Genomic DNA, 144,179 nt, shown 5'->3' on the forward strand with positions numbered 1-144,179 from the left:
TTAGTAGTGAAGGCTGGTGCGTGCACAGAGCCAGGGGGGTGCTCAGGTCTAGGACTGGATGCGTGCCCCAGACACCTGCAAAGGGGCTTCTCCCCTTCATTACCAGTTTGAGTTAAGCAGTCACATCAGCACAAATTAAACCTGATTTTTTTTTTTTTTTAAGCTGAAGTTGCTATATTATTAATTGCAATTAATTGCCGAACATTCGGGCCTGAGAAGTATAGGCATGCATCTACCAGCAAAAAAGCACATCCCTGCGAGAAGGCAGGAGGCCCAGGTGCGCAGCAGGAGGCATCACCAAGACCCCTCTCTGCAGCTCGGGGKCAGCAAGCCATGATAGTAAGGTCATCTTTGGAGTAGGCTGGCTTCAGACTGCTGCTAAAATGTCAAAGTTACAATTCTGGCAATACTGAACACCATGGAAATCTGTAAGACTTAATAGCAGAACTGATGTTCGGGGCAAACAGCAGGCCAGGGTCTAGATCATCCCTGAGCTCCTCATCGCACGTACCGGGCTTCTGCAGAAAATGTCCTGCAGCCCTGTTGGCCCAGGCACAGTAACACATTTCTTTGACTGCCTAGGAATTCAATGCACAGGATTTCTGTCAACAAAATTGGTGGCTGGGTACCTTAAACATTCATTTCTACCAAAATGTCTGTTTAGTTTCCTAACGAGATAGATTTTGTTTGCGTTTGCTTAGTGTTCCCCATGGCTGTTCATGCAAAATGTGCCTCAGTCTAGTTTTTTTCCTCCCTCAGGTTCCTTTTAGCACTTAAAATTCAATTTTTGTCTTTTTTTTTCGTTCATGCCTTCATGTATGAGCACTGGATCTAAAATGTATGATGTTTAATGTAATGATACTATACATACCACAATATGGGGAAATAACAAAACAGCAAAGTCTGAATGTTTTAACATATATGATTGATTAATTGTGGGAATTGTGAGATTAGAGATGAACCAATGTGAAATTTCAGCCTCCAGCTCGTAGCCTGACCCTGCTCGTAACAAGTCAAGGGAGCTTTGCCTGAAAGGTGACAAGGATAAAACAGCGATGATGGTTAGTACTTACAAAGCACTCCTTGCTTGCAGCTCGCAATATTTAAAATAAATGCTGGTAAACATCCTCACTTTATATCTGGAAAAAGTATGAGAGTGAGTTACGGGGGATTTGTACCAAGTCCACAGTGCATCTGTGACAGCGGCAAGTGAGAAACCCGCGTCCTCCGGTCCCAGCCGGCTCACTTCACCACAGAATTGGGCTGAAAAGAGTCCCTTTGGCTGTGAAAAACCTTCCTTCCGACACCCCGGGCACTGAGGTGTCACCAGGGCCACCCTCTGCCATGAATCTAGTGTCTGGATGAGCCCCATACACCTGCTATTCCTACCGAGCATTTAGAATGTAATAAATTTGCCCAACTAAGGATTAACTGTCTCATGAAACTTTTTGGGTTTTGCTTTTTAAAACATAGACCAAAACCTCATGTCTCTCGGGCCTATGAAGAGGATTTTGGGTGGTCCCAAATTAGAAAGTGTCACCTGCATAAATGAAATGGTCGCAACAGGAACCAGAGTTAACCAGTGTCCTTCATCTGCTTGGAGAAGAGAAGGGAAAAAACATCAACACGACTCATGCGACCGACCACACTTACCCAGCAGAGCTTAAATTCTGACTATTAAATAATTGCAACAAAATTCTCAACATCCGTCTACAGCCAGAGAATTATTTACCAAAGCTATTCAGCAAATAATTGTGAATAATGAATCCATCAAAGGAAATTGTGTACTGAAAAAGAGGTGAAATTCATTGGATGAATTATTCACTTCAGCTTGTTCATTCAGCTCCACTGGTAATGAATTGAAATATCGGCTTCAAGGAGACTGTAACAGGCATGAGGGATTTTATGCAGCAGAAGGGTGCGGAAAGCTATAGCAGAATTTAAAGTGCCACCAGGGCTGTGGAGAACRTGTCCATTTATAACGGATCCAGGAAGCAGGCAAAATTTCTGCTTTTAGTTGTATGCGTGTTCTGTGAGATACAGATTATATATCTCTTGAACACTTGTCCTTTCTCTAATCTTTCTAGCATTATTAGACAGGACATTAGTKCAAATATCCTAAAAAGTTCAATACAAGTCTTTCAGCTACAAAAACCTGCATCTTTTTAGAGCATTTTTATTAAACTTCACACACACGATCTGTAAGCATTCAGATCTTACCATATTGAGATGAAAGCGTAATTAATCTTGTAGGACCTGGACTGGCTCCACGGCTGAGGCTGGATTTTTTTCCATAGACTGTTGTGACTGAGCAGTCACAGATAAACCACTATTTCAGCGGTTCAGAGGTGGCTGAGCCTGTAGCCTGCGCACTGATGTGGTTCTGGCCATCCTGCCTGGCTGTCATACYGCAACAGGTCCTAAAAGGTTGGATATGAAATGCAGAAGAGCCTTACATTTTCTGTTTGAAAAGCTCCTGTTCTGATCCTTTTGGTGAAGGTTTCTTTAAACTGCTTGAGTCGTACTTCAGCTTGGTTCACACTGGCGTGATTTCTTGGACCTCAAAAAAGTCCTCAAAAAATTCACCTCAGGTAAAAATTTGGGTTTTTCTTCTTGCAAGCCCATTGCATTTTGAGATGACATGAGCCCCTTCCCCAGCAGGGCTGTGGTCAGGGTCATTTTTCCGCAGCAGCCACTCACCTGCTCGGACAGCAGCTGCTCCAGTGTCCGACACAAACATTTGACCAGGGCCAGGTCTTGCCATGTTTCCCCTATAGCAACAGAGGGAAAAACCTCCCGGGCTCCCCTCGGTCCCACCAAGTAGGAACTGCTCCTGGAGATGTTGGTTTCTCCCCACTCACTTGCAGCAGGGCTCGACACGGGCCTGAGGGGAAGGGGATGGTTTTGGGGCTCCGCCATCCTTCCCACACCACRTTGTATAAGTCCTTCCAGGTCTGAATCTCCAAAGCAACAGAAATTTTGCTGTTGCAAAATATAACCGACTTCACTGGCTGGGAGCTCACACCTGAATGTGGCAGGACCTCTTCTGGGCTGATTTTAGGCATGAAGAACGTTGCTATTGATTTTGGTGGCTCTGCGCTCCTGGGTGCAATAAGGCCATATTCCTGCTGCCACATTTAGCAGTCTCCTATAACCCACRGAGATGACCGCTGTCTGGGGCAGCTGGCCTCAGGCACCAGCTCAGCATTGCCCGTCCGTCCCCACCGCGGTGACAGGGAGCAGGGAGGTGGCACGAGTCCTCCTGTTCCTCCTTCAACTCCAGATAAAGCAGCCTGATTTCACAGGCCCCGATGACTTTCAGTGGCAGCCCAGGGAGTGCCAGCCTCCTGCAAAACAGGGCAAATTTTTAAAGGCCCCAAATATATCTTCTGGTGCTTGACTTTAAGGTTGACCATGATACRGTAGAGAAGAGAGCATATTTCAGAGGCAGAGCTCGGCGCCGCATCTCCCTGCAGTCAGTTTGTGCACTCCGGGCTGGGATTCCTGATGATATAGGAGAGTTTCGCTTGCTGGCATCCGTTTTCTTTGTAATGAGCCCAGCGCTCTGCAGACGTGAGCGGTGGGTCGGTTTGTCCGTAAGGAGGCCAAAATTGCTGAAACTGGCCAAGTGAGGCCATGGCTGGAGACACCAGTTTGTCAGCAGGGCTTAAATGGCTCCGACATCTGAGAAAGCCAAAATGCCTTCTTAAATCATGTTAYGGGATTTCACTCTTGCAGACCTTCAGTTTTATATTTCAGATGAGCTTCATGTTAAAAGAGGATGAGTTTAAAGTACAAACTGCCTTGATTAAGTAGTATGCAAGAAAAATAGACCCTGTTTTTAAAAACAGTGATGTCCCTTGTGTCCGAGCACTGCCAGCTCTAAGATGTCCTGCTCAGTTTTCCTTATTCTGTGTGTTTAATCAGAGACCCTGAAGTTCAGAAGTGTTTTCTGGTTTATCCGGAATGGCAGTGAAAAGTTCAAAGCCAGAAGGGGTTTTTGGAAGTGATGTATTTTGCTTAAGCCCTTTGCTGCAAAATTTTGGACACATCTGGAGGAAGCAAGACCCATCCTGATCTGCCTCTCTCAGGGATGCTGAAAAATCATAAAGTAAATGGTCACTGGGGATGGCCAGAGCTCTGCGTCTTTCCAGGTCAACAGTTCTGATAATAAAAGAATGAAAAAAGAGCAATGTAGAAAAAAAAAAATGCTTTCAAATTTCACATTGTCATTAACCAAAACGTTCCAGCTTCGGGGAGGACAAAGCTCCTAAATGTGATTCCCAGAGCTGGGCATGTGTTTGGAAATCAGAATAAGCAAACGTGGGGATCTAAATGCACAGAAATGGCCCGAAAGGCTCATCCAGATTATTCTGATTTTTCCTGCAGCCTCTTGTTAGACTTAAAAAAAAAAAAATTAAACATATTTCAGACTCATTGAACTATGCTCACATTAACTTACACTGAAATTATTTTTAATTAAATGAACTTCCCTTGTTTGTAGCCAGAAGGTACTTACGTGTGATAAAAACTCCATCCTAATAACGCGGATACTCACCGCCACTTAATTAGCGTCACAACTGCGGGCCAACTCGAGCAGGAGGGGGAGCGGGCGGCGGGTTTGCACTGCGGGGCAGGATTTGGGGACGCGACGCTCCAGCTCGCGGCAGCCCCTGGTCCGGCGCCGCGCAGAGCCTGCCCGCAGCAGCCCGCGCCACGGCTCGGCCCATGCCGCGAGGCGAAATCCTGCCTAGCATTTGACACGGTTTATGGCAAAAGCAATTATAATTAACATTATATTAAATATTAAGTCAAGACCATAAAGTGTTGATTGGTACTGATTAGCTGTGTAATCCATAATTAGAAATCACTGCACCCTTCACCAGGTAGCACTGCAGTGCTTTGCTCAGGATTTCACCGCTAAATGAAAYGCATGATTCAGCTTTTGCCCTGAGTTTTACTTTTGCATTTAATTTAGGTCAGAACCGCAGTCACRCGACGAAAGGCGCAAGACCTGGTTCGGCTGCGGGCAGCCTCGGCTCTCGATCCTGGGCTCTGGCTCTGCCCCCGCGGGAAGGCAGGCGCCAAATTCTCCTTAGCCTCTCCCAGGGCCGTGCGTGCAAGACACACRAGCTGCGTGTGCATTTACTCTTTTCCTGACGAAAACGGAGACTGCAGGAGGTGATAAAGGGAAGGGAATCGGTAGCGCCTGGGCTGTATATGCCTTGCTAGCTGTTCTCCAGCCAAAGCAGATAAGCCAGCATTAGACAGCTCCTAGGCAATGATTTATTGCCAGCAGAAACTAGGAGTAAATTGATACCTTACCAAGGACACAAAGGGAGCAAGASGAGACTCTTTAGGCGGATTTGATTTTAGGAGACCAAACCCATCTGCGCGTCTCTCATATTAATGAGACGGAAGCACCAAGCCTTCGGTGAATCAGTTTCTAGACGATGGTGGTTCTGGGGTGGTGCTCTGCCACACCAGGTCCCGTCCCTCCGGCCTTGCAGGAGAGCTTCTTGCAGCAGCCCTGCAACGGTTCCCCAAACGAGAAATTCCTGCGAGTTTGTAGAATTGGCAAAGGATAACGCTATCATTCCAAAATATAAAGTTTTCCAGTTTTACTACAGTAAACAAAAAAAAAACCCAAATCCACAATTCCATTGCTGTTTCACGGCACGGGAGGCCCACGTGGGTGAATCTTGTAGACACCACATTGCAGGCGCAGGCGGGAGGTCGGGGAYGCAGGAAAGGGGGACACGGGAGCCAGGCTGCGAGAACCGTGTGTCAGACCGGCACGGCAGCCCCAGCGAGCATCTCCCCGCRCACGGGAGCCAGCACTGCCGTCCAGGCTGCCGGGGAGCTATTGCTCAGCGGTATCGGCAGCCGCRTTTTCCTAGGACTGTGCTCTTCCCTTCCAAAAGTGCCTGGTGGTACCTGGGGCAGCAGAGCCRCTGCGGCTGCCGGGGCAGGTCGGAGCCTGGCGGTGCTCCCCAGGGCAAAGGGGCTGGCATCGTTTTTCTTAGCTTCTTAGTCTTTCCACCATCAGGGTGCCCGCTCTTTTCTTTTGCACCTCTTAATACAACCTGGGAGCGAGGAAGCAATACTGGGGCAGCCCAGGGAAGCTCCCACCYTCACTCTCTTACCTCTTTAAATATGATTATTATGACGGCAACAGTTACATTTTCGTCTAAATAATGACTTTTAAGCTTGCACAGCTTGTGTCCTTCTTTCCCAGACTAGTTGCCGCCACCCCTCCCGGATGTTCCTTGGAAGAGGAGCTGCCCTTGGTGTCTTCTTGAGCAGCCGCGCRTCCTGCCCGGCGCCTGGCTTCTGCCTGCCCAGGGATCTCCAAATCCAGGTCACCCGCATCCCCCCCCGCCGGGCATCCATCAGCCTGGAATAACGAACGCGAGCGGCAGAAAGAGCCCCCAGACCCTGCCTCTTCCTTGCTGAGCTGTCCATAGCGTTGGGCTTCAAAGCTCTCTCCTGCTAGCCGAGAGGTAAAACGAATCCTCCTGTACAGCAGACTCAGGCTTTTGGTTTGTGCAAGACAAAAAAAAAAGTCTATATTTACCTGCAGAGTCCATGCATCCACTCCGGGGAGCGGGGCCAAACGAAGAGGCGGCATCGGTGCCCGCACGCGCAGCCCGCAGCACCCAGGCATCTCCCGCTGCCGCCACCCCGAGCTGCCCGACCCCGTGTGCAGCTCCGCTCTCGCCCGCGTTATCRCTGCTAAGGCTCCTGCCTCTTCGACATGGCTGCAAGGAGGAAGCCTCTGCGGTGCCTTTTTAAACACCAAGTACGTTTTCATTTACAAACGTCTATTTAAAGGCATGTTTACTCTCAAATTGGTATTTTCAAGTAAAAAAAAAAAAAGCACCCTTCAAAAATGAATCTGGAGCTATTTCTCCTTCAAAAAATTTTTTCCAATTAAATTAATTTAAAACGCATGAAAAATCTTTCATGCCCTAAGATCCTGAAACCTCCGGTGTCAACTGCGACCAGCACTTGTACACGCAGCTTCAGCCCTAGCTGCAGGCGTCTCTGCTTTGAAGCCTTTGAAGTGTTGGTGGCGCAGGCGAAGGCGCTTTGCAGAAAAAACCAGTGATTTTATATATATTTAATGCGTGAAGTGTAGGTGTGTGGGCGTAAGTATGCCTGTGTTTGTGTTAGGATAATATATATTTGCACAATGCGCAGGGAGGACCAAGAAAGACAGGGAAGAGCGCTTGACATGCAGGAAAAAACGGTCCATCTTGCTGAGGGTGTCAGCAAGGCGGCTTCAGCTCGGTCTCGGCTCCTCCGGCTCCTGTGGCGCCTCCGCCGGCCCCAGAGCAAATCGAGCAGAGTTTTCACCTGGGGGATGCTTAAACCTCCAACGCCCGGTGGTGTTTCCCCTCTCTGTTTTTTGCCGTGATTTCTTCTCTCTCATAACCTGGGATTTTTTCAATCTTGGACTTGCTGGGCTACAGCTGAGTTAAGACTTCTCCCCTCTCATTTGAATTAACCCCCAGAAAAAGCTTCTTACAAACCTGTATGATTCCTTTTGGAATGTAAAACCCGCGGCCTGGTTTCCACGCGCCGGTCGGACGAGGTGCAGTGTAGTATATATGCAATATAACATCCATCCTTGCGGCGACTGCACAGCAGAACTCGTTGTTTGTAAGGGCGAGAGACTGAAACGGTTAATTCTGTCTTTGCCTACAGGATTTGGCCGCTCGCTCTCGCTTCTGCCAGCACGAGGATTTGCTCTGCACACGCTCAGAGGGAAAACTGCCACGCGGAAAGCAGGACAATGCCAGGAGCGGGGAGACGCCAGCGCCGGTAGGTGCCGTCCGCCCGAGAGGGAGCCAGCAGGGCCGGCATCCTGCCGCTGCCGCCCGCCTCYGTCTGGGGTCGCGATGCAAGTGCGAGGTGAGAAATTTGCTCAACGGTTGGGTTTTAGAGCTAATTATTTGACTTGCCAGGTAACGGTGTCGATGCCGGCAGCGGGGCGTTTGATTCAGCAGGCGGTTTTGCTGCCTTAATCAGCAGCGAGCTGATGCATCTYGGTCAGCACGGGAAGCCCCCACCCCGGCAAGCAGCAGGTCTAATGCAGCGGCCAGTTCGGCTGATTTGTTAAATTCCCCTGCTTTTTTTGGCAGGGAGAGATCCCGACCCGATGCCTCTGTTTCTGAGCGAGCCACGTGTGTTCGCCACGCACTGCAGTCGTCTCAGCTTGCAACAGAGCCGGTTTGGGCGGTAATGAAGGCTTCCGATCTGAACGCACTCAGTTCATCGCGTAGCGTTTCAGCAACATTTCTGAACTCTTCGGCGAATGGCTTCTCACACCCTGTGATTTTTAAACAGAAGAAAAAATTTCTAAAAACATCTGAAGTGGAAAAACGATTACATTCTGCGACTCTACAAAAGTATTTCTGAGGGCAGGTAACGCACTTTGCCAGGGTAACGTCCTTATTCTCTGGGCAGTTTGTTCTTTTCAGCATTTGTTGCATTTTTAATGTGAGCCATGCAGAGAACTATTGGCAAATGAAGAGGGAAAATATAATTAACCCTGTGTTTTTCACACAGTTGCCCTTTATGTTACTTTATTTTTTCTAGCTTTTACAAAGCCATCATTAATCTAGTCAGCCAAGGTCAGATGAGATTTTTTTTTTCCTTTGCAGCCCTAAAGCTTATAAAGCTTCAATCTACTCTTCCATAATCAAACGTTTAATACCTACCGTTTGGGTTAATTAGGACAGATTCTTTACAGCGCTGATAATGAGCACTGCTACAGCCTCGTAGGGGTGGTTGCAGAACATTTTTTCACATGGTTATTTCTTTTTAGCAGCAAACATTTACATAGTCACACTGCTTAAAACCAGTGGGTTTTTTGGCTTCAACCAAGTGTTCCTGCTACAGTAACGTCGGCATTGCAGGTTCATGCAACAAGAAGAGCTCCATGTTCATTACTGCTCCCAAGCTAAATGCAGTGCAGCATTTTGAATATCCCTCAACACAGGCAATGCTTTGGAAGAGGAGAAGAGCGTATTCTTAGGAAAAGGCTGAGACGCTCCAGYGAGTGTCCAGCCTTGGTTTAGAAATGTGCATCAACAAGCAGTGGGAGAGGCACCTCCTCCGATCCGCTCCGTTCACGGCTATTCGCAGTGGTAACAGGACCCTGCGTCCCAAGAGAAGGTGGGGTGAACGAATTGGGAAACAAGTACATCTCTTTAAACAAAGGTTTTCAGTTCTGATGTTTTTTTTAATAAGTAAGCAGGAAAAATCTGCTTCTCAAATCTCAAGTACTTGAAAGACTAAAAATAGATCACCGGAATAAATAAATTAACCCAGAAGACAGGAGTGATGCTCTGCAGGCATCAGGGATTAAATAAATTCACTAAATTCAAAGTGGTATTCTAGATAAGAGCTCTTTGTGCTGCAGCATGTACAGCCTATTGATTATGGGATCGAGGCGCTGCGCGCTCTTGAGAATGTACTCTAGCCGATACGGCTTAATCCTGCAATAATGTACAGCCTGGTGCAGAAAGCATGGAGCTAGTTTCTATTTACTTATTCATTTTAATTTTGTTTGTGCTTTAATTTGCTGCATCTGTCCCCGCGCCCACCTGCTCGGCGGCTGCTCCGGACGACGGACACGGCAGCTGCCGCACGCGCTGATTCAGCAATGCGCGGGCCGGGCCACGGCACAGGAACGAGCGGGACGCGCACCACGGAGATCTGGAGACTGGAGATAAAGCTTGAGCACCTCCACGTCCCGTTGGGTTTGGCAGTACAAGTAGGGATGGGCTGGCACCTTTCCATCAAAGCGACATCTCTGCAGTGCTGGGATGCAATAATTTTGGAGAGAGGGATGCTGCTGCTTTAATAGTTATATCCTGCTGGCTTTGCCCTGTGCCCTGAGCACCGTTGTGTTCGAGTGCCTTCCAGCAGTAATAGTCAGCGAGGTGGCTAGCATCTGTCAGGTGTGGCTCGTGCCGGCTGCCAGCCTGTCCCACGGGGACACCAAGGAGGACTTGTTCTCATGTAGATGTAGGCGGTAGGATAGGACGTTACCTGCGACGGCCCTTCATCCCTGCAGTGACTGAGCCGAGCCAAGGCTGGCTCCCATGATGGTGATCTGTACCTGCCAGTGGTCATCTCGCGTGAGCCTGGGAATGGAGCAGCCAATGTGGACCTCCAAAACGTGGGCAACCTTCTCTCCTGTGCCCGAGACAGAAGGAAGAATGGGGACTTTGCACACGTTATCTGCAGGAACAAGGGAAGAACGGGGTTAAGTCCGCTCTTCTGGGGCTGGTTCATGTTACTTGGGGGAAACGCTGCTGTTCTCTACTGCAGCCCTAGTCTCCATTAAAGGTCTTGTCCACATGCCTGGCGGAGTCCACGTTCGCTGCCGAGGACAAGCAGGACCCTGAGCTCCAGCAACCAGCAAGTCCATAACGAAAGCCTCAGGGGAGTAGCTCGGAGGTGGGTGCTCACTCTGCAGACATCCACATTTAGGCAAATAAGCCTGTCAAGGTGGTGAAAGTATGTTTAACCAAGATGAAAAYATTACCTGTCCATATAATATAGATTCTTCTGGAGAACCAGGAAAAATACAAAAAGTCTTTTGTAGGTCTTGCTGGGTGAAAGCATGCAAACCATGGTGGGGGGGGGGGGTTGATATGCCTAACAGGGATTAATTTGGGTTAATTTTCCCTTAACCTCCTCAATCTCCATCACTCCTGGAGAGCAAAACCAGCTCCTGGCATAAGCTGTACTTATGCTGCATGCGAAATAAATCGCTGTCCTCAGCCTCCTGCACATACATCAGTGGCCTCTGCCGCCTTGCTCCAAGCCAGCTCTCCTCTCATCCTGCACATCCCCTTCAGCCCAGCCTGGGGCCCTTGGTCCTGGCTCTACGATGCTGTAACCTTGTCTCTGGCTCCATCTCCTGCCCGGAGCCCCAGCTGGCCCTGGCTCGTCGCTTGCTGTGTCTGGGAGCRTCAGAGGACCCAGCACCAGCACCAGCTCTGCCATCGCGGTAGGCCCTGGTGGGATTGCACCCACAGGTGAGGGCAATTATCTAAGTTAATACCTGTTTGCTCAAGAAGACAACAGCTCTCTTCCATAGTGAAGGGTGTTTTCATCCTCATGGTCGGATGTTGAATAGCCATGGCCACTGCTTCACACTGGTATGGGAGAAAATTTCTTTCCTCCTGTCTCCTCTTCTGCCCCTGCTGCTCAGCCCAGGTCTCAGCTGCAGGTTCTTCCAAAGAGCTCATAGGCCTGACTGAATGTGGCATTTTACCATATAATTTACCTAGAATGAGAAAAACCTCTAGGCTGCAGATGTTGTGAGAAAGCAGTTAAGCGCAGCAGTGCCGCTTTCATGACGTTCAGGTCTCCGGGCCTCTGGGAGTCCTTGGGTGCTACTTTTCTGACCTAGGGGTAGAAAAGTTGRTCTGACCAAGGGGACAAACACTTCTGTTCACCTTTGCCTCTGCTGGGAGAAGCTGATATGAAGGAATGGCTCAACAAAGCAGTTGCACGGCTTGATTTTTGAGTGACCTCCCCAAATCTCCCACAAGCTGCTGCTACATGGAGCTGTTGCATTCACGTGTGTATAGAGCGACAAATGAATCCAGGGGAAATTTTGGCCTGAAAAAAAAGATGTCTTTTGGCACTTGCACCGGTGACATCCTCTGACCAGAGAGGCTTCCCTGGGCTTCACAGCAATATTGCACTCGTGGTGGCCCACTGCACAGCAGTGCAACGTGAACAGTGGACTGACGCAGCCTTCAGGGTGTGAATCCAGCAGTGACCTGCCCTGAAACTGCTCTTGTGTCTTCAGCACACCAAGTGGCTTTGTCCATCCATTGATAATAGTCTTTTCTTTTAGACTGCTTGATACCTTTCTTCACCAAAATCAAGCCTCTTAATCCCAAGACATGCAGCCTTTACTACATAACACTGCCTCCTGACTATGATCCACAGAGCCTATATTTTGACACCCAAGATCATTAATATTTCCTGCAGACTGTTAAGTAAGTAGCAAATAAAGCAGGAAGTGTCCCAGATGTTGGAAAGAAAAAATGGAATTATTCATTGCTTACTAACGTCAAATGCTAATGTAAGAAAAGCATCCTTGAAGAAATCCTTGACTAAAATTCATCAGAGTTATATGAAATCACTGTTTTAATTATGCATTTTTGAATGTATTAGTCCCTGTTCTGATCTGACTTACAGATGTTTAGCAGTGATAAGAGTCTACTGCAGTCTCTGGAATTACTCATGATTTACAATGACAAAACTTGTATCAGAATTAGGTCCTTGTCACTACTCTATAATAGCCTTTCATCAAACTCCTTCACATTCAACAGATGAGAGACTGTGGTTTCCATAATTTCAAACCATACCATTGAATCCATCAGCTTATTTTTGAAATTTCCCCTCCAGAAACAATGATTCTTACAGAAAATTTTGTCTGCTTAAGCTACTTTGGCCATAAAAAATTTGAGACCAAAGAAACCATAGACTTTTCTAGTCCAGCAAAATGATGCATTTGGTTAACATGCTGGCTATAACTGTTACATTTTAATACAGGTACTAATTAACTTAATTATTCTACTCTATAATCTTATTTTCTATATCCTTATTGATGCAGATTATCACAGTACACTCAATAACAGAGTTTAAAAAAAMCCCTTTGTTTAAGAATGATTCAAAAAGTCATGCGTTTTTGGAAAGAGTGATTGAGTTTTAAACTACCGCTTCTTCTAGAGCTGATCCAGAATGAGCAAGTCTCCAGGGAGGGTTCACTCCCRACGGCATGAATGCATGATCAAGCTAAATGTATTCCATAAATGCCTTGATGACATTAAACTAAATTTTTTAAAGAACAGATGGAGAAAGTTAATAAATATTTCATTCTATAATATAAAACTCACTTCTATATTCACAACTTCAGGGATCCTTAGTTTCACAGATATCCATAAGTCTGATGGATTTCTTGCTGCATTCTCATACTTCTGCCCTGGTGTCTCTTATGGGATCATCATTTCTGCATGCTTGGATTGTTTTATGGGATCAGTGAAAGGCAAGCGACTGTAAATCTTGACCTCTTCTGCTCCTGGATTATATACTTTTATTCTTTGTGACCATAAGTGTTCATCTCTACGCTGAATAGATAATTAAATGACAAAAATTATTCAAAAGCAATTTATAGTGAGAAATTATCACTTGAAGAACTGATGGGGCACAGGCATAAAGCAAGGAGATACCATGAAAAAAGCACTTTAAAATCGCCAAATAAAACATTGAAATATATGTGCATTTGTAAATGCCATGAATCATCTATTCACTGGGAAAAAACATGATTTTTAAGTGTATATACCAATTCTATTCAAACAAAATTTCCATTAATGGAAATCACTGAATTTTACTTAAGAACTGCTGACCAAGCCATATGAAAGACGTAATCTTTACATGTGAGAATTACAATTTCTCACTCCATGTATGCCATGAATCTTGCAAAAGAATAATTAGAACTAGCTCCAAAAGGAAAGAAATGCCAGACTTGGATAATATTTTAGGAAGAGAATTAACAAACCTTTTTATACTGCCAACAGTTTTCACTGCTTTCTAGAAGAGATTTACATTACATTATTAATTAACTATACTGAGTCAATAGTATGACATAAAACTTAGAAGATATGTATTTTTAGTGCAAACTGTGACATTCATGAGTAAAGTGTGTATTTTTAGTAAGTATGATTTAAAATTTCTGCAAATCAGTTCAACAAGCTAGGGCCCAACAAACTACTTCAAAGCACTATGATCCAACCTTAAAAAYATTGCAAGATCAAATCTTGTCATTTCTCAAGTATTTTTACAAACCTCCACATATACARTATAAATTGCTTTATCTCCTTGTACCTAAGTAGTTTTGTATAGAATTAACATGCATTACTCTTTGTAGGAGCACAGTAGTCTGTCAAATAACATGGACCTGAGCAACTGAAGGAATTTTAAAATATCTAAATGGTATATACAGTTTGTCTTTTCAGAACTGTCTCTTTTTCTATGTTTATAGAATACAATATTCTATGTTTATGGAATACAATAGGGTCCCATTCTAAGCTGGCTGATAGGTACTACCATAAAGAACTAAATAATAAAAAATTACTATTGTTCCCATTCCCTTTCCCCCAACCATGACTGTCTTTCAGGTTTTGGATTATGAATCACCAGAAAACTGACTCCTCARAAAAGATGGAGCACGCAATAACATGGTATCTTAAAGAAATGCTAATTAATTAAATGTTATGTTTCATGCCACAGAAATTGGTTTATTCATGTATTGAAAGTTAGGTTCAGGTACATTTGTATCTTCAGAATCAGGGCTTTTAATGAAAAATGTTTCTCATATTTCCCGACATGCCATTAAAATGGTTGTCCTTTGACGTCAATTAGAGCTAGCGAAAAAAAAAAAATCATCCTTAATTGCTTTTCAGAAATAGACATTATAGTGTACATCATCACAGCCAGATTCGATTACCTTTTACAAGAAACAAGAATGCTGGGAACAGTATAAAATTCCAGGCCTCTTGAATATGTATGCAGCCCCAAGYCGACGGGCAGGCCGAGAGTGGTGGCTGGGTTACTGCAGTGAAGACTCTGCCTCGGACTGCAGAGAAAATGGACCTAAAAACTGGCATCTAAGGCTGAATACCAATGTTTCCACACCCGACCTCTGGGCTTTCCCATCACAGGGACAGGCTAGCTACAAAATTCATAAACATGTCTAAATTTCTCCAAAATGTAAAAATTCTGAAGCTGGATTTTCAGCTCAGGGCTGATTTTGAAATGTCAGGATCTGTATGTTCAGTGCTCCAGCCCAGCTCTGTTTAACAGTGAATTTAGTCATGCACCTCTACTGTCAATTATAGCTACAAAAAAGATCTAGTCCTCAAAGCTTGGGTGTATTATTTCATTACAAGGAGCACCACCGATTTTCTCAGAGGCTTTCTCAGCATTGCAACTTTCTCTTACTCCAGGGACTTCATAATGTCTCTGCCAACAAGATAGAAGAGAAGTCCAGACAGTAAAACCAAGGGCACTCCTGCTGCAGCAAACATGAACGACCACCCGTAATACACGTGTACGGGCACATCGTCCATGCACTTCTCACTTCTCTCCAGGAGAATGTACTTCTGCAGATCAGCTGCAAACTCCTTCCACATCACAAACAGAAATACAAGCAGCAGAAATAAGCATCCTAGAAAGAGAGACAAAGACCAGTTATTCTCAGACCGTGACCAGCACATGAAATATAGAAATTAAATTGAAACAGACTGCAACAGATTTCCATCTATTCTTGCAGGTCCCTTGCATTAAAACTTAATGATGCAATATTCACAGAATTGCTCTTCAAATTCCCATGAAAACCAAACCCACTCTGCATGGGAGAAATCCACTGCTAACACGATCTACTTCTGAGCCATCGGCACGTACAAGTGATACCACGTGCTCTTGCCACCTTGATGTCACCTTCTGACTTTGCCTGCTGGGGTTCCCAGGCCCGGAGCATTGCTTAGGGCACAGTTACAGCTGGAGATGGTAATGATGCAATTATCAGAAACAAGGCTGGTTTTCACAATATGGGATCCACATTGGGCTAATTCTGGATTCCCATTTTAGAGACGGGTTGTTTTGTCTTTTTTTTTTTTCCTAAGATGAGTTATGATGAGAGACTAAGACTTACTTTTTCCTTTACTGAGAGGAAAAATCTACTACTCTGAGTCCTATCAGATCCAATTTCCATCAGAAATGCAAAGATATGGGGATTTGTTCTGCTGGTGGCAAGCTTTATTTGGCACAGAAACTGCTCTGCGCTGGAGCTACACCCCAGCACCGGCCGACCAAGCAGAATTCACGGCAGACACCGGAGCGGCTGCTGCAGCCCTCGGGAGTTTCCCTTCACCTCTTGTGTTACTCTTGCTTAAACCCAGCTTTGCAACCAACTATTAAAACACATGGCAGGGAGTACAGAGGATCCTATTTCATGGAGAAATAAAACATAATAAAGTGGAAGAGGCATATAGCCATGATGTATCAATCTCAGATTAGCTATTTAATAATAGAAYAATAAACAGCTTATACCATGTGGCTAGAAGGTCTTTTTATGGCACAGCATTGGCAAGTGATACTCTGTTCAGCCTCCTCTCCACCTAGATGGAAGAACGGCAGAGGCCGCGCTCAACTCTGAGCAGCAAGTTCAAGGTCAAGGCCTCGTTTAGGGAGGGTGAGGTCTCGGAGGTCTTGCAAGCTGCCTGTGACCCAAATAGCAGATCTCTCAGGAGACCTACTGGTCTCGTATTTCCATATTCATACATGTAGAAGACTTTATGAGGTCAGATCTTACAAGAAGAGTTCAGTCGCWTCTGAAAACCACATGAAGAACAAACATCTCCGTGACCTCATGCTGCCCAGAATGGATTTATGGACTTAGGTATCTTAATAGGAACCTTCTTTCCCCATAATTCAAAATGATGATGATAAGAGGATGCAGGTCTACCTCCCCTGTATGAAACAGGTGACAAAAAACTAGTGCGGTCCCAATATTATCTACTGTGTCACATTTAAGAATATATACAGCATATTTAAAAGTCAACATATATTAAAACTAAATAGTGATGGTGTGATGACAGATCTGAAATTACTCCAGTAACGTCTGATATTGCTACTTCACAAGTAGAACCTTGCTATATTTAAACATTAACCAWATAACATATATATATGCACATATATATGCATACATATTTGAAAGAAACACAGCATCACAGATAATATTTTTATACTAGAAGTGAACAGTTCAAAATTAATTTAATTGACAAGTTACCATATAGTTCTGTTGGGGTGTTGTAGCTGCTGTTGCATTTAATTTCTCCCTTGCAGTTTTTTAATGAAAGGTAGCTGGTACTGTATTTAATTATTCTTCCTGGCAGCTTCTGAACTGAAAAAACTCAGCTTCCAGGCTAAGCAAAGAAAGCAAGTAAAGTTTGGCATTGACATWTCTGCTTAGCAATGGCGGTTCCTGAAACCCAGGTCAGAGAAAACATGCCAGGGCTTAACTATGTTTTTGAAGCCTATAAGAAAATCTGTTGTTAGAAACCACTGCTTCACATCTTGTAGCCTAAAATGAGACTTAWATGAAGGTACAGAGGTTTCAAAATATTCTTCAATTAATCCTCACCATATGTTATGCAAAAGTTGAAGGTCCCTAGCCTGAGCTGTCATGTTTATTAAAGTGTCTCCTATATCCTAGGACTTGAACTCGAATCTTAATAATCAAGAATTTGTGTAACCATACAAATATACTTTACATCCCAGCACTCTGTTGTTTCAAATCATTCCCCCTTATATAGAAAAGTCCTTATGTTTACTGAAAAGGCAGRCTAGGAGTTAAATACCAGCTGTTAGTTCATTGAGATTTTGATACCACTTGAAATTAAGTGCACAAATAAATATTTTACACTTAATATGATAGTTGCATGCTTAAAATACCAACTACTCTACTATAAGAAAATGATTGAATATTTAATAGTCRCATGTTCTTTACAAAATACAATATATTGATAAGAAGGCAATTAAGTCTTTATTACTGATGTAATTTAAAATTAAACTAATTAGATAGCAACTGAACCTTGAAAACTGCTCTTTTAAAGATCAATTTATATTTCATTAACTTATAATACCTACCGTAATAGACACAAATAAAAAAATAGTCTCTGAGGGACAGAGGACATGGGTACAATACATTATTTTCTAGAGTTTTCTTGCATCTACTTTTCTTTAAAAAAACAAGTTTTTTTATGCATAGGGGAACTACTGAAGCCTRTTCTACATCCTTACAAGACCTATTTGCAACAACCCCTGCTCCCCCTGGCTGTTGCACATGACCTTGCCCATGCTGAATGCCTCCKGTTTGTCTTCCCTCTTTGGGTTCTACCCAAAGTTTCCCAAATCTGAGGGTGCTACCTGGACCAGCATCAARCCAGAAGACATGCCACTCGAGCGCCAGCCGTACCACTGCCCGGGGTCTGTCCTCAACCAACGGCTGATTTTCGCAGCTGCAGGAGCTCAGTATCTCCGCAACCTCTATCTCCTGTAAAGCTCGGCTGAAATGGGCCAGTCCRTAGGAAAAATCATGGGGCTAAAGAGAATCACAGGCAGGCAGAAAATAATTTAGTCCCAGGACAACTGAGGTATTGCCTAAGTCTCATTTATTTAGGAAATCAGACTAAAATCTATCTATCTGCCCATTTCTTAATTATAAAGGTGAAGGGACTTCAGTCAGCGGCTGCTAGCACAGGAGCCCGGAGACACGCATGAAGAGAAGGGTGGAAATTGTGCGCTGAGGTTACCAACGTGCTAATGAGCAGGGAGCCAGCCCCTCCRGTCTCACCGGGAATAGTGCCAGATCTCAATATTGAAGGATTTATTATTAAACAGGTACTGGAGGTGATGGCACAGCCACAACAGCAGAATCTAAATTAAGAACGCTTTAACACTCTGTGAAACATGACCAAAAAATGTAAAGTAAGCAAATTCTTCTCTAGAAAACCTACAGCTGAGTAACAGGAGTCCCTGGGATTTACAGACTCTCAAAAAGGAGGAAAGACAGTAAAAAGGACAATGAAATTTAAAAACAAACACRGAAGTGCAGAAAGGAGAGCTGATCGAAAATTTGGGGGCAACATTTTTTCAACAAAAAACACTTTCTTGGAGCAACAAAAAGTATTCACAAATGTGTCTAAAATCTGTCATACCTTTAGGCATTAAAAATGATCGGTTTGCAGTGAGAATATCAGGATGGTTCACTTCCCTATTTTCAAGGTAAGTGTTTGGCATTTTTATTTTCAAATGATATTTTATCTTGAATTTTTCATAAACTTCTCCCTTAAATAAGTCTCACTTTACCACATCCTTTTGGGGGCTTTCTGTTTCAGTAATAGCTGAAAGACATGTTCGTTCTATTCCAGCCACAAATGACTTTCTATATACATAGATAGATTTCTTCTTGTCTTGGTCAGCAAACTGAAAAAAATCTATATTTTTTTGCCCAGCTCTACTGAGAACCAAAACTGGAGTCAACACACCTGCCCCAGATGCTAGCAGAGGGAGCAGAAAGGTCACAGGGACATTGCATTCTTCGGATTTTAACTGCAGAAATCAAACAGGGATGAATAAAAATTGATCAGACTTAAGAGTCTTGACATTTACACAGCGACTATAATGCCATAAAACGCTTGCGTAGCTCCAGATGAAGAAAAGAACAGGAACAGGTGTTGCACCGAGCAGAGGAACCACTCTGGGGTCAGGCTAAGGAAGCGGCGATAGGATATGGAGATTGTTTTGCTGCAGATGAGCTTTCTGCTAATAGTTAGAAGCGTGGAGCCAGGCTGGCAGATGAAGAGGTTACTAAGGCAGGCAGAAATTTCCTCCTGGAGAGCAGAGTGGTGGTGTCTCCACCGTTGCRCGTTGGGTTTTGGTAAGTGCAAGCRACAGGCTTGTCAAACGAGACAGTCCCTGCGTTCCTCCTAACAGCTCTGTGGTTTCTGCTGGCTACAAAATTAGCAAAGTGATCTCTCTCTTTCTCTCCCTTTCCCGCTTTGCTCTATTCATTAGGCTGGTATGGAAAAAAATTAACTGTGAAACTCAGGCTCGATGCTGATGAGGTCAATGGCATCTTCTGGGGAGGGGCTAATTGCGAGAAAATTGAAGTGGGGTATTAAATCTTTCTCCTTCGCACACGACTGACACCATCTAGGGGCTAACTGCAGGACAACTAACCCCTGGCGCTCAATCTTCCCTTTCCAAAGGAGAGTCGCACCTTAATTGTGAGTAAATTGGAGTCTGTCTTTTTCTTTCTCTCACTTTTTATCCTTGTGACACCTTTATAGCTGCTAATTGTAGAGACAGGTGAATGAACTCAATCTTTAACTCTTATTCTGAGGAAGCTACTAAACTTTCATATAATCTGCTAATTACAAGAAAAATGAACTTTGACCATTAGCAGCTCATTTGCCTTTCTCACTAGTTGCCTCTTAAAGATGGYAATAATAAGAAAATGGAACGCTGACCTTAAGCAGTCTTTCCAGAAATGTTAGCTTTTGCTGCACGTGAAAAGCCCAAGAACTGCCAAACAGGASAATTCTTGATTTGGGAAGAGGAACCTGAGCATAAAACTCAGCAGTTTCCAGCCATAAGACTGTCAAAAGAGGCTTTTTTTTTTAATGTAGTAATCAACTAGCGTTGAAGAGCAGATTGACCTGCACACACACACGTTCACAGTATTCCTCTCACAGGACCACTGCGCGTTGCCTGAAGCCCAGGAGTGGTTGGCTGGAGCCTGTTGCTCACTGGAAACGTCCCTCTATCGTAGCAACCTGGTCCGAGGGCAGCTGTGCAAAAATGAGAGCACACCTGGGTGTACCCTGCAATCGGGTATGTCGTAAAAAGAGCACTGGGATCACAATGGCTGGGAGACATATAGACTATATGTTTAACCGTATACATGTGCTTTCTAGTATAAGGAGAGCTCGTAACGAGCTCCTGTTTATGCTGCTTAACTTTACCCGTGACAGATATTCTCACTGCTTGCTTTGAAAACTTCCTGGATGTTCATCATTTGTTTGTATGTTTTCTCCAGAATATCTTCCTCACTCTTGTCCAAGTTGTCAGGTTGATTTCAGGTCATTTCTTCACTTAAACCTACTGCTTTGCAGCTGATCCAAAGCTAATTACAGCAGCACTGCAGGCTCAGTAATTCCCCTAGGTCTGGAGGAAGGATACCCTTACTTTTAAACTTGGTTGCTAAAATGCCCAAAGGAAACGAAAACTGAGGAGCACAAGTTCAGCAAAGTGGATTCATCTTAAGAATTTAAACACTGTTTCCAGCAGATACAGTGTTCACCCACCTTCTCGGTGTCAATGCAATTATAATTAATCATATTGTCATCTGCCTATTGAAACAAGTTAAAATTAGTCACCGGATAGTAACTTTCTTCCCACTGGAAGTGCTGAAGCCAAGTCGGAGATGTCAAATGGTAGAAAGGCAAGCAAYGGGCTCGTTATTTGCTCATGCATTTTGAAGCAGCTTGGCAAGGATAAAGGCTTCGTTGGTGAAATAGATGTACCAACGCAACTAGCAGTAAATGTCAGGCAGGATCCGGCTGTATTTCCTGAGTCACCCAGCAGAGGAAACCAAGGGAGATGGCCTGGTTTTTTGGAAAGAGCTCTCAGAAATACCACCCACTGAGCACTACATTTGTTACGGTAGCTGGCAGACTATCAGATTTGTCCTTTTGAAAGTACAGTAAATAAAGGGCATCTTGGAAAGAAAACCCAAAGAAATCTGACTGAGTCATAAAAACTTCACCCTAACACACTGAAAYCACCACCCCCCACCCCCCAAAATGGAGGGACACACTAAAATCCTTGAAATAATTTAGAGCTGGGAGCCCATCTCTGCTGCCAGTGCTGCCCTGGAAGGAAACGTGCTCCTCAGGAGCTCCATACAGTAATATGTGTTTTAAAGGAAAATGCTCAGTTCTGCAAGCRATAGCAGTTTTATTAGCTGTACTATCAGAAGACTTGAAAGTATGACTACGTATGACTACGTAAGACTGTGTTAGAAGACTTGAAGTGTGCACCTCACTGCTCTGTACGTCTATATAGATTAATAATACGCATGCAAGGTGAGTGATCAGCTTTCCAAAAGAAATTCAGCAGCATCTGGATAACCATAAATGTCCTTGGGAGCATATTTACACCAAGAATATCTTTAGACCCTTTCAGTGGCTACTGTCTCGTTGCTTTACAAGGATTAACCATGGCTCTAGTTTCGCGATAGTTTTGAGGCAGCCTTAGCGAGGGCTGCTGCTGAAAGGGGCCGGCTCGTCTCCCCTCGCAGCCCCGGCTGCATCCGCCGTCCCTCCTGCCCTCTCCTTCGCTCCCCTGGAAAAGCAGCTGGAGGGGCAGCACCGGGAAAGCTGGGGCGAGGGGAGAGCAGCATGGCCCATGTTGGCAGCAAGTGGGCCAACGTGACTGCGCTGACCTTGCGATGTCCCGCAGGTCCAGACGTCTCACTCGGATAAMGGGATGTGCAGGGAAGTTAAGGACAGAATAACGCTATATTTTGGGGCACCGGAAGAGTTGGTGGCAGGAGACTCCGGCAGTCTTGGTGCCCAGTCTCGCCATCTAATTGCTAGACCACATCCCTGCTCTACGAAGTGCCAATGTTTTCACACTTCCTCAAGGAGAGATCATTTCTGTAAAGGAGGTTAATTAACACTGACCTACGGGCCATGACTAGAAGACAATATGCGCTTTCTCCTGTATCATCACTCCACATCCTGCTATCCGAAGGAAAGGAACAGCAAGGGAGTTGAAGCTGTATTAAACCTATTGTTCCCACTGCTGAGCACAATTATGCAAAATATTTTTAGAAGGGATAGCAAGAAAATAACCACGGAGGGATGCATCCCCAGGATAGCAGGAAGTCAGTTTCCAGCCGGATGCTGAAGTTTGAAATCAGGATCCCAAAGAAAAAAAAAAGGTCAGTTGAAAGTCTAAGTGAACTTTCCTGAAAATGCTGAAATAATATTACATTCTTTTAGCTTTCATTTAGACTGAAAATACAGCAGTAAGTCTCTTCCAGCCGAACTTATTCCTCCTAATGATAGTTAATAACAATGATTGCTGCTCAGACTGAAACTGCATTAATACAAACTCTATTTCAACAGCGGCATCTTTGTCTAATGCCAAGAGGTTTATGTGATGCATAATCAGCTCTTTTAAAAAGTGTCAAACTCGATGTCCCAGTCTTTTAATCAAAAAGTAGTTGAATAAAGTGCAAAAACAGTGAAAAAAAAWGAAATACAGTGATTCAACATTACTCTACTTTCTTTTCTGTGTGATATTTTGCTTCAAATTTTCTTTAAAATCTGGCCAGTGCYAGAATGGTAGAATTCTCATTTTTTCCATTTTGGCAGAAGATTTAGCGTTTTGAAGAAGCAGTGCTTTAATTGGGGTAACCACAAAGTGTCAAATCTAAGAGAATTCAAATACTTGGCCCCAACCTCACAACAAGAGATGACTTTAATTCACATACATGTCAAGTTGCCAATGCCACTCACTAGAAGGCATTGGAGTACCTAACAGGGGTTTTGTAGCAAGACTTCCTGCATTCCCAAATGGAATTCATATGTGTAAAACCATATAATATTTACCTTTAGAAAAATTAAGCTCAAGCAAGCATTTATTAAACTATATATGAGAGAGATGATAAGCAGATATCCACAGGCTTGCTAGCCATTATTTCAATAACTAAAGACCTGGAGGCAAATGGAAAATTGGACAAAATGCAAAGTGAATTAGCAGAGGCAGGTAGGGCCACATTGATTTAGTGTCTTCTAGATTTTTTAGACAAATAGATAGATGTCATCTAGCTTCATTTGAACAAGCAGCGCAGCTGGTGTCACATGGTTAATTATTAGTACATCTGGAGGAGACAGAGATTAGGAAAGCAACTATAAAATGGATAGGGAGCTAAATAATGGGGAAAATAGCAAAAGGTAATAATGTAAGGGCATGATGAGTTTGGAAGGAGTTTAAAAGGAGTTCTTCTAGGGTCAATTTTCAGACCTCTCTTGTTAAATATTTTCATGAACATTTTCAGCAGAAAAATCTGAGACAGACTAAAAGCCAAAACTGGGAGCAAAGACACTGGCTCTTGTTTGATTCCTGCTGTGTTTGAGGAAGCAGGACCTGGTGCAGGGTCCCTAATTAACTATAATTGTTGCAGAGAAAGGCCTGACTTCATTATGAAGGTCTTCATTTGGCATGGCTCATCTGAGCTTCAACCTTTAACTGTTTAGATTGCAATAAATATGTTTTTCCTAGTTGGAGTCACAGTTATAAATCAACTTACAGTTAAGCCAGTTATCCATTCTCAAAACGAGAAAAGGAAAAAGCCCAAGTTATAGAAAATGGTGATAATTCAGTGGAATAACTTCTAATGCTAGTGGGAATAATGAATACAGGTCAATTTTTAATTCGTTTTCCTGCTTTGATACTGCTTTATCTTTTCAGAGCAGATTAAATATGTCCTCCAAGTTTAAATCATTGGGGATTGCTTCCACTGAGTTTTCAGCTCTGCCAGATGTTAAGAAGAAATACAGGAGAGGTCCAAATATGAAGACTGCTTACAGGAGCGGAGCGGAGCTCGCTACTGCCCAGGGTTATTGTGACCGTGGACTCTGCTGAAATACGGAGCTCTGCACCTCTGGGTTGCACAGGAGGCTCAGAGCTCGGCAGCAGAAAAAGCAAAAGCATATTTCCCAAGCCCCAGACTCTCTAGAACTAAGGGCTACCTTGCTAAGGCTCGATGGAGCATAGCAGTTCGTTCCTAGCCGAGAAAGGGGGAGGGAATCACTTATTCGGAGCCAGCGCTTCTCATCGGCGCGCCGCGCTTTCTCCAGGAGCGCCTCATTACCCGCGTGCCTCCCCTTCGCATGCACGCGCGCGCTCCAAGGGGGGGACGCGGGCTCCGCATCCCAGGCGCGCGGATATCCAATTACCGGGGCTTGGCAGCTTACCAGCGGCGAGGAGGAATCCGCCCCCGACTTTGTAGAAGCGGGGGTTGACAAAGGGCACGCCGCACACCAGCAGGAACCCTCCCACCAGGCTGGCAGCCACGGCCACGGTGATGAACGCCGTCCAGAAGCCTCTGTACACTGCACAGGCGAGAAGAATACAGTTACGGGAAAGGAGAGGGATCCCACGTAGTCGGACCGGGTTTCAGACAGCTGCRCAAGGCTGATGCGTGTGACACCAGCCTCGGCGACAATAAAAGCAATAACCTTGCTGTAATGAATGCTGGGATTAGGAGCAGGGTCTTCAGTAGAGAGCTGTTGCTCGTGTTGAGAAGAGCTGTATCYYGCATTTTACTAACTCCCTGCAGGGKCATGGAGAGAACATGCCCAGAACCGGTGCAAGTTTGAGTTGCATGGCCTGCCCCAAATAATGGGATTGGACCGAGTGCAAGAAGTTGAAAGGGTCAGTGAGAAAACCGTGTCACCAGAGGGTTCAAAATGTGAGAGTAAAGGACACCACACTTAGCTGTGCTTGTGGGAGAGGGAAGAGTCTGGCAAGGAAGAAACTTGAAGAGAGATATGGAATCAGATCATATCATTTTCCATTTCAATTAGCCCCTTTGGGAGGCCCCAAGTTCTTGATTTTAAATAAAGTCAGTTTTTGTTAGCTGCAGAGCAGGGCTGCACTGAAAGCAGGAGCTCACAGTTCCCCCCACTAATGGCCTTGCTGGACTCCAAATCACAGATCAGGGCAGGAGACCCAGCTGCCCTTACAGCTGCTGCRTTTTGGGGTTTCTGCTGTGACTCCAAGCAACCGTGCTCGTTAGAGGCAAGCACGTGTCGGAGCCGTTTTCCCATCGCTTCRAATGGGACTGGGCCCACTGATTTCTGTCTCTGAGTTGCCAAGTCTCTTCCCCTCAATACCCCAAAGCTTGGCCAAAGGCAGCGATCTTCAAGTGAAAACCTTCTGACGTCCTACTCCCCTGACATCCCCAGTCCTCTCAGACCATCGCTTCTCACTCTGCCTGTTGCTTTCCAGAAGAAATAGTCGCAAAGATTGGAGCTGAGCAGGAGCAAACGGGTCATTCTGAACCRATTCACACTCGAAAGAAAGATGATACGTTTTGCTCGTTTTAAACCATTTTGTCAGGAGAGCCACTTAGGAAAAGATAAGTATCTTCAACTCTCCAAAACCACAGAATTCATTTTCGTGTTTAACCTCGCCTCACCCGTTTCTCTCAGGGAGCCTAAGAGGCTGCAGAGAAGGCAGAATTAACTCCGGAAGAGGCAGTGGCTGGAGGACCTCTCTTCTTGGATTGCCTCCTCTTTTGTCATAATTTACGTGCGAGTGACGAGTGGTTCGAATTAAGTAAGCGAGGCGCACCGGGAAGGTCCGTCTGCRCCTCCCTGGCTCAGGAATGATGCTTTTGGCCTCTCCGGCCGATCTGGCTGCAGCCGGTGGCAGAGGGATTTCTGAGAGGCCGCTGCAGAGGGGTTTTGTGGCAGGGCTGACAGACGGGGACAGATGGCTCAAGGGCCCTTTATTTAGTACGGAAAAATTAGTGTGTTTATTAGCAAGATCATTCAGAAACTAGACATCATGACGGTCTCTCACAGGCAAAAAAAATCCCCGTGCTTAACCTGGATGTTTGTTATACAAAGCCTGAAACAGGCTACTCTTTTTACTGTTGACAAGTTTCTCGTATCCATTTTATATTGCAGCATGTTCCCCGAGGCAGGAATCTTACACAGCAGAGCAAAAGAAATAGCTACTCTCCCTCAAACACTCCTACTGACAAATATTTTTTTTAATTAATTCCTCATAAAAAAAATAAAAATAAAAAAGGTACTGCTAAAGGCTAAGGAAAAGGTCAAGATGTTTGTTTGTGCAGCATGCCTGCCCCAGATCCCCAGAGGCAACGCAGAGTGATGCACACTATTTAAAGAAATCAATTCATTTCAAAAAAGATCATTGAATTAATTCTAGCTGCTGCCACCAATTTAGCAAATTAAAATTCCTAACAGCAGCTGATTCATTAAAGAACTCTGAAAATACAGAGAAACATAAATAAAAAGGGAACCAGTTGAAAGGAAAGCTCTCCAGCCATGTTGTATTCGSTGCATTAAAAATAAGTCACTCATTTATGTGGGTCTTCTAAGAACTTGCTGTTCAACTGATTTTTCAATGATTGTTTATCTCGCCTTGTAACTAATCAGCACTAGGGCTCCCAGGAAGCAGACACTGGAAGTGAGTCGGTGCTGGACTGCCACAAGCCCAACCCAGGAGCAGTATTTTCCATTGCCTCCCCGCTTGGCCATATGCAGGCTCTGGCTTTGGTCACAGAGCAGAAGCCCTTTGCCTCGGTGGCTGAGGTGGGAGAGGAGAGGATGGATTTAGCAYGGTCCCTCGCTGTTGGGAGTAACTGCTGGGGTACCCTAAAGGAAGGTGCACTGCTCACAGCACAGCACGTTTTGGGCTGGAGGACAGAAGATGTAGGAGCACACCAGCCACAGTTTGCTCGCTGCTTGGGGTGGTTGGACAAAGCCTGACCATCTTGTAAAGGAGCTTTCCAAAAGCCTTGATCACACTTTCCTCTTCTTCCCCAGAATAAAGGCTGGTGAGCAGCTGTGCTCCACTAGAAAGTGCATATGGAGTTTCACTGTCATATGGGAAGATACAATTTATGGCATCCTTCTGCCCGGCTGCTTTCATCGCGGTCATAGATCCAGCTGCTCCCCTTGCCTTAGCTGTGGCCAATGGAAGTAGCTGCTGTACAGCCACCAAGGGCCTTAAATTAGGGGACTAAACAGTATCTGGCAAACTCTTACACAGACTATAGAAAGGCAAATACATTCTTCTTCTTCCCCACACATATTTGCAATGAAAGAAACACTGATGTACACAAATTTTTTGGAAAAGGAGCTGTTGGGGAACAAGTAAGGAACCTACCTGCAGTTGTATCGTACGAAGGATGAGGAAAAGGGCCAAGAGCAACAGGCATGGGAAACAGGTAGCCATGCATGCAGTACTTGGGATGTGCTTGGCTAGCTGAAAAAGAATAAAAACAACAACAAAAAAAGTTGGTTTTATTTTATGCAAAATCATAGCCATACTATTCAGATAACAAGTGTCCTATTCTCAAAACCTACTAAACAGTCACTGAAGTCAGAAGCCTGGGGAGTAAAGTAGAAGATGAGTAAGTTGTGGTTAGAAAGAAGAGAAGGAAGAGTAATGATAGAGGGGAGATATAACAGGATCCGAGAATGCTACCCATACAGTGCCATATCTTCATAAACTGAGTCTGAGGCAGCTATAAATCATGAAACATAGAGTAGCTCAAATTAGTGTCTATATTCCCATTGCTATTTTCCTCCAGAAAACTGTCATACTCCCTGGAAAGGGCTAAGATTTTTGGGTACTGGAACAAGCTACCTTACAAGATCTCTGGTTTGTGAGAAAGGGAAGCACAATTAGAATGGAAGTGCCCCATCAATATTAATACCACTGAGGCTTATCATGATTAACGGTAATAGAATGAATGTTAAATGAATTAATTAATGGTTGGCCACTTATTTAAATATGTTCCCCAGCTCAAAGGAACACTTTATAATAGGTGGACATTAGTTCATGCTAAATTGACTATGGAATACCTATTGAATTAATTATTACATCCATGARAGCAGCAAATTAATTTGCCATGATCAATCCTATTATAATAAATACCTAAAGAAGTAATAAAAATTTGCCTGTTATCAGAAAGAGTCATTTTACTTCAGGTAACATGATATTATATAATGTATTTCCATATAATGTAATTAGATGGTAAATTCCCTCTCTTGAGCCTTTTTTTTTTTTTTTAACAAAAAACTTCTGTATGAAAAACCTCAATTTTTCTATTGGTCAGTGGCAGGAACTGTTTCTAAAAGATGTTATGAGGAATGGAGGTCAGGGACTGAAGGACAGTGAAATTATCTGAAATTTCAGTCACCGTGGAGTAAATTTATTGTGGGAACCTGCCTTATTTTCATACAAATCTCCTACGCAATCATGCTTCTCCGCAGCCCTGCGTGCATCTCTTGGACAACCGAAGCAGCCCGAGCACAGTGAAACCGCACCACGTGGGGAGACCTGGGCTCCCGCTGACGCATCTCGGTGAGCCCACCTCCCGCAGGCTCGTCCTTGAAAGGAGASGTGTCACTGAAAACGGCATCCAGCAAAAACCGCAGGGTCTGTGACGGCCGGAGCGAGCATCGCTTAACGATGCAGGGCTGTGAGTGACTGCTAATTGCATGGCTGGAGGCCTTCTGGAGGTCAAGGCTTATGCAGTGTTGAAAACCTTTGCAGACCTTATTTTAGAGCTTTTTTTTTTTTTTTTCCCCCGATACTTCTCTAAGGTTGTAGCATCCCAGGGAGACRCTGTCCTCTAATTATTCACCGCATGTTCAGCCAGGCCTGTCGGCTGCCGGCAGAGGCTGGTGCCAGGCAGTACGTGTTGCGTGGTGGTTTTATTTGGTTGCTTTTTCTGGTGTGAGCACCTGATTCACTGGGCCAAGACCCCACGCWTCRTTGCACATRGGCCACCARTCAGCACCAACTGGTGTCTCAGAASAGATTTCAAATTTTCCTTCAATTTTTGAAGATGTGAATGTAATTTCAGAAAAAAAATGATTTTTCATCAATCCCTGTTTGTTCACAGTGAAATCATTGCACATGTAATTTCAACGACCTTAAAAAACAAAACAGGTAAGATTTTTTTCTTTTCAAAAAAAAAAAAAGATCTTGGGTGCCTAAAAACATGAACACATTTGGGTATGGTTCTCTATTATAGAGTTTTACTCGCTTRCTATTCAGATTATGACTGAACTCTAAAAATACGACAGGGTGGAGTCAGAGGTTCGCAATGGCAGTGCTGACGTGAGCCTACAGCAGCAATGTGCTCAGGGGAATTAACAGCAACGCCGGCCAGCCGGCAGTACTCACTGTACCAGAAGCTCCAGATGGTCCCCACGTCACCTTCACCGAAGAACCAGCACCGCCAGAAGAAGCCCTCATGATGGAAAGTGAGGATCTCCTTTCTGACCTCAGACAGCGTTTCAGCCTACAGGAGAACAAAAACCAGGCTGATAAGGGGGCRATCGCTGCACGTGTGGAATGAGCCTTTGGCTTAGCGGGTTGTGGGTTGCGTTATTTGCTGGGGGGCTTGTTGTTGTTGTTTGGGTTGGTTTGGGAGGAGCTGGGGAACGAGAGACAGCTGCTTCGCTGGGCTTCCTGCCTCATCAAAATTACAGACCAGAGCAACATTTTAGCCTCTCGAACTGAATGGCATCAGTAATTTTAGGGGTGACCCAAGCAACAATGCTGATGTCCTTCCTACTGTTTACACTCTGCAGGAGCCATGTGTGGTCTTGCTTAATCCCCAGAGGACAACCCAGCTTTAAAACTCCTGCTGGGCCTCTTCCAAACATCAGCCCAAAGTTTTTCTCCTTTCTCTCCATCTGCCTAGCCCTGCAGAAGTTGTACACAGTTTATGTAAGACAGAAATTACTCTTTGCATATAACAGTCTTCTCATGAACAAGGCTAAGAACATAGACAAATATTCCTTTTCTGGTCAGTCCACCTCAACCCACAGACCAGACCTGCAAAAGCAAGGCTGAGGTCTTTCCAGAAGGGAGGATATTGCAATATAAGTCCTGGATTAGTTACCAAAAACTTATTAAAGCTATACCTAAAAATTTTATCTTTGTCACAATTCGATAAAGGAGACGTGACCGTCAAAAATATCTGTGGAGGACAGAGAAAATCCTTACAGGATTAGACCCTGCAGCTGTGAAGTGAAGAAAGGAGCTGGGACTCGACGAGGAGGTATTAGATGATACTTCCCTTGTCTTGAAGTCTTCATGCACCAAGTTATGACAGTTTCTGGAGCTCTGACCTGATTCTCCTTTTACTTTCAGAACAAAATACAAACTATGGCAAGGGTACGTCATCAGATGGATGTCTGCTGACACTGCCTCTACGGCATATTTAACCACTGTTTGGCAGAAATTCAAGATCATCATTATCTGTTAGGGATAGACTTTGCCAGCTTAAGAAAGGTTGGAGAAGGTAAAAGCACAGCCTGTGGTAACAGAATCGTCAACAACAATTCAAGTGTCTGCAGTAGAAATAAAATATCTCAGAGGAAAGAATAAAAGCTGTTCCTGTTTCTGCCTGGCACTTTTGAAGTCACTCTGCCTTAGCGATAGGCAAGCTAACACTATGCCAAGAGCACATCTTAACAGCCTGAGATGTTTATTTTGTGTAGTGCAACATCTCTAGTCTCTCCACTTCAAAAGATAATAGCACAAACGAAAATCTGAAACAATTAATGTCATTTCCTAAGTGCACAAGAACAGAGCTGCACTGCTCTGGCCATTACACGCTGCCACCGCCGGGGTTTTATTGTGCTGCTTTACACAGTAAAGACAATGTGTTCGGCTAGGCGGTCGTTCTCTCATAATTTTTTTCAATAGAGAGAGCAATTTGGAAACATGGTTCAAGCAACCAGTGTCCTACATTTGATTGTGAGATTCTGAAACTAAAGAGAGTATTTCATGCTGGCATCCCAACGCTTACCAAATGTGGCTCAGCACACCAGGAAAAAAATCAAACCTAACTTGATTGAACTTGGAAATTACAAAAAAGACTGCATAGAACAAGGATCCTTCTGTCATTTTTTAATTGAAACTGCACATTGATAGGCACAAAAGTATTTTTGAAGAGCAGGAGGTTCAGGGAACTGGTCTGGTTGTTATTTCATTGAACAGTTAGACAGTAGCAAGATCAGCTAAAATCAAGCTTTCTAAAAGGATCTATAAATAAGCAATATTAGAAGCTAGCAATAAAATACCAGTTGCAACTATAGGAAACATAACAAAACTGTCTTGAAAATTACATTTCCTGCTAACTAAAATCCTATATTAAACTTAATTTTAGAATATACAGATCTTTTCATGTTGAATGGAAAGGAATTTTTGTCTACTCTCTTTTATGCATTTGATGTTCACTTTTGTTTTCTCTCTGCACTGTAGTCGTATCACTTGAGATTTAACTGATTGATTGCCAAGTTCTGCACTTTAAAATATGAACTATTTTTAAATGAAGAAACTACAGAGGGAAAAATAGTTTAATGGCAAATATCAGGAGATATCTTTTGTTTTTAGAAGCAAATGCTGTCAACAAGTAAAGCTATTACATTTTTGTTTTTCATTCTCTAACATTAATATCTGCCAGGATACAGAAGTGCTGATTTTAATGGTTTCCTAGAGATTACTTCAGTCAGAATGCTAGATACTATGAAAACGCTGGTTCTGATTACAAAGTTAGCTCAAGCTGAGTTTCTACATTAGTGGGTCACATTCAATAAGCACAGATATTATCACAGATTCAAAACTGCCAGCACCCAAATTTAAAGTAGTTGTGTTGCCTTTAAGCATATTTATAGCAAATTGTTTAAACAAGTTAACTCTTTCTCTTCCGAAGTAATGCAAGATTTTGGGTTTTACCTCCCCAGTCTGAAGAGTATTATTTCCATGCTCAAAGACTCCACATGTCTCTGTAGCCAGAAGCCAATAATCTGTCCCGAAAGCGATGAGAAACAGCAGAACGCCCGTCCCGCCGAGGAGCCCTGCGACAAAGGCGGCTATTCCAGCCTTCATGGTAGAGCAGGTAGTCAGCAAAACTGAAATTCAGAAAAGAAGAAAAACACCCAAGTATCCAGGGTCACTGGAAGAGGCGGATGAAGAGAAGTGCTATTTTTGGACCCAGATAAGAATCTTTTCATGACTGGTGTGAGTTTCACTGGGCGGTGGGAAAAGGACTAATAAAAGCAGATGACCTGGCATGGCCAAACAGCTGTGGCATTAAAGGAACATGACAAATAGCTGTTGAGACCAAGCAGGAAGATTTCCAAACAGACACGGCTGCTCATTTTAAAAAAGAGCGGAGCAGAGAGTCTTTAGCTTTGGCCTGTTAGGCAACTTCTATAGGTCACAAGTATTTATTATGCAGAGCTGTCCAGGAAACCAGTTTGTTTTTAAAGCCCTCTGCACGCATGAGATTAGCGTTGAGGCTGTACTCTGCGTGAGCAAATCTGAATCTGAATATTTTTACCATTCCACCAAGGCCACAGTTTCTACAGCCGCTTTTGTGAGATATCTTAAGTTATACCCTCATAACTGCAGTTTAGAAGCGGCATGTCCTGAATTACTTCTTTCCTTCTGTTCCTATTTCCTCTAAAACAAAATGCTAGTTCAGATTTCACAGAAATCCAAGAAATAACATTAAAATGTTGGTAACTCTCTCTCCTAAAATCTTGGTGCTCTCCGATGTGATACAATCATCCCATGCAAACACATTTAAATCAGATGGGTCTACATCTAGCTACATAAGGAGCATTTAAATGAGGTATACGTACCAAGATATCTAGAGAGTCTTGTTATGCAGCTGAAGAAAGATAATCTCTTCTCCACTTTCCTGCTACAAAAGAGTGTAATATATAGCATTCATACCCCTCCCACCACCTAACCATGCTTTGGAAGAAGTGCCTCATTGGGAATGAGAAGATTCCTCCATGGAATTTCATTGCCATTTGGTTCCTAATTTTTTTTTTTTTGTCTTCTGCTGAAGCATCTGCTGTAGATCACTGCCAGAAAGAGGATGCCAGGGTAGGAAAATTATAATTTCTGTATGGCAATAACTATATTCCTGTGACATGCCAAGAGTCTGGGGGAGAAAATTTAAATTACAGTGAAAATTCAAATTATGATTTTTCTAACCTTAGCCTAAGTCACGAACTATTGCAAAGGGAGGATAGATGAAGATGTTGACTTCCTTATCCTATGGGATTTTGTGTTGCCAAATTAATTTCTGAATCAATTTAATAAAGTTAACTGTGCACATATGGATATAGCAGAGAAACTATGCATTGCTTAGGGAAACTGGAGAGAGGAGGGTAAAATTTTGACTACACTTCTAGCCAACTGTTGAGGCATATGGACTGATGAATACACTTGCTCTTGTTCTATGAACACAATAGACTTTAAATTATAATAATTGATTGTATCATCTGCATTGTTCTTGCTTAAATATTGCAGGCTGGGGTAGCTTTTAAATAATACATTAGATCGCTCTTCCTCATAGTCACATTGGATGAGCTGCTATTTGTTTAATCTGACAGCACAAGCTTCTGAGGCATTTGATAGATTCCAGAAGAGGGGTCCCTGCCCAGGAGAGTCCTTAGGTAGATAGATGGAGAAAGAAAACGTGGGTCAGGTTACAGAATTACCATAAAACAAAGTCTAAGATAAACCACAATCTGCATAACCCCATTGCTAACTCTCACAGGTCACTGTTAGAGCAGGGCTGCACTGAGCAAGAGACGATGTGCAAGAAGGTCAGAAGATATTACTGCGTCTGCGGTGGTGGAGCAGAAAAGGGGGGCAGGCAATGAAACAGGAGAGTAGGTCTGAGCTGCAGGCTAGAGCCAGCAGATCATCTCAAAGATTAGATTGATATCCTGATGGGTCTCAAAAATGGTAAAATATCTTCTGATGTTAATATAATGGAATTAAAACCCCTAAGACTGAACATATTGTTCTTGACAGGTAAAGAGATCATTGTGTGACCTTAGATATATATGAAGCCTTTTAACATAGGGAGCAGTGGATGTGCATCTGATGGGAGAACTACAGTACAGAAGCCACTTACGGGGAAGTTAAAGTATACATCATGTCTTGGCCCTGCTTAACTGTCCCTTTTCTTTAAAGCAAACTATTTAGTCAACTAAGGGAGAGGAGAAATCATTCTGACATGATACATCCTGCCTTTTAGATCTCTTTGCATTTGTGGGGGAGAAGAGAGCAGCTACGCACCTCACAAGCTTGCTCAGCAGTAGTGCTTGGAAAACTAGTTGTTCTTAGCCCTCTAAGTCTGAACGAATGAAAATAGAGTGGCCCTCCTGGAGTACTTACTTGTCCTCCCTCTTTTAGCTGTCGTCTCCTCCGGAAGCAATCTCCATCTACGCATTTGTACGCGGGTGCTTCCGGCCAACCCTCCCCGCACATTGCCTTGTCATATCAGACACTCTCAGATGCAATATGAAGAGGGTATTTTTTAGAGTGGCCAGTCACCAAGTAATAGGCAGGATCTGGTCAAATAAATCTTCCTTTATGAGACTCAGTCCCATCAACCACACAAAAGGGTTTCTCACATGCCAATAAAATAACCATGGAATGACAGACTTGCTGAGGTTGGCAGGGGCCTCTGGAGATCATCTAGTCCAAGCCCTGCCCCTGCTCAAGCAGCCTTAGCTAGAGCAGGTTGCCTAGGACCATGTCCCACCAAATTTTGATTATCTCCAAGGATGGAGAGTCCACAATCTCTCTGGGCAACCCGTTCCAATGTTTGTCTAAATATATTTAATAATCTAAACAATCATCTAAGTAATCATCTAAATAACACCTTCCCTGAACCCAAGGTAACACACAAGATCAGCTTCAGAGTGTTCAGAAGTAGAGTAGCACCCGCAAAATCCAAAGCACTGAACTGAACGCAGCTTCTCAGGCAAATATTCTCTCTTCAGCTTGAACCCAGATGTCTGAATTCAGCCAGACAAAATGCCTACAGCCACCAAACTGACCTAGGGAGGATCTGGACAACTAAGACCTTCACCCTGCCATAACAAGGCAACCCCTCGTCTGGCTGCCCTCTCACTTTTAAAGATTCACGAGGGCTCACTTAATCCTGTGAATCTTTGCTAATTCCCCAGCAATTCTGCATTTACATAACCCAAGTAGAGCCTTTGCTAGATATTAACCATCTCCCAGTCGATTCCTGGGCAGTGCTTTGTATCCAATCTTATTATATAGTTTTGAACTGTAATAACATGCCCATCTTGTAATCATCTGGTTACTTTGCAGGCAACAACGCCTGCAATGAGATGACCTCTTTATATTGAATCTAAAATGGTTAATTAAATACAAAGTACAATATATGCATCATCTAATTAATCTTCAATAAATGTAATTTCAATCATTTTCCATTTAACTAACATGTAATACTGGCTAAACCTGACTTAAGTGACAAGCAAAATCTGCTGCCTTCTATTTTGTGATCTTTGTCTCAAAGCTGAGCACAATTGACTGGGAAGCTTTGGTGATGCTTTAAGAAGCTCGGTGAAGACAAGGGTTGACACACCAGAAGTGAGCACTTTTTTGCAAATTGCACTGTAATTGCATAAAATTAAAATGCAGAGTGAGCACTTGTGATTTTAAAAAAAAGGGATTAACGCATTCTTCCACATTTATGGGTATGCTTTTTATGCAGCTGTATTCGGCATTGCCGTATTTATGCTAATGCATATTTGCAAGTTAGCGCTGTTTGCCATTTGGAAGATGTCCTTAGCGATTCTCAGTCCCATTGGCAGAAACACCCTGTGCGGCTGAGGTAGAGCATTGCTGGTGCCCAGCCTTGGCTACTCATGGGCTGTTATATGCACAGCCAAACATTTTCCAAATTCCTAGGCTGCAGAATAGGATTTGAGTCTGCAAGGTCAAAACGTCTCTCCATTCAACAAGCTTTTCCTTCTCCTTGGCACACCCCCATGCACGTGTTCCTCACCACTAGGATTTGAAAAATTCCTGGACATGAYGGACAATAAAACTGTGCCTGTGACATGGGCAGATGCAGCTGCGACGTGAACGTGGGGCTGCACAGCTGCTGCAGAGCACATGGTGGGAGCGCTCAGGCTTAGGGGGAGCTGGTAATGCATGTGAGGGGCTACAGCCCCATTCTGCTCTCCCCTCGTCCCCAGTAAACCAGACCAGTGGGTCTCTGGTCCTCCTTCTTATGCAATATTCAACATAATGGAAACCAGGCTTTGTTCTTGTACTATTTTGTTCTGTTCAGCTTGAGGACTTTTTTTTTTTAAGAGATTGACTCCATTGTGTCAAAACAGACCAGAACGTGAAGGCTCCTTACGCTGACAGGCTGTGGGTGCCACCAAACAAGCAAATATTGACCGACTGGAGGGAAGACGGGGCCAAGGAGCGCCTGGGTGGGACGGCACCCAAGGACACGAGGATCAAGCCCGAGCAGGCCAGCAGGGTGGGATGAAGCGCGAGCTCCCAAGAGCGGCGGCATGGAGCAGGCATTGCGCTGGAGGACTTTCTAGCAGGGGTTTGGCTGTGGGCTCAACGCAGCTGCTTCCATGGCCTCACATTTCCTGTGTGCACCTAAATCCCCACTGGGGGACACGGACCCTCAATGTGGGGTGTCAATCTGCTGCATTAGGGATTCGTGGCTATCACTTAGAGACAGCATCAGACCCACGTGGCCAGGGTTCACCCAAGCTCTGTGCACCCCTTGCTTTCCTATTTTGGAGGTGCCTGGGTTTCCCTGCATGCCTGAGCTGGCTCCTTTCACCGAAGGGCTTGATGCAGCTCTGAGGCCAAAGCTACCGGTTACAGTTCCCTGCCCCGGATGCGGCTTCCTCCTCCTTCTGCCTTTTAAGGTAAATCCCCTTTATTGTATACAAATAGCCACCTAATTGCATGTGCATAGCTATGATGATTTTTCTGTCTTCTTTTAAAGGGATTTCTTACTAAGGATGAGCAGAAAAAAGTAGATACAATTAGAATTCCTATAATAGGGATGTTTCTCCCAAAGACTAAAAGGCTGATAGAAAAAATAGCTCCTTTACTCTTCAGAAAAAAAAATCTTTATTAATTACAAGGTTCAGGCCTATTCTGGTTTTGAAGGGTGAGCTAGTTTTGTGTTTTCCCTTTGTATAAGTATGCTGTTCATACAGATTTTACACAATGCAACAGACAGCCTTGTTAGTAGACAGGACACACGTATATTAGAAGAAGGAAAAGAAGAAACAGCAAGAAAACAGCCAATAAATCATTCTGCTCCTCCCTCCCCCCAGTGCAATTAGAAAGGACTAGGGATTTTCTGATGAAATAATCAGAAACTGTAAGTTTTCAAAACCAAATCACTTTCCAGGAAGGGCTGGAATTGAGTGAGCGTATCTGGAAAAAGTGTTAAGAAAGGGGTTGCTTAATTTTGAATGTTTCATTGTAACAATTTCAAAGAAAAAGTTTCATTTTAGGGGGTAAAAATGCCTTTTTATATGTAGCAAAGACATGAAAAAATTATTAAATATCTAAGTTGAAATAAAATGTTTAATCAAATTTTATTTTAAAAATTGCTGGTAGACTCATCCACATTGTTTCAGCTTATTGTTTACTGGACTGTTTTATGACATTGCCTTTTCATCCTAATTCTTTATGGGAACATGCAGGTGTAATTGTGACAAAAAGGATTCCAGGTAAAGGGACAGCAATACGCAGCTTTGCGAGGACATTGAACCTCACATTAGAGTTCAGTCTACCTAGTGCCTATGAACATAGCTATATTGCATACGTACAGCCAGAGATATATGTGCTCAGTGCCCCTGTGGGAAATGCTRTAGACAGTGCTAGGGGAGCAGATTGCAGAGCTGGGGCCCATATTAATAAACATTCGGCACTTGTTGTTGGGAGGCCTATAAGGAAAGCAAAGCTGGGCCATAAAGACAGCAYGCTGTCTGCCTGGGCCAAGCACCACAAAGGTGCCCCTTTGTGTGTTTACAACATATTGCAGGATGGGGGCAAAACAGAAATAAAAGCACTTTTTATTATACAAAAATACTAAAAGATAAATCCTGGCTTTACTGAAATCAAGAGAAGATCTGCGGTTGACTTAACGTAACCAGGATTTCACTCGCCAGCTACTAGCCTCACTAAGAGCTCAGGGAGCCCTGATTTTACTCTTCCAGTGAAGAGATATCCTTCAACTTAGGGATGCAAAAAAATTATTTCACAGCCAGCTAACTGCAAGCTTTAGAGCAACACAGTAATGATACTTGGTCCATTGGCCCCAGCTCCTGCAGATGCTCTGGCCTGGGCACATCCCATCCCCAGCACACACATGTCCAAGAGGCACCTCCAGAAGGTGATGCAGATCTTGGCTGGTCTGAATTACCCTTCAGAGCTGCCAGCCCCTATCCACTAATAGAGCACCTTGGCCAAGTATTTATTTCACTTCTGATCTTTGGAGATGAGTCAATGCTTTTAATCAGGCAAATGGTACAACCAAGATCAGTAGGACTATTCTCTACAGTAGAGTGAAGAGCCAATGTTTGCAGAACTAAGGCACCTAGAGCACCTCCCATCTGCAGGTCCCAGGCTCACAACCCCCCTCTAACACAGTCTCCGGGTGCTCATGTCCCATTAGCGGGTACTCCTAACCCATCATCACAACATGCAAGACAAAYGTCGACTCATGTTATTGACTACAATTGCACCTGAGCTATCCTGTGGGCCTTATAYGTGCAGAGACAGAAAGGCTGCTCATCCCTTCCCCTGGCCCCAGCACAGTATATATAGTGAAAACTACCATTACTTTTGGACCACACCTTCAGTAAAGCAAGTTTCCACTTGCCRAGCATGCTATGTTGTACACAGCATGGGTGTGCCAATGTGAAAACAAACATGGTGTCTCCAAGAACATCCCCCAAACCCCATCCTTTCTCCACTAAACTCAGGAAGCTCAGGGAAGCTCAGTTAACTTTTGTGTTTTCAGCGTTTTCCATATTCTCACACTTCAGCCCCTATGAATTCCTCGAGGGCCTGACCCAGACCCGGGAGTGCTGAAATCCAGCAGAACAGACTCTCCTCTGTCCGCTTCTCCAGGCCGAAGGAATGTATTTATGTGGGAGAGCCCTTGAGGGAAGGGAAGCAATCATCTCGAACTAATCTGTAGCCTTCTCTCATCACTAGCTGGTGCCTAAGTAAGTTAATATAACACCCCTGAAGCACTATAGCAACAGAGCGAGGATTTGCATCTTTCCAAAGAGGAAAACCATGTGGTGCAGTGGTTAGGATCCTCTAGCGAGGCTTGGGGTCCCACTTWGTACTCTTAGTCCTGTACTTACCTTGCTGTTAGCTCCAGGCAACTCCTTCACCAAGAGGCCACATCCGAGCCACAATATCTGTGGGGTGAAATTGCATTAGGAGGTGCGTTTGTTCCATACGCTCAGCTGTGAGAGTTCAACCATTTGCAGTGCTTCTGTCTAAACAAGTGAAATGAGTTAGATTTATATAAATCTCTCTTCCCTCCAGCCTCAGAAAGCAGTGATTCTTTACCTGGATTATTTCACAGATCTGGTTTAGAAAGCGGGCCTTGTCGTTGGAAAAAAAATGTAACGTCTAGCCATGCTTTTTAAGCCTCTAAAAAAATGGTAATGGWGTTGATTGTCCTTTGTAGGTTGCTTTGTGATCTCTGGAAGAAAAGTGCTATGCCAGAGCTAAGCAGATGTATTAATTAAACATCACCATAATGCATGCAATCATCAGATACAAAACATTACCAAAAATATGACACACTCTTTGCTCCCTTACCTCTTCTGGTGCAATAGTGGAACTGCTTTTGTTAGTGAGATCTAGTGAAGATGTGACCAAAGACAGAACTGACAGCTTGTACATAAGAAAAGAGAAGCTGCATCCTGGGCATTTTAGAGACTTTTATTTCCTAATGGACCTTAAYGAATTTTTTCATTAAGCTGTTAAACTGAAATTGTGAATCTTCACAACATACATACTCTAGCAAGGAGCTGGGGCTAGTCAGCTCAGATTTCCCAGAATCAGTGTCTTACCTTTGGCTGATCAAGGACTCCATCAGCATCATCTGAGTTGTAGTGAAAGCTCACATTCTTCTGTGTTTTCACCTGTGCTCACAATAACATAATGTCTTATCTAGATAGATCAACATATTTTCATTCTCTCATACTGAAAGCGCAGGATTTCTTYCAATTTTATAAACAGAAACAATTTCAGGCCTTCTTTTCACCCCCAAATCCTCCATGAATTCACCCTTCTCTCATATGCTGCATCCAGTTTAGTTACTGCRGGCAGCATTCACGCCGCTGTGGAGCATCTCCCTTTGGAGATCTGCCTACCTTTCCACATGGAGACTCACCTTGCTGCTCTTCCATGCTCTCAACGACGTTCCACTCAGTGCTTCCTAAGGGACGGGGGCGAACATCTCCTATGCGTCTCCTGTTTGACTGCTGTCTCCACAAACCTCAGAATGAGAGGAAACCAACCTGGAGAGTGAAGCGATCCGGTTCACGCTGAGCAATGCACTGGGTCTGTGTGCGAGCTCTGAAACACCGCCAACCTCCCCAGAGGTTTAGCAAAATCAGTATTATAGAGAGCAACCCCCCAGTATTAAACGAGAGGGAAGAGAGAGGAGTACATACTCATGTTGACATTTGCCCCTTTAATTCTGTGTTAAAATTATAACCACTGGTTCATCTCCATCAGCCTGCTTCCTTTTCAATGCTCCCTTCTACAGTTCTTTTTGAAGAGGCATACAAGCCTGGAGGCTGAAAGAGCTTGATAAGTAACCCCAGTACTGATATCAGGAGAGAAAAGTGCTCATTTTGCCTCACCTGCTTCTTAACGGTTGCYAGTACTTTCCAGGATTCAGCCATTATAATCACCTTAAATAGTCATGAAATAAAATAAAAATAAATATACCTTAAATAGTCATGAAAATAAACAAAAATAAATACAAGCATGATTTTCTGGTCAAAACTAAAAAAAAAAGTCCACACACTTCACACAAATTCTTCATGAAGTTGAGAGTGCAAGAAAGATTTACAGCCTCAYTTTTAAATATTTTTTCTATGCACCCAAACCTTTCTGATGTAATTTTGAGATCTCACTTAGTCACTCAGTAAYTGAGCTACTCAATAGCATGGACCACTTTTGCCTCTTCTAACCTTAACTTTCAGAAGACTTCCAGTGTAAGTAAAGAGCAATAACTCTCTGAACTACCAAAGGAATCACACCAAWGCAATTTATTTCCACAGAACCATGCAATATTCAATGATACAGTGAATTCATGTTTTAAAGGACTAAAACCCTGCAAAGAATTAATTAGGCATGCACTGAAGCCTGAGCTTTTAACAGTTTTCCACCCAGTTGTAGAATTTTAAGACCACCAACACTGGATACYGGCAAAGATTATCAAATGTATTCTAGGCTGAAATTTATACTAGTCATAGGGCTTGGCCACTGAGCAACTGGAAAATATTTCATGAAGGCTTTAGCTGTGCTATTATATTTTGCAAAGAAACTTTTTTTAAAAAAATCCATACTATCTGGAAGGTTAAATTCGGGGCAGAGTGACTCACTGGAAAAGTATGTACTGCACAGAATTTTGTCTTCTCTGCAGATCAAGCAAATTGTTAATACAGCAGAGATATATTTATGGTCCCAATACTGCAAAGCAGGTATGAAAGGGATTAATGGGGTGGGTTGGTGTCTTTGCAGGATCAGACCCATGCATGTGCACGTGCGTGTGGGGCTGGCTGAAGCCACCCATGTGGTAGGAAACTAGGCAGCAGCCTCTGCTCTGGCACAGGGCCGCAGAGCAGCCACTGCATCCGGACCTCCTGAATGCCCTGGTAACTTGGTCCTGGCACACATGCAAGCGCTAACAAACTTGGAGCTGAACAACTTCTAGAATTTCTATAACCTGGGAAATTCTGGCATTGAAATGTTCCCTACTATACTAAAATGCAGGGAAAACTTACAATTTCAAAACTGTTCAGAGACCACTTATTCTGAAAGATTATAGTTYGAAAATGGTGAAATATGAGATTTTACTATTCCTGAGACTAAAAGGTTTTGTCATGTTGAATTGGTTCATAGCACTTCTTTTTAAGTCAAATTTTCCCTCTTGGGCTTGGTTAGCTTAGGTCTGTAGCTCTCCACGGTATTACAAGCCAGCCCCTGGAGAACATCTCCCTGCGAGCACTGGCGACGTTGCTGCGTACAAGACAGACTGTCCTCAGAYGTCCCCCCTATAGGCACCACGCGGTCATGGCAGCCTACGCTGCCCTCACCAGTGGCCACATGTGCCAGGAAAAATTATTTTTGATAAACTAACAGAAAAAGAGGCTTTTTAGCTCAACAAGAAACAAGATATTTGCATCTTTGCAGAAACAAGATGAAAACAAAATATTTCCTCTTGAGAGAAAATTCCAGTTCTGTAAAGATGCCATTATCTGGAAGAGTGTACTGCTTTTTCCACTTCTGTTGCCTACTACAGTATTAAAAAGAAATCTAGACATGACAAAACAGTCACCATTTGATAAGATCCTTGGCCACCCCTAACAATATCGCAGAGAATTCATTTTACAAGATGGGAAACTCATATTAGATTTAGCATTATTTTCCTCTCACTTGTCCGCGATTGCTTATGCCAATAAACAGATCACTTTTACCATCACAGTTGCTGGACTTGCTCGTGATCACTGAACAAGGGCTGCCCGGGGAATTGCTGAATGCTTCGCTCTCCAAAACGGGTCTCCCAGGCCTGCTGGGTTGTGGTTTGTCCGGGCCGATGACAGACAAATKGAGTGTCTGTCTCAGAGAAACACCACCACTGATTTCATCCTGAGCACGTTGGGGATGCAAGGAGGTAATAACTCTTAGATGATCTCATTGCACAATATATTTAATTGAGATAGAAACATAGGACATGTTCTACATCACAACATATTGAAAGATGAACGGCTTTCTAAACAAAGCATATACAAATCCACGTGACACCAATGCAAATATGGATTAAACTAAGAAACAAACCAACATTCTAGTAAAGTATTTGAAGACAACAATAGAATTACACTAAAATCAGCAAATATATACATGTATGTTTATATACACACAAAATACCTATGTAAGGCTAAGAGGCCTGATTTTCATTTGCAATGAGACAATTTTATATCACTGGGGCAGGGAAGACTGGCCTTAAAGTAAAGAAGAAATATATCAGCTTATGTCAGGACATCATAAAGGAGTTTGTTCAAATGAAAATGAGACCTTCAGATCTTTTTAAAACAAACATATTCAATTTTATGTCTTTAATTTAAAATGAAAGCTGCAGTGTAATGGGCAGTGGTCTCCTAAGGGAGTATTTCAACACACAGAGGACTGATTCTGAAAGTCTAAGAATATCATGGAGGGGAGTATGCAGATCCCTACTTGTTCAGATTAAATGCTCTTGCATTATCTAACGCAGAGGAAGGGGAAGAGAGGGAAAAGTGTTAATGTTCACAATGCTAAACCTTAGCCTATTGAGTTCAGCTAGGGATAATGATTTAAAGGCTTGAATACTTACTTGGAGTTTCAAGGAAAATTTCCCAAACGTGGAGAAGTCTTTCTTTCTCAGGCACTCTCCTTGGAGTGCTCCTCTCAGTCTGCATCTGCTCTGCAAAGGATCGTGCCTTTCCTGACCAGAGCGCTCTACAGCAGAGAGATTTTGAGGCCTTCTCTCTGCCAGGTCTCCTAAGGAGACTTATTCAGACTTCCTCTATCCCTGTAGTTCTCAGTAATGGGAGCAGAGATCTTTTCAGAGAGTCTCTGCAGACTTGCTGCAAACAACCCCAGCACAAATCTTGCCTGTCCTTCTAAGGGCTGGCACTCTCAGATGATCTTCTGGTACCAGTATTGGATTTGGAGCTTCCCAGGCACTACAAATCACTGCCAAGGAAACCCAGCGCATAACAAGCACTACTAGAAAGGGAGAGGAGGAAGACAGCTCAGGAGAGAGAACCTCAGAACATGTTGGGGTTGTTTGTGGCATAGGCACAAAAAATTGTGTTGGTTCCTACATGGTCTTGAGCAGATGTTTCAGCCCATCCCCAACAGATGTGCAGCAGTTTTGTGCAAGAGGAATGACTCAGTTCAGTAACTATCCCCCTTTTCCTCTCTCCTTCTTGCATCATGTTTTGTGACAGTTTGCATTTTACATGCATCAAAGGGGAAAATTTGCTGGTTTCTCCACAGGACATTCTGTTTTGGAAGGGAAGCATCCCTTAAATTTAAAAAATCAGTAAGAAAGTATTTTCCTCTTTTAACTGAACTGTATTAAGTTTTCATTAAAAGAGCTGCATGTAGGTGTGAGACTTGCTGTCTGGTAAGGCACAACGCCTGATTTTAACAATATGATTAAATTTTGGAATTCACATGATCAGTCTTCCTTATTCAGGACTCACCTATTCCCAAGAAGTAGAAGTGGACTTCCGCTGTTTCTACCGTCTTTCCTGGCAACACGTTCCATTGCTTCATAAAACTCTCCTTATGATTATAAAGTTTTCCCTCACATACAATCTAAATCTTCCCTGCTGCTTATTCTATCCCCATTGACTAATGAGAAGACCTGATACCTCATCTTATTAAAACAGTCTTTCTTGCACTTGCAGGCAGTTTCAGCAGTTTTCCTAGACTGAACAGGCTAATTTTTCTTAGCTCCTCTCTTAGGTATTATCTTTCATTGCTAGCGGTCTTCTGTGCATCTTTTCCATTTTCCTTACATCTCTTTAAAAATACAGCGCTGTGCAATGAAAGCACATGTTTTGATGCAGATTGGTCAGGATATCTTGCTCTGTTTGTGCTGTCCTTTTCCATAGACCTCTTATTTACAATAGCATGTTGTTGGCCTCTGTTATCAAAAAAAAGAAAAGAAAAAAGAAAAAAAAGCAGATTGTATTTTATACATCCATGAAACGGAGTCAGATCCATCATGGGAAGCCCACAGCATCACTTGTGCTTTTAGATATCTGGAGTTAGCTCCTCTGTTTCTTTCTTATTAACCCAAGCAGTACCACTGGGCTGCAGAGGTGAGATGACACACACAGACTTTGATCGGTTGTGTTTCAGTTCCTGTGCCTTTTCCGCATTCTCCACTGTGAGAAGAGAAAAACAGACTTGTATGAGAAATGTTCTCCTTTGTGGGTCAACAGTAATGAAGAAATATTGAGAGCTATTGAGATGACTATTCGTTCACTGGGGATGAGCTATCGCACTACAAAGATCACATTTCAGTTATAAAACAGAACACAAAGATCAGTGTTCGGTTGAAAGAGAAAATAGACAATTTTAACCCTGTTTTGTATTTTGAAATATGTTGTATAGCTGGATCAATATAATCTTTTTTTTGTCAGTTCCCACCAGCGCAGAACACACAGTTCATATAAGTGACTATCTTAAAATAGCTTTTAAAGAAACAGCTGTACTATGCAGATGTCCTGCCAGAGCACATATAATTTTGTGTTGCTTTATTAAGTGACTGTTTGGATGTATACGCAATCAGGACAGGAGGGCTATARCCTCCTCCAGCCCTATTGCCAATGTATGCACGAGGGCACCATCTCGACTAGAGAGAATGTAAAAAAACCATCCCAAAACACAGCTTTTTATCAGTTTGCTCTGACCACATTCATGTTTTTCTTCAGGAACAATATAGTTTAAACAGTTAATGTAAACTCTAGATTAAAATATCTACATCCACAACAGATATACTGTGGGTTTAACATGTTATGGACTCACAAATGTCACACAATTGTATTTCTTCTTGCCAAGCTGGAGTAAAATCTTTGTGCAGATGAAGTGATAACCATTCTACAGCTCTTTATTAAGTTTTTAGTTAACTGTTTAAAGAAAATTACAAAGGAAAAAAAAATACTAGAATTAGAAAAAAACAAAAAGAGTAAAAGAAAGTAATAATACTTTCCTGCTTCTTAAATATTTTTCCAGTACACATGTAATAAAGAAATGTTCTGTATATTAACATTAGACCCATCCCCTTAATCCAACTTAGCCCATCTCTAGAGGAAACGTTACTTTAAGGATCAATAAAAACTGAAAATTTTCAGTGCATCACCTTTACAGAAGTGATTGTGCTAAACAGTGTTGCGCTAAGTATTGTAAAAATTCATAATGTTCAGTATCTCATATGCTACGTCTCTGGTAAGCCTGGAAATTAAGCATTTCATTGTGGTTCGAAGGTTACAATGATATTGCTCTCTGCATTTTGAAAGATATATTTTACAGTTTTAACCAGTTACACTTTGTGTGAGACTTCAGCAGTATTAAACCATTTTGAAGTGCAAAAACTAAGCTTTCAGTTATCTAAAAACTGAGGTTGTGCTTATGAAAAGACATGAAGTCTTGAGCCACTGCTCCTTCTAGAGCTGATATTTGGAACAGTGCTGTTAATGGTGGGCTTGAAATGCATTTTAATAATACTTAGCAAAAAAAAAAAAAACCCAAAACAAACAGACCTTAATTTCTGGAAAGCGTTTAGGCATGAACTTCATGTTTTGAAACAGTCATGACCTTGGTCGCCGGCAGAGAGAAATGGGCATCCTAGCACACGGCAGATCTGCTCTGCTTTACCCATCGGCTACAGGGGAAGAGGGGCTGCAGCCAGCAAGCGCCCGTCTCTGCTGGACTACGCGGGAATCCAGGCGACCAGGTCAGGTGTAAAATATCCACCCGCAGGTCTGAAATTAGGGAATCCTCCCAGCCCTGCCTGTCAGCTGGTGGTGCTCAGCTAAGGATATGCACTTTGTTTTCCAGGCTCTAACACGTTTGTGCACATGGGGAGTCCCAGGTTCACGTTGCAGCAGGCAGGTTCCTGCTCTCCCCCTGCCTGGCTGTGCAATGGCCTCTCTCTGCAGCTGGGTGCCCGGTACCCACYGGGCAGGTGTTCACGCACCGCTGTCTGGAAAAGGTAGTGAGGGCTGAAGATTTTGCCTTGGCTATCTCACAAATCCCAGCAATACCACGGATGTGCCACGGACTTAACACAAATTATCGTTGTCATTTGCTTGAATATACCCTAGCAATGGGGCAAGGGGAGAAGATGGGATGGTAGGAAATCCCTACCAGCACCCACCGGATTTCCCACTTACCGGTCAAGGAGYGGCACAGTTTTGGCTTTGGGCTAGAGTCACCCTGTGCTGAGTAGGAGTCAGCCTTCTGTGATTAAGAAAGAAAAGTACTTTAATGCATTTATGAAGATTGCTAGCAAGTCTGTTAATGACACTCACGGTTCATAACCAAGCCATTTACAATCCCCAAGGACTTGGTTGCCATTTCTTTTACTTTTGCCAAGAAAAACAAAAAGAATTACTTCTAAAAATAGACTAAATACATGGCAGGGATTTCTGAGGGGAAATATTTACAGGCGCYGATTTGTTTTGAGTTGCTGAAAGAGGTCTGAACTCTCCAGGAGTAATTCAGCAGATCTAATCCGAAAGCAGCAGATCTGGTGTGAGGAGGACACAGCAGATGAGCAAAGGGAAACAAAACCCACATTTAGGACAGGGACATTTCTCACCTTGGCTGTTCATCACCTTGGCTGCCGGCCAAGCAGGAAGGTAGCGAGCTTGCACTAACGAGCGCTCTGTCCTTTCACTTGAGTGCTAATCTCCATCCTTCAGAAAAATTCAGTTAGCACAATGCTGCCTGAATTGTTTGGTATTTCTGTAAACTGGGAATAAGTCTCTTATGCAGCTGTGATTTGGCATCTAGGTCCAGAAACCCAGGCTGCCAAATAACTCTGGACACCTCCCAACCTGGTTTTCTGTTTTGTTTTGTTTCGTTTTTTCCCTCCCTTAACGAGGGACCCGATGCCCTCAGTCCATTGTGCGCAGGTTTATTGACTATTTTAATAACAATGGCTTGCAGGCTTGAGCAGCAGTAGCCTGGCTCCCTAGAAAGCCATTCCCAGGGGCATTTAATGATTCTCAGAGCATGCTCCATGAAAGGACTCCGACATAATTACTAAAGGCAGTATGTCATTTACGCACATGGCTTACAGGCAACTCCAAATAAGCTCCTTCTGGGGGAGCGTACTTGTGTTTTGGCAGAAGAAAGGACTACTAAGTTGCCTGGCTACAGGTGCAAAGATTTTCTGGGTGCTCAGTAGTAAATAGAAGACATCCTAGGTCTCAGAAACCACAATGCCAGGATACTTTGAGTTGGATCCTTTCCTAAAATAAGGGAGACCGAAAATAAACACAGTGTTTAGAGCCAACATGACACACAGCTACAGGAAGCAAGTAGCCTTCCGCAGGAATTTTGCCCTCAGGCTGAGGAAGGTGAACTTTCTGCTGGAAATAGAGAGTCTTGGAGTTAATCCTCTGGGCTACAATTCAGAGTGGGATTCACCTCTTAGTTTTGCCAGGATTTTTCTGTCTTGTGTAAATCATTTAATCTGTGCCTTTGACTCAAGAGGGATAAAGACTGCTACTTTCTTACTTCTTTTCTCTGCCTTAGCTACTTGGACTGCAAATTCTCTTTGGCAGGGGTTTTCCTAATGCAGTGTAAGATGCATCTTGTGCCGTTCTAAACTCAAAAGCTGGGCATCTAAACCATGACAGCCATCCAGTTTCGATTAGAGACTAGGAGTGATTTTTCCTGGCAGAAAACAGGTGCTGACAGTAGGTTGGTGCCTATCCTGCCTAGGGTGCCAGTTTCTCTCCATTGACTACAGAAAGAGCCAGGTGTCTAACCRCCAGAAACTGAACATTCGGCCAGGCAAATTTTACCTTCGGTTCCCCCTCCAGCTGGTGAACCCATACACCCATGGCAAGACAAGCTTCTGTACATGCCTTATGCTTGTGGTGACTGATGGAGCGGGAAAAGACAAAGCAGCACATAATAAATTATGAGATGAATCTAACTGAGGTATCACAGCTTCATATTCTAACAGAAAAAGGTTAAACAAGTTCACTAAAAAAAAAAAAAGCCCTACATGCAGAGAGTCAGTGAACAGAAAAAGCTGTGTTTCTAGTGAATCAAATGGACTTCTTAGTTATTCGCTCGGCTCATAACATGTAACTGACTGAATACTGCAAATGCTTTTTTCAAATAGACTGAAAACAGAAGATGGCACACACGTTTCACCAGCACTGGAGGATTTACAAGGGCCCTTTGCTTAAAGTTTGTCTCACAGTCCCTTGATTTCCAGGTTGGTTTGCAAATATAATTGTAATGCTTCCATCTTGTGGTGAAATGTAGGATAGAAAACTGCCTAGAACAAGACTGTATATTTTTTCTTGCTGTCTCAAAACCTATAAGGGCAAACTCTTCCCTTTAGAACCAGAAAAAATGGAGTATGTGACAATTAGAAACTCTCCAACATGAACTAGCCGTATTTTTTATTCGTAACTTGTTAAAATGGCATTTACTTATCAACTTGACATAAAATTCTGAGTGGTTTATTTTAATTTTTTCAGTATGAAATTTTAAATATTTGGCTGCTTTTAATGAGCTAAAATCTACTTTTTACCAGTCTTCCTTCTTTCCTCTGAAGGCATTCTAATGTTGCAGCCTGTCTTTCTACAGGATGAAATAATAGCTTTCTAGCACCCTGCAACTTCGTGTTAATGTTCTGAAGTTCTTCCAGAACATTGTCCTACAATTTTCAGGTATTGCTTTATTTCTATTCGCAGTAAAATGAGACAGAGATTCTAAAACATTAACAGATAAAATACTGAACACGCAAAACACATCTGACTTTTCCTTTTAGGTGCAGAGGGCTGTTTTTTGGGTTTAGAGTAACTTTTAAGAATATCACTAGAATAAGCTCTCAGTATTTACACTTGCTTTATTTAGACTGGAACAAAGAAAAGCTGGCTGCTGTAAAGGCATGTGATTAGCACTAACGAATGACTCCTGTGAGACAGCAGTATTAAGCATCAGATCAGCATTGTGCATAACACCTAACAGTGTTAGCTGTGTAATGCTGATAAGACGACGCTGAGAACGGTGCTGCAGTGCTACGAACTACCTACTGGAGAGGCAGCGATCCCTGCAGAATCATTCAGTGGGAGATCTCAGCACAAAACTCATGTCTGTGACTGGGTTTTGGGACACCTACTCCCTTCAACAGTTTGAGAGACAGCTGTAACGGCATAAGCCAGTTTGCTGACTGATCTGTGGTTTGCTCAGTAAATCCTGCTGCTTTTGCTCTTCCCAGAAAACCTCACAAAGATGTTCTGTCCTCTGAATGGCCAGTTCTAGGTATGCAGAGTAACAGGAGTAATAGTCTTCCCAAAGGTGCTAAATTTGCTACTAAAGTTACTCCATTCTCTAATGGGAGCAGCAGGGGATATCAAAGCAGGAGCTCAAGGGTTAACAGTCAGACGTCCTTACTTAGAGTATGTAACGTTGTGCACAAAATCAGCACTAGTTTGATGTTGTTCTTTTGAAGTTTAATTATACCAAATGTTCCACAGGAAGATGCCATGTTCTTTCCTATCTATTTTGAATTGTAAGTACCAATCAGCATGTAAATGATCAAATTAAATCTTTTAAGTTGTTTGCAAGAGCCGGAACACCTTTCTGTGAATGAAGGACTAAGCAGCAGAAGCATTTGGTACATTACTTCAGTTCTCGGTGGGCTCTTCAATGACTGGCATTTCAACAAAGAAATCAGAGTGGAATAAAGCCTGTGGCAGTCCTGAGTTCTTGCGCTGTCATGGAAAATTACTATCTAAATAAAGAAAGATAAATTATTTCTTTTAAAAAGGTCATTCTGTTCTCCTTAGTGATGTACTCTTACTATACACATTAGACGCCACAGTCTGCATTTGGACAGTGCTCAAGCCAGCAAAAGCTAAGACTCAGAGAAGTCAGCGAGATTTAGGGATGGCATACTGCTCAGCAGTTACTGACTATTGAACTTTTTGAATTTGGGAGCAAAATACCTATAGCTTAATTGTGATTCCTCTAGAGTAAAAGTTGTACAGAATGGGAGGAATCACAAAAAACCACCAAGTCCATTACTGATGCACCATTTCAGAGCCATTTGTCTTTCCACGGGGAATTTTTTGCCTTACTTCTTTCACTGATTTCCAAAGACATCAGCAGAAGACATCCTTCACCAGCCATAGACATTGTATATGTGTCTCAGTGCACAGTCAAAGCAAAGTATTTACCCTGTTTCTCTTTTAATTCAGAATATGAACCACCATGGAATTATGCCAGTAGTAAATTTGGGCTTAAAGTAGTTCTCTTAGGAATCTGATATGCAACACTTCCTTCTATTTTATTTTCTTCAAGTCTGCCCAGAACTGTAGCTCCTTTTAAAAACAAAAAACCCACCTCCAAAATAAATAAAAAAGCTCAACAATAATGCTTCTGTCCTTTCAAAAGATTTTGGGGAAAAAAAAAACAGGACAGTTTCAAATGTTTACAGTACATCTGGACTGGTGACAATGGGTGTACCAAATTCCATTCTTTTATGAAATCTTCCAGAAAAGAAAACATGGGAAAAACAGGTCTTTAAATCTACAAACCAAGGCTCAATTAATAACATTTGCTCAGTAAATATCTTTCCTAGTATGGATGGAAGCCTGTGTTCACAAAGGACAGAAGAGTGCTATGCACAAGATGGTTCATTTGTTTGTCAGGAATTGGATTTTCTTCTTTTTTTTCAGGCCGCCCTTGGTATTTCCTAGTTCTTGCAATGTAATTTAGGATTAAGAGACACTTTTTTTTTTTTTTAAAGGTAACAGGATTTGTCTTTAAAGGGAAATACCACCAGCAACAAACAGCTCTCTTTCCAGTGCTGGTTATATCTGCTAGCAGGAGATCCCTCATCAGGAAAAATGAATGGTGCATTGCGTCTCTTTGCAGTTACAAGCGTTTCCCACTCTCACTTACCTCCTTCCTGGAGCTGAATGTGTCGCTTTCACTAATTTCCGTCCAAAGGCTCCTGTGCTGGAGGATCAGGATCTCTTTGGCCTGCTCTGTGGGCTCAGTCTCTCYGGGAAGGGTGTGCCTGTTGTATGCCGGCACCTGCTCGCATTACACCAAAGAAACTGCCATTAAATTTGGGATGTGTCTAAGCAGCACCAGACAACAGGGCCAACAGAGTGGCAATGTGAGGGGGCAAGGACCTGAGGCACTGCTTAGTCAGAGGAGGAAAGGAATCATGGTTTCCCACTGATAAGAAAATCTGCCAATATGGACTCAGCACAAGGGGCTGCTACTGCCACTTCTTCCAGCTGGGACAGATCACGCCATGCTCCCCTCCTGGGGCAGCCTCCTCTATATCCCAGTCTTGATACCCCATACAGGGAGCCAGGACATCCTGGGTGTCATCCTTCTTTCTGTAGCAGCAGCCTTTCACAATTGCCTGCACCTTTCAGGGCTCTTCAGTCCCTTGTAACCACCCTGCCTAGTTATGGGAATGAACTGATTTACCTAACTATTAGAGGTGAAACTGGAGGGAAAAGCCAAAGAGGATAAGATGGGATTCCAGAAGCAGTGGCATGCCCTCAACAGCAGCATATTCCCTGCTTATTTGTGCACAAATACCTTAGTGATCCTTGAATGACAAGCCTGAGATACATCTGCACTAGTCCAGGTGAAACACCAACCTAAGTGCAGCCACTTTGGTCAAGGTGTCTTCAGCTAGAGCTGCCTCAGTCCCTCTGCCCAGCCCTCCAGTATGTTATATTAGCCCCACCTCAACATAAAAATCATGTATTAGCATGAACAGGAATAACAAATCTTGCTTCAAAAGCCATAAACCAATCAAGTGTGTAAAATCTCCCACTAACATCAATGGGAGTTGGGATAATGCCATTGCTAGATGGGGCTAGTTTGGGTCTAGGCAAGAGTAAGTGCAAACAGAAGACCTTCATCTTTTTCCCATACATTTCAATAGTTTTCCTCACAGCATTATCTGACCACTTCTCTCAGCTCAGCAAAATGACAGAAGGGGGTATCTGATCCCTCTGTGCCAAGACGCCCATATCAGTCACATCCCCAAGGATTCAGTATTTTGTGCACAGTCCATAAAACAAAGGTTTAGATCAATTTTAAGGATAAGGCTCCATGTTATCACCATGCAAACAGCAATTACAATGCACAGTCCTTGGTGCTATGTAAAACCTTAAACAGAGAGATTATTCCTGAGTTAGTCTGTAAACAGCAAATGTTTTTATGCACCACCAGATTTACTAGTTTCATGGCAAAGCTGCTGAGAGGCTTTAAACCCTCTGTAGAATAACCATCACTATGGTCTTCCCTGTCCCTAGGCTCTGGGGGTCTCCTCAGTTTTCCCAGACCCTTCCTTTTATCCATAGTTCCCATTCTTTACTTATGGTGCTAATTCATTCTCTTGCTTTGAGACGCTCGTTCTGAGCACACCTGCACTGTAAGCCCCCTTTTGCCTTTTCTCAGTGTTCTGCATTATAAGGGCTTCAGTGTGCAGTCATGCGATGAAGTGCGATACTGCACTGGAAGGCTTTAATGGCCACCACCAACCAAATCTTTGGCCTGTAGGTAACCAGAAGTTTTGAAACTGCTGGATGTGCTAATCTGATGCTGGAATATCCCCGTGTTCCTCAGGTCTTGTTTCTAGTTCTGGGTACTGATGCCTAAAATACTTCATGAAATTATAGGCTGACGTGGTGAACCTTTCAAAAGCTGTCATGTTACAAAGAAAAATGTGCCACTGACTTGGAAACTGGATCCTGCTTCACACAGCCAAGTGTTCTCTATTCACAGAGAGCTCATCAGTACCTAGGTAAATATTCACATCTGCTCAGACTGCTGAGATAACTGAGACAACTTGTGCTACTGGACGTCTAAAAAACAGGTTGAGGGGAAAAGTTGTACCGTTCTCCTTATTCGGTACAGGCTCCTTGCCAATATTTCCTGTATGTTTTTGAGTACATCCGGATTCAGGATATCCTCTGATTTTCTGTCCGCTATGACAGTCCTGTGGCTGTTGCTGCAAAGAAAAACAGAATGCCTTAGTTCAGAAGATATATAGTGGCACAGCAGGTGCATCCCCAAAGCCCAGGGTGGTGTCAAGAGTGAGAGGTTCACACCAGCTCTTTCAGAGACACCATCAGTGGACAAGCTGACATGACTGATGGCTAATTCTTTCTGATGGAGCTCACTGCAGAAGGAGCGCTTGGTATTCACATCAGAGTTGTGCCATCTATGTGCTCCCTGGAGTAAGTGGATAAAAGAGGTGTCGAGAGCCATGGCAGAGCAAAAACATTTAAGAGATGACATGGCCATTCTGACAGGCTAATGTTTGACCTGCTCTCTCAACCTATGCTCATTTTCTCCGTTGTTTCTTTCAGTAAATGTAAAGGTGCAAAGCTATCAAAAAGTAGTGCAAGTGCTGCTTACTTAAAGCACCGTTTCAGTGCAACTCTTTGGGAGATACAGGGGCACCTACAGGTACAAGAACAGAAACTGTGTTTATCCGTGCCAGGAGATTGCTTGTTCACCTGCTCATCTTTAAATAGTGTTTACTTTGCACCTGCCCAGGCTGTTTTTCCTTCCTATGGAACAGTCAGGCAGGGAAGAGCAGAAGAGGCAGGGACGTTTGCAAGATTTTTTTGTAAGAGTTCCCTGCTGTGGGAGGGAGAGAGAGGAAACAACTGCAGACTCCTGGTGCAACACATCCTGAGGAGCCACTGAGAATCTTTGCAGTCCTGCCCCAGTGACTCTGGAAACTTAGAGGTGGGAAACACACAAAGTCAATAAAAGTTGCTGTCCTGGCCTTTTATCACCTGATAGAAACTGTGTACAAAGATGGGTTATAGAAAATAGTTCAGTCGCAGCTAACACTGCTTTCAGATTTATTTCATATTTATTCTGTATGAAGTTACATGACTGAGCAAATCCCTTTCTCTGACAGGTAACACTCAATGAAGCTGAAACATCAGACCTGGTGATTTGGTACACAGAATCCAAAGACAAACAGAAAATTTACTAAGGTTTTGAATGGTTCTAATATAAAGTTGATTGTCCACTTATTGTGTGTCAACTTAAATCTTTCCAGAGAAATTTAAAAATAAATTCTTTCTTTGAGAAAATTTGGTGACTCTCAGTCACACTTTTTCCCTGAGGGCCAAGATATGTTACAAGCAGGAGAAACTGTGCCTGCTGGCTTTCACAAGCAGGGACTCAGTTTCATTAAAATCCTTCTGACATACTATTTCTGCAAACAAGCTAGGCAGGGGAACACTTACAGCAAGGATGGATGAGATGGTGCATGACCCAACTGCCCTGCTTCAGCTAGTTCAATGGCATGCTTCCGCTCCAGCTTCTCATAGAGAAGCACAATACTTGATTTGGGCTGGTCATATTCTCGAAGCAGGATCTTCTGCAGGTAATTGCTGTTGAAATATTCCAATCTGTTAGAGAACAAAATGACAATTCTGTGCTGATGTTGCAAAGTTCTTTTGCTTGAATACAGTTATCAGCCTCATGTCACTATTCCCAGGAACCAAAATGGATTTGAGCCAGTCAGCAGGTTTATATTCCATGATTACCCCATACTCCGTTATATTCTATTAGCTGCCTTCCAGAAACCAATAGCTTAAGAGGTTGGTCCAGGCCCTTATCATTTTTGTACTATAATACATGAGCTAAGGTATTAAAACATCTGCAACTGCAATAAAAAGTCCTGAAAATTTATCATGAACTCTACTAGGCGCTGCAAGGAAATGCCTTAGCCCAAATGGAAGCAACAGGATTTAGCGATTTAAGTAGCTTCCAGATTTCCTTTTGACCCATTTCCTTTCATTTTTTGCTCAAATGCAGCACAATTCTCACAAAAAAGTCTAGTTAGTATCAAATACTGACACTCAGGTTTGGCTCTTGCTAGCTATACACCAAGTCATTTAGCCCGGGTACTACATTGCAAGGAGCCCGGCAGACAGCCCTCAGAAGCGTTTTCAATACCCTCTAGTGGTACTTTAAAGAACTGTCAGTCTTAAGAAAATACCTGTCAGCTGCATTAGGCAGAATCCTTCCTATGAATTTAGGTGAGTCTGTGTTTGTACGGCTAAGTAATGAAACCTGGTAGATTATTAGCAGTGTATTTTAAGCTCTTTGTCTTTTTTTCCCCCAAAGAAAATTCTCCTGTGTGTACCATCTACCAGAACTGAATGAAAACTGCGCATTTTGCTACAGAGGTCCGTAGCCATAGCCTGTAATTCGTCAGTCCGCACCACGCAGTTGTACCTCCAAGTGGTGCGAGGCCATAGYGTATTCTTAATTTTGCCCATGTTGGGTGGGGGCGCTCCCCTTCCCCATGGCTGGGAGGCAGGAGGACACCCGCAGCGCTGCTGTCTCATCAGGGCCAGGCTGCCCCTCTGGCCGCTGAAGCGACACGGGCTGCGTGTGGTGCTGCTGCGACTGGTGCAGCCCTTTCATTTATTTCAGCAGCTTTCTCTGGGCAAGGGGAAAACGTTACAGGAGAGCAGAAAGGAGTCTTTTCAGGGTGAAGCACAACCTGTGACCTGCAGGCAGGGAAGGAGAGAGTCTCCGCTCTATTCAGAGTCAGTGTCTCGACAGCCTGGTCTCACCTTGTTGCCCAAGGAAAGGCTGCCCATTCTTCATCTGCTTTATGGCACCAGGATGAAGAAGGCTCAGCTATCCACAGTGGAAACTTACGGAATAGAAACCAGACTCATTCTTTTCTACACATRTATACAGCTGTATTTTTGGCAAATCCTTACTTGTCTTTCCAGTAATACTGTCCCCAGTGTCCAGATATATCTTCTATGCCAGCCAGCAAATGATCCAAGAACTAAACAGAAGAGAGGATTTTGCTATACACTAGTTGCACGTATTGCATACATGATGAATTCAGTTAGCAAACATCAAAAGCCAGCAGACAAAATGCGGGACATTTGCAGCTAGGTACACAGCTCCAGCAAACAAGAACAGGAGCTGTCGGCCTAATTCCCCATTCAATCTTACATGTGTATTCCTTGGTTCTGGAGTACAATAAGTGATTTGGCTGCTTTCTTTCAGGTCTATGCAAGCAAAGAATAATCACTGAGGGACACGGATCTGTTCTTTATGATATGTACAGGTTGGCTAATGGCTTGCATGTCCTGCATACTGGGGCTTGATAAGCAGGCAGTGCTCATGCTGCATGTTTTGAGGACAATTTGTCTCAGGAGAAAGCTATCTTCAGTATATAGATGTAGATAACTTAGGAGTGAAGCTTCCACCTGAATAATAAATACTGCCTTTCCCCACACACTTTCCACTGAATAAAATCATTGACCACATTGCGCCTTATATAAAAACATTGTTATTGTTTAAAGTTATATTAAAAATCCCAAACAGGTTGATTTTTCACCTTTAAGTTAAATCTCTGCAATTTCCCCAGTTCTTTTCCCTGCTACTGGCAACTCTAAACATGGAGAAGGCTCTGCTCTACCACTGGTCACTACCCCTTCACACTCAAGTGCTGATGTTTCTGGGGCTTCCTCCAGATTTTTTTGGTCAGGAAGAGACAAAGTCAACTGTGCATAACACGTCAGCAGCCAGTCTTCCCCATTCTTTTGGGCCTCTTTCAAGGCCCAAAGCAGGCAGCTAACACGACTGCACATCTGTTATCTTTCTGAGACCTTTTTTCAGTCACACTAACCTAAGAAAGGGCTTCCCACGGTTATTTTGGAGGTGGGTTCCATCAGATCTCATGCTGCAAAACACACATTTCTCTCATCTGTGATTTTTGGATTTGCCCTTTAGTCGGTAGTGGTGAGTGCTCATAAGGCAGAAGAGATCCCCTCTACCAGACAGTGATTAGTTTGAGTACTGAACACCTTATCCCCACCAATTTGAATATGTGAGGGAAATAAATGAACTAATATTTAATTAAAATCGATCTCATCAAAACCTTGGAGAAGGGGTGTCTGCAAAGAATTTGTTTGCGATCTCTGTATTTGTCACATGAGAATCAGACACTAAAGATACTAGCAAGAAAATCTCTAACGAACAGCACTGCTTGCCTGCACACACACACCACTATCAGCAGGACGGCTGCGGTAGTGCGGTTAGACCCAGCCTAGGACAAATCCTGCGCTACCTCAGCTGGACTGCTCCCAACATCCGAGCTGGCTCGTGTGGAGCTGACTGAAGCATTTCTCCCCAAATCGGGTGGCTATTGGTGGTGAACTKTTTACTCTTGCAAGCGCTGGATTGTATCTCTCAGCCAGAATGGTAAAACCGGGACTCGAGACTGAATGTCATGAGTATCTGGATGAAGAAATAAATTTGAGGAAGAAAGCTGCTTCTGGCTTCCTGAGTGCCTGCTTTCTAACTATCGCCATTGTTACCTTGTCTACTTAACTTAATTGGTACATAGCAATTTTCAGCTCACATTTACTTCCCAATAAACACCTTTTCAGAGATGATTTAATATTCATACTCTAACAAAAGAAGAAAGTATTCTCTGTTCATTATTCAAAAAGCCTCTTCAGCCCACTGAACTGTTCTATGAACCTTAGACAAAGCCCTGTAATACAACCTAATTGTGAGGATGCCAAACTTTTTTTTTAAATGTCCTTAGACCTAATGTCTTTATTTCTACCTACCCCAAAAGAAGGCAAAAATATTCCTGAAGAAGAAATACTTACAGAAATATGACTGGTCACAAACAATTATATTCAGAACCAGTATTTTACACAGTACAGTATTTTACACATATTTACACAATTTTTTAATTGTTTGAAAAAATAATACAAATAGATGACGGTGACTGATAAAGAGGTGTCTGATCTGCCACCTGCAACAATTCAGATTTTTTAAGCATGACTTGCTCTCCCTTTAAATAAAGTACTTTCCCAAATGTATTCATTTGCAAAATGCTTTGGGACAGTTACTAGCCTATGCAAAAGTCTCTATCTTTTTTTTCAGTGYCACAGAGAGGTTCTAAAGCTGGCTGACTATTTGCCTTAATCGTTTCTTAGATGAACAGCCAGTGCAGCCAGCTCTGTGCCACCTCTCCCTGGCTCCCCAGTGTAAAGCTGGTCAGGAGCRAAGAGTTTGCCCAGAGCACACTGAATGCTGATTATCTTCAGCAGYTCAGCAGAGCTCTGACCTGGGCTGCTTTAGAAAGCTACTTTAGCTTTTCATAATAACATGCAGTTGTGCAGTTTGGCCAGCCTAGCTTATCCTGAAGAATACGTGACCCATTAGATCACAGAAATGGCCTAGAAGTACAAGAGCTAATGTTTGATCACTGCTGATAGGGTGGTACTGCACTGACAAAAGAGTCACTCCACCTCTCTTTAGTTGCAGCACGAAGCTTTAATCCCTCAACCTACTGCATTTTAGAGACTATCACTACTATGCCACGTCCCATCCAGAAAAACTGGAACACATTAAAACATTTTTTTTCCAATTAAATAAAAGCTATTTAGGTCACCATAGAAATAGCTGATATTTAATTTCAGATTGGAAGGCGGCCAATCCCACAAAGTTAATTTACTGTAGAACTCTGTACTATTGTATTAGAGAAGCAAGACGCTGTTGATCTTTTCCTCCACATTTGATAATCTCTTGCAATTTGAAGCTGAAAAGAAAACTTTACTTCCACTTTCATATATTGTATGTTTAAGACCCACCCTTGCAGTGGGGCCCCTCAAGTTACTCTTTTCCTCTCTGACAGGCCATTTGTGCAGCATTTGAACTGCAGAACAGGCCATGGGGAGACCATTATTTATCAGCCAGATGGTGGTAGGACAGTGCTCTTGTCCAGTCAGTATCCGTGCAGGTGGTAAAGTGGGCATCTCTGCCTTAGGGTCTGTGTTGATGTATTTGGGCTGAACTTGCCCCATGACAGAGGCTGGATATAAAAAGACTCCCGCAGAGCAGCCCTCCCATGTGTCAGAAGCGTCTTTATTCCTAAAGAGAGAAATAATGACTCTTCTGATGCTCAGATTAAATAAAAGGATTTTCARTGGCTGCAGTAGTCTTTAGAGCTTTGCCATGGAAGTGGAGAGATGTGATCCACACATCCAGTACATACAAACATACAAATACTACAGCTAAGCTGCTCCCATAGCACCAAGTCCTCAGTATACTTGGGCATTTGGTTGTTCATTTCTGTTTCAGTCCATTTTGTGTTGCAGGCTATTTTTAACTATCAAGGTTACTGATTACCGTTTAAATCTCAGCTTCATCCTTGTTAAAATACAGATCATAACTTCAGCTAACCCTGTCCCAAATTGGGTTTGTGATTAGTGAACAGTCATCACATGGAAGATCCCAACCCTGAAAGCAGCCCAGTCTCATTTTCTTTCTTTTACCCTTTTCAGAGAAGCAGTAAAGCTGGAGTTAGGTTAGAGTATAAACTTTTGTATGAATGATCATCTTCTTCTGCTGTATTTGTACAGCACTTAATGCAATGCCAGTCTGACTGGGGTAGTAGGTGCTATTCCAACACAAAAATTAAACCATGGTTAGAAAGCTGTGTAGGACTTCAAACCTGGAAAGAGCCTGACCTGCAGAGAATTCAGATAAAATCAACAGGAGTCTGAAAGGCTGCAGAGTCCTTCAGGCACACTGCATTTCAGGACTGTAGGCTATTGGCACAGCACATTGCAAAGCTCTGGCCACGTACTGGTGGGTGAGTCACTTACCCGAATATGAATCTGCTCTCCAACTGCGGGAGCACTCTCTCTTTTCTTCTTAACATCCAGTAAGTCAACAAGAGGATGGATGGTCATTCCCTGCAGCACAACCACAAACACAGAAATCAGGCTTCCTTCACATCAAGTCCAACTTGCATGTGTTCTAGTGGCACTCGCGCTGTCCTTTTTGGAGCAAAATCACCAGCATGGATACGAACAACAGCTACCCCAGTCTCTGCAGCAAGAATGATGACTTCTCTGTCAGAACAAGGCCTACTCTTTCGGATGGCATCTCTCCTCAGATCTTTTTTATTAGGAAGAAAATATCTCTGAGGCTTTGACAACTCTGCCAAATTCTGTTCACCCAACTGTAATCCAAACATTTTCTTTGCTCATGGAGAGCTATGGTAACAGTTTGTCAGTGAGAACTCACATATGCGCAGTCTTTAGGATGGGAGTAGGCAGAGAGGGGGAATGTTACGCTCTCCTAATCTGGCCTCTAGCATCTCAAAAACCACAGAAATGCAACCAATAATTTCAAGAACAAGTCTGTGACTAGTTACTGCCGCAGCCTACCAGACGGAAAGAAGCTTGAAATGTGCAAAGTTCAGTGCCTGAAACGATGATAGTCCTCAGAACTTCACAGCACACAGCCACTGCCAAGGCTGGCCCACACTGAAGGGAGTGATGTGTTTGCTAACTTTTTGAGTATTATGCATCACAGACCGTCACTCCAACAATCTTCAGCAAGTAGCTAAGTTTACTAATCAAAGTATCCACCTGGTGGGAAGGGTCGAGGAAAGAGTTCTAATATCCTTTAAGCCTCATGAGGGAACTTCTAAAACGCTGCTGTGATGCACTTCTTAGTCTTGCTTCTGTATGAAATGATTTTTCTAGGACATGTTTACAGCAAAAATGATTGAGAAGTTGATGATTATGACTTCTGAATAGCAATAAAAATGCATCATTATTCAGAGTAAAAAACATAAATTAATAAATTTAGAAATAATAGATATTACAAAAATTAAGTAAAATCCATGCAGTTTGGTCTCTTGTCTTGACTAGATAATCAGCTCTGTTTGTTTTCATTCTAAAGTGGCATTGTTTATGTCCTTGCATTTTTTGACCAGGAGTCTCAAATTTACAGACACCCACGCACCTCAATTTCTTTGTCCCTTCTTCACCTCAGGAGTGTCATGGGAATCTCACAATGTCATTTCTAGACCATCAGATAGCTACACACCTGTAGATCTCCTATGTCTTCAAGAGGGTTCCTTAGAGAAACGCTCCTCTACCCATGAGGGATAACTTGCCAGAAGCATATCACACAACACTGGTGGCTGTACCATGGCTCTCACAAAGTTTTTCTACTGATAACGATCCAGTAGCTAATGGGATTAGTGTGGGCACCACACAAAAAACTCTTCACAATGATTATATTTATTAACAATTTCAAAGAGGTCAGAGGCCAATAGTTTGAAAGAGTGAACTTTAAATGGAGAACATGGTATTTAATTTTTAAACCACATTGAAAGAAAGAACAATGAGGGCCTTTTGTGACATTCCAGACAAGCCCACAGCTCTTTTGAGGACTTTCTGGTCTGAGTGGCGTATATCCAGGCCTGTCTGGAACCACTGAGTACTTGACAATTGCTCAGTCAACCTTCTCAAAACTATTAACCAGGCCTGCTGTGGGAAGAGACTTATGCAACTGGTTTAGAAAGACCAAAATAGCCATGTTTCCCAAGTTATATAATGCACTAATGGATCCATGTAAGGACAAGCCTAACTGCATACATTTTTGGTCTTTAGTCTGTGTAGCACAAATCTTTTCAGATAGCATTGTCAGGATATCCAAGAAAATGAAGTGGATTTATACTCCCACAAGACACCTTGCTGGCCATACAGCAGTGTATAAGGGCCCAGGTTACCTCTCCCACAGCTTCTATCCAGTTTTAACACAGAAAAGCTCTCTCCAAGTCAGTATTAATGCCACTGTGACTATAAAGAAAACTTGTTGCACAGAATAACAAAGCAAAGCAAAAAAAAAGCCCACTATTCACAGAAGTTGTTTTGTAGCCAGTTTTTCACTTGTTCTTTCCACCCAAAGTGAAGTGCAACATGAAGGACACTTGGATATTAAAGATATTCATTCCTCAATCCTGCATCCACTGATGTGGCTGGCAGTAGTCCCATTCACTTCAGAAGCTGTAGGACTGATTTAAAAACCCAGATTTCTAAAGGTTTACCTTAATATCTGCATCTATTATTTTTACTTTTTTTTTTATGCTGAGCTACAGCAAGGTTTTTCTGGTACGACTTTTAAGCAAGTTGACGTATTTTTTATTCTTGTGGTGGTCTCAGCTACACAATGCTGCAGGTATCTGGAATCTGAGCATAGTCTGTCTTTATAGAGGCTATGTTCCTAGTGAATGGCTGAAGGTCAAGGGGTCGTCCCGTTGACACGTACCCATGGGGGATGCTCTTTAACTCTCACCCTTTAGCATGGAGATGACATCACCAGTTGAGCTTTGGGGTTACACAAAAGCCCTTTCCCAGTCCTGGGAAGGATTTTCCGAAGCTTCCGCAGAATGGAGCTGCTGCCTTAGAACAACCTTTGTCTGAGACTCAAGAGCGTCTCTGCATGAACGGACGTGCCTAGTGACCGTATCTTTTCAATTTCTGACCCACATTTGCATCTTAAAACTTGTCAGCCTCCACCTAACTACTCTCTCCCTACCCCCTGGCCCCTGCTCATGCCTTTCAGCCTGCAACAAGAGGCCTGAAAACTGTGCCTCATCCAGCTGCCCTGTGTGACTCAGCTCCAGGCCTWTTGGCACATCACACTCATTATTGATTTTTTCAGCTAATAACTTGGATTAGGAGGATGTGGAGAAGTTCCGCTGCACAGAGTCAATCCCAGGATAAATCTGCGCCCCCTCTGCATGGCCTGAGTCACAAACGATAGATCACGGGGTTCAACAGAGGCCAAGTGGAAGGAATTCGCTGTCGCAGGGTGTCGCTCAGCCATGAGGCCACTTTGCAGCTGTCACTGTGACCTCAAGTCTTCTGAAGCCCCAGCAGCTGCTTCATACCTTCTGTCTGATGGCAGGAAAGTGGGCTGAGGGGTGGAAGGAGGAGGAGGGCAAGCCCTGGGTCAGTGAATCTGCATGGACCTTGCGCACTTTAGTGAAGGAAGCTCCCATGGAGTTTTTCTAAATGCCATTATTCCATATACACCACCCACTCGCTTGCTTCATCTCTCGTGGTGACCTGCTTWGTCTTTACTGTCTGCATTGCAGGAGGTGACAGTATCAGTCACCATTTTGTACTTTGCATAATCACTCAGTCTGCAAAAAAAAGTTTGACCTTAACTCTATGCTTTTGAGGACAGAGTACATTAGGCAGACTTCAGTCTTGCTCTCTTCTGGATCAGATCACCCTCATTTTTAATCACGTCCTTGTTTGAAGCCTAAGCCTGGCAGAATTTTGAAGGTGAATTAAAGCAGGTGTATTTCAGGGAAGCAGGAACTCTGGAAGGRGCCCTGCCATTATAGGCTTGCTACTGCTTTCAGCACAGGGTTAGCAAGGCAGAGAACAGCAGAGAAACAGATTCAAAATCTTTAGCTCATAGAAATTTCCAGGAATATTTTTACCACTAGATGTCATCGCAATGCTGAGAGCCGAGTCTGTGATGTGTGCACCTCCCAGTGAACAGCACAGGGTGCTTCAGGGGACCCTTGAAGCAAAATAATTCCTTTAAATCTCAACCTGTGCTTAAGGGAGAGAAAAGCCTTCACTTTCACATATCTGGAGGCATCTTAATTAAGAATCAGTTATAAATAAAGGCAATCTATTAGTAATGAGAGAAATACCAGTGAAACAACAGAAATATATTCACAGGAAAACTCTGGAACAGAAGAATTTTGAAGGTAACTTACAAACTTTCTGTTGGGACCCATTTTAGCAAAACCAACATCTCTTTCCTGTTAGAGTTGCAGAATTCTCCTGCCAGACTCTGAACCAAAACCTGCYGCTATATCAGTAGAAACAGCAATAGAACAGATGCAAGCTTCAGTTCACTGGAAACCCRTGGCAGATGCTTCATTAAAACAAAACAGAACAGGATGGAAGTAGATTTTGAACCTTGATTGGTCTCATTTATGGTATCTCTTGTCTTTTAGGAGAAGGGAAAACTGCATATTCTGGATCCCTTTTAAACATTCTGCTTCAGTGGTTACAGAGCACAAACATAAAGCACCAGACCCAAAACAGCAACTTCTGTACAAGCTAGGTGGAATTCAGGAATCTGACACCAAACTACCATGGCTACTTAACCCAAAAGGAGCCTGAAGAGAGGTTCTTTGATCTTAAAGTTCTCCAAGCACCTGAAGCTCTGCTTCTGCCTCAGCTGCGATCTTAGCAAGCCTGAACAACTTGGGTCCTTGCCCACAAGGGAAGTGTGGGCAGGATTCAGAAATAGCACCTCCCAGATGTTCCCCAGGAGCAGCTGAAGCTGCATGTGGTCCCATGGCAGTCCCACTGGACTGAGCTCTGCAAAAAAACACCCACAGTAGAAATAAAATTAAAAAAAACCAATGTATAGTGGTGATTTAAACAATAAATCCATATCTGGGAGCAGTTAGCAGTGTTGTGAGAGGTCCACCTCCCTCTCCTTACCCTGGCAGTGGGGAACATGTCCAAGATTATGCCATAAAAGAGGCAGGCTGCACTCACTTGCAGAAGTTTTTCCACYGGGTGGTAAACAACTCAACATTCACTGGGGCAGAAAGAAAAAGCAGGAAGCAACAGGGCTTAGTGAATCAGTTATAAAAGCAAAATCAGAGGCAAATAAACAATAAATAAAATGTGCTAAGATTTTATTTGCTTCTGATTTTCCTTGCTTTTATAACAAGTAACACACCCAAAATTTCTTCCAGTGGAAGAGTTAAAGCTATCCCCTTCCTTCTGAGTCATCACAAAATAACTACAGCTGCTTTGCTACATGAATGTGAGAACATCTCAGACATATATACAAAACATTTTCATAATCAACTAATGATTATGGTTGCTTCAGCTGTTGGATGCCCCAATAAAATGGGACTCACTCTCAGCAAATGAGAAGACGACACTCCTTCAAAATTAGGCCCCTTAAGTTGTCCCTCTCTGAAATGCCAAAACTGAGATGACCAAAACCAAAAGCCACTTTTAAAATTCTTGCTGTCCMTGTTCAGTGGGTTTGGAATATCTCCAATATCTTCCAGCTTCTCACCTTTGGAATTGTGAAAACTGACCTTCTTTACAGCACGGCTCAGGCAGTGTTTCAGTTCATGACTCATTTCACAAGGCCTACAATAACAGGTGGCTCTTACCTTGCTCAAATATCAAACTTTATCTGTAGAGTTTTATTTGGTGTTGGCTGTGCTACCACAGAAAACATGCAAAAGTACCACTTCACAGTGAAAATCTATGTCAGCATCATTCTTCCAAATTTTCACCATTGCTTCCCCAATAAGACTGGACCAGATCAAAGATGGGACAAGTTATCAAGGAAAATGCTACAGTAGATGTTATAAGTCAATAATTATTAAATCAACCTCACAAATGCATGATACGGTCTCACACTTTCTGCCTCTTTCAGTAATATTTAAGTTTTTATATGTTTAGCCACTTGATATAGGGAAAGTCTTAATGACCAGTAAATTCATGTATTCATTATATTGTGCATCAAATCTAATGGTTTAGATTTCATAGTTACAGTTATTTGCCTGGGGGGAAAAAAAAAGCCATTCTCTACATCTGTTGGTGACATGTTTTCATACTGAGAGTATTTTTACCTGTAYGAACACGGTGAAGAGGATGACAACAGTTGTTGCTGCAATGAAGAGCTGCTTTCTATGAAAGTCAGGAAGCAAGAAAACCAAAGAGAAACAGATTGCACCTCGGAGACCCCCAWATGCTATAATAAACTGGTCTTTGCTGGTCACGGTGTTGATGTGAAATCTGTTCACAAAGAAAGTCAGTACAAGAACCCCTGAAAAGCAGGAAAGAAGATGGAAACTGATCAAACAAAAATAGAAATTAGATAAAAGAGGATGATAAGAGGACGATATATTTTACAGTAAAAAAAAACATCAAAGTGAGAAGCACTAATCATTAACAACTGGCCAGGGGCAAAGGTGATAATATACAATATATTCCCAGTGCCACTGGCTTTACTTCTAATCTGGTCCAATGCATTTACATTTAACATGTCTGGTTAAAAACATTTGCCCCAAATATTTCTGGTTCGAGGGAATACAACAGACACCATCGACTGGCCACAGTTTGCTGGGCTTTGTACAACTATAAAATTTTAGGAAACTCATCTTATAGCAACTACTCTTGGCTTGTTTTCAGCCTTGTGYTTATCATAGTCCACTCAGAAACTGGAGCTTCCTTCAGAACAGCTCTGAGCTCTGCAAGGGATTTTAGTATTAGCCCTCTCCCATGACCAAGGATTCCCAGAACATACAGTTTGGTTTTGAGTAAGTGTTAAGCATCAGCTAAATATTGAACAAACAATAACTATTGGCAGCATAAGACATATTAGCACGTATATTTCAACGGTAGCTAATTAAAACTTTTTAGGGTGACTCTTATTGTCATATGTCAGCCCAAATATTACATTGACTAGTATAATGACATAGTTACAGATTCTGAGGACTGAATTGAAATATTAACTGATTTATTCTAACCAGTAATAATGGATGATTGAATAGGTTGGATTATAAATACTCTCTTGAGGCAAACCATCAATAATAATTCAGCTACAAGTTACTTTCCCATTTTGAAGTTTCCAAGCAATAGCCAAGACACTCTAAATATTTGATAAACATTCTACCTACGTTAATGTTGTCGCTACAGGAATTTTTCACTCATTAGGATTCACACTGTGTGAATTTTAGACTATGTAAGATGATATAGCAATTGATGTAATTTATAATCTTTTGCAAATACATAAACATATGCATAAAGCTACAGAAAGTCAAAGAGGGAGCTAGTGATGTGACAATATCCATTTGACAGACATCTGCTTATATAACCAACACTTTACAGCCTGCTTCAGAGCTCCCTAGAACCTGTGTTAATGAGAATTTGCTTGAATGAAGTCAAAGGACACTGTGCAAGTGAGATGAAAATTGGGCCTTAAATTTGTAAGCAGTATCTGATCTTAATATCAACTGATATGATAAACATTTCATTTTCTGAAGACTAATGGCCATTTTGAGAGCTGATGACACAGATTGTCATTGACTTTTGCTAGGAATTAGTTCAACCCACATCATTATTGATTTTCTAAAGGGTGTTTGTAAAGTGTCATTGAAGAAATAAACTTCAAGAAATAGTGCATATGTAATAAACATATCAGACACCTTCCCACACACAGAAACTAAAAATAACCAAACTTCAACCATACAGCAGAACAGTTTAAAGAAAATAAAAAAATCTGGGGATGCTCAAAAGGGTGAACTCAATTAACTGAACCTGGCAATACTTTCCCAGTCCTTGGAATACTGTGGAACTAGTGCCAAGAAGAACAGATGATGTGAAGTACTTCGGTTTCAGGGTTCTTGGTAACTTTTAGCTCAAACAAATGCTGTGTAGTAACACATTTCACAGAGAAACAGGAGCCAAATGGAACCACCAGTTCACACTCAAATTATTTTAATGAGGAAGGAAAGGCTGGTAATAGGTAGCTTTCTTAGGCCTAAATGTATACCTCAAATCAGAGCTTCAGCCATTGTAAGCTCAGGCAACACCACTGATTTAAAGGAACAAAATCTACTTGAGCAGATACCCTGGCCTTTGTCTTAATTTAATCCTTCTTCATAAACTGTTATTAGCATTCCCTACACTAATTCAAGGCCAGTGTTTTCCAAGAGATGACATACAATTAATTATTTTGGGCAGAATATATTTTCTTCTGGAGATGTACTTTGATAAACAGCAGAAGGAAAACTCCCTGGTGTCTGGATAACAGTAGAATACTGGCGCTGTCATATAATTCATGTATTTTGCTTTTTTTATGATCTCTTATGTCAAAGGGATTCCAGTCCCCAGGCTTCAGTCGAAACATTTCTCATTTAAGCTAGCATAAGCCAAAGAGAGTTCTGGTGGGATGTGGTCCAGAAAGCAGCTAAGGCAGAACCACTTGTGCCAACAGCACACCAAGCTTCTTACACCTTTACCATAAGCACTTTACCCCTGATCTGTGATCCCTCGCTGGCAAGAGTAAGCTGCAAAAATGATTCTCACAGAGAAGAAAAGGACCCAGTTTCAGCTATGAAACACCAAACCCCTTTACCTACAAAAGATAAAACCTAAGCTCTAGTCTACACAAAAAGGTTCTGTAAAGGGCTAAGGTACAACTTATGTACTAAAACCAGAACAGTCAGCCAGAAATTCCCCAAATCCTGGAGGAAAACTGCATAGATGTCTCGCATTTCTGGAGCTGTGCCTGTGAACACATCTGGTTTCAGCACGGACAGGCCTGAGCAGGTCGGTGCCTTGGCTCCTCCACGGTCTCCAGGGCAGGTGTTTTTCAGGCTGGATTCCTGCAGTGCCCTGTCTGGCTCGCGGCCTCTGGCACACCCAACGCACTCGGACAAGCCTTTCACAGAATGTGATGACAGGCTCTGTAGATAAGGAAGCCCTATGCAGGATCAGATATACGAGATGATTTTCAGCCCTGGTTTATGTGCTCACAGTTCCCGTTCAATTCAGGGGAATTTTGAGTGTAAAGAATGTTTTCTTTCTTGGCTATAGCACTGAGCCCTTCTCAAATAAGGTATTACAGAATTAGAAAACATGATCAGAATAGCAATGTTTGGAGAGCTGGAGGATTTTTCTAGGTGCTTTTATAATGTTACTATCAACGTTCCTTACCTCTTGCAATGAAGAGTTTTCAAACTAAGAAAGTCAAAATAACTCATAACTTTGTTTTTATTTAAGCAAATAATTTAACAGAAGAAAAATACTTAATCATAATAGAACATTTGAACGTATGTACAACTGACTAATAAGCATACTTCCAAGTGCATTTATGGYGCAGAGTCATTAAAACAAATCTTGGCATGCGTTAACAGCTAATAAAACACATTCTGCTATGTCCTGTTAATCATGGCCTATCCTATTTTAGCAATTGCTTGAAATGTCTATCAAATTTGAGTTCAAATAAATTATCATTTGGTTTGACTCAGTGGTTTGTAAACATAAATCCCTTTGAATGTTTTTATCTGTCAAATTCCTTGACAAAATGTATGCTCTGTTGTATCTGTGGACATATAGTTAATATATAAAAATATTCATAAATGAGAAGAATAGCAAAGGAAGAACATAGCAAAATAGTGGTGTCACGGAGCTCAGCTCTCTCAGCTTGTCCTTTGAAAAAATCTTTATACATTATTAAACACAGTATTAAATTCAGTGGGCTRACAAGGTAGCCACTCTTTACTCACAGGCATCACTAACTGCACATTATGAAAGGCAATGGAGAACCAGCCTCCATGAACACCAAATCAGTGCAAGATACAACCAAAGACAACAGTATAATAGCGCATCTGTTTTTCTGGTCATTTACAACACATGAAGACGGGAGCCTAGAATACTGTGGGACCTGGACTGAATTTTTTTGTAGTAAACTATATCAGGCAGATTATCCTTAGCCTCAATTATCAGGAAAGGATTTTCATGCATATCCCTCTTCCTCCTTTTATCACTTAGTTTTGGTCATTCTTAATCTTACCTGAAGTTCTCAAGTATGAGCAGAAGGAAAAAAACCCTCATCTTGGAACTTCCTTAGGTTGCTCAGAATAGTTAACTTTTCCCTACTATGGCTAGTTCTCAGCCATTCCTATGGAAAAACCTCATGTTATTTCTAATAAATTTTGTGTGCCACCTGACATGGCTTTGGAAGGCACCCACGTGACAAGCCCAGAAGCAAAAGCTCTTGTGTTATACACGGAGGATGGCATATACAGGCAGAGGCAGAATGAGCTCCCTCCGAATTTTGCATCCTTGGTCTTGTGTAGGGCACAGGATGGTTTAGACACCTTCAGAGGCTGCTCTTGTCTACAGCAACCCAGCACCACTCACAGTCCTTATCAGGTTGCTTTTGCTGGAATTTACTGGGGAACTCTGCATGAACCCCAATTTCTCTGTCCCTATATCTACTGAAAGCCCAGTGGCTCCAGGATTTTGAAGCAGAGACAATTCATATCTGCTGTAACGTCCTGCTAGGAGGTGTGGTTAACCTCTCCCATATATTTGGTCAACAATATGAGACAACATATGTGAGGAGAGAGTCAGTGGCCAACATCTCCTTTCCCTCCTAAGGGCAACATACAACCTGCCATGGAAAGGAGGATGGAAAAGGCTCTGTGACACTGAATTGTCTACCTGTACAAACAAGCAAGTGGAGACTTCAGAGATGCCATCTGCCCATGTCATCCTTGTACAGGCCAGGGGGAATTTGTAGTGCTGCAACATTAAAGTACTGCCAAGTCTTACAGTATTCGCAGCTCACATCTACTCTGAGGCATGGCTGTGCGTGGTGTATAAAATAATTAARCTGATGTGGAACTTCAGAGTATATTTGGCAAAGGATCTTTTTATAAAGAAAGCTTTTACTCCATCACTTTCTCTGCTGCAACCAAATTTGACTTATTCCTTTCAGTAAAGACATAGTTTCTCTTCAAGTGTCCTTTAAGGTATCTGGATAGACAGGACATCAAGTGGGTCATGAGACCCAGCTAAAACACATGGGCTTGGACATCATTTTAAAAAAGGTAATAGGATTCAAATTCTAGACCACTGACCCCAGAAGACAAACCCTCTGCTCTTTAAGATCAAGTAACAATTTATCTCATCAAATATGAAAATGTGGGAAGTCTATCACATTTTCTATGCAAAGAAAGGATAAAATAAGTGGGACAGAGGGTAAGAAAGCAGAAGAAATTATCTCATGAATCAGAGATTGAAAATAAAAGTCATGTTCTGAATTCCAGATGATCAGTACTCTTCAAAGTTCCCCCCAAACCCCACCATTCCCTCACTTAATGAAATCATATATTCCACTCCCACAAATAAAAATCCATCATTTCACCTACCTAGTGCTCTCCAAATGAGACAGAAAATGACAGTGAAGCAAATATATGGCCAGTTCCACTCATGGTTTTCTCCAATGGTGGAAACCCCAAGAAAGATGAAGATGAGCGTATCACTAACACTGCTCCACATCTTCATGAAGTATTTGACTGTGGTGTGAGATTTCAGAGAGATATTGGCCTCCACGTAACGTTTCATGCCCATAGCACAAGCAATGATGCTGAGAAAATGRAAATAAAACAATTAGTTTTTCCACATAAGCACACAAAATTGACACATTGTCCTTAAAAAAAAAAAAAAAAGGCTTCACTGAGTGTCATATGTTTGCAGACATCTCACTGGGTAGTGTCTTGCTTCCAACATCAGTCCATTAATATTGGTAAGACCACTAGGACAATAAGATGCTATAAGATCTGGTGTAGTTTGAGAGCATCCTGAATGCTGCACTACTTCACCCAAGAGAACAAAACTAGCCTAAAGTTGGACAAACTCAAACATTCAGTGTATGTCACACTATATTTCCCAGGCCGGCCGGGGCTGTACTGACATTCTTTGGGCACAGCTAAGAAGCCATCCACTCCAAGCAACCAAAAGACAACAAAATGCTCAAGCAGTAAAAAAATCTTAAGGAACACTCATCAGGCTGCACAATGAGCCAACAAACGGCTTCCAAGAGCACTGCTGTGCTTCTGAGGAAATTAGAGAGTGTCACTACAGTCAGAACATCTTACTTCCTTATGTATATCCAAGGCCACTTCAGAACTGTGTAGCACCAATTAAAACTTCTGCCTTGTAATTTTTCATAGATAATTGGTTCTTCAAGTTACAGGATAYATGTGGTTAGCCTAATTCATCAGCTTTTCAAATCAGTACTGTTTCAGTCTAGCAATCTTAGAAGGTCAAAACCATTTAGTGCTCAGAGAGTCAAAGCTCCGGTTTTAACAGCAACATTTTGTTCTAAATGTTGAACTACCAATGACAAAAGGAACTTGTTTCTGAGATCTGATTTCCATTGCTATTTGGTACACATTGCTCTTACACAAAAGGCCTGGCTTCCTTCTAACATAGAATATTGCAAACCCAGCCAAACCCCACTGAATCCTCTAGCATTAAACCAAAGTAGAACTGGTGGGACATCAGGAGACTAGAGAGCCTCATGCAAAGGGAAGGCACTGCATAGTTACCCTGGGCATGAGTTTATGGCTCATAAAAGCTCACTCTTCCCCCATGAGGATTCTTAGAGAATCATGATTGCATGGAACCACAGTCCCCCTTGAGACTGGAGTCATTACTATGCCTTTACTTCTCAGTAAGGCTGTCCACATGGGAGYTTTACAGCATTACAAACTCCTACCTCAGGTGACTGCATGGTAACTCTCTTTAAACATTATATCACATGTAGACAAGTCTGTAGAGAGGTAGATCCTCAGCTAGTAGAAGTGAACAGGAGTCTGACACACAGACTTTAAACACCAGCTGCAACCAGGACAGACAGATGGTCCAAACAGATGCAAATAGGTGTCCAGATAGATGTTGGCCTTAGCAGTCCTTTAGTCATACAGTATTCTCTCAGCCAGTAGCTATTCAGAAAATAGCCAGGCAACTACTGCTTTGCAGTGAAAACACCATATTTAAACACAGAATTTCACACAGGAGATTCTTTGCATTATTTGGGTTTTTGTGGAAAAAACAGGGTTGCATCATGGCTCCCAGTGAATAGGACAGTTTGCAAATGGGCAGAGCTGATTATGCATACAGTGGTAGAAGTTTCCTTGTTTAATTACCTTTTTCCTTCCCACCATTTCCTTGTTTTTAATTGGTCATTTTTACAGTCTTTTTTGATTCCTGTTTATTTTCTTTAATACCTCCTATAAGGGAAACCTGTGCCGAGTCTTGATAACTTGACAAAATTTGGGGGTTGGGATTTTTAAAAGTTTGGGTGAGCTTTTACTTTTACTTTGAAACAGCAAGTATCAGCTGTGAAACTTCAGGTAGGAAAGGAAGCTCATACATGCCCCTACATTTTCACTATCAAAATGCAAGGCAGAATTCAAGCTCAAGTGCAGGGGGAATAAAAAACTTTCACTGGAAATTATCAATTGCTCCAGTTAAACAGAACATGTGTACGCCATAGACTAGATGCAATCTGTTGTATACTCACAACACAGTTTGAACAGCTCTCTGTGGAAAGGCAGCAAATACTGTTGTCATTTTTCAGCTCAACCATTGAAACAAACTCATCATGGTCTCCGTGTCTTCACTGCTGAAAGGAGGTCTCACCTAGCTGTGTTTTTGTAACCTGTATAAAACCAAAGACTCCTATTCTCTCCTCAACAACCCTTTATTTCAGTAAGACACAGCTGGCCACTGTGCTGTTGCTCCTAATTTGCACTGTTGTTAATGAAAGCAGAATAAGGGCCATTTTCTTTCTCGCTCATCAGTGAACCATTAACATATCTTCATTGCCATAACTCTGCATATATTATTGGACCAAGACAAAAGTAATGAACAACAGCTATATTAATTTCTGCTCTATTTAAAGCACTAAGAAAATCAGCAATGTTATTATGGGAAATACGTAGTAGATACTTGGTTGGAACAGCAAACAAGAAATAAACAGGAAAAAAATGTTTTGAATAAAGATGCACTTCCACCTTGTATGAGCTACTGATTACTTGGCTTGGCATTCAAACAAAAAACCCCAAAACAAAACAAAAATTTCTATTTTTTTCATCTCTAAAATAATTATTTGTTTTTCCTCATTCCCAGAAAAAAAAAAAAAAACTTATTTGGAGGAGAAAGTCCCTTCAAAGAGGGACACTGACACTAGGACGAGGAAAAAATTCAAACACTAAAAAACATTTGCATACAGAGCTGTTCAGCAGATTGGGCTGCACTCCCAAATTTTTTTGGTCTATACAAAATTGATTTTTTTTGKCAATTAAATTATTTTCTAAAGAAAGAAACTGCCCAGATCTGCTTCTTATAATGCATTATCCCCTGGTCACAAATGAATGAATTGTTTGAAATCAAGATATATAAAAAGGCATTTGGATCTGGCAACTTTAAGACCAGTAGTGCAGGAATCAGCTGCCTTTGCAACTGTTTTGCTTGAGAAACAATACATTATTCAAAAGAATATGGGTTCCTTAATGGGTACAGTAGATTATGATTGATAGAAGGAGACACCATTAGGATTGAATGTTTTCTTTTCCTTGATGATTATGTAGCATATTTATTTCACTATTCTGTCTTATGATCCTATAAATAGATTTATCTTACCTATTCCCAGAGCTAAAATTGTTTTCAGTAATTCTAAAATATTGCTCATATTAACCACCCGAGGAAACAAAATCTGCAAGATATAACAATAGTTTATATCCAAAGAAGTAGCATTATTTTTAAAATAGATCTCCCAGATAATCCTGGGTCTAGCTGGTATTTGACCATTTAATTTTTCATTTTCTTCATTATTATCAGATTTACAGTCGTTTACACTGTGGCTATCAATGGAGTCTAAGTGAACTTTATAGTCTTTAGGGGAATATTAAGTGCTGTTAGTTCTGTGATCCTCAGCACTATCTGACTTAGTTTAGGTAGGAGAACCAAGTGCAACAGATATCAGCCCACAGAAATCAGAAGGACTGAACCACTCATGCTGCGGTTTTTTTTTAATCCGTCTCTTTTTTCCAAGGTAAGATTTCTTTGACCTTTAGGATTATTAGATCTACTTTTCTAGATTCAATTAATTGTTCTGCAGGCAAAATTCACATTGAGTTGAGCACAAATATCTGTCTTAAATTTGAAGGATCTGACCCATAATTTTTCATCTTGTTGAAAGACCTACCCAGCAAAATAGAAATAAATAAAATATATTGTCTATAAATTACAATTTGCAAAAGACTGAATTGACAGAATACAAATGGTTTCTCTTCACTGACCCTAAAAATTACGCGGGAATACATGACATGGTATCTGATACTGTGTGGGACCCAGCCCTATGACACAGTCAGTTCTTGTCTGTACTGTACTGTGTTTCTATGCCATACTGGTACAAGAGCTTCACAAAGAAAATCCGTCAGTACTCTAAAGCATTTGTTAGATTGGAAGAATGTATAGAACTCCCTGTGCTGCAATAAACTGCTAGCAGTCCTGTGCATACTGGTATTATGAAGCCTGGTTTCCTATAGCTGTGTGTCTTCTAGCTGATAGATTTTGGGATCTGAGCGATCTTAGGCATGACTGCCTCTTCTCCCAAGAGGCAGGATTTATGCTAGCAAGCTCAGGTATGGATTCTCTGGTGTCTAATAGCAAGTCAGCACACTTTGCAATTTTCCCCTCTGTCAGAGGGACACTTCTGCCCACCATCCATTTGCATAAAATCATGCAAGCATTTAGTACCTTTGAAACTGTGACCTCTAACAAATTTGGCTGAAATTGGTCAGCAGATTCAAATGTCACTGGAGATAGAGGGGTGATGAACAGACACATGCACACTGAGAACATAAAAACTCAACAGGCTTACTTAGGAAACCAGACAAACACATGATTTGAAGTTGTCTAAACCTCTTTTGACAGTAAATCAGAATCTCCAAGATAAATCTCTAAAGCAAATGTTTTGATTAGACCTCCTCATTCCCAAACAGAGGGAATATTTTCAGGCTTCACCTTTGTACGGGATAAACAACTACCTCTCCATCACTTACTTGGTTCTATCATAGTACGTTCTGCCTCAGCATGCCTTTGAGGCCATCACCCTCAAACTAACTGGTAGGACAGACAAATCAGGATGATGTTAGAACAGACTTGCTATATGCACAGACCATATCCAAACTTTGCTGAGGTCCACAGAATTTGATCAATTGCTCCTTGCAGCTTTTCAAATGCTCATTTTGACTGGGCCTAACAAGGAAAATAACAAGATATGCCTGGAAACCTCTTCTGGCCCTGCCAAAATCCAGTAGAAACCTCACTGTTTGAACTTTCAGGGTTTCCAAGCAAAAAAAAAAAAAAAAAAAAGTGACACTCATAAAACATCCCACAATAACCTGAATAAACCAAAGAGACATTTGAAGCTTGAAGCACTACTCATCAGGATGGCTTATGATCTGCAGTTTTAGAACGCCCATGTTTACTCCTTCAGTGTTTGTTTGAAGTCAAGTCCTTTAGCTTTCCCAATCATGAAGCTAGATGCTATTTCCAGAATGGTACTGGGGCCATTTCTTTGAGGTTTTCAGATCCACAGAACATTTGTGTGTAGTTGAAGAGTACCTATTGCCACTGACATGCAATTGTGTGACGTGTGGAATGAGGTTACATCCCTCAGCTATTTCAAAGGCTTTTAAACTTTCTGTTAACTCTCATATAAAGATTTCCAACTAAGCAAACTTGATTACTGTTCTGACTGATACTTTTCAGCAAATATAGCCAGAGAGCTTTCCTTGGCAAATGAGATTCATAGACATACTTACGCCACAATACCAGAAAGGTGAAACATTTCTGCAGTGAGATAGCAAAGATAACTGTACAGGAAGACAAAGAGCGGTTCAATTACACGGATATTCTTGGTAAATCGTGTGGTAAAGGCAGCAATCATCCCAAAAGTAAGACCTACTAAAACTCCTCCTATGCCAACCACAAAGAATTTTCCAACTCCAGCAAAAACATCCACAGTTTTGATGGCTGGCATTTCACAGAAAGATCTAAACAGCTTGTAGAGTACCTGGATGAAAAATGAAAGAGAAAGAGGAAAAACAGCCATTAACGAGGCATTTACCAGGCATGACCACACATATCAGTAATGTTAAAATATGCTGCTGGCATTTCTGTGAGTTCAGAAGTCTGTATTCTTCTCTGGAGAGTAGATGCCTAGCAGGTGAGCGCTGTAGCACTCAAACACATTTTTATCTCCGGACTTATGTGCCAGATCCTCAGCTCTATTGAAATTGAAGACAGTTGTTCACCCAACCGTTTTTCAGGGCCTGAGGCCAGATACCTGGCCGAGGAGCCCTCTGCTAGAAGAGGCCCTTTCCTTCTGCAGATTTCAGGTCCCACCTCTCAACACGAGACAATCCTTCCTCTGGACACTAAACACTGAAAATAAAAGCTAGTCCTTACCACTGTCACTGCATCATTCAGGAGCGATTCACCAAAGACCAAAATGCGTAGCTTTTCATTGACGTGTATCTCTTCAAACACAGCTAACACTGCTACAGGATCCACAGCAGCTATCAGACTGCCAAACAAGAGGTTATGGAGCAATGACACATCCTGCAGGTGGAAAGATTCCACTTGGCAGATCCCATACAGTGAAAAGCCAATCCCAAACACGTTCCATATTGTTCCCACAACTGCATACAGGAGAATAGTGCCAATGTTCTCGAAAAAGGGACGGCTGGGCATGAAGTATCCTGCATCGAGGACAATAGGTGGCAGCAGATAGAGGAAAAAGATATCACTGTCCATAACAGGTGGTGATTTGTTATTTAAGCCATAGATGATTCCACCCATAATGAGTCCTACAAATACCAGTAAACAGCTTTCTGGAACAACAGAAGGCAGCTTGTTATAGAGATGAAACCCTGAAAACAGATCAAGAGAAATATTTCTTATTATCTCATCATCCCAAACTGGCTAAACAATTTCAGCTCCTCATTTGGATAAGGAAACTTTCCACGCTATGACGTTCAGAAGGTTGCATTTTGGTATAAAAGTAATAAAGTAATAATAATAAATTATTATTATTTTAAATTTATTATTACAATAAAGTAATGATAATAGCAATAATAATAAATATATAATAGTAATTTTATGTGTGCATAATTAAGGTAAAGTTACCCAGTAAGAAATTGACTAGAAAATCTTAAAGTTTACTGACAATAGCAAACTTTTTAAAATTACCATTGATTCAGACCTCAGTTCATTGCAACATAAGGTTAAAAATACATTTTATTTGACCTATGGAAATTTTACAGCAGCTAAAAATATTCTGTCAAGGGCATGGTGGCCACTCACAATTCATATTAGTATTACATAAATATATACATTTGTAGAGCTAAAGTCTGAGAGAAAAATTCACCAAAAGAATTCTCCTTCTTCTCCTGGAAGCCCCAGTAGTTTTTGCTACTAATTTCAACAGGATGTGCAGATATAAACTTCTATATGGCAAATCATTTCCAACCTAGAAAGTAACTGGACAGGAGTTTTCTTCCCTGTGCGCAGCATATCTGACATACAGTATGTGTGCGTTTAGGAGGTGGCATGTTACCTCAGACTCTGAGGTCACCTATTTGGCTGGCATGCCAGACAGCTTTGAACTGTAAAGACAAAACTCTGCTTGTCCTTTTCTTTCTGGTCCCGCTAGCAGAGAGTATTTTAGGAAAGGACTCCTCTTCCCAGCCCCACTCCTTTCCACAGTTCCTGGGATTTTGCAGAACAAGCAAAAGAGGAGCTGCCTTTCCCTATACCATTTTGGGGAACTGGTGAAGCAAAGGCTGCCCTTATTCCCATTGTCCCCATGGAGAACCTTGTCCTCCTCACCTTCTCAAGATTTTTGGTGCCTTACCTATTTTGGCCAAGGATGCAAGCATGATCCAGAGCGTGATTTCAAAGGGGACTTGGACATGCTGGTAATCCAGGGAGAAAAATGCATGCTCCAAGGATTCATTCCCCTGGGCTTCCTCAGCAGCCCAGCTGGTGTTCTCCCGGAGAACATCTTCCTCTAGCGACTGCGGCTGGGAGCCTTGGAGTGCTCTGGCCCTGGCAGCCTGGAGGAAGAACGTGAGCAAGGGCCCGACTAGGCAAGTGGCTGCAGCCTTGCATCCCAGGCTCTGCCTCGCCATTCGCCCGGGAAGCTGTCCGCTCTGGGGAATGTGCTGCTGGCTGCTCCCCAGCGTGTGACTCCTGCTTCTGCGTGCAGTGGCTGCGACGCGCTGCTGGCTACAGCACCCTGCAGAGTACAGTTTGCCCTGGTTGTGTGGCTCGCTGCAAAAATAGAAGCGACTGTTCAGCCTCGCGATGACTCTCCTCCCTAGTCCATTAGTTTCCAGCTTGGAAACCCTCCTGGAAAGTCTCACCCTTTTGGTATCAGGTGCCCAAATAGGCAAAGGCTTCTCTTCAGAGCTTTCCTCGAAGAAATGTCTCACGAACCTGTGGTCCGAGTACATACATAGGCATGTCTGAGAGAAAGAGAAGTCAGATTTTAGTCCTGAATCTTAAAATTTTTGGCTACCAGTCTTTCAGATACCCTACCTGCAAGAAAAATAAACTTAACGTCTGCTGTGGCAGCCAGGCCTTGATGGAACAGGTCCCACATCAAACAGCTCCATCCAGAAGTGGACCAACCTTACTGTGGATCTATTGGACTTCTCATCTGTAATCCAATCCCTACAGAGAGGATACACGGCAGCAATGTTACTGATAATCACATTTTCCACTTGGGAAGTCAAGCAAGGGAACCAGCTTTCTTATGCTAAATACAAAACCACAGTGTTGTGCTGGAGGAAGGTCTCACATGCTGGAGCAATAAATTTCAATAATTGCGTAAAACTTCTTTCTGCCTTAAGAGCTAACAGGAAAAATTAAATCTATTCTTCTCTCTTCACTGCTTGAAAAGAGCCCCCAAAAGCCAAGAGAAGGAGTGAACTTGCTTACAAAAGTTTGACAGACAGGCAAATAAAAGGATAGCAAGATAGGTAATAGCAAAATCTATCAGACACCTCTGACGAGGAATGGTTTCTGATTATGTCACAGGATGCAAAACCTTTTGGTCTTAGGGATTCTTTAAAGTCTCCAAACAGCAACTTTTACATAAACCTGAAAGTTTGTTTTGGGAAACAGAGTTATTCATAACACTGTTAGATGTATTAATAATACAGAGAACAAAACATATTGGGCAAATTTCTCCATTATGGAGTTTCATTTGAGTCAATGATGCTTCACCAGGGATGAATTCAGTCCAAAGAACATATGTAATTAAAATACAGACGCCCTAGGCTGCTGCTGGACTAATCAATGGCCTATTTTTTTCTCTTCAGCTGGCTAAATGACACCAAAGTTGAGCTGCCAATAACATGCTGGTGACCCATTTTTCTCCTATAAAGTCAAAGACCAACATATCCTGCATTTGTCAACATCAGATGAGCTCCTTGTTTCTGATCTCACTTGTAAAGAGGAGGATGACAAAAAATCTTGGGAGATGGGAGAGATGCAGTGATACATTCTAAGGGTTTTCTTGGTAATTTACCACAGTTAATTTGATTTTATAACATGCCTTTACCAGACTTGCTTACTTTAAAACACAGAAACATTCCTCCAGCTAGAACCGTCTTCTAGCAATCTAAGTTTCTGTTTTCAATAATTCAGTTCCATAGAGTTTGTGATATGGGAAGAGAAGAAGAAGGGAGGTTATCGGATCCCTTGTTACTTTGAAAGAATGGAGTTTAGGTGTATACGTACTGTTCCCTTCAATACGAAGCAGAAAGCTTCTCAGCAGGAATTTGTGAAGTGATATAAGCAGAAGCTGTGCAGTGACAAGGGTACAGAGAGAGAAAAGTTTTAGGAAACAGGTTAAAAACCTGGTTTCAGTGGAATTCCTTGTTCAGTGTCAGAGGAAAGTGATGCTGTGAAGATTTACCACTATCACATCAGAAAAGTTATTCTCTTTCTTGAATTGTCAACCAGGTAACAAGGTATCAGTTACAAACACGCTGACAGCTGGATGGCTTTCACTAGCAGCTGTTGTGGATCTCCCTATCTTCTTTCTTCACTTCACAAAGTGTGCTTTTATACGGAGAAAACCATTGAAGAAGTTCAGAGTGCATTGTCTGCTGCCTGGAGAAGACAATGCTCTTAGAAGCTTCCTGTGGTGCCTGGAAAACTGTAGGATCAGAAAAAGGGAAATCATGCTAGAAGAGAGGTTTCTTCTCCTGATGAATTCTATGGATGGGTAAACTGAGGCAGAGATGACAAAAGATGTACAGTACCTTGGTGTCAAAACTAAGGATAGTGGAAGCAGTTTTGAGCCTGGGCTTGCATGCAAAGCCATCACATCACTTCTTCTTTCAGCTGAAATACTTGGTGTTGAACTCAGGATTTAGAAAATCTGTTTCATTTTGGTGTCAGGGAAAAAGTTTTGCCAACCTTGGCTTCTCCCCTCTCCGCAAAAGACCAATCCATTTCGAATTTTACTATTCTTGGGGGGGGGGGAAAAAGTTAATTTTCACTTACATTCAGCTTAAGCCAAAAATGAAGTGTTTGGACCCTGGAGGGAGAAAAGACTTGCAGAGTGGAGCTCAGTAGTGCTTTCTGCAAAACGCTTTTGTGTGTTGAATCAACACCCTTTTGATCAGTGGAAACAGAAAAAACAGCAACAACAAAAATAGAGTAGGAGAGTATCAGAGGAAGGTCAAAGGAGAGGATAACATTAAAATATGCTCCATTTTTTCTAATAGAGCCAATTTATAAAGTCAGGTCCTTAAGGAGTAAGCAAAAATTACAGGCGAAGTGGCAACACATGCATGCACCATCATTCTAAAGAAAAGGTTATAAAATATTAACAGTAACAGATGGAAAAGAGTTCAAGCCAGTATTCTGTGTGGAGTTTTCAGTGAATCTGTTTCTCCTGTATTCTTCTTTGTTCCTCTCTGTAATGACGGCTGCAATCCTGCAACAAGCTCCATGCTGATGGAACAACAGATTCATATTCCTATTAACTCATACTCAAACGAGTGCAGCATTGAAGCTTCTCTGTGCAAACTGGATTTCATCCTGCAAAGATTCAAGCATGTGCTTAAAAGCTCCATCATCCTTCTCAATCCAATTACTGGCTTGCTGTGCCTATATCTGTACAAGGATAATGAAAAGCTCTTTGAAAGTATTTTGGATGTATTCTTTTTGTTACAGTGAGAATTTTCTAATTTGCTCTTAGTATTTTAAGAACACTCATTTTTATGTTAGGAATTGTTTTACCCTGATGTTCTGTATAAATTGGCCTGCCATTTCCCTCAAGAAATTTCTTACATGTAACATTTTTCATTATATACTAGTTATAAATAAAACAAAAGATGAAGTAAAGACAGTGTTTTTCAAATTCTACAATACTTTTTCTTCCTCCTGTAATGGCTACTGATGCTATTGAACCACTTTTTAATGAAAGTACCATTTGATCATATGTTTATTGACATGCTTTCATTTTTTCTAATGCAATGTGTTTTCCCACATTTATAGGTCTCAGGACTAGATTCTGAGCCCCATAATTGCATTGACTGGTATCTCGTTTCTGTTAAAATGAACAGGATTCTGAGCTGAACAAAGTATTGTGTAATATGGTAACAGTGATCAGAATCCAGGCTCCTGTAATGAAAATGTTATGTCAATCATTTTAATTGTTGCTATTATACTCCTTAATTCATGTCAACAAATTATTTTTCTTTACACCCTTTCAGAGTGGAAAGATGTGAAATCTCTTTTCTCTTAGCTTGACTTGCAGTTGCTTCTGAGTACACTATAACTCATGCCTCCTAATTTTTACTATGAATGCATGCATCATTTAAAGAAAAATAAATATTGTAAATTAAATCCTATAATTTCCATCATCTATGGAAATTCATATATTAACTACTGAAATTTATGAGAGAGAGAACTTTGAACAAGCAGATGCCTTATACAGGGGGGAAGAAAAATAATTTGTGATATATCTTTCAGTTATGGTACCGCAAAGACTTTCCAAGTTATTTGGGCCTCAATTCAGCAAATCATTTAAACATTTACTTAACTGTGAGTATATGAAGTTTCACACCTTATAGTTAACAACATGGGAAAATCCTGTGTTGAATTGTGGCCAAACAGAAATGCTCAGCACAGGGAATTGCATATTACAATCTCAAGAACTTTACCAAAGTCCACCTTCAAACTCATCAGATTGCTTGCTCTCACGATTGCGTCCAAAACGTATTTCAGCATTTCCCACCATTGCGAGTGCTGCTACTTCCCAGTCTTCACAGTGCAATTCAAGTAATCCAAGCTGAAATCTTTCCTCTTTCATAAGCTTTTGGGTTTTACCCTTTTACAGAGTTTGTACCAAGAAAACCCCCATTTCCTGAAAAAGACATACATCAGCCTTTGATTACGTGAAGCAGTTATTTGGAGAGCGCAAAATCTTAGGGCCACAAAGATGATGAAGGGACTGGAACACCTCTCATATGAGAGGAAGCTGAGAGCGCCAGGACAGTTTAGCCTGGAGAAGAGAAGGCTCAGGGGAGATCTTATTAATGCGTATAAATATCTGATGGAAGGGTGTAAAGAAGACAGGGCCAGACTTCTCAGTGGCGCCAGTGACCGGACGAGGGGCAAYGGGCACAGACTGAAACACAGGAAATGCCACTCGAACATAGGCAAACGCTTCTTTACCGTGAGGTTGGCTGAACACTGGAACAGCTTGCCCCAAGAGGCAGTGGAGTCTCCATCCTTGGAGATATTGAAAACAAAACTGGATATGGCCCTGGGGCAACCTGCTCTAGTTGACCCTGCTTTGAGCAGGTGGGTTGGACCAGATGACCCCCTGAGGTCCCTCCCCACCCCAGCTATTCTGTGGTAGTATACTACCCTAAAYGCAACAGAGTTTTTTCTCTTTACAAAGCAACTTCCTTAACTGCATCTGTGAGGTCCACTTGAGAAGATAATTTATGCATGGGATTTCCCTTTATGTGCTTTCCTCTCCATAGGGGCTGCTGGCACAGAGCATCTGCATTAGCATGCTTGTCTGGTGGCCAGTCATCTACAGAATCCCAGTAAACTGCAGAAATCAAGGGCCATATGCTACCAGCAGGGGCAAGCCTGTCTTCGCCCACAGTAGCTTCACCTGTGGTTTTATGATCTGTTGCAAGAATAAGATGTTCAAATAAGTACTTGTGGTGTTTACTAACATCAGAAAGGCCTAAGGCTTCTTTTCTATCTGCGAGTCTCATCTCTTAAGCCTTGAGACTATTCTGGGACCAAATGCTATTTGGCTGTCATTTCCATTCACACGGATGTAGGAAATGCCCATTTTAGCTCTTGCAGAAGTGGTGTCACAGGTTCATTTGGGGGTAATGCAAAATGTTAGATGTTGCAAAAGATTACAGTTCTTTGCTGTTTTACTTCAGACCTTATTTTCCCTCTCTCTTCAAAACCACATTTTTTATGAAAGAGAGCAGAAACAGATTTCCTGATTAACACCAAGAAATTTGGAAASCGTCACATGATGAGAGTGCAATGTTGCCAGAGAATATTTAAACTCAGAGACATTCCGTCCACTCTCAGTAGCTTTTGTCTTTTTCTTAAAAGTTTTCCTTCTGAATGTGTATAGTGTCCTAAACAAGGAACTTGATTTTGAAAAAATCACTCACACTTGTTAAGTGTCAAACAGTATCTTTGCAGTTTCTGTAGGACCTCTGTGAGGCACTGCAAATGCTTTTCTGCACTCCTCGTTATTAGTACATCATCTAAAAAACAGGCAACACCATCTACCCCCTGCGGTCGCTGAGCCCTGCCTGCCTGGAGCGCAGCAGGCACGCTCTCCACCCCACTGGGTAATCTTTTAGACCTAAATAGCCCTTCTGTGCCTTCTCCCCAGAAAGGATTTTGGCTCTGACTTTGACACCACTTCCGGTAGAGCCRAGCCAAGTCTAGTTTCGTAAATCTCCCACTCTTCAGAAATCACGGATAGATCTAATCTCTTATTTACATCCATTTCCAATTTGTTTTTGACTTTTACACTGACACTACAGGCATGATAGAGCAATTGATTTTTCATCTCATATAGTTCTCAGAAGCGGAACGATTTCTGCATCTTTCCCCCCAGGGAGCGGTTGCTTTCTGACGATGCATGGTCCCAGAAGTAATTTGGTGGATGACCCCCGTGTGCACCCGTGGCCTCCTCTCAGCAAACCCTTTGGTGAGCTCTGGTGAACTTGGCCTGGCAGCACTGCGGCTCAGCTTACCCCAAATTTGCCCCTGAATATTTTTGAAGAAAAATCTGGCTGAGGCAGAGCCCTTATTAGTGTGGAACATTTATAATAGGAACATGCCTCTATGCAGTCTGTTTAGGGATCGCCTGGATTATGTTTTAGCTTTATCACCTTTTTTAACCTGTCTGCAGGTGGTGGTGGKGGGGGGGAGGTTGCAAGTAGACCTGTTTTCAGTTTCTCCTGAAAAACTTTCCTTTTTGCACAAAACAGCCAACCACTTCAGTTCAAAGTGTTCTGCTCCAAAACTAAACAAATATCCAGGAGCCTCTCCARAAAAGCTAAATCAGGATGATAATTTTTTCCCTCCCCCCAACAAAAATTCAGATATACTTCCTCATTCAAGGTGGTTTTCAATTGTAACTGATATAGTTCTGTTACAAAAGCTGCAATAGACACATAGTAAATCTCCTTAAAAAGTTGCTCTTGTACACCATCTAATCAGCCTCTTGTGAAAAAGATAATAAATATATTAACTAAATATTAATGGTATTAATATTTGATAAGCTATGYAAATATGATTCTTCCCACTAATATCACAAAATGGTCATTTGTTTACATGCATTTTCTAAAGTACTTGCAGAAAAATGCCATCCCCATTTACGAAAAATCTTTTTTTCCCCCATGAAAAAGGAAACTGTTCATATTTTCACATATAACCATCTTATTTTTCCTTTTCTTTAACCTCTGCTTGTTGCTTGCATTTCCCATTATATTTTAATATGCACAGCAAAGTCTGTGCATAAAATATTGATCTTATTTTGCTGAAGCAGGGACAGAAGAGTACTTAATTTTCATATACACACAAGTCTGTGAGCACACACAAAATATATAAAGCAGACAGGCAATTTAGCAAGAAGATTTAATCGGAACTGAAATTAAGACCAAGCCCCTGATCACACTTCCCTTCCTGGGAAAKATCACACTAGCAGTTTTTCTGGAAAGCAGGAATAGAAAAGCCCTTAAAATTTAAAGTCACAACACAGATTTTTCTCTAGTATATCATACACCCCAAGATTATTGAGAAACTAACTTTGCATTGCAGTGCGCTAGCTGAGCTGATCTACTGCTTAACTCATGTGCACCCTATGGAGCTAAAAGAAGAACACATATTTACAAAAGTGGCTTCAGAAATCTAATTTTAAGGAGAATTTGAACAAAACTCCATCAAGCRAGTTCCATATTAAGAAGAAATGAGTACAGAAGAATAAATTTAAATGATAAAGACATCTGAATGCAAACACCTTCTCATGATCAAGAAGCTGCAGAGAATGCATACAATTCTAGCTGCAAACCTTGTGCTTCATTTCTTAATATTTAACTAACTTGAAATATTCAGATTTATCACTGATAATTTTACCTTGCCTAAATGGAGAGTCCAACAGATGGTCCCCCCCCATAGCAGCATTAAGATGATCCAAACCAGAATGACTTACATACTTCCACGTATTCTCCTTGCCTAGCACCCATTCTTTTTCCATATGGCTATAAATCTGCTATCATTGCAAACACACTAGTCTGGGTATGCTCCCCTCTAAGCGGCATTCAGACAGCAGACTTTCAAACTGACTGAATTACAACTTTACATTTAACAACTGCCTAATTAACATGGTCTTAAAGAACTCCTATAGGGCAATTACAGGCTGAGTACACTTTAATCATTTTGGCACTGAMTTCTGTTTGGATTGTACCTTTGTCAACAACAGCTTGAGCACTTTGAGCAATTGCTTAAATGACTTGTAAACTAAATGGCCTCTAATATTTTTTCTTCATCATTGTAACTAGAGAAGCCTGTGACYGTGGCCTCAGTAAAACAACAAATGCTTGGCCTTTTTGGTAACCTAAAAACATTTTTTCTGATTTACACTCCAAAATTTTAATTCCCTGAGACACATCTAAGAATTCACACAACTGCAAGTAAGATTTATATTCAAGTGATGGTATTTGATTTCTTCCATTAAGTATTTTTGCTACTCGTTACTTTTTAGGTGATCAAATTAGACAAAAGCCCTTAAATTTGTGGGAAAAAAATACTCCAGTTGACATCTAATAGGATTGGAGGCTGTTTGGTAACAATTTCTGTTTGATCCAGTCAAAAATTAATTATGATTTTACATAGGAATTTACTTTTGATATTTTTATGAGACACCCCCCCAAACAGCAACAAATAAATATTTCTTTACTATCATTTAAATCTTGTTTATCACATTGGACGATAGCCTATTGATCCAGGAAGCTATCTTTCCGAGTAACAGTGTTAATGTACAGTGGATCAGTCTAGGAGACCCAGAGGCTAAGTCCAGTTGAAGGAAGCACAGTCCCCATGAATCAACAATGATAAGAAAGTTGTGCCTCAGTAATCAACAGCCCAAACCAAGGATCCTTCAAACCCTCCTCGTGAGAGCACAGCCTAAGACTTTTTCTGCTCTCACCTGGAGGTTCACATATGACAAGACTGGACTGTATCTCCTGGTGGTAGGAACAAACTCCTACAGGACCTTTTCCTAGTAGGATGAGCGCATGTCATGCCCATGGGTCACAGCTATGGGTCGCGCACAGCAGTCTCCATCCTTTCTGCAGCTGCCGTCTGGCTGCTGCAGGGATATTCGGCTCTTCCTCTCCCTCGCTATTCTTGCTGCTTTCCCTTATATGCATGCACATGCTCAGCTGTGGAGGAGGATGGAAGAAAATCTTCTAACTCGCTCACCATCTTCTGCCAGTTTACTCAATTCTTCCTGTTCTCTGACCGATCTGCTAGTCACCTACCAGGAAAATAGGCAAGTCTGGACAAACCAAACACTGAATATGACTGTCGTCATGATGCACAGTCAGGTTAGTTTTGTAATCACAGAATAAAACAAGAGCCAAAGAGGAAAATGAACCCTGGAAATCAGTTTAAGTGATTACAACAGGCATACTGCAGTGTTACCTGCATTAAAACTCATGATTATAAATGTTATGTAATAAAGCTGCAGTAGATCCAAGAACATATAGTTAATTTTTCATCTCAGACAAAGATGTGGAGCATATTATGCCTCTGGAAGATTGTGTATTTAGYAGTGATAACATTGGTATTTTAATTCTGGGATTTCAACTCAGTTTGGATAAATATCCAGAAACGTATTTTACATGCTTTTCTATTTACAACCAGCTTTACCACAGAGCACTTCTGAAAGAGAACTCCCTTCAACTGGTTCAGAAGCAGAGCAAAGATCAAGATAATCAAACCCAATTCTTTTTCCACCTCCCTCTTCCACAAAAGATTGCATTAAGCAAAACCTCAGAACTCAGAACAAAAGGGGAAATGCTACACAAAGCTAATGACCTTAGAGCTTTACAGGTGGCCCCCACTCAACCACTTAGACTCCCCAAAACACTATCAAGGGAGCCAATTCACCACTTTTCCACTGTGTGACACTGAAATAGCATCTCATGGCAGCTGCAAAACACTACTGATCTTACCCTGGCACAACACCACCAGTTGCCTTTGCTAACAGACGCTCCCTGTACCACTCATGCACTTGAGCGATGGGCCCAAGGTAATGCTGTAAGCAACGTGGCCCTGATATAAAAAGGCAAATATTGCCCTTTTGGAGAGAATTGTGTCTGTTGCCCCCCAGTGCTTCAAAGCACTCACTATTTCTCTTAAAATGCAGTTACGATAGCTGGAGCTGTGTTCAATCCCCATCTATCAACACACTGACTGCTACGCTGCTCCTTCCGGACACCCATACGGCACAGTGTGTTGCAGTGCACTCCGAGGGGGGCTGGCGATGCGCTACTGGGAGAAGTATACTTTTTCTTGAGTCCTTTATCTGCTGACTGTAGYCTTCAATTTCTTTCTGTAGAATAAACATCAGCTGATGGCTACTTCCTAGCAGGTATTTGTTATATAAAAATATTCAGTAGATCTGTCTGAAAGCCATGTTAATGCAATGGCATTGCCTGTGAGCAGTAATCCATACTTTATATGTTTGGTACTGAGTTTGAGAGGTGAATGGTTAGAAAAGGGAAATGGTGTTGTGTCAGCTCTCTGAGCATTCAGACCTAACCAGCACAAACATTCAGGCGTATGATTTTAAAGTTTAACTTGCATAATTTTTCCATATGTAGCATTAAAGTTTTCACTTTCTGTTCCAGAAAAAGTTGGTTAATTCAGCTAACAGGAAAGAGGAATAAGAATGAACAAAATCTGTTCATTTAAAACTTCAAGACAACGTTTTTTGGAAATTAGTTTGCAGTTATGTTCCCAGTTCCAGTAAGTTCACAGATTTTATTCATTTAAAACAAGGTAGAGTCTACCTTAATAGAGTTTATGTACACAGAAAGGGTGAGGGTGGGTGCAAGTCTGGGTTTCTTTTGCTCTACTTTTTCTGCATGAGAAAGAATTCAGGGTATTTCCATAAAGAAAGGTTATGTCAGGATAAATGAGCAATTACAACGAAGTACGACACTGCATGAAGCACAGAACAAAACAGAGAGCATTTGCCAGGCTCAGAAGAGACTAAGAGCATACTCATCTTACCAGGCATTATCAGTACACGGTTGGGAAACCATTTGTGAGCTGCCTGTCTTGAGCCCTGTCTCCCTTACTGTTCATCATGGCTGAGCAACTGTAACTGGTTAACCTGCCAAAACTCAGTTACACGTGAAGGCCAAGAGAAAGCAACATAAAAAGTAAGAGTCAGATACTCCTTTGTATCTACATTGGTCACCATTTAAGAATGTGGCATCATACCCACAGTTCTACCCTTAAGCCAATGGAATTTAATAACATCAAATGCATAATTATGTAAAACTTTTCATCTGATGCTCTCAAAGTATATGCTCAGCACTTTGTTAACTTTTGTTAGTAAGTAGATAATTGTTACAACATCAAATTTATAGGTATGAGCAAATGGGCAAAGCAATTGAACAAATYGGTAAGGATTATAGTATGTCTTACAAATGTGGCAATGGAAAGCAGAAGTGTGCAGTGACCATAGATGAGGAATGAGACAAAAAATAGCAACACAGGATATTAAGAAATTACATTATTGCACAAAACAAGAAGTTTTTCAAGCAGGAGCTTTAAGGCTACCTAAAAAGTAAGTCAGAGCGTACATGTCAGTGATATTCTAAGAGTGTATTTCTACAATATGGAGTCATTTACCGGTAAATCTTACGATGCAAAGTGTATTTGCTACCCTTCTGTAGTATAACCAATAACCCTGTGAGACAGCTCAACTACCCTATTTTCTAAATGTGCTCAGAGGAACAAGTGAAAGCAGTCATTTTCCATGACTTTATTATTCAGAAATAAAATAGAGCATGTAAAATAAAGCACTGAACACTATTCATGAGGAACTCCAAACATATACTGTCCCTTAAAACTTGTGAAATCTATACAGGACATGTTACATCTAGATACTGTAGGATCAGATTTTATAGAAAAGCCTGATACAAAAGCATGACAAGGGAATAAGAGCCGTACCATGTTGGTTAACATAAACTGAGGAACTTCATCTTTGGTGAATAGAAGTTCCCATTCACAGTTAGGCTAGTATTTCCAGGCTTGTGTAAACAGCAGAGGGAAATTAAAGTTAGCAGTCCTTTTTGTGGTTAATTCAACTGCAGTAAAACTATCAAAATACACACATAAGTCAGCTTTTGCTAACTTGCCACCACTGCTGACTGATGGATCAAACAGAGTTCACAGAGTGCAGTTCAGGATGCCATATTTCAATTTTACATAACTGGAGCTGTATTTAAGAAAGATGCTGTTTCCACTTACCCTCATGGAGAAGAAGCATTTATATGAAATGGAGAAGAACTCCTGCAAGTCTTACTTATTGCTTCTTCTGTGGTTGGTTGCAAAGACACAGCTCCTCTGACCTACAGTTACAATTCACTGGGTGAAATTTCTGAGATCCTTGGTCACCTGCCRTTCAGCACCTAAAAAATATCAATAAATAAAGCTGCAGGAAACTGGCAAGATGATGCTTCCTAGAAGCGGCAACTGAAAAAGATTGTAACAAGAGCCCCATATTTTCTCCCTGAAAGAGAACCCTAAGCAAATATCCCAAAGCAAAATAATGTCCTGGTAGATGGTGTCATAAAAAGAGCTCCAGAACTCCATTTGGTGGGAGTTACAGTGATTCAGCTTTGGACAGCCCTGTTGCCGATTCATGCACCAATCCATCCTTGGCTTGCTCAGATGGCCTCAAATATTCCTCCAGTCTTTTTGTTGTTGCTTTTTTGAATCAGGCTTCTATTGCTGTAAGAGATCCCACTCCTTACGAAGAAATGCTCAGCAACACTAGAAGATCAACACATACAGGCTGAACTGGATGAAAGGGTGAAAGCCTTCCACAGAGCAAAGCCCTCAGGGAAAACACCAGCTGAAGGCGAAGACCTCTACTTTTTATTTTTTTTTATTATTATTATTTTTTTTAATCAAAGGGATAATATCTGCAATTCCTAAGTGGGATAGTATGACAGAGGGAAAGTATCATGAAGGAAGGTCTTATTCCTCTTAGGATTCATAGGTCAGTACTAAATACATTTATATCTACTTAGAAGCCTGCAGGTAGTCAGGACAGCGTGTGGTACTGGTAGAATATGTTAGCAGCTGCACATTCATTTACCAAGTGGCTGCTGAACTATACAGCTGATTTATATTCCCAGCAGATTGATGGGATTATCACAAATAAACTAACTAAGAATGTTCTGGTAAAGAAAAATGAGTTCAATTATAAATAGATATCTATATTTTGGAACCTGTACGTAAAATAGGAGCAATGTGGAAAAAAAAAAATCAGAATTACAATTTCATACATAAACTAGTGGAAATGAAGCTGAATAACCATCTTTCTAAAGTTTATTCAGCAGAATGTTAAAACATTAATGGAAGCTATTATTCTGCACAGCTGGGTATCCTTTCCTGTGGGAGATAATCCTCCCTCCAAAGAGAGCTAAACTTTTGAGATTTATTCGTAAAATGTTTGCAAACCTCTGGAAATCCTTAACTAAAGAGGTACTGAAGAAAATCACCACCAGATATTATTATTTGACTGTATAATAGATATCACAATAATTGTAAATGTTAATCTGGCATGTAAAAATCTTACTCACCTAGGTGGGCTTAGTCGCCTTCTGGAGAGGCTTATTTTCCACCACTGACAATACAAAACAGGCTGGTGGATGAGGTCCTAACTATATGTCTCAGTTAAATTGAACAGATTTAACATAAAGATCACGGCTTCTTTCAGGGGCCTGGTCACAGTACTTGATGAATGTCTCTCTGTGGGAATGCAAAATGAGAACTGGAAATGAAAGTGGAAAATTCCCTGCCAATATTTCTCATTCGATTTCAGATTTTCTGGCACGTGCATAAACATAACTGTCAGCTAGAATTTGGCCTCATGTGTGTGACCTGTAGAATATGGCATTGCTTTCATTTGTAATAAAATACATCTGCTGTCCTTCAACAGTCTGAAAAAGCACACCTTTTAAGTGATTTTCCTATGTAATTTGAGTTTACTGAGCCATTTTTCCTGCTAGTGAAAATGGGCACAGCTCCAGTGCAGCTGATGGAGTTTTCTCACTTAAGTCCAGAATGTGGCTCAGTATTTTTCAAATATAAATAAATCCAAAGCATGTCATCAATTGAAACATGTCAATTAAAATAAAGGGAACTAAGAATAGTATTTAAGTGGATAATAAAGGCTACAGATTAAAGCTTTTCTCATAATATTGCTTGTTACGTTGCGTTTTCATTCTAACATTTACATTAGAGCTAAAATTGTCCACATACCTGTGAAAACTAATTTTAAAATGTGTTCTGAAGCCACTTCTGAATGGGATGGGAWCAACACAGCTTCACAGTAATCTTGGATTCCGGCAAATACAGAATATTCATTTTTCTATTGTCTCCTCTTCTGCCACTCCGATTCTTTAATGACAATGTGAGAAGCAGGTCTATGGGGGTTTCTCCCACTGTAGCAGTTCACAACACTCAGCAGCTTCTGCTGCTTCCGTTAACATCAGTGTTAAAACTGCAGTTGACTTCCAAGATTTAAGGTTAAGACTCTAAGGTTAGTATTAGAGCTAAGTACAGATTTCCTCCTTCACTTCACAGGGCTGGGGAGAAGCATAGAAAAAACACCAGAATCTGGACCCCAGCTTTAAACTCTGACTTCCACACTTCCTGAGGAAGAACCTTATATAATTAGCTTATTTCAAGACTTCAGCTGAACTATAAATATGTCCCGGGGAGATAAAAGGCTAGGCCAAGGCAGCACAAATGCCACAGAAGAGTTTCTTCTATCGTTAATTGCAAATCCTTTGGTTACTGATGCCCTTCTGAATATTGTTCCTCTCACCTTCAGTTAGCTCATTCTCTGCATCTCAACCAAGGAACGCTTCAGGGTGCTGCCTGCTCTGGACTCCTCCAGAATTTAGTGAAGTCATTCAGTGTTGTCCAAAGGGCTTTTGACTTGATTTTGCATGCTGAGAAGGTAATTAATGAGACACATACAATTAGGGCAGTGCATAAAAACAACAAAGTATCCTTTCCTATCATCCTCCTAGAAAACAGGGACCAGTTTCAGTATATACTCCTTGCACTACTAATATCAAAGAGAATTTTTGATCAGGCAAAGAATGTCCAATTAAGTCTGTGACATTTATGAGTCTGATTTTATTTTATAAGACTATTTTATAAGCACCTGCAAATACACAGCAGCAGAAAATGTTTGCTATATACTCTTGTCTTTACCTGTCACTTGCAGCAGGAGGGAAAGATTCTCATTTTGATCACTCCAAACCTTCCTTCCCTGTAGGAATTCTGGATTCTTCTCATTCCTGCCAATCACCAAACTCTAGCAATCTCACTTTTCTCTTCTATACCTGTGAAAATATTCATCCTACCACAATGCTACCATGGAAGAGTCCAGCTCAGATCCAACACTGTGTGCAAAAACAACATACAAAGATTGAAAGTTAGATATTCAGATGAGAAATAAAGAGCAAGAATAGGATTTTCAAAGACAGCTGAAGGGAATGAATGCCCAGTTTTCAAGGGAATTCAAGGCAAGTGGAGGACCCATCTTTCTAGAGCTCCAAGCCCAACCTGTGTAACAGCTGGAAAACACCTCAAAGCCAGGGGTATTCACTCCGCTCAAACTCTGAATTGACTTAATGCTTAGATAGATTTTATGAATAAGCCTATCAGATTGACAGCCTTGTCTGCAAATTACTGGGTGATTTATTTTTGAGATTTGAGGTTTGGTCTCAAATTTGAATACACATACCATATTGAATCCACATGCTTGCATTTGGATGTGTTAGACATTATGTACATAAATTCATTGAGCCAGGCACGTTAGTTAAGTTCTACCAGTCCTAAAAGACTGAAAGGCATCAGAAAAGGTTACGATCTTAAGATATTTTGCAGTTCCCCTTCTATTACACATGCTGCTATATTTAGCAGCCTGTTTGACATCCCATAAAATGATTGCACAGAGTTGACAGTTGCATCATCCTGCAGGAGAAACCCCATGCCATGAGCAAGCAGTGCGAGAGCAGTCTTTATATAGGTATAGCTTATTAAGGACCCAGTCAGTATGCTTTTATTCTGCAAACTTTCTTCTCTCTACAGGGCAAAACAGGCACAATCTCAACTCTAAGCCCCATCATACCACTTGTATTACAGTAAACATAACTAATTAAGCTAAAATACTTGAATTAAGAGCTCCAAGGTGAATCCCTTGTGAAATCAGAACCTCTCAATGTTCTGAGGCATTCTTTCAAGCCTACTGATATTTTCGTTATAAATGGCAGCTCTCACTGATGATTCAAAAAAACCCCAAAACAACCAAAAACCAAAAAAAACCCCTAAAGATGCTGGATTAAAAGAAAAGAAAAAATAAAGAAAAAACTTTGATCTCTTCAAAGGACTGAACAGATGTCAAGGGCCTAGATTTAGAAAATGCATACTACATATCAGAGTTTAAGAGATGTATCTCAAAAACAGAGACAGTTTTGTTTTAAACTAGTTGTAACAAAGCAAGTTTCACTGAGAAGCTCTTTATAACTGGTCCCATACCTGTGCATTGACTGGCATCAGTAACTAAATACATGATTTAAGTAGCACTGTAGCACATATTCGGGAAGCTTAAAACTGTACAAGTATAGCTGTGTTGGTAGATTTTGGATTTGGATTTCATGATTACCAATCCAGAACTGCAGGTGTGTCAGATCACATTTAGTCATAATACAAGTGAGTGAAGAGGTTTGCTTACTAGTAGAAAACTTCTGCTGTCAAGATAACAGCCTAGTTCATTTATCATTTTACAATGGCAACACAGTTATTAATTTCCAGTTAAAATACTTACTGAAAAGTGACCAAAAAGGAAGAAAAAAAAATCTGAAGGTTAAGCAAGCAAATTTCCCTAGTGAATTATGCATTTACACTTCCAAATGAAGATGGAAAAAAGTTTGCAATATTTTTTCAGAAATGTTGCAATAGAGTCTTAGCTTGTCTAGGCTGCAGGAGCTTCATTTCCAAGGAAATAAAGACAGAGTCCATTTACTAAAAATGCAAAAGGTACATAAAATAGTAATACAATGACAGAAAGATAAATGTATTTCATTGAAGAGGAAAGAATTTATTTAAAATAAAAACATGTTTTTAAAACAGAAAATAAAACACAATCTTGATCAGCTATTTCACCTGGTAGGAAATACTAACTTTTCATTGTAACACACTTTACCTATGTGATACAAACATGCATATGCAATAAGATTAGAACCTCTTGAGTGTCTTGATTAATGTTTAAGGCTGATATTTCTTATGTAGGATACTATATACAAAATAATCCAGAGTTCTGAACATCTCTATCTGCTGACAAGATTTTTAAACCAAGGAAGTATTTTCTCAGGCACTCTGATCAAGCTTTGCAGAAGCAAAATTTGTTGGACTTTGGATTAGGCAATATAGTTGAAGTCCAAGTTCTCAACATTCCAGTTCAAAGACAATTTGACTCTTTTCCTTATTGAGGGGATGGATTATTCTCTTAGATTATAATTTTATCAGCACTTATGCCTTGACTGATTGTTCTTGCAGGAGTAAATCCAATGGTACATGAGTATAATTACACACAGAGTCAGAGTCTTAGAAGCAGGGCTCATACCATTTAAAAATATGGTTGAACAGCATTTTAGAGATAAGTTCATTTCTTATTCTATATTGGAAAAAGACAACAGTGACTTTTATCTTCCTCTGGTAAGAGCACCATAGACAAAGTATGTTAAATGTTAAAACATCTATTTGAACAAGTCTGTAGTGTCTAATGTTTTTATTTCCCAATCTAATCCTTACAGTGAAATATTTGTATCTGAATTGTATTCATCTCTTCAGTTGAGCAGTTCAGTTATGATGTGAACTGTATCCTGCAGCTCTTTTCCACACATGCTGGGTTTGAGATCTGTAAGTTTGGAGTACTAAATTCAGAGCTATTTCCATTGGTAGCATTATGCAAACTAAACAAAGCTAAAGAATGTAAGAGCACCTCTCTGGCTTTAGATGTTTCTATATTCTGCTCCTGGGATATCTGAAAGCTTATCTGATTCAAGTTATTCCTTATCAAACTGCAAGTCAGGAGRTTTGTTACAGAACCACACCTGGCCAAGTTTTCTTCAAAAAACTGTTTATAGAGCTCTGCCACTTTTCTTTCCATGTAGTTGTTGAGCATGGAGTTTGAAAGAGGCTCTTCACAGAGCATCATACTCCTTTCTCCAGTTTCATCTCCGGACAGGGACTTTATACCTGGCTTTTCAAGATGCTCAGATACAGGGGATTGACCTTGAGGAATATCTACAGAGAGCAGAACAGGACCATCAGGAAGTTCATCACACACATGGTCCAAAACACAACCTGAATCACATGTATGGTCGCCCACATGGTCTCCCCCAATATGCAAGTCAGGATAGTTTTGATAAATGCTGTTGCATGACCAGGATCTATATAAATCCAGCTGTTCATTATTTTGTTCTCTTTTGGGAATATGTAAAGCTGGTGATATGGTTCCTCTAACAAGTACTTTCTGATCTCTTGCAGGTAACTCTTCTACAGATTTCCAGTAAGGGTCTCTCTTGTGTTCCATTTTGCTACTTTTAGCAGTGATCTTGTCCTGCTTCTCATGTCCAGCAGCAAACTCTTTAATTTTTGGTTTGTCTACAAGTTTTTCTCTCCAGATTCCCTCCTTATCCTTTTCAGTTGCATGACATTTGTGAGACTTATCTTGATCACAGTTTTCTTTATATACAAGTCCAGTTAAGATGCCTTCTGCCAACATGATGACCAGTGGTAGAAAGTCTAATCACCAAACTTCCATATAGACCTGTGAGTGAAAGAAAGACAGGCAAAGTACCTCAAGCTTATCTGGAAAAAAAGAAGTAAGAATAAAAAATTAACAATGCATGTTTCATGAAGACYGTCTGTGATGTTGCTTTTATTCCAGAATGTTTCTTTTTAGTAAACAGTAACTTGCTTGCTTTTCTAAAAATCTAACATCTATACTTAGGTCAACAACAACAACAACAACAAAAACTTTCTGAAGATATAAGAAGGGCATTCACCAGGTTCTTCACCTCTACTTTCACCTTTATTCTTAGGTGTCTCTTCTGCACTAGGTCTAGCTGAGACAGATTGTATTCATGAGCTGTTATACTGTAAGGACTAACAAAAATCAACGAGATGATTTCACTTGTTGTCTACATTGTATCATCAGTTGCAAATCAGCTTTTTCTATTGAAAGACAACGATTTATTAGCTAAAGGCCTGATGCGGGAAGACAGTCAAGATCAAAGCTGGACTTAGAAGTTGATTCTAAACTGGCCTGAGCTATCCTGTGAAGTGCTGAGGACCTTCAAAAGATGCTGACAGTTCCTCATGCCTATTAAAACTGCACCCCAAATGCAGCACTTGAGCATTCACACGCACAAAAGTTTTTAAGAGTCCCTCCTAATGATGATTTAAAAAGATATGAATAGTTAATTTGTCTCCCCTAGAGTTTAACAGCAGATAGTGTACGAGTAGCACGCTTTTATCTCTAAGGCTCCACAGTTTTATTAAGTACACATGAATAATTAAAAGCTAGCCTACATGCCTCAAGATCTATTATGTTTTCTCATTCCTTATCATTTCTTTTTAATTCATCTACTGCTAAAACCAATGGGAATCTTTCCAGCTAAAGCTGTGTCTGGCTTAAATTCACTGAGGGCAAGATTGTAAACACTCCTGTTGTGGAAGAAGGGGAACGAAGAACACTAGGAAATCCCTCTGTGCTTCAAATGTTTTTTTAATCTCTGCAGATTTCAAGTACCTTCACACATCTCTACTGCGCTCATGGTTTGAAACAGTGCAGGGAGGCAAGGAACGAGGCTGTCTTACTGAAGAGTATGTACTAAATCTCCTGAAGAACATAACATACCGGAACTTCCTTTGTATCCTTGCAAGAAATCTACTAAAAACTCTACTTACATCATGGACAACTAAGGCTCGATTCTTTTCACGCTGCTGCTAATTTAAATCAGTAATGTCACGCAAGTCACTGGATAGCTCTTCCACACAAACAAAACCTCTACAAATTTAATATGATATCTGATATACAACTGGGAAGATTCTCCTCACTCTACTCATTTGCTTGTATAAGCAACCACAGTATATAATCCAGTTTATTTGCTCTGCAATAGAACTTGATACACTGGGTCATTTCTTTAATCCCAGTACTCCTTCCTGAAAGCTATTCTAAAACTCCAACTACTTGATAGAGGGGAAATTTTCTACTTTCCTTCTAGATTTATGCAATGCCACAATAAAACTGTTTGCTTCCCCCCTCCCCCCCTTTTTTTTTAAGCATAAATTGTATTTTCCCCCTGCTGAAGTTGATTGTAACCCTGGAATTGGGATATGCTTTCAAGTGAGACTAAAGCAGACAGGAAAGGCAGCCCACCATGCCTTCTCCTAGTCACATTAGCATAACTGTTTACTTTATCTACAGAACCACTTACATATGCAAAAAGTAGGGCAACATTTTCTGAAGCACTGAAGGGACTTAGGAGAGAAAGTGCCATTTTCAAAAGAGACGAGGACACTTAGAAATCTAAATCCTGTTGAATGTCAATGGAATTTAGAATACTCCATGCCTAATTCACTTTTGAAAAATGGTATGCACGTACCCAGACTCTTACATGCTTATAAAAATTAGCTATATTGCTCTGAAAATGCTCATAGTGCTGAAATAGGAGCTAAAACATGGTAACCTTAAAAAACCCACACCCACACACGCTCTTTAAAACAAAGTAAGTGGTGCCTGCATTCTGGAACAAAACACACACAAAAAAAGAACAGACATAAAGCCCAGACTTACCAGTTCTAACAGGGTAAGAAAGGTGGATAATCACGTAGCTTAGAATTCTGCTACTACAACTGCTGTAAGAGAACAGATTCTCTTCATTGTCGGTCTGTGTGAGCGGTAACTAAAGTACACGCCATTTAGTTCCTCATTTTGTGTTCCTTTTAAAACAGAAGTGGTCCCAGTGGAAAACTGTGTAGTTTTTGAGTACAGAGTGACAGCAAATCTAAAAGAGGATGTTAAAAAATGAATTGAGATGTTTCCGACTGTGTTGCAATGCTGACAAGTTGCATAACTGCTACTTAATACGTCATTTAAAAACAACAAAAATTACTAAGTGATCAGGGCGTCTGTACTTCACCAGACTATTCAAAATTGAAACTGAATTCCACTGAACACTTCTGTCTACATAAAAGTTCAGTTTTGATACTATCACCCACCTGACTTACAGAGGCAATGTTATTTATATCATTTCTCCTTTTGAAAGGAACAGCTAAATTTGTAGTCTTGTGACCTTCCTCCACTGGGGAGGAAGCTGACATTACGTCCTCATCAAGATTTTGATGAAATCTTATTTCTCTAAAAAGAATAAATATAAGAATCTGCATCTCTGAAGGTAGTAGTCACCAGGCAGCCGAAGACAGTCTCTTTGCTCACTGATCCACGTCACCTTCTTGGGGCTCAAAAATTACCTTTCTCTCAAAGGCGTGTCACAGGTGCTGCCATGTTTTTTTCTGTTTCCTGCCTCTAACCTGGGGCACAAATACAATCCGCTCGGCCCTCTGCCCTGAATTTTTTGTCATACCCCTGATATTAAAAGATCGCTAAGTCATGGGCGATGTCCATATACACAAAGCACATGTATATATAAACAAATGACTCATCGCTGCAGAGCGCGCACACATTGTGGGTGATGTAAGGTCATTTTGCACATGCGCTGTAGATCCAATGCACCTGGCCTTACCTCTTTGGCACAATGCCTGCGAATCCCCTTCATATTAAAATTCAGGTTCTGCCAGGGCCCAGGAGATGGACTTAAGATGGTACTGACTTTGCGTAGCTCTCCAGCCAGCCTTGATGAATCAAGCATTTGGGTTGTGCAACTTATTTTTTCATCCATTCCAGCTACCTTAAGAAAGAAGAGCTTGCCAGTTCCTTCAGGAGGTTGAACAGCAGCTGTTTATTCCAACTGTTTCATGTGTTTTACCGTCCAGAACTGCTGTAACGGGAAATACAAATGTAATGACCTGCACAGCAGAATATACAAAAGCATGAGGAAAGCGCAATGGTGGTTTATGAAAGATAGAGCTAAGAACAGATCCAGTATTATCTGGAAGTAGATCATATTTCCCCTGCATTTTTGCTGTTTATTAAAGCCAGAAATCAAACTGACTACTTAGTAGAAGAACTACTAAGAACAGAACTGTGGAGACCCTACTCCTTTGAGCTGTAATGTGGATAAGACAGGCCCCTTTGGCAGCTACAAGATCTGGGACCTTTGCAGGAATCATGTGAAGCCTGGCTACACATCCTGGTCCAGAAGGCCAAGCTGTTGGCTAAGATGACCCTGTGAGTAGGGTTTGATCTTTGGGAAAGAGTCAACAGCAGATTTTCAAAGATGCGGCTTCCTTTGCCAGATATTTGTGTTTTTATAGATTTCTAGGCAAGTTAAAAGGCTAGATTATTTTGAAATGAAAGTTAAGTCTCATCTCTACCTCTATTTAACCTCCAAATTAGAAGCAGAATGCTGGCTGCTGCTGTCCTCTGTTTAGTGCAAGCTGCCCAGCTGACAGGCAGACTTTCAAATTTGACTTTCAGATCTGTAAACAACCTCTATCCTTACTTATTTGCAAAGACAAATGAAAGCAGTAATATCCAACTGTAGCACATATTAGATAGTCACTTAGATACTCAGATACACTAATTTCTGTGGGCAGACTTGAGTGAAGATTTTGTAAGAGTTAATGTCTATCTAGCAGACCTCAAAGGCAATATTTGATTCATCTAGGATGTATGACACAAATTTGGGTTTGATCCTAAGCAGATAGCTACAAAACAATGGTTCATCTTGAACAGATCAGATTCTTCTTAGACAGAATGGACAATTGCTCCTTTCTCATCCATTATTAACCATTTCCTGCAAAAAGCTTAGTTTCTGTTCAAAAGTGTAACTTGAAGAAAACAAGAGAGAATTATACTATTGGAACGCATGACTGTGCGCTTTAGCTTGTAATAAAATACACTAAATATCTGGAATGTAAGGTAAGTGGAGTCAATAAAGATTCGGTTGGTTTTCCTTCACTGCTACCTTTTCTCAGACCTTTATAACTAGAGTTACAGACTCATAACTAAAGAGTTCTGACTAATAAAATCAAGGACACAGTTAATATTTGTTTGATTTACAGTTAAAATCGAGATTAAGACACTTTTTACACATCTCACAATAATTCCTAAAATACAGAGTTCTTCCAAAAAATATCACTTTTTTTTTTTTTTAAGAAATATTTAGGGAAGGTTATTTTTTTCCCCCTATCCATCAGATAATTATCTATACCTGCCTAAAAGTCTTAGTGAAAAGCAAAACATGGAAGAGTGAGGTATTGTGTAATTATTTAATTCAGATGAAATGGAGATGGCAAATTCCTGAAAGAAACTGAACATCTACATGTAAACTGATTATTCCAAAACATATTATCATTCTCCATACAGAGAGATTACTTCCTACCAAAGAGATTTCCATTAGTAATTTGATTCTTTGACAAATAATGTTAGTCTAAAGGTTCAGTCAGTACCCTATTACTGAATGGACTACACAGTTTCAGACAGCAAACACTCAAAAGCTGAACTTTAGTGAACTTGCACATAATCCATTTCTTATAATTTGAGAAGCAGACTTGGACAGGCAAATATATCTTTCCATTGTCAGAGGTCTCCAAACACAGAAAAAGCAGCAGCATGCTCAAAATGTCTTTATCTTAGTTTTATCCCCTTTAACATTAAAATGTTCTACAAGTTTATGTTTATAATTTTGCAAAACTAAGTTCATGTTACAAGATCCGCACCTTCCACTAAATGCACAAAAACACCCCCAAAATGGTGTTTAGCCTCACATAGGCTAAATCAGAGCTCATGTACTGAGCCACACAACAGTTCAAAGTACTAGACCAAAAGCAAGTCCATAGACAATTTGAACGGTTTTCTGTTGATTCCTTTGTTAAATTTCCTTCTTCTCAGAAGAAAAAAATCAGAAGTTGATTCTCACCCAAGTGCTGCCCTAAAGTTCTTAAATASACACTGCTTAGCGTAATGGTAGAAGGGGAAAAAAAAATGTAGAATAAAACTACAGAGTTAAGATAGCAATACAGCAACATAYTGACTGCAACCCATCATTCAACATGTTTTGGCAGCAAAACAATGATGCGCCTTGGAAGTGAATTAATGTAAGATAGGAAGCAACTATGATTCTGTAAGTCCAATGGAGTCTCTTTAGAATTCTTCCTACCCCCTCCTCTTCCCCTCTACTTCACAGGAGACTTCAGTTTTTAYGGAGGCAGAATGCAAGCTCATTTGATTCCCACTGAACATTTATAAAACTCATCTCATATTCAGGGGTTGTTTAAAATGACTTTTTTTTTTTTTAAATCATGCTACATGAGTTCAGTTTCCACATGGCAGATTTGGTTGCGACTTCAGCACAGTGCTTTTGCCCCCAGCCTTGACAGGATCAGACCTCACAGGAAACAGGGTGGCTCRAATTCCATGTAGTTTAAACCTTGCMTCCYTCACTGAGTTTGTAATTACCACCAGCTGTAGCCATATTTTTTGTGAAGCAGTTTCAACAAAACACAAAAGCAGCAGAGAGGAAGAAAAAAAACATGTCAAGTAAATTAGTCATTTGAGTGATTAAAAACAAGTCACCTTTCATTTCAGTTGTACTCAAGTGTCAAATGCATCAACATCCGAAGAAATATCTTTCCACCAATAAAATCCTCTTAAAGTTTAGATTTACAAAGATAAAATCAGAACAAGACAGACACCACAGTTATTTCAAAATTTGAATACAGATCACAATTGGAAGAAACAGAGCCAGCAAGACAAGGATGTCTGAATCCCCAGGCTAAACTTAAAGCAGAATCTAYAATGAGAAATATTTGACTATATCATTCATATATGAAAAAGTAAGCAACACAGCATTGTGTACTGCCATAAACAATTCTCATATTACACTAACAATAACTAAGTAGCAGCACTACTGCAGAAATGTAAATAAGTCCCTTATTTCAGCTCAAACTATATATTTTATATGCATATAAATATGAAATAGAAGTTGACTACATTGACTAATATTTTTCAAACGTTGTTGCAAGTCTCTTGCTTTCCATTTAAATTAGCAGTACTTTGTTTTAACCACCCAGCTTCTTCAAGGCTCAAGAACATTTTTGCACAGCAGCTCTTCATTTACCTGAACATATATTCCAGCTCTTTGCTGATGTCACTTGTGATTACCTATTCTATGGTTACTGTGATAAAAGATTCAAGTTATCAATACATATCTACAAATAAAAAGCAACCCAAAGAATCTGATCTTTCTTTTATTAAAACTCACTCCTGAYTGATAAGTACCAGCATGCAAGCAGAAAAATTTGATACACTTAAAAGCAGCTGTTCCTTCTACCCCTACAACACTGGATTTAAATTTGTGGTTTTGCCCATCGGGTAAAGATAAGGAGCTTTGACCACATCCTTCTGCCCTCCGGCATGCACCGTGCCAGCGGGACTCGCACTTCACCCACAGCTTCTGTTCAAGTCATGCGTGTCTGCGTTAGTTCCAGCACGGAATAGATATTTAAAACAAAAATAAGTACAGCACTGTATTTCTATAAGGACAGTACATCCAAACAGATTTCATAAAAATCCACGATGCTCTTGATTTTCATTTCCAGCTCACGACACAAAACCGTGTCTCTCTCGTGCCACCTACTGATCGCCCTGCTCAGCTTCTGCAGCGGCCGCACCAGAGGCTCAACAGCCTTCACAGGCCAGAGGGACGGATTAAAAGTTTCTATCCTCTACAGAACTGTAGTTTCTAGAGTGAACAGATTTTTCCTTAGGAAACAGAAATTCGGCACTTACTGTTAACTTCAAGGAAAAAAAAAAACTCTTACGATTCCTCTGTATTTGGGATCAAAACTGCCACTAATTCATATGGATGCAAACACCTACACAGGGCTTTTTGCAGCTTAAAGACACTCAGTTACTCGGGACACCAAAATACTTTTATAACCACAAATCAAGTCTTACTACGCACCAAACAGCAACAGGCACAGAAGAAACAAAGCTTGGAGCGGTCATAGGGTCTCCCCAAAGCCACAAAGAAATGACCGTAACCAGCGAGGCTACCTCAGCCGAGCTTCCATCCACAGCTGGAAAAGGACCCAGACTCATTCGACACTTATGTCTTTAGACGCACAATACCCGGGGTGTGTGTGTGTGTGGGGGGGGAACGGGACAAACAGACCCAGGGCCTCACAGACGGCACGCTGGGAGCTGCGTGTGCGCTCTGAGGAAAACCGCGCCAGACCGGGATCACGGCCCGCACGGCCCCGGAGAAGCGGCGCTGCGCCACACGCCCAGGGCCGGGAAGGGCAGCGCGSGAGGCGGCCGCGGGGAGAGGAAGCCCAACAGCCCGCCCGCCGCTTCCCTCAGGCTGCCGCGCAACCGCCGCCGCCAACGGTCGCCGCGAGCCGAGCGCTGACCGACAGGCGGATCGGCCAATCAGAGAAGGCGGKGGCGGGGCGGGCTCGCGGTGGCGGTTGGTTGCCGGAGCAACCGCGCGGCGGCGGCGGCGGCGGCGGCGGCCATGAGCTCCATCAAGGTCTATTACAGCAGAGTGACGGGGTCCAGGCAGGTGAGCGGCGGCCGGGGCGAGCCGCAGCCCCAAGCCGGGGAAAGGGGGGGGGGGGCGCTACGAGCTGATCGACGTGTCCGTGAGCGAGGGGCGGCTGCGGGAGATGCGCGAGAAGGCGGGCGACGCGCAGGCCGTGCCGCCGCAGATATGCCACGGCGACGAGTACTGCGGAGTAAGGGCCGCGCTCCCCTGCGGCCGCCCCCGCCGCGATTCGGCCCGGAGCGGGATCAGCCCCCGGCATCGCGCAGAGCCACCGCGCGTCTCGCAGCGAGGCCTCACCGGCTGCGGCCTCGGCGTGGTGGCGGCACGAAGGCTCACGCGGCTTCGCGCGATGCGCACCACTTGAGGCCTTTGCCCGAACGAAAACCACCTTGCCCCACGTGCCGGGAAAGGACGCGAAGCGAGGCTGAAGTCCCGTGGGAATTACGTTGCTCAGTGATGTTGCTCGGTTTTGTGCTTGCTTTTTAAGGGTTTTGAGATGCTGTACCAAGCAACTGAAAATGAAGAAGTCTCCAAGTTCCTGAAGATGACCTCAAAAGACAAGCCTGTATGAGGAGAAATTACGGTCTAAAGGACTGTTTGGGGCATTTGGTGGTTCATGAATGGGACATACTAAATGTGTGTATTTTATTAGGTACTCAGAATAAACATCCAGGAATTTATGATACTACAATGCTTCTATTTTCTGTAGTAAAACAGYGATATCTGCTTCGTCATCTTAAGTCACCTTTTAGCATCCTTTTGCCTTTTCTAGAGGGTTTTACAACGTAGTTCAAAATTGTTCATAATAAACTTTTCAATCTAAAATATACCAAGATCACATAGTATGGATGAATCACAAAATACTTCTGCTTTTGTGGGATGCTCATTAAAAGATAATTACATGATAATTATTTACTTCCTGATCTATTCAGATGGGCTTCACACCTCATCCTTTTTTATGCTAAGTGTAATCCATTTCCAGAACAAGTACGGATGTTATGATAGTCTCCATTCTGCTTTCATGAAAGCACCTAGTAGTTTCACCAGCTGATTCCTGTTCATGCTGTTCATTTTCCATATCAAAAGAAGCTTCAGACACAGCTTAAATGAACTGTAGTGCTAAAATGATTTTTAGTTTTTTTTTCTCGTGTGAATGTACCTCACAGAAATTAACTCTTCTAGAAGACTGATAGATGTCTAAAATCGCTACTTTATATAGTTATTGTTTTGGTGTAGCAGACAGCATAACACTGGTTATTCAGAAACAGTGTGTTGACTCCAGAAAAAGAACATAAGATAGGTGGAASAAACATGATGATAGTACTCAGCTCTCCAATGGAATATATGGATATGAGTGATAGGTAGATGCCTTCATTTTCCTTACACCTTCAATCAGCTCTTCATCAGAGGCTGGGGATGAARCAGGAAAATGTAAACTCAGACTGCTTCTCCCTAAGTAATAACACACATTTTCCCAGTCTTGTATTTACATCACACACAAAAAACACCTAAACAACAAGACTGACAAAAGAAAACAGTAGYTCAAGGCAGGAAACCTCAATGGCTTGCTCCCAGGTAATGACTTGTCTTTATTTCATTTTAAATTGACTATTAAAATTCTCTTACCATAATGGAGAAAWCACAGAAGGGACGTGGCCTGATTAAGTTCTTAATGCAGGTCTGAATGATAAGTCTGAATCTATTATGTAAATGGATTTAAATTAATCCTTTGAAAAATGCATCTTAGGTTGTTCCTGGTAAGTATTTTTTCTTGCATTTCTCAAATTGTGGGCTTGTGTGCACAGCTTTAGCTAATACCACAACCTTTTTCTCATTTCATGTTTAAAAAAAAAGAAAAACCAGGACTCAGATCTTTGTATACAGTATGTAAATGAACTCTTATCAGCTCAAGCAATAGAGCTGCTGAAGAGCCAGTCATTTACTCAGCATACTTAATCATGTAAAATCTCACCTACTTCTGTTGACAAAAACTTTTAGTTAACTCTATTTAGGAGCCTACATTTGGGGCTTTGTCTTTGTCAAATTAACCTCAATCAACTCTGTGARGAAGACTCTTCAGTAAGGGACTAGCAGGCATCTATCTCCACTATGCACACCTTGAATGTGTATTGCAAGGTAGTTGTGGAGTTTGAAATATGTGCAACATGAGCTGAATGATATAATCAGGCTTTACAGAATTTTCCACAAAATATGGATTAAGAATATTAAATGAGAAATGAGAAAAATCCCATATTCATTGGTAGAAAAGTTTATTATTACAGTGCACACCATTATAACCTGAAACAGCAAGTTAAGTAAACATATGCAGACATGCATTTTGTTTTTAAACAGATTTTTGAAACTGATTTATATTGAGCTTTACATTAATGAATAACAATTACTTGTTTTTTTAAGACTTTCATAAACGGACAAGAAAGCAAGAGATTTATTCAGGTTATGCAAGTGAAGTGTATATACAGTGAAAGTAAATGGGATTCCTTATAATTAGAAATGCCATCAGAAGCCATTTTCCCTAACTTACATTATGGACCATTTTTTAAGACACTAAATAATGGTGGAGAGCAAGAGGGAARGACAAGCAATAAACACTACTTAAAGACATGAGGATAACTGATAGCTCTCGGTTGTGCTTTAGTTGTTTAGACACAGAARAAAGTTGATCCTATAAATAGAAAGCAAGTAAGCTCCCTTCTAACAAGCTGCTCTGCTCTAAAAATTAAGTGATCGGTTTCCTTAAGAGCATCTGAATACAAGTCTGGGATTTGGGCAAATCCTAGTACAGTTTAGGGGTTGAAAAAAATACATCTTTTATAGCGTTTCTCGGTGGTGTAATGCTTCAGTATGTAAAGCATGTGGAGTCTTAAAAGAAWGTACCTGCTGTGTCTACCAGGCAAAAAGAGAAGGTAAAAAGGAATAGCTTCAGTTTAAATAGGTATCTAACACTGCCCTCTCTGGCAACATAGATATTAAATAACACAGCCCCCCTGTTGTGAGCAGCATAAAGCTAATTAATTACACGTTGTGCAAAAAGCAGCTCCGGCTGTTTGGCAGGCTTTACAGGCATGGGGCGAAGCTGCTTCGCCCTGTCCACTTTGACCTGGTGACTGCCTTGCGGGAGGAGCAGGGAAGCAGGGTCATTAGGAAGTGCATTCAACACTCTCCCCAAAGCCCCCCAAACCCAAAGCCTTTATTTTGTGTGGATGTTTCCTAAATAATTATAACTCCTTAGCTGCAACAGGTGAGAGAGACAATAAATTTAACATGCAGTAGTGGATGGAAAACTCATGCATTATATTCACTTTATTATACAGATCCTAGTTTGGGGTTTTTTTTTTTTAATCATTATTCTCACTTGAAAACTGCACTTTTTTCCACTTACGGGGCCACTTCAAACCATGAAGATACCATGCAAAAGAGTCAAGAGTGTGAGAAAGCATTCTGAAACAATTTTATTGGAATGATTCAGGAATGGTTAATATACAGTTTAAATACTTATTGCCTGCCTTCTACATAGGAAAAATACGGAGTTCAAGAAAGAAATGAACAAATTCAGTTGTCGCACCCATCATTAACCTACGAACAGGTATGTGAACCACAAAGTAGCATATAGGCGACACATCCCTACCACTCCTAGTTCATGCAAAAAGTCTTCATCAAAACAAATACAAGTTTTACACACAGCCCACAACAGAAGGATTTTAGGTATTTTTCACTCTGTGTTGGTGCCTTGTTCCCCGGACAAAGAAATAATTCAGTCTGTCTCGACAGAGCTTTCTCAGGAATGCAGATACAGTTTGAATGCTACCATATGGCAAGGAGGGGGGCACTCGAGGAGGGAACTGACTTTGCTTGCTTAAACTTGGCGATTTTCTTGACCGTCATAAATAGAGATTGACCTTTTTTCAGACTATTTTGGGTCACTGAACTGACAGAATTTGGCAGTCACTTTCAATTACAGCTTCTCCAAAATAATGACCATAATGGACAAAACTTATGCCATACTTTCCCTAAACAGGAAACATAGCAAATAAGCATGAGTATAGTGACTTGTGTGTCAAATTCCACTCTCTTCACCAAACTTCAGCTAGTATTCTTTCTTTCTTTCTCAGAAACATGAGCAGTAGGTTTAGACAAAAAGAAAGATTATGCCAATATGAAGAAAGCAAGCTCACCTCAGTTTAGAATGAGGCAATCGCAGTGAATGATTAAAATCAGACACTGGATGTAAAATGTAACCCACCTTCCACCCCTAAAAGATCCTAAAAACAAATTCCACAATATTTCAGCAATTACTGATAAAGCCTGTTAATAAGAAAGCACAAATGCGTGTGTTAATCTTGAAGATGAGGCAACATTAACTGACCCCTATCTGTTTCGATACTGTGCTTGCTTTTATAAGCACAAGCTTCAAACACCTACTCCCAGGCCCCCAAATCAGAAAAAATAAAACATGACCAAAAAACCAAAAAAAAAGTAACTACCTTGGCTCCACACTAGATCCTGCTCACTCTGATATCTGTGGAAGTTTTACCATGATCTTCTCTAGAAGAACCTTCTCCAACCAAAAGCGAGCAGCTGCATTTCTCTTTTAATGGATGTTGACAACATCATTAGTTGTAGTGAATGGAACAAAAGTTCCAAACAAATGTTGGTGAGAGAAGTATTGAATTACTGCACTTCAGAGGGTCTTTGTAAACATGATTTTTTACTTTTGTCCTGTTCCTAATTTCAGACTTTATAAGCTGTAACCTGTTTTAGAAAGTATCTTAAAAGCACTGCTTTACGGCCTCAGTGACAGTAACCGCACCGTGATGATACGCCGCAGCCTTTGCTGATCTGTGCTGCCTGTTTCTCTGCCTTCACAAAGCAAAGCAAATTACAACGTGTGTGTGCAGAGCTATCAGAGTGATCCTCTGACTGTGCAAGGACTAATCATCTTTCTCACTGTCCTTTGTTGCTTTGGGGGAATAAGTACCTTATGTGGTGCAAAATGCATTTTAAACTACCCACACACATTTCTTACAGTTCAGGGCACTTGTAGTTATTTATATTTTTGCAGAATATGGCCAAGGCAGCTATCGGATAAGCACTGGGAGAATGGACAGGCTAATATTGCACATGGTAAATTCACCAATACAAGACACTTTTAACAGGTTTGCAATTCCTGTAATAGCTTCATGATATGGCAACAGAAATAGAATTAAGTTTTTAAACCTTAAAAAAAAAAAATCCTGCTCAATTACAATAGTTCTTGCTATTCAAACATTTAACTTTACTTCCTCATTTGAAAAAATACTATATGCAACTAATTACTACCTGGACATGCACCGAGATATCTAATACTATAAGCAGTGTGAACTGGTACTTTTGTAAAGAATTACATTAAAGGCTTTCACCCTTACACTGGTAAGGAAATGCCATTTCTGGCCATTTTGGCTTATTTGCAACATCGCCTGGGAATTAGCGTGTATTTCATTGAGGTGCACTGAGTCTCGCACACAAACATGTAAAAAGTTGTGCCTAGGCAGCTACATGGTCAACTTACCAATGGAAAGGCTGTCCATTGCCCAAATCCCTTTTTCTTTGTAGGAAGAGCCCACATAGATCACTTAAATGAGAAATACATGGCATTTTTTTTTTGTCATCTGTACAGTGTGTTACAATACAATTTTAAATATCCATTCTACAAAAGAACAAACATCAATTCCAAAAGTGACTATAATGGTTATTATACTACACACCACCACCTACAATTTCATCTTAAACCAGAATCTAAAAAGACACTGAAAAATTACTGTATATTTCAGTAATATTTTTGAGGCAACTCAGGCACTAAAGTTAGTATCTGATAAGGTTTAACGCTGTTGCTTGTTTTCTGTATTTTTAAATAGTTGGATATCTAGGTATAACCACATATGCATTAATAGTACTAAAATAGTTTCTTTAAGTTTACACAAAATGGACAAATTGCCAAGAAAGTTTAAACTATTTGAAAAATCAATCATGTCTAATTGCTTCAATTTCCTATGCTTCCAACTTTGTAATAACACACTCCATGCTTTCTACCTTTATGTTCACATTTTCACTTTGTGTTCGAATTTGTGTTAATGTACTGTGAATGCTGCAAGCACCAATCAAATGTTAGAAATCACATCTATTTTTCTTGAAGCAGAGACAACTTTACTATTTTATAAAAAGCTGTGGAAATTCCCTTTACAGAGCGTTTAAGGCAGTTGAAATTCATGCTTGCTGCTTTGCCAGTGCTTCGGCTTCCTGAAATAGCAGAACAGAATTATACATATTAGTATTTTATGCAAGGTGACAACTTCCATATACCTGGGCTGGGCACCAATGTCCACATAACATAACAAAAGTTACAGGAGTGTGTGATTAAACAAGGTGAGCGGCACTGAGCCCAGCTCAAAGAGTCCCCACTGCCTCTGATTACGTTATAAAGCAAATCCTATACGGTGCTAGCTTTACCTCCAGCTCCAGCCCAGCCCAAGCAGGACCTGCAGGGATATGCGCTTATGCACGTTTTCTCTGCTGCCCGCTCCACGTTCCTGACCACGACAAGACCAGGTTTGACCACCGAYAGAGTGAGTTATTGCTGATTCCCACTGAGATCAAGAAACAGCTGCTGGAGTTTAGCACACAGCTCCCCCCGCAACTGCTAACATTTCGTAGTACATGTCAGAAGGAACATTAAAAAACAATAACCTGCATTTGTCAGCCTTGGGGTTTCGTATGTTCAGAAAGAAGGTGGTCACCAAGGGGAATGAAATGACTGGTGTTACAGAGGAACTACAAAAGGAAACTAATTTCCTTGGAAATGGTTTCTGCAAGCGTACTTCTGACTGAAGATCAGTGTAATTACACCTGAACACTAACATGGCCTACAAAAAAGATGAACAGATTCACAGTGCTTTTACTGGGGCACTTCAGGACGGAGGGTTTGTTTGGTTTTAAGAAAAAGCCCCAAATATGCTAAACTCAGCTTTTATGTAATTGAATTGTTTGCTTTGGTGACTGCATATAAATACTGAAGATAGCAGACTCGGTATCACTGCTAACATAAGCTTGAGTCATTATAACTATTTCAAAAATAAGTCAAACAAATAAATACTACAAAAAAAGACAGGAGGGAGGAGAAAGAAGGGAATTTCTGGGAAGCTTGTAAGACCCCCTCAGACTAAGAAGGGGGGACACAGTCCTGACGCCGCAGGGCAGGGAGGACCACGCACATCTCCGGTATCTCGGACTCGGGGGATGTCATGGGCTTTCCTGGCCRGCTGCCAGAGGACGTCGCAGGGCGCTGCTCAGCCCCGGAGCGTGGGAACGCTGGGGCGGCTCCTCCGCCATGCCCCGGGCTCCCCTTCCGGCCATGTGCCGCGGCCCCAGCAGTGGAACCGGGAAGTCACGGCGCAGCCACGCGGCTTGTGCAAGGGCAGGCTATCGGTTAGAGACAGCAAAAGCAGGTGAGAAAGGCGGAAAGATGAGAACGGGCAACAAAACCTGGGAAAAAAGAACGTTCTAAATTCTCCAGAAGACAAGCGGCTCTTTGGACGGTAACAACGAGGTAGTTCTCTGCTTTGTAACGCAGCCGTGAGTCGGTCACAGGCACTACAGAAGCGGCATCCAACCTTTTTGGCAGAAAAGGCAGTATCAGGTACRTATCTTCAAACGAGGCAGTGGTAAGCAGGAGAGGATTCCTGGTGTTTCTCTCTTCCCCAGGAGAGCAGGTAGAAGTGACACAAAGTGAACTCCGCAATGAACACACTAACCCACCTGCCTCGGAAGTCAAATTCCCTTTCCTTGAGCCTAATCCTGCAAGCTAGCTGGGCAGTGCTCAGCTTTTCATGTCTTAAACTTTCTGTCTTTCACACTTTCCCTTATTGCTCCCAGGAGGGCCCTCACTGAGCTTGCTGTCAGTTCTTAAATTAAGTCATCACAGCCTTTAACTCACCCAATCCGCTCCCTTTAAAAGACCCACACTGCTTGAAGTTGGGATATTTAAGATAAATTAAATGCAAACTATTTTCTGAGTATTTCCCTGGGGTCTGTAGGTGCATTTGAACTTCGCAGTGCCCAAAGCACAAAACAAAACACCAGCGCTCAGTACACAGTTATTTCCCTTTCCTGTGCTCATTTCCGAGGCTTGCCTCACAATTTTGCTTGGCATTAATACCASAACTTTGCATTCAAACAACTTTCCAAATCTCTCAGGCTGACACTTCAAGGAGCTTTGTGGCCAACGTCCCCTCTTGCAATAGTGCTCAGGTTGGTCCTAGATTCCTTTCGTTTTGTGTAGCYCCATACAGACGCAATGTCCTTAACTGCAGTATTACTTGTGTGTAGCTGTGCTGTAAATGCCACCTTCAGCATCCACAAATCAGTTTCTCGCTCCAGGCAGCAGGCAATCAGCTGCGTTTGACACCATGTAATTGTGGTACGGATAACGAAAGTCAGGCCAACAGCAGAATACACCGGCTACAAAGTCGCTTATCCAAAGGTTATCTTCATCAGCTCTAACGCACCCCCCAGCAGCAGCAAGTAATATGAAAATCCGGCAGAGTACAACTACCTTAATGTTTCTCCTTTTTAAGATTAACCTTYTCCTTAAAAGCCACCCTCGGACAGAATTAGAGCAACTGCTGGCCACGCAGACGGCTTCTGTCAAAGCAGTAACTCGTAGGTCGGGTACGCAGCGACGTTCGTGCACGTTACAGCGACAGACGAGCTGATGCATCGTGGCACCGACTGCTCCTCACCAGCACTGCGCTTCCAAGGGCGCAGCGGGTCGTACAGTCGCTCTGCAGCTCTCGTGATCAGCCGCGGAGCGAGCAAAGGGTCATAYGGATGCACCCGGGAAAGCCTCTGCAATGGAGAAAGCATCCTGCATCCCGCGGGYTCAGCGCTGCCCTCTCACTCCTTGGCTCCATTCTGCCCGCTTCTGTGCGATGTTGTGCAGATGCTCCACGAAACCTGAACAGGATTTAAACGACTCCCGGCCTGCGCGCAGCYGGCCTTCCGAACCCAGCGAGGCGTTCCTCTGGGACAAGCATCGCAGGCTTCGGTACCTGGGAACTCTCTGTACAAGCCGGAGTTCTTCCTCACTACCCCATTCACGTTAGTGAAGTTATCCCTGGAAATGCATTTGGCTCCCAAAACCGCATGGTTCAGTCTGACCTGCTGTTTGTAACAGTTAATACAAACTGATCATCATCCACCTTTAAAATTAGGCCTCTGAGTGATACGTACAGGGTGACCTTCAACTCTTACATGAATGAAGCTGAAAGGAAGCGGTGTGTTTATCCACTGGAACAAGAAGGCTGGAAGTGACCTGGCAGATCCTGCTGCCCCCAAGTGAAACACGTAGAGCCTTGTCTTATCTTATCAAAATGCAGCGGAGAATCCCAGCCCATCGCATCCGCACAGCGGCAGCCCAGCTTGCAATTGGCAAAGGAAAAACAAAGCTTCACGTAATGGGGTGGAGGAAAAAATTGCTTTGAAGTAAGACCAGTGACTCTGGTTTCGAGGTATTTTCCACTACAAAAGTCTCATCAAAACTTCATCCGAGTTATTATTTTTTTCACTAAAATGAAAAATCTTTATTTTGTGGCAATTTCTTTTCATCCAGATTTCTTGGACTTTCTTCAGTGCACATATTAACTACTCTTTCACTTGTTCCCAGCGTGTACAACATATAAAAAAAAAATTCTGATTAAAAAAAATAATCCAAAGTGGCTCTACAGCGAGGGTATCAAAAGAGCATCAGTCTTGAACATTAAATTTTTCTGGTAGAAGGACAGAGAGGAACAGGGAATACAGCTTCCAGGGAATAAAGCATCTTCTAAATAAAGGAGCACATAACCACATATTGCAGTAGTGCTGAAGTGTGAAAGCTAAAGCCTCTGGAGCCTGAATATCAGACCAGCAGGTAGATTCATTGGGGCAACCACAAAACACAAAATACCCTGCTGTGAGCAGAGAAGAACAAGGCGTAAAATACAGGTTGTAGTTTACTGTGAAAAATGTATACACCTACCTTTGAACCAGGCGGCGCGGTCAAGCCCAAAAATGCATACACTGCGTTGTTCTCTCGGGCTTCAAAGAAAGCTTCGTAATCCTTCAGATTAGGGGCAAGGGGGGGGGAAAAAGCAAAACAGAAGTATGAATCTTCAGAAATAACCGGAGATCAGTTTGGTATGTTCCCCCACACCGAGCAAACCGTTTGCTGCAGCATAATGCAAAATTCAGACGGTCACCTCAGACTTTTATCATTAGCATTGCTACCGTGTAATTCATAGCGTTTGGAAAAGGTGACAAGCTGGGGATTTCGGCATCCGCAGCAACAGACGTTGCCACGCGGTGCTTCAGCCCTTCCCGGAGCCCACAGCCTCCACGGCAATTTACTTGGCCATCACCGGTCTGGCACCGACGTCGCTCCCCCGTGGCTGGGCCGAGCCCTTACCGAGGTGCAGTCAGAACCATTAACGTCCACAGCTCTCATTACTGACCCCGATTAGTAATGGCAACTCTGCAACCACGGACGTTAACTCTTAAACCTGTTAAAAGTTAAATTTAAACCTGTAAMCTGAAAGTAAACCTTTCTCCATCACTTCTGCCATTCATGACTAGCCGAGGCAAATGAATGAAATGCAGTGGGACTGTTTGTTATAAATCCATCCGTGCTCATGCGCTGGAGAGGAACAGATCCGGGTCCCTTCGGTGTGAGCACAGGCCGTGCACCAGCGCAACAAAGCAGTGCACGTCTCAGCCTCTTGCTGTTTGGTGGCGTGTTAAAAAGCGCACCGCAGTTGCTCTAAATATGCACACAGCCCCTTCTCAAGCATAAAAAAGGTAAAAACAATGAAACACAATAAAAATATACACGCTCCGTTCTCTGCCCTTCTTAACATCTGAGACCGAATGCAATTCTGTACAGAGCATGAACGGCTCAACTCAGTCGTCTGCTGCRTGAGGAAAGAGCTAGCAAAACCAAAGGAACCCAGGATTGTGCAAGCCCGGCGCTGGCCGAGTTACCACACACTTCCCTAACTCCGATTTCCAAACTCGCCCCATCTGACTYGTGCCCTTCCTTCTCTCCGTTTTAGCTGAAGCAACAGCACTGGCTTTCTCCAGCTCTAACGGGTTTCCTTTGATGAACGARTCCCGGCCGAGAAACCTCCCTGGGACGAGCGGCAGCAGCGAGCAGGCTCCGTCGAGGGCTGACGGCGGGGAGGGAGCTGCCATTAAGGGCAAGCTGCTTCACATGCCCACGCGTCTGCAGGCAAGAGCGTAAGGAACGAGCAAACGCTGTAGGGTTTGCAGCGTGCTCAGAGCCGGGGTACTCGCAGAAGAGGCCGTGGCAGCTGAAATAGCGGGAACGGAGAAGGCAAAGAGCCTAGAGATCAGGGATATCAAATCCTTGTTCAATCTGTACATGCAGCATTCAGCTGCTAGTTTGAGAAAAATGCATATGCRTATGTTAAATCCCCCCTAAAGCCCTCCTGGTGACAGCACTAGCTCGACGCTGGGGCTGCTGGATACCAAAGGGGTTGTTATCTTGCAAGTCCAGCAGTCCGACTCTTTGCGCCGACCGGGAGAGGAAGGCTTGCCACTAGGAACAGCTTCCTCGCCAGCCYGTGGGCACGGGCAGCCTGCAGTCACAGCCCCTCTCTGCACCCATGCCAGTAAAACCCGGGTTGCTCCTACCTCTACCTGTTATGCTGCATCAGATAAAACCAACAGGGAAGTTCAGGCTTAAGGTGAATCAGATAAAACCRTAGATGGGTTTAAATGTGCGGGTGCATAAAATTAACTTTTACCCTTCTGAAAGCTAACCTGCAGTAACTTGAATCCAGCTATGTAAATTGACTGGATTTCTAAACGAGAGCAATTAGTGTTCCTTCGCACCTTCCAGGATTGCTCTTTACGGGAGCAACCTCAGGACCAATAAAAAGGACTTGAAACCTCTTGTGTGATGGGCAGAGACTCCACCATCTCACTCTTTACATATGGGAAAGACAGGGAGCAAGGCAAAGAGCAATGACTCTGAATGATATAATGCCCCAGCCGCACCCTAATACACTGGGATATACAGCAGCTGGCGAGGTACTCCCAATGCAGTCAGAAATATCCCCAAAACAGAGGGTAACCTTGGTGTGTGCTTGGTACAACTCTGATTAAAATCTTCTCCTGGAAATCCTTTGCTGTGTGATCTTCAGCCTAGCCTAACATCCAGGAATTTTTAAAACCTTTTCCCCTGGAGAATAGCAGTGGCTGGTCCTGAAAAGTTCAAAGCGACATGATATTCCTTTAACGAAACCTTCTGCAACGAAATAAGCRCGCAGCAGGAACTGGTCTGAGGCGTGCGTACAGCTCTCCCCAAAATTACCGCATCCAGAACTCCCCTCGGTTGCAGCTGGGGTACATTACCTATCTACGATAGATAATCTCAAGCATCTAGGATAAGCGAACACGCAGACGCAACTGCCTGCAGTTTTTTCTCCCCTGGCCTACACCACTGCGTAACCGTRCCCTGTGCCGCTGGACGGCTGCAGCAATGCAGCAGAAATCTGGCTACATTTCACTGATACAGGACAACTGCGCAGCGATTTGCTTGCACACCTGAAGGCTCTGCTGTTCCAAGGACAGAAAGGTGACGCTGTATGCAWCTGGATTGACTACTGGCACAGAAGTCTGCTTTTTAAGAAAAAAATAAAATAAAAAAAGATAGAGATATCTGCAAATAATAGACATTTTCAGCTCYTCCTGACTAGCTCCTTCTCAGCTTTCAGTTACAGACAATTATTGATCTGTCACTCCAAACCAAAGCTTCTCCATGTCAAAATCAGGGTCACTAAAATTCTGAAAGCCACATGGTATCTTAGTTCACTGTGGATTTTGTTTCGAGTTTTGCCTTTGTTACAAGCAAGAAAAAAATCCTGGGGATTGAGTATCATTTCTTTCAGTAGTCACAAAATTGCCTCTCAAAGGTGCAGAACTGAGAGATTCTGAATTACGGACTTTGCGGGTCAGCACCAGATTACAAAATGACTTAGAAACAAACAGCAGAGAGCAATGCATACTGTGGGCTCTTTTCAGAAGATATTAAGTTTTAAAAATAAAATTAACAGTTAATCTAATAATCATTCAAGCATGGCCTGCTGAGTAGAAGTGCTGCAGGGCAACATACTTTTGATCAAGCATTAAAATAATTACAAGTAGGAATTGTATTTGCAGCATGATTTTTAATCTATTCAAGGCATTAGATCAAGCGGCCTGCAACCACCTTCATTTCAGGAACAGTACATAAGAAGCTGATCCCAAGGTAAGCGTTTTTGTCTCAGTTTTAGAAAACTAATATATTGACATGGCAAAAATCACTTCATACAAACGCTTCTTTTGGAAGCTGAGTAACAGGTTACAGAATGATCTAGGATCTACGTTTATAGAAAACCCCCATGAATACAGAACAGCGCTCTGAATTTGCCACAGAATATAGGATTGGTGCAACAGTGTGAGATTTCTGTGATGTGCTAGTTCACAATTACAGTTAAAAATGAGAATTAGAAAACTCTAAACTTTTAAAGCTATTAAAAGAAAAATCACTGGAAAAATACATATACTGCAGGTTGGGGGTAGGCTCATTCCAGTAAGTAGCCCAACAGTCTGAAAATCTGCAGATCTGAGGTCTCATCCTTCCTCTAGAGCAGGATATCCAAGAGCCAATTGTTATTAAAAGCCCCCAAGGATGAGTAAACATTTAACCTCTTCTGTGCCCTTCACAGCCTGCGCACCCAAGGGTCCAGCTGGCCAAGTTGTCCTCTGTTGATCAAAACAGCAAAGCACAAACCATTGCAGCTGCGCGAGGACTGGGACAAGAAAAGACCAAGCGAGAGATCTGGAAGGTCCCTTACCCCAAGGTACCGGCTGTCGTTGAAGAGTCGGGGCGGCAGGGGGTTCCCGCTTGCTGGCCGGCTGTCTTCGGGGACGTTCTCCCTCATCCATTTCCGGTTCTCCTCATTGGCTGCAATATCTTTTTCCTCAAATTCGATTTTGTTGGCTTCCAAGAAACCTAATACATCTTGTTGTTGCTTTTTAATCTGTCAAAAAAGGAGCAGAAGACAAAATTAGTCATCAAAGCATTTTCCTGCTGCTGCTTATGCAATTCCAGGGTTCAATGCAAAAACAAGGGGATACAAAACAGGTTGAAAATGGAAGCTATAAGTTTTTTTTGTTTTTTTGTTTTTTGTTTTTTTAGCAAGAACGAGTATTTTCTAAAGCAGAGATAGGAACCTGAGAGCCGAGGGGAAGCGCACGTGGTGCTGTGCAGCCAGCGTGCAGCTGGAGGGCACGGGGCAGGTCAGCAGGAYGCAGCCCCCCAAGCGTGGCGGAGGGCCACGAGCTCCGAGAAGCCAGCAGCCCTTTTCTGCTACGCTTCGAGGAGTTTGCAAGGGCAGGTATGCGCTGCGCGACTGCCGATGCGCAGCGATGCGCCGATCCCTGCGCCGCGGGCACGGCTCCGCTCCCGCACGCTGCACGCGCCCTGCGCTTCTCGGGTCAGCGCTCGGTTTCTTCCTAAGGAAGCCCTCGATTTGGCTCCTACACGACTGAACTGGCTTAAAGTCTGCAGGCCCCGTCCCTATCCACACGCGGGTGCTGTGAACTCAGACGCACGGCCAAAATACTCCCTTTGGCTCACAAGACCCCCCCCAGAAAATGCATCAAAGCACCAGGAGAYACTTTGCAACGGAGACTTTAAGCACGAGGTTTTATTGTTTGACTTTTTGCCAAGGATCTGTCCAAAGGCAAAGGTGCGAGCAGTCACCTTGCAGAGGCTACGCTGGCTGGGCCTTAAAATTAACTCGGGTGCACGTTGTTTATTAGAGGCAGTGAAGTTTGCTAGCGGGACACGTAAGGTACCGACTGCATCCTCAGGTGCCCTGGAATCACAGGCCAAACTCACCCATCCAAGATTCAAACTTTTCATCCTTCAGAAGTCGACTCTGCAGCTCCCTCCGCAAGGATTTCCTGACAGTAAGACCCCAAAGTACCTCGGGCTCAAGTTTTCTTGGGCAAAAAGCTTGGCAAAAACCCTTTTCTGCTGTGCTCCGAGTGCAGCGATTGCAGGTACTGCCTCCGGAGAGCTTTGGAAATCACTGGCAAAAGCAGTGCTGCAGGAGAGAGAAACAGCACGTCCGCCTTCCTATGCTAGCAAAGGTTTTGCTACCRAACGCAGCAGAGTCCAGAGGTCATTCAAAATAAATATTATCATTATTCACCTGTTACAAAACCAGACTGACTTGAAGCAAGAACTGCTCTAGCTCACACTATTCCTCTACAAAAACAGCAGCAGCACAACGTGGGGAGAAGATACAGGCCACGCTTGAKTCGTTCCCCCCCCAGATCCTGACGGGTTTTGGGGAAAGGTGCCAGCGCTGAGCTGCACAGGCTGAACGAGATCCCACTGCTGATGCAGCGTGTCCTCTGCGTGCTCGCGGGACGCCCGGCGCAAAGCAGGGTCTCTGCGGCCAAGATGCTGTCGCCGTGTCACAGGAAAGGTGGCTTTTATTACTGTCACGTGTGAGTTATTAACTTCCTGAGACAGAGCYGCTCTGTCCTTCCTCGGCATGAATTTACCACTACGAAGGAAATTATAACCATACGCATCCTGGCGAGCAACGAAAAAACAGCATTTAACGGGAAATTTGTTTTCTTCCCGTTATTCCCTTTGCTGTAAAACCAGCTCAAGGTCTGGATTTAACCTAATCAGCTCCCGGTGAGAAAAGCAGCGCTCGCTGCAGATGCTGCGCTGCTGCTAATTCRGGCCAGGCGCCAGGCTCCCGCAGCAGCCTCTCCATATACGGCGAGGCAGCGGCACGGAAACCCGCGGCGCCGAGGTCAGCGGGCAGGCGGGCGGCCGCCAAATAAGGCAGCTGCGCACCCCTGCTCGCCCGCCGCCGCGGGGGCGGCTGAACCCGCGGTCCGGCGGGGAGAGACATTGCACATCCCTAACACGGTTGAGGGGAAACTGCTGCCGCCCCGGGAACGAGGAGAAGGCGAGGGCAGAGCGCAGTGTCTCAGACGTGGCCGCGGGGCTCGCGCAGGCGCATCCAGGCTTTGCCGGTCTCCGAGCATCCCCTCGCTCGCACTGCAATAGCTCCGCTGGAGCCGTCGCTCCTCGCTGTAYGGCAACGCATGAAAAGGAACTATTCCATGAGAAACCGGATTTTGTCTTTTTAAAAGAAAATAACCCCAGAGATAGACCTCCCTCTGTATCTATCTCGGCACAGCGCAAAGGGGCTCAGCTCCGCGTTCCCAAAGGGGGAAAACACTTGCCCGGCTCGGGCAGCAGAAGGGGCTGCCGGGACCGCGAGGGCCAAAGCAGAGGAGCTCAGGYGCCGGAGCAGAGCACGCAAGGGACAGGTAGGACTCTTGCTGTGCATTAGCTAGCTTTCATCGTYGCTAAAAATGAATAAAATGGACAGGCCAATACCACCCCAAGGAAGTCATTCCTGCTACAGGCTACACAGAAGAACGTTTTTCAGCAGACTCAAATCTATGGTAAGAGATTTCTTCGCTCGCCTGTAACACCAAGAGCCATAGCAGGAGCCAGCAGTGAGGGAAAGCTCTCAGTCAAGTTACAAAGCTCAAAAAAAGTCAGGGTTTCCTTCCCGAACCATTCTGTAGGACTGAAAGGAGGGAAGGGCCTCTATAAAGGACCTCTCTTCGGTTAGTGGTCACTATCTAAGGCAACATACTGACCTGAAACTAAAATGATTTTTGCCAAACTAGTTATGTTTCAATTAACCATTTTCCACCACTTCTAAACTACAGATTGAGCCCATTTCCATTAGTTTCAGTTCCTTAACTTGTACAAAATCAATGGCTCACAGAGAACACACTTTGAGAGCTCACAGAATTAAAAAATTAAACCCATAGTTTTTACCCAATCCACTATTAAATTACACTCTGCCTTGTACAACAATAGCTCTATCATCTGACAGCAATTAGYATTTTGATCTCCTGAGAAATCTGTTTTCTAAGTCATTTTTAATAGCAAATTACCTCCTAACCATATACATACCCATAGGTTCCTCATTGCACCTCACCACCGTCTCACACCACCACCCATCCAGAGGCAGGCTCCCGTTACCCAATTCCTTTGGAGAGCCTGTCTGTCTGTCTGTCTGTGTCTATATATACGTAGCAGATAACCACACAGTACATAACATCTGATGAAGCCTATCTTAGCCATTAAGATGTTTCTTCTACATGAAGTAAATACCTCTGGCTATCCTACGCTGCCATCATTTCTGTTACGAACCTAGGTGCACAGCTCAAAGACAGAACCAGTCTTCCAGAGGCGATGGATGCTGGGAACTTCACTGATGACTGCGGGAAATTCACAGCATTAGAAAAACATTAACGCGTTGCCAGGATCAGGCCAGTGAAGTCGACATGTCTCCAGCAACTTAAACACAATTTTCCTTTTAAACATCTGTATGTGCAACATCTCCCTCTCTACACTGCCGCATTGCCCGATCTCCTCTATCTTCTCTCATCTTGGGCTCTCAGCTTCTGGGGCAAGGAAAGTCTCCGTGTTGCTTGCTCAGCTACCAGGAGTCCACAACTGCGGCTCTGCAGGGCTGTCCCAGCGGACGCCCTTCTCTGCCCCTCCGGGAAGTCACAAGAGGATCCCCAGCTGGAAGCAGCTTTCCTCCGCTAGAGAAGGCTCCCTGCGGCGGGCGAGCACCGCGTTCGTTCCCTGCGCTGCTCTCCGCCCGGCCTTGGTCAAAGGAGGTGATTCTCCTTCCAAGGCGGTGGAAAGTCTCTGCAAAGAGAAACAAGGCGCTGGGGCCGACACGTAATATTATTTTGAAACCCTAGTGTTTTGGCCAAAGAAGCGGAGGAGATTGGAAGATCAGTGAGGTCTTCCTCCAGGCCCCTCAGCCATGGCGACGAGCAGCTACGCAGCAGCGCTCAACGCCCYGGAGAAACGCGGTACCCGCGGCCAGGCGGAAGGGACAGGGCTGCCAGATCCCACCATTTTATGGGCCTGTTTAGCAAACCTCGATTAACCTTGGGCACTGCAATCGCACCGGGATGGAAGTGCCTAAAATAGAGCAACAGACGCCTGCTGCCGCTTCTATGTATTTTGTCTTGTTCCAGACACCGTTCAGCCTCCTCGGGACACCAGCTCAGACGGGGCAGACGGCAGACGGCTCCCGCCACCCGCRTTCGGCACGGGGAGCGCGGCCCTTCGGCGGGCGGAAACGCACCATCTTCGGGCTACGCCTGGCAGCRCGGAGCGCTCGCGTTCCCCAGGAAGCTCTCCGAGGCGCCCAGCTGGGCATGGACAGCGGCCAAAGCCCTTCCGGACACCCCCTCGTGCTACGCGCACTACGCTCGGCTTGACAATTATCCTGGCCCCTCAGCTGCAGCTAACCCCAGCTGGCAAACGTGAAAATCCTTGTTTATGCTGAGTGCTCCTGACACGTTTTCCAGGCTAGACGGCGCCAGCAGAGAGACGGGAGCATGAATGGAAAAAGCGCAGGAGCCCGGGAATGAAGGGTCTGCGGGAACCGTGGTGGAGTCTGGGGGCCGAGGCAACCTGGACGCTGCAGAGGTGGAAAAATCATGGATAGACGCAAAAGCACAAAAACGACAGAGAAGTGAAGGACGGTGATGGATGGAAGGAGAAGCGAGAGTCAGCGCTGCCAGCCGAGGCGCCCGGCCGCGCGCCGGGGTCCTGCCCGGGTGACAGGGGCGCCCACGGGGCAGCCGTGTTGTGCACAGGTGGCTTCACCCCTGCCACCCCCTGCCCCCCTCCAAAAACAAGGGGAAAACCCACCTCGCCGTTGGTCTGAAAACAAGTGATTMTCGCTTCTCAGCACGTTCTTGCAGAGCGAAAAAAAAATCTGAAGTTACTCAGCTTAGTGGAAACGATACACTTTTTGCTGATGTTCCTAAGAGTGTTAAAAGGAAACATTTAATCACACGAATCCCTTCTGAATCGGTTTTGGCTCCCAATGTCCACTCCAAAGATGGAAATACCTTTATGGCAAGTGGTTGGAGGTTAAGTAAATCCTGACCCTGACGCTGTAATCTTTTGCAGGCAGAATCCAAACAAACAGCATTACAAGGCCAGGCTTCCAGCAGACCTATTTTTAAGCTGTCACTGTGTATCGAGACTCTCTTCCTTTCCAGTTATAAGCCAATTATGAAATATTAAGCTTTAACAGAGCGTGTGCCTAGAGGAACATTATGCAAACGTACATTTTAGGATTGTGAACAAGTATAGTCCTTCATTCAAAAACGTATCAAAAGCTGAATTTACAATTCTACGTTCTAGTTTGCAACGCTGTCCTGCTGCAAGGAAAGTCTTGGGAATGCAAGAGAAACCACAGCAAAGCTGTCAACAGCAGAGGTGGGTGATGTTTTTTCAACAAATCATAGTCCATCAGAAATGGAATTTTAACCCCAAAGTGGGCAGAACACTTACTAGAAAATGCTGCAACAGTTCAGTCTCAAAATATTTTTCGCTCTTTTGCCCTCATTTAAAAAAAAATAGCTAAATGATAATAAACACAAAGGGAGCAGTAGGACAAAGTTGGTTATGTCGTCAAAGAGCCTGAAATATTACTGTTGCACTTCAAGGAAAACTAAGCTTCCTCTGAAATTTGCATTTCAGATACCAAACTGAAATCTAGTATTTCTTAGCTCTTGCCAAAACCCCACCTATATATTGATTTGCAATTCAAAACTACTTGCTTATTTGAATAAGCACTAAAGAAAGCCAACAAAAGAAAAAAAATTGCGCTCGTTATTTTAGTTCACCTTCAGGGAAGCGATTTTACTTGAGACAACTTGTCCAGCTCGGTGGATTTTTGACAGCATGGGGATGAGATATGAACGTGCCGTCGCCATGAGGAAAGCACTGCCGGGCCCACGACCATGCAAGGAAAAGGGCCGAGGCAGACACGCTGCGTCAGCCCTGCAAGGAAACTGCTGTCTTAAAGACTTCATTGAAACGCACTTCAAAGAAATTTCTCCTCTATCTTGTTTGGTTTATGTAGATAAACACAGAAAAGAATAGTCTGCCTTGTACTGCTGGCCAAGGACGTTTTTTGGTGGGTTTTTTTTTTTTAGTCTTATTATTTTTTTCAGGTTATAAATAAATTCCCTGTTGGACAAGAGACATCTTTTAGAAATCTGTTTAGGGCCCGCTGCAATGCTCGGGCGGTTCACGGGGCGAGTGCTGCTGCTTTGGCCAAACAACGGGTCACCAAGGTGGTGGCAGCTCTGCAGCGCCGGCATTCAGCATGGGGTCCCGACATCCTATGTGTGGGACTGTATCCTACCTTTTGCATGGGGGAAAAGAAAATCTTTTTTTTTTTTTTTTTTAAGGTGCGATTAAGTGGCTTTTACACTGTTGTGAGGATTTAGAACAATTTTAAAGAGATTTCGTATAAAGGTCCCAGCCCTGGTTCGTTACATCATCAGTTACAGCAGCAACTACAGGGCAGATGTGGCTTCGAGTGCCTCCCTCTCGCCACCTCGCAACGGAGAAACTTAGCTTGGTTTTTTAAACCAGGAAAACAGAGAACGAATGCACAACAGTGAATCCAGCTCTTGTTCACTTGTCAAGTTAGTCAGAGATAAAAATCGGCTTAAAGACATTTTTACAGTTTCTAGCTCCAGCCTTCTGGGTTCAGCCAGGATCCTAGGTGAGACCTCAGGGGCGGCTGCATTTTAAACCATGGATGCTTTTAAACAAGCTGTTTCATTTCAGGCCGACAATTCTTTAAACCACACGAGCCATCCGTTTTGTGCAAAAAGGTGAGAAAGTTCAAATCTCCAAACGATAACACTATTTGCAGTAAGCCTTGTAGCCATCAAGTGCTTTGGTACGTTTTGAAGATTGACAAGCTAAAACGTGAGCTGAGAATGGCGAAAGCCCAGCACCAGCCGGCAGCGCTGCCCTGTCCGTCCCCGCAGCCGAGGGGAGACTCCTCAAGGAGACCTTTCCTTCTGGAGGAGCGGGGCAGCACGGGGAATGCTGGGCTGCCGCCAAGACAAATTCATTTGCTGCAGGGACTTGCACCAGGCCGAGGTCTTGCTGCGTGCCGCGGCCCAGCCTCRCGTTCCCGAGCCTGCTCCCAAAACGCCACCGGGTCCAAGTCGATAAAGCGAACTGCAAACTGGCCAGCTGCAAACAACTGCCGGGCCTCGGTCTCACCGCTGCCGCTTAGACAGGGGCCGGGAGAAGCAGCCCAAGAAGTTATCTAGCAAGGCACAGAGAAATAAAGCTAAATATGCCCATTATCAGCAGTGGTTTTTCCTCTCTCTRTGTTCCAGGGTCACTGATTTCTTTTTTTTCCTTAGGCTTGGCCACCTGTGGTGCTGTGACTAGCTAACAGAATAGCTATTCACAGACATTTTTTGGAAGACCCCCCCCCCTTTTTTTAAGCATTTCTCACCTAATTTCCAAAATGATAATGCCTTCCTCATGTGAGTTGCCAAGGCAGAAGCTAATTCTTGCAAATCAGCTGCAAAATGCTCATAATTTTGCCTCCCAGTTCAATATAACTTGCAGGAGCTGAACAGCATGGCAGCTGACCTAAGGATTTAAATGCCACGGATTCCTGAAGGCCCCTTTCAGTTTGTTCTCCACCCCCGGCTACTACAGCAGGGCTCCGTCCAGAGACAAAATACTCCTTCCCGGCCTCCACTAGAGCCTTCCCTGTGCTTTCACTGTAATAGTCAAGGAGCTTTTCTTTTTTTTTTTTTAATATATATATAACTGGGTTCTAAGAAGAACCCAGACATTTTTTCTGCAGGAGCTCCAAAAGGCAGAGGCACCAGTTCTGCAGTTGCTGGTGGCTCCTGTCCACTGCTGTAAACTTGAGTCGAAGGGTGGGGAACCAGCAGTAGATGACTCCAGCAATGAGCTGCTCCATCAGGGCTTTGCAGGATCAATCTCGGAAGTGTCTCCCACTGATTTATGTCTCACGAGTCTCCTTCACTGTGCCTGACAGACCTATTTTTAGATCTGGGCAACTATCGTTACAGAATTCTAACCACTTCTTTGGTCTGGTTATTTTAAGCCAAGTATTACATGTAGTAATGCCATCATTATCTCTTCTAATGCTTGGTTTCTGGGCTGTAAGGAATGAGATTTGGGACAAACACAGCAAAACCACCATGAACTTATGTGACCTAAATCAAACACAGGAGGCTGGAAAAGCTCACTGGATATTTGCGCTTCTTTTTCTGCAGAAATTAGGCAGTGGCCAGATGGGTCCCCTACGTACTTACTTTCTCCCACCAGGGCATTTCTGGAAAGTCCAGGACGTATCAACATGTACACTGCACGGCTGCAGCAGCCTATCTGGATGTGGTTTGCCCTCGATAGCTTACAAGGTGTTTACTTGGACACGGTTCTTGCCACCACAAACCAGGCATTCGCCATGCTCGGGCTGCACGATCATCACGTGCTGGGTCTGGGAGCTGAGGTGGCAGGAGATGGAGAGGCTCCAGTGCACACCAAGGGCAGCAACCACGTTCCTGTGTGCTTCTGGAAGACACTTTTTTCTTAAAAGCAACAAAGTACAAGTCCTAAGCAGAAAGAGTGCAAAGCGATCGCCCAGAGCGGGAGGGGGAAGAACCCAGGCTATTGGAAGCTTTTGGCAACCTAACCTGAAAGTTGCATTGCATCTGGAAACACGTTTCACTAGCAACGGGGCATTATCCAGGCATAAGGTACCACACCGCAGATCGGATTATCCAGCCCAAGCCGAGAAACCCAAGCTAGAACAAAGGGCAAAGCCTGCACCGCCCAAAACAAGGCCACGACTTGGCTCCAAAAACTGTAGAAAATTACGTAAATGGAAAAGCTGCTTCATGAGAACAAAAATAAAAGCTTCTCTTATGGATTATAATGCCATTGTAAGTGCGCTCACTCAGTAACCCAAGGCCTAAAAACCTGTCAGATCCCAAAGCAACAAAACCCAGGTCAAGAGACCCTGCTGCATTGAACAATTTTTTCTACGAGAAGAACCAAATACAAAAGCTGGTGTCGCGCTCCGTGTTACAGAGGCGTGTGGACCAGGACTCCCCGAGGAGCCCAAAGCGCTTACGGGCCCGGCTCCCACTGAACTGTGTTTGCTCTTTGATGTAGACTGTAAGGAGAGCAGAAACCCCCTTTGGGAGTTTGGCTTTTAGTCGGCTGAGCCTGCTTGGCAAAGTTCAGCCGATAACACAGGCCCTGGCTCCTCTGGTTAGTGTAATTTAGTAAAGCAGCCTGTTGAACAGGTTCCTAATTGCCATGTCGCTAACTTTCTATCGATGTTCAAGGAGTTTGTAAGAAAATAAGAAAGAAACCTTTTCCCCATCACTCCAAAGGAGAGAATAAACTAATATAATTATTTGGAAAGATATTAATTTAGAAAACTAATCTCAATTTACAGTCTAACGCTGTTCAGAACAGAAGGACAACACTAAATATAGGATCTCACACATTCACTTACCCAAAACAACACTTAGATGATTAAGTAGGCAGTACAGTCTCTCTCCTCCTTCCCCCATTCACTTCTCATCCCTACGCTTGAAGTGATTTCATCTCTTAACCACACGCCAGCTTCTCCTCCAGACTCTCGCCTTCAAACCCCCTCCTTTCTCTGAAAGGCTGCTGCACTGCTCTCTCCTTTCTTGCACCCTGCCCGGTGCTCAGCACCCTTGCCCAGCGCTCAGCACAGCTGGACTGCACCCTCGCACAGCTGCATCCACTTCCAGGCAGGGACTTCCGTGATGGTGTGTAAAGCACCATACACATTTACATCAGCACCTTTAGTGAACCATGCTAACGCCGGGTTTCCGTCACTGCTAGAAGTGCACAGTTTCCACTATAAGAGGACAGCGTATTTCCCCGCGGGACTTTCCGCCCCTTGGGCTGCCAGGGGAACCCAGGCGCATGCTCCGGAGTCGCGGCACTTTGCACCGAGCTGCAAACACAGAGTGCTGCGAGCGGCGTGCAGCACGCCAGCTAAGCGGCCAGGGAGAGCAACTGCTCCCTAGCGCAATCCCATAGTCTCTCTACGGTTTTACAACGCGGTGACTTGGGACGTATGTCTATCTACAGGAGCAGCCATCTGCCAGCAGAACTCGCAGGCGGCTGCAGCGCATCACGCGCTCCTCGGTCACGTTACGGGCGCAACCATGGGGCGAAGACGCTCACCTCTGTAAGCRCTACACGTTATCAACAGTCCAAACACTCAGACCCAAACGGTAGCGAGCCTTTCGTTTAGGCATACGTAGCACTTGCGCTTAACACTGCGGCAGGATTTCTGCGTGTCACTTTGTCGGGTCAGACYGATACATTACAGCCACTTCCACGGAAGTTCTCTTACCGTCAAATTCTAACTCCAAAGATACTAAAAAGCCATGAACAGATCAGAACTGACTCGCTGTGTCACATCAAAGGTCTGTTTAGCCTACTCTCCTCCAGCAGTGGCCAACTGCAGACTCTTATACCCATTAGTCAAGTAAGAGGACAAGTAACATTTCCTTATTTATACTTTCTCAGCTTCTGGCAAACAGTGGTAGGAGCCYTGCTTAATGAAGGCTGGATTACTTTTTAATGTATTTTAAGGTTACTTTCTTTAAGGATCAAGGTATTATCACAGCTCAAGTCAAATTCTGCTCTCAACAGATAACATCCAAACATCCAGGAAAAAATAAAAAATAGTAATAACATAAAACTGCCCTTTATACTTGCTTTTCTGTTACGATTCTGCTGGGATTCTAGCATACAGAACATTTTACCATCAATAAGATCTGAAGACAAATTATAAAAGTACCATTTAATAAACTGTAGATTTTGCTCCAGCACATGACAATGCTTCTCTGTCAGCTGCAAACCCACCTCCTTCGCTACTAAAGCCACCAAATTCAGGAACAAGTTTTTCTTCCTTTTCTTRACTGCAAGAAAGAAGGCRACATCTTACATAGCCTTAACCTCTCCTCTTTCCTGGCCTCCCTGGTTCTTTCAGACTGCTTGGTTCAACGTTCCCGGGGCGCCAGGTCGCATGTACCGCTCCGAGGGCACCCTGTTTGCGTTACCCAAGACGCTAGGTCAGCCAAAACGCACAAAACTCCTGAGACCGTCGTGGATGGCCACGCGGACCAGACGCAACGCGATTACTCCAGGCTTTCTTTTTAGTCAGAATATCTGTTGCTTCACAAAAAAAAAAACATAAAAAAACACACCAAAAACTCCAGCTCTCCGCCATCTGCTTATTCAGATGCCTTTATTAGTTCTCTAAAGTGCTCAAGAAGAGTCACAATTGCCGAAGCGATGCAGAAGTCACGATGGCGTTAGTACTAGCTAGTCCCTGGAACACCTGGTTACCAAAAGCCCTTCTCCATAGCAGCTGTAGTCTATTAAAAGACTATAAGAATGTAAATCATAATATTATTTCAAGGTTTTATCACAAATATGGATGAACTTGTGCTACAACAAACATGAATGTCTCTCAGAYAGTTGTCTTTTCTTGAGGAAAAGTTTTCCCTAGTTTAGGGCCGAGGAGCCCCAGGAACACACGCAGAGTTCATCCTGGAGAAAAGAGCTAAACGGTTAAACGCTGAGAGATCCAGTTCAGTAGAACTGCTTTACTGTTGTAATCTGGTTAAATAACCGAACATATTCACTCCATTTGGGCTGATCTTTGCTCTACGCTTCCAAGCATTGTGCCCAACACACCGACTTACATTCACAACAAGATTATTAATTGCCATGGAAAAAAAGGAACTGCTAAACATTACACAACTGAAGAGTGACCTGCATCCACATCTAAGGAAAAAATCCAAGGATCTCAGTCGAGTCCACATCACGGCTCTTGGACAACCAACCTAAAAGYCTTTCGAACAGCTGATCTGCTTTATCCTCAGAAAGGCGGCAGGGATGCAGCACCTTCGTCGGCAGCGTTTCGCAGCTCCCTGCGCATTCGACCTGGAATCCGGTGTCCGAGCCCGTCTGAGGCTGCAAGGCCCAAAGCTGCAGCCACAACCCGCCCGCAGCCTGCTGGGGCGCCGCGCAGGGCCTTCCTCCCAAACCTGCTCAAAGCCTTGCTCGCTCAGACCCTACATTTACTAAAAACTTGTGCAACGCTATTTTTCCTTTGGCAGTTAAGTGGTGTCCATAGGAAAAGCTTTAGATCTGGCCAATGGCTGATACTACTGACTAAACTACAACAAATAACCTTGGCTCTGCCATATGGCTGAAAAACAACCGCCCACCAACATGACCTGGCCAGAAGGATGTATATGAAATATGAACAGTTACCAGCAATTATCTGCGTTTTTAAACTGCAAATTTCTGGCATGCCAATATCCCCGAGCACTTTATTGCCCTGGCTGATGTACAGCGCCTTTGGGGATCATCAGTCACAGCTCTAAATACAGGGCCCTTCTGGACACTGAGAGATCAGCTTCTTGTTTGTTTGTTTTTTTTCCTTAAGTTACGTGGAAAGTGACAGCAATGCTTGAGGGGATTAATCGCCCGGATTTCAAAAAACAAGCAAAATACCCCACGCAACCAAAGCTTCCATTTTCAGGGATTTTAATGTAAGGTTTTAACATATAAAATCTCTCCCTCTCTATTTTTGGCTGATGATAGACATATTTGTTCATGGAATGGCAGCAAATCTTTTTTACACTCGGTATTTCTGGACACATGATACCTGCGATCCCCAACAGTTGGGCAAGGGAGAGATTAAAACGCAAGAAGTCACAGTAAGGGGCTGGCAGCATCTGAGCTGTTACTGGAAGAGACTCTGAAGCTCCTYATGCACGTATTTTTTATAGAAAAACCTAACAGCCTCAACAGAGCAGGGGGGAGTGAATGCAAATGAGTGTTTCARAGTGTTGGCAAGGTGTTTCAGAACTGGAAACGCGTTAGACAGGCGCTTGTCCTCTCTCAGGAAGCAGGATCTGTGCATGACTTACCTTACTATACATCTTTCACGTGGGCGGCAAAATTGGAACCAGCAGCATTTGAACTTTTAAGGGAGCGAGACGAGCAGGATTTCAGTGAGTACCAGCCAACATTAAAGCTGGTCATTTAAGAAATCCCAGTATCCTTTTAGCGATTCACATAGAGCACTGGAGCTTAAAGTTGCTACTTGTTTCATGAAAACTCAGCTGAATATCAGCCAGGGAGGCAGCAGGGCAATGTGAAAATCATCCGCAGCAGCACCTTGGCCCCCAGTCGAGCAGTTAACAAAYGAGAACGGGGAGTGGTGTACGCTGAGCTTAAGGCAGGGGGAAAATCCATATTTCCATATAATATTTCCATATTATCTGGGTTGGATAAAATGATGAAGAATGAAACGATGCAGGGAGAGAGACAGCTCAGCAACTAGCTGGATGGATTATAACCTCAATTCAACATTTTAGGACCAAAGAGCTGATGCAGCAAAGAAGCGACATGGAACAGTTGGAGGCGGCRCTCTGGGCAACAGCAAAACCTGTAAAAATTCCTCTTCTCCATAAAAAAAGGGGATGCCTGCCGGCTACTGCTTAATTCTCCCCGCTAGCGCTGGGCAACGGTACCACCTGGGCAGAGCGACCAGCAGCACGGCCCTCGCCGCAGGGACGGCAGAAACCCTGCCCACAAGGTTTGCTTGATGAGCGCTGAACTTCAGACACGGCCTGACGTCTCCAGGCACCGGCCGGCAGCCGCTTAAAACCCAAACACCTGGACTCCTCTGGCATTGGCCCAGAGGAGAGAAACGCCTGCGAGGGCCGGGGAAGACGGGGCTCTGCCCCATCCCCAGGCAGCCTCCAGGTTCCCACGAGGTTCGCACGAGGCTGCGGCCAGCTTACGATCCTCAAGCCTGGGGCAGGGACGGCTCCTCCCCAGGACCCGGCTGACCACGGCCTGCTGGCATGGTGGTTTTACAAGTGATAGTCAAACATGCTTAACACTCCTGCGTGAGATTTGGTGTACTGGACAGTAGTCCTTCATGCGGTTGAGGCTGCTTCTGCTCTGTGCTATGAAGCTTTTGCGTACACATTCAGCCTGCGAAAACCAGGACTACTGAAAGAAACGCTTGCCTTCTCCTCAAACTCCGAATGCACATTTCTGAGCACATACATCTCCCCCTTCTCGCCCCAGCGCATGCTTTCGGAGCGCTCTGAAGTGGAGAAACTCTTCCAATTGCACGAGCAGCGTGCTTCTGTAGGGGTCCTGCATGCAGCGCAGCGTGCGGGCGCGCAGACGCTCGCGACGACAGCGGGGAAGGACGGTGCAGAGATGGGAACGAGCTGTCGTAGATGTGGCACTGCCTCCCTTAGCAGCAATACTGATGGAAAGTGCGTATCAAACCGTGGCCTCTTTTCCTCTCTCAGCCCTTTGCCCCATTCAGGAACAGGAAGGATTCGCAAGTGTGAATATTCATATATTGGGGTTTCTTCCAGTTTCTTTGGTGACTAGACTACATTTATCCAAAATAAATGCATCTTACAAAATCAAACTTCCAGGCCTAAGCCTCTCCCTTATGTTACTTTAGATGACAACATAAAAAAAGTTGATGTATTGCAAAGCCATAGCTTTAACCATGTGCACTGTTACCTTCCACAAACCATAGCAGCACTCAGAATTATCATAAGCAAAACAAAAATACCATGATTACAACATAAAATAAATTGGCCCTTGGCAATTTTGTAAGTCAATTTTGTGGCATTTGTCTTTTATAAGCCTGAAAACCGCTCTTGTCTCATCCAAAACTAACAGAGAGACAGCCGTCCCAGTGCCGGAATACAGACCCCATTATCCTGGTTATCCATTAACAAAGCGTAAGCAGCAGCTGAGTATGAACTCCTCGTCTAATACGCACAGTTGTTTTTGCATCAAACTTGGAATTTGGCAGGCTGTATTTCACTGCACTTCTAATGCGCCTCCACTCGTAGCAGCTGACTCCAAACAGGGTTAAGTAAAAATGAATAGACCAACTCCTCTGAAGAAACAGTATAAAACTAACACAACTATTGCACACCATCATGTGTTAATGCCATCAGAATGCCAGGAGGAACAGACAAATCTCACCAAATACACGGTGCATTAAAGATCACCACGCTCCAAGACTGCCCCGGGGAAGGAAGCGGAAACCCAGAGCTTAAAAAAACCTGCCGCGGGGTCTGGGATGAACTCGCGACATTTCATCCAGAGCATCTCCAGCGTCGCCAGCAGACGAGCAACGCTCATGAGCAACGACCTCCTCTCTGGCACAGCGCCCTGCCTGCGTCTCCGCGCCCTCAGCATCCAGCCTTCCTTTCTCYGCTGCACCATCTTCTCTGAGGCATGAAAAATTCCCAGGAAACAGGAGCTTTTGCTATGTGGAAGAGCAAAAAAGTGCTTAAGTTTAAAGCTACTTCTGTCACAGACTTCTTGAATAATTTTGAATGCATCCTTCATCTCTCAGAGCTTCTTTTCCCAAGCTCTTAGTTGCTAGTAATAATAATTCTTTTTTCAAATCACTGCTTATTTACTTTGATATTTGGGTTAGGGATCATGTCTGGCTCTATCCTACCAAAAAAGCAAATACAGAAGAGTCCAGTCTCATAAATGGGCTTTAGACATTGGCTGCAATACAGTTTAACAGACAGAAGACTAATCTCCAACAAGATAAGCAGGCTCAATATATAAGTTGCAGAAAACTCTCTGGAACATGGCAAATACCTGGATATTCAGAAGTTCTCAACATGGCTGAGAAAAATGGGAATAAAGGCACTGTGGGTGCTACTGAAAACCCGRCCACTTGCTCTAGAAACTTAAAAAAAGGCTTCAGTCCTGAAAATGTGGATGTCACCACTGCTGTCAGACTCTGAGTGGTTTTTTCAGCCAATCTTCCCCCGAAAGCCAAAATGATTCCTCCTTTATTTTCTTTTCATACAGGCTCCAGGACAGGTCTTAAGATTGAAACTAGGCCTGTGAAAAGTTGACAGCAGCTGAAATCTGTAAGAACTGACGAAACACTACAGCCAACAGTTAAAACAAAACAGCAGAGGTCAAATTTCATTCCACCCTGCGATTTCAGTTACCAGTCTGCATAGCACTTGGCTAATATTTACTGGAGAAGCAGCCTGAGAAGATAGCCTTAAATCAACAGTCACCATGAACAGACAGTAGAGAGCTACCGCRCTGGGTGTTTACTGATACAGCTGCTAGGAACGTCATCATTTTTCAGAACCTGCGCGTTTCTGTTGGTGGCGAGGAGCCTTTCACGGCACAGAGAGCAAACAGGAAAAACACTGGTTAACAAATGAGCTAAAAAGTACAGACAAGCGTTGCGCAAGGCTCCTGCGGTTTGCAGTAAAAGGAAGGTTTGTTTCCTGTACGTTTTAGCACTAATAGACTAAATTAACTGACAAGACTAAAAGGATCTGAAGTTTATATTACTAATTGTTGTTTTACTACCTTTATACCAAGTCAGGCAGTTATAATTTTTAAATAAGAAATTACTTTAAGAAAAAATATAATATGACCTCAGGGGCCCTACRGCAAATCCAGGTTCTTCAGTTCTGTATCACTTTCCATCCTGCAAGAACTCACATGCCACAGATGTTATTTAGCCACAGAGTATTAGAGTCATCACAAAGACACTAAAACGTAAATAAATTTATCAAGAGAAGAAAGCTTTTTCTCCCTGAATATTTATCCCAAAGCCTTTGGGATAAATATAAATTTTCTTCCTCTTTTTCCAAAGAGTCAGGTTACGCTGAAACAGAACAGCACACTTAGTTCAGTGCAGCCACACCAAAGCATCCAGAAGCCAAAAGATTTAGGAAATAACAGTCTGTACTGCCACCAACTTTGGAAACTGCTAATTTGCTTGGCTAACATTTCAAGGGTTTATCATCCTGAGGGCCAAAAATCACTTTTTTTAGTGCAGACTTTTACGAAATACTGTAACCTGAGGAACTGCTTCTTTAAGGGGAAAAAAAAAAAAGAAGATAAACGGGAGGCTCACAGAAAGTTGGCAGCTTCGGGAATACTTGCAGTAGCTGCAGACACGCAGGAGTCAGCCAGCTCCTGCTTGCCACGGTCACGAAGGGCCAGGCCTGAGGCTCGCTCCGAGGGGACACCTCAGCGGACGCCCGCAGACTGCGCTGCCAACAGCCACGTGAAACGGGAGCATTCGGCTCACGCAAGCAGGTCTTTCCCACCAGCCGGCTGCTCTCGCCCGCTGCGTGGCCGGAGCCCAGCGAAGAGCCACCGTCGCCCTCGGCCCGGTGCTCCGCGGCTGGCGGGCAGGTCACCGCCACCGCCTCCACCTGCAGGCGCTGCGCCCGCTCCCCCCCTGCCTTTGCTAAGTTTTGAGATCACTCCTGTCACCCTGGTATCTGTAGAGTACCTTGGTTGGTTTGTTTGCTTTCTTTTTTTTCCCTCTCTTTTTAAACCACAAGATTCCTTCTGCCTCCACACAAGTTAGTTTTTAATCTTGGCGTACAAACGCTAAGACAAATATATACCGCATTTTACTTTTTAAAAGATTAAGTCTCCCAGCTGTTTATTTGCTGCRGGATGGAGTTCTCCAGCCCTGGGCTAGCAGCCAAAATAGCTGCGTTCCCCTGCTGCTCTCCAGCCCCAGCCCAGCACTCAACTGCCGGCGGCACAAAGCCATGGCTGTCCTAAGGCATTCCAAGCTGCTCGCTTTTGTCCCAGATCATTATATTGAAGGCATAGCTGTCCATCCAGCCGCTTCTCACTTTATGCAGGTGTAACCTCCTCGAAGAAGGAGCCCACCCCGAGAGAGCTGTACGAGCTACTCGGATCTCACAGCACGCACAGCTCGAGCATCCGTCCTCCGCAGGGGAACGAAGGCTCTCGCAGCTACTGCCCCGCACACCTGGACGCAGCGGAAGGAAAGAGAAACTCGGAGAGAGAYTGCTCAAGGACAGAGGTTTTACAGGTTTAGTCACCAGAACCATGAGACCTGCTTATCTGCATTACAGGGTAGAAAGGAATTTCTAGCTYGTAATCAGGATTATCAGGGCACTAAAAAAGAAGTTTGCAAACCTGTCCCTTTTTATCTTGTGACTCCTTTTTATTCCTACTCACATATATTGTGCCTATTTTCTGCCTAGGGAAAAAGAAATCTTATCTCTATTATCTATAAATCAGTTTAACTTGAGTGTCATTTCTATCCAAGCCCACTGAGAAAGGTTTCGGATTATTTTCTTTTTTAATTCATTCTTCGAGTTGTTCTGCTCCTCTCCTGCTCTGCCTGCCGGCCTGCAGCTCTCGTTGAGAACGTCTGCAACGTGCACGCAGGAATGATGGTAGATAAGTGGCATTAAGTATTTCCTAAGGAGTGAAACCTTGTCTTAGTGCAGTCAATGGCAAGACTCCCAGTGACATTAATGCAGTCAAAGGTTCACCCAGGAGGTTAATACAGATGTTTTGTTTAAACTTGCCTGGAAACCATTACTCATAAAAATGTGGTTTCATGTGAAAACTTATTATTTTTCCCAGAGGCTGCCTGTTTTCTGTTTACATTGGACTTTGCCAATTTATTTTGACCTATGCCTATAGGGGTTTTTGACAAACCCACCTTATTATCCAGGCCTAACTATGCTGTATGCTGGCACCCGCTGCTCACGCTGCAAAGCCATGATGTTTTCTGAACCACCTGCTGTCCGCATCATCAAATGCCCATGTTTCTCATGTAAGAAGTGGTGAGCACAGACTGCGACTGGCAAGGAGACACATACAAAGAACAGCTGTGTTAACTCCTGTATTTCAGGTAGCTGAAAGCCACATCTGCCCGTTAGCTCAAGAGCCCGGAAAAAGAGAGTTGACATTTCATCTTTGACTACTGGAAAACTTCCCTCAGTCCCACCTCAGCCCTACGTCACACATCAGGCAGAGAGGTTTCACGTCGCCCGTCGGAGCTCGCTTTGTGCTGATGCCCACAAGTACGAATGTCCCAATCCTGACCTGGATCCTGCAGTGGATTTTATTATAATGTAAAATGGAAGCTCTAAAGGCAGATCTTCCCTACGCGCAGTCTTACTCAGCTTCCAAGCGCTGAGATTTCAATGCTTACCTCTGATAGAAAAGCTTCCAGTCTGTCGGCAGCTATTACATATCAAATACCTTCACACAGCGTTTCCTACAGCCTTGCCCTTATCTCCTGCGCTGAACTGCAGTTGTCGAGACAGAAACCAAGAGCAGAATTGTTATTAACCATTTGCTATTTTTTTTTGCTTTCTGGTTTCTAAGATACAGGGGACAAATATAGTTAAAAGTTCCTCCCATCTCTGCAGTCTCTCACAGCATCTCAAAGTTTGCAAAGCAAAGAGGTGAGATTTCAAGCGCATTGGTATATCTGAATAGCAAACAGATACAGAATTTGTTTATATTTCAAAGAAAATTTCTAGTTACACCTAAAACTTCTAGAGCCTGCTAATCCTTTTAGAGCCTTAGGCACATGTAATAAACACCAAATAAAAAGCAAACCAACCTCCTCCCCTGCCAAATACACACACATGTTCTTTTCCATGGAACATTTTTTTCTGGACACATTCTCAAACTTTTTACATGCAAACTGTTAATATAAATTTAGGGACAGGGCCAATTTCATCCCAGAACTGAGGAACAGCTTAACTGGGTTAGATCCAGCTCTTGTCTGCCTCAATATCCTGTCTGCACCGGCCACAGATCTGAGGGAAGAGCACAGGAACAGACTGAGCACACACGGCTATTACAACATTACACTTTCCCAGCCTCCAATAATCTGCAGGTTTGAGTCAGAGGTGTAGTAATTATGTTTAATAGCCCTTAATAGACTTTTCCCTTTAATTTGTCTCACTGCTTCCTGAACCCATGCAATTTTTGCCATACACAACATCCTTGGGCGATGAGTTTCTCAGCTAAGCTATGTGCTGCCAAACACAGCACTGCATTTATTCTGAACACACCACCCGCGAGTTCGGCTCGCTATCCCCCAGCTCTCGCACTATGAGACACTACAGGCAATTGCTTTCTGGTAGTTCTCCCATGCCTGCCATGATTTTAATCACCTTTCGTATCCTTTCAGCCTTCTCTTTTCTCAGCTGTTGAATCCTACCTTACTTTGTTGTTCCCTGTACTGAGTAGGGTGAGAAGGTGATTGTTGTATCTCTTCTAATTTTATTACATCCTTTAAAGACAACAGAAATAGTCTGTTAGAGATGCAGACTCCCCACAGCTTCATACAGCAGTATTATTTTCTGCTTTGCTCCCTCCTTTCTTACAAATTCTTAACATTTCATTTGCTTTTTATGATCGCTAATATGGTATTTTTATAGAACTTCCTATTATAACTCCAAGACCTCTTTGCTAAACAGTAACAGTTAATTTAAACCTAATTCTTGCTGAGGACTAGGAGGGTTTCTTCCCTCTCCCCCATGCGGGACAGCTCCAGCAGGCTCATCTCCCACTACACACCTGAACTGCGCCAACGGCCTGTGCCGCTTTGCTCTCCCGTCTTTGGGTCGCCTATGGCTGTGCTGTTCAGTGCAGATCCCCGTCGGATATCTTCTGTAACTTCCATATATCGCGAGAGCCGCCTTTATATTCCAAACTCATCTTTGTTATCTGTTTTATATTACTGGTTTGTAATCAATTACATAAGCCAAGAAAAGTCCTTTCCTCTTATTCCACAGCAGTTTAGTTTCTTTAAGGAAAACGATTCTTAATCTGGCCAAAGCTCATCCAAAACTTTCTGGAAGCCAGGGTTTCAGCAAGCACAACCCGTGCTCATACACTCACTGACTTCTTCGAATAACACGGCTGTGAGACTCGGCTTCCTTCTCTGAAAGCGCTATTGACTCTTTCCCACCATACTCTATTTGCCCACGTGTCCGCTGGGGAAGAGCCCAACAAAAAATAACATCAATTTGTCCAGCACAGAAAGATAGCCGGTAGCTCCCAGACTTCCCCGAGATCCTTTTTCAAATTACTGCGGCATTTGACTCCTTTCTTCGCTCTGACACCGCAGCAATTTAAACAAGAGATTACTCGGCAGGTAATAATTACAATTTCATGCTGGAGYGCCTTTAGAATTGCGAGTGAGGCGGCATTCACACATGGAAAAAGGAGCCCCAATAAAACTAGGTTTCAGATAGCTTATTAAAGAAATCATCACATCCATTGCCCACGGGCAAAACTAACAGGGAGAAGTTACAAGTCAGGATGTGAAGACGACTTTGGCTGAACCCAGAGAGCATTAACTTCACCTCATTCAGTCCAAGGGTTGATGTGAACCCTTCACATTTTCTTCTGCTGGCTTAAATCTTGCTCTCTTTCTACCGCCTGCCAAATTTCAGAAAGTGGCTGTAACAGTCACCCTGGGGTGCTGCCCTGCGACGGACGCGCTCCCCGATGGAGGCTCTGCTCTGCGCTTTTTCAGGATGTGACCACCAAAAGTATTTTCCATTTTATCACAAGTTGAAGGTCTTCCCTGAATATGGCTGGGGTTAAAAAATGTACTTAACATTGTACTTTCATGTTTGAGCAGAACCATTTTTGAACAACAAAATCCTGATATACATTGTGGATTTGGCTGAGGTTTCCAGGTCACTGATTAGCAGCAAGGAATTAACATCCGTGGTTCCAGCGTGGCAGCTCAAGGGTTTGGGAACACAAAAAACGGCTACATAACACAGAGTTAATATAGCTCTTACTATAACCAATGACAAATCCTTAGCTCTTCTATTTATAAAATAAGGCAATATTTTTGTTAGTTCTGTTTTGAGCTTAAACAGCTGACATCTATCAATGTTTGTTTAGTTCCATTTATCTCCTTACTCCCCAGTCCTTCCTCTTCTGGGAGGAATAAATTACCTTCCACAGACTCTTGTTTTTGGCATCTTCTACTCATTATACACATGCCAATTCACTGACTTCTATAGGAATTTTCGAGTGCAACTTTAGTGCCTTAGGAAAAGTTATTTGCTCAACTCTGCAAATATTTATTAAAAAAACATAAGTGCTTAGCCCTAACATGACACTGTATGGATCAGACCTTGAGAAGTGCTGAGCACCAGGGTGCAAGCAAAGCAGTGTAAACCGAGGGCCTTCAGAGCCTTTCACTCAGCCTCTTCTCCTCCAGCAGTGCACAAAAAGGACATAATCCTGATGCACCCTCTAAAAATAAACGCTGTCATTCCTGCATATAAAGTCTACAGATATCCCTAACACAAAGCCTTGACTAGGAAGTATAATTTCACCTCTCCCGTGCTGTCAGAAAACTGTTTCTACTTAAGCACAGTAGAATGTTTTTTATTTGGATACATCAAAACATTTGCAACAGCTGCAACCAATTTAACCTTTGGCACTATTAAAAATTTGAATGTAATATTTTAAGAAAGACATTTTACTTATCTACAGTTTGGAACAATGACTTAAAAAGAAAAAGACAGCAAGACAGATGGAACGCATCCTAGCTAACTGTCTAGCTAGATTCATGTTACACGTTTTGTCTTCTACCCCAAGAACTCTTAATTCAGAACAATTCATACCATTGTACTGAGAGACGTTCAGTTTGGTTAATACTGGATGTCCAAACAAGTACTTCATGCMCATAATGTTTACACAAGAGATGTGTTTAAACTCAGTATCTAGTCTAGCAGAACAAATCAGTTCTCACTCACAGTGTATGATAAAATGTATGAGCTAAGTATCACAAAAAAATTACATGTACACTTATGAAATTGTTTCTAAAACTACCAGTGCAGCTTATTTTCCCCATATCACATATTTTACCTAAACTTGCTTCATATTACAAGAGTATTTCTAAGAACAAAACAGGATCCATATCAGTGTTATCTTCTCATATTAATTGCACCAATACGCTCCAAACATTCAGGCAGAAGTACATAAGCAATTCCAAAACGTAGGCTTTAGCTGCTTCTGGGGTGACAAGCACGACTGAGAGCATTCGGGCTTTGATGTCACCTTTGCAATCTCTGATGCAACCGTAGAAGAACATGCACTTGCTGTATACCACCGACAAAAATGCTGGGCACAACAGATTAYGCTGCTGTAGCGGCATTTGCCCTCAGCAAGGCTAAACACCAACACCATCTTCTGCTCCGTCACTCCGCACCGCTGCGCCGCTCATATGGACCAAATGCCAGCCACTCGAAAAGCTCAAAGAGGCAAAGCAGCACGGGGGCAGAAAGCACTCAGACTTTATTCCTTTCATCTGAGGATGGCATTATTTGCATTTCTTGGGAAAGGCAGAGGAAAAAGGTCCTACAGAGATTTACACGCAAAAGATAAAAATAAATTTTTGTACAAGCTCCATCTCTGCGTGTATGACTTTATCGGGATTGCTACAGAAGTTTGAAGCAGCCTCGCCAGCCTTCCCCACGCCCTGAGCTGCTGAAGACTAACAGGGACGAGAGCCRATGGTTACACACAACAGATCTACTCATTTCCAGTTGCCATTATCCAAAATTGTCCTGTTTCAGTTCCAGCCCATAACACTCCAGAACCACTTGCTGCTGGCTATACAGCCCTGGCACCACCAGAAAGTGCTTCTAAGCCCTACTGGGCTATTRGGGGGCAACGAAGAGTAGGTGTAATTGCTTGCAAATATTCTCYCTCCAGACCACAGGCCACTTTTCATTTCCTGGTTTGTGGGAGATGAGAAGA

At 42.8% G+C, this 144,179-nt stretch overlaps 4 protein-coding genes and 1 long non-coding RNA gene across 6 annotated transcripts in view; 1 reads left to right on the forward strand and 4 right to left on the reverse strand.

Moving 5' to 3' along the window:
- Positions 1–14,591: 14,591 nt before the first annotated feature.
- On the reverse strand, positions 14,592–32,492 carry LOC112966334 (transmembrane protein 182-like). The gene is made up of 5 exons (XM_026066336.1): positions 32,194–32,492; positions 29,629–29,746; positions 27,598–27,696; positions 24,651–24,788; positions 14,592–15,265 (listed from the first exon to the last, which is right to left on the reverse strand). Exons 1-5 carry the CDS (start codon positions 32,344–32,346, stop codon positions 15,036–15,038), a joined length of 738 nt encoding a protein of 245 aa, XP_025922121.1. The 5' UTR covers positions 32,347–32,492; the 3' UTR covers positions 14,592–15,035.
- A 12,862-nt stretch (positions 32,493–45,354) lies between these two features.
- On the reverse strand, positions 45,355–79,756 carry LOC112966300 (sodium/hydrogen exchanger 2-like). Its single transcript, XM_026066280.1, has 12 exons — positions 79,717–79,756; positions 78,270–78,733; positions 77,624–77,874; positions 72,155–72,372; positions 66,842–67,038; positions 61,014–61,103; positions 57,093–57,163; positions 55,599–55,763; positions 54,226–54,340; positions 52,261–52,395; positions 47,499–47,565; positions 45,355–45,488 (listed from the first exon to the last, which is right to left on the reverse strand). Exons 1-12 carry the CDS (start codon positions 79,739–79,741, stop codon positions 45,355–45,357), a joined length of 1,932 nt encoding a protein of 643 aa, XP_025922065.1. The 5' UTR covers positions 79,742–79,756.
- A 17,051-nt stretch (positions 79,757–96,807) lies between these two features.
- LOC112966263 (uncharacterized protein CXorf21-like) lies at positions 96,808–101,731 on the reverse strand. 2 transcript variants are annotated; one of them, XM_026066207.1, is made up of 3 exons: positions 101,519–101,731; positions 100,570–100,780; positions 96,808–98,538 (listed from the first exon to the last, which is right to left on the reverse strand). In XM_026066207.1, exon 3 carries the CDS (start codon positions 98,491–98,493, stop codon positions 97,570–97,572), a length of 924 nt encoding a protein of 307 aa, XP_025921992.1. In that variant the 5' UTR covers positions 98,494–98,538; positions 100,570–100,780; positions 101,519–101,731; the 3' UTR covers positions 96,808–97,569. The 2 variants fall into 2 exon arrangements, with proteins under 2 accessions (XP_025921992.1, XP_025921991.1); XM_026066206.1 differs by having other exon boundaries at positions 96,808–98,579.
- A 4,642-nt stretch (positions 101,732–106,373) lies between these two features.
- Positions 106,374–107,132, forward strand: LOC112966340. The gene is made up of 2 exons (XR_003253570.1): positions 106,374–106,462; positions 106,932–107,132. It is a non-coding gene; the product is annotated as an uncharacterized LOC112966340 (long non-coding RNA).
- Positions 107,133–108,697: 1,565 nt separating this feature from the next.
- Positions 108,698–144,179, reverse strand: part of SH3BGRL (SH3 domain binding glutamate rich protein like) — a gene marked incomplete at its 5' end in the record, with an annotated part of 39,811 nt that continues 4,329 nt past the window's right edge. Inside the window, 3 exons of the mRNA XM_026066281.1 lie at positions 108,698–112,738; positions 116,514–116,594; positions 120,391–120,576. Of these exons, the coding sequence (XP_025922066.1) occupies positions 112,706–112,738; positions 116,514–116,594; positions 120,391–120,576 (300 nt within the window). The remainder of the gene's footprint in view (positions 112,739–116,513; positions 116,595–120,390; positions 120,577–144,179) is intronic.

This window comes from Apteryx rowi, unplaced genomic scaffold (genome assembly GCF_003343035.1).
Source record: "Apteryx rowi isolate R43461 unplaced genomic scaffold, aptRow1 scaffold_24, whole genome shotgun sequence".
NCBI classification, from domain to species: Eukaryota; Metazoa; Chordata; class Aves; order Apterygiformes; family Apterygidae; genus Apteryx; species Apteryx rowi.

Coding starts and splice junctions, on each gene's coding strand:
- LOC112966334 (XM_026066336.1), bottom strand. CDS start 32,346: ATGAAGGCTGGAATAGCCGCCTTTGTCGCAGGGCTCCTCGGCGGGACG. Junction 29,747..32,193: donor ATACTCTTCAGACTGGGGAG/GTAAAACCCAAA, acceptor GTTCTCCTGTAG/GCTGAAACGCTGTCTGAGGT. Junction 27,697..29,628: donor CATCTGGAGCTTCTGGTACA/GTGAGTACTGCC, acceptor ATTCTTTTTCAG/CTAGCCAAGCACATCCCAAG.